Consider the following 144,179-nt stretch of genomic DNA (forward strand, 5'->3'; position numbering starts at 1 on the left):
GACATGCTTTGAGAATGAGCGGATTCTGACTCGCCTCCGTGCCCTCCAAAGATTTTCATACGACTATCACGTGTGTGCATTTAAAAGTTTTTAAAACCCCGTAACTGCTCTTATATCATCTTATGAAAAATAAAAGAAGAACAGGAAATTGTAAAATACATAGGAAATGCAACAAAAATGAAGAAAAATAAAAAATAAAAAACATATAAAAAAGAAAATTACTGAAAATACAATAAAGTATTAGATAAAAATAAAGAGAAAAGAGTAAAACGGGAAACATTAAAATTTCAGAAAAACTAAAATATAACAAGAGATGCCGTGCTTTAACATGCTTAGTAATTTAACCTTTATTGTTTACACGGTAGTGACAAAGGTGTTGGAATCTAAAGGCAGCGAGTCAATGTAGAGCGGTAATATGTAATATTTTGAAAGATGGGTGGCAAAATGTAATTTGATCTTTCTTTTACAAAAGTCGTCGGAGACTAGACGTCAACGTACATAAGAAGCGGCAAATGAAAGGAATGAAACGCCCAAGAATCCGACTCCGACCAAACCAAACAACACGCAAGAAAAATGGTAGCTCGCAAGTTCCTTGTTCACCATGATGGCTCTGACTTCGACGTCGACTACGATACTGACGATGGCTTCGAAGTCTCTGTCTTACAATTCTCTCATTCTCTGTATCCTTTTTCTCCCTCTCTCTGAAACTCACTTTGTTCTGTTTTTTTTTTGTAGGTTTTCAAATTCCAGATTTTCTCTCTTACCTCAATACCACCAGACGAACAAAAGGTTTAACATTTTATTTTTAGTTGAAACTTCCCTTTTCTCATCTCTCATCGTGGTTTTGTTCTTCATTGATGATCATGACAATTGTTTCTGAATCCCGAAAAGATCTATGGAGGCGAGAATTTGCTCATAATTGGAGATTCCGATCTCAATTCAGTTACTGATAAGCTTCGAGTAGTATCGATGACTGAAGGGGAAGAAAGTTCATCGGCACCGGCTGTGACGGAGGTCAATTCATTAACGAAATCAGATGAGGAATTGGCTCGGATGTTGCAGGCAAGTACATTGTGATGGAGCTCTTAGAATAAGATAGAATCATTGAGGAAAGGGTGTTTGGTTATAGGTCAATTTGATGATTTTGGATTTTTCTTGTTGTTAGGCGGAGGAGGAGGCCCTCTTTTACCAGCAATTTCGTGCCGGCAATAGTGGGAAAGAGTTCGAGGAGAGGATTCGGCCTCACGTGACGCAAGTTCTTATGGTAATCTTGATTTCATGGTGCATATGAATTTGATTCTTATTTTTTTATGTTATATTTTTTTCCTGAGAATTTAACGGCCTTTATGTGGCCATGTGGGTATGATTGATGTAGTATGAAGATCCAATTCGTCAGGAGGCGGCTCGTAAGAGTGTTCCAATTGATGAACTCGAGGAGAAAGCATTGCTTTCCTTAGCGAAGGTAGTGCGCACTGATTGCTTCGCTGTGATAATTTCTGAATTCTCCTAGTTGCTTTGGTTATGCGGTAGAGAACCATATCAAACACACATATTTGAAATAAAATTCTATTTTGATATAATAAATGTCTTGAAGTAGACATGATGTAATGTGATAAATAAACTGATTAATTCAATGAAGAAGAAGCAACATGAAATAAGAGAAGTGTTTGCCAAATATAGATCTTAAATTTTGATCATGATGTAATGTGATAAATAGACTGAGCACTTCGATGAAGAAGAAGCGACATGACATAAGAGAAATGTTAGCCAAATATAGATCCTATGAGATAAACAGTTTGGAGGTATTATAACCTCTACAGATGTTAGGGGAAACCTTTCTTTCTTTCTTTCCTTTTTTTGGGGGACGGGGGGAGGGGGGTGAATTTGACCATTAAAAGGAGTACTGAAGTTGGACTGTTGTATTGTTTCATGTAAAATTTGGTTTCCTATGAATGGTGCTATCCAATAAGTCCAATATATGGTTAGTCAGAACTAGGAGTATACAATTATGATTGAAAGCTTTACATGGACACAGAACCCATTTTGGATTGTCCCTGCAACTCCAGCTAAATTCTTTTTGTGCCGCAGAGAGCAATTTGGGAAGATGAGGATTTCTAGAATTCACTAGGTGACTGTGCCAAGAATATTTGTTTAGGCTAGGTTTGTAAAATTTATCAGTTCAATTTCATGTTATTGGTAAGGACTCAGGAAGCATAACAGCATGCCATGGGACATCATTGTTCCCCATAAAAAACTGGAAAAAAATTATTAATTTTTATGAGATTTAGTCCTAAATCACTGGAATGGCTTAAATTGTCCCCCAATAATGTTGAGGCCTTTAGCATATTGGTCAAGTATGTAACAATTGGTATTAGAGCCTACCCCATGTCCTAGGTTTGAATCATAGAAAAGGCTACTTGGGAGAAGGGCCACCTGGAACAGAGTGAGAGCTGCAAGAGGGAAAGAACTACCTGCCTCCAAAGTGAGAACCACCAAGATTTCGGTTCTGGAAGCATGATGGTATGTTATGATCCTAAAGGTTAAACAGCTCAGCCTGACACCTTCCAACAGTCTTAAAGGCTTTTGATGTATTGGTCAAGTACATAATATAACTCTACCAATGTGAGCTTGTCTTACACCACTGGTCCCAAGCCCAAATAAAGGAGGGAGTTGCATCAGGTTGGCAGCTGGCATTAAAACCTTTTCCACACTCTTATGATCAAGTGCATAATGGAATCGTGGACAATAGTAGCCCACTTTCTTAAAATTTTTACAAGATATGGTAAAACATGGTAGGAATTCCTCTTTTTGCACATCCTTTCTTATTTTTTAGGCTTTTAGTTTATCTCTTTATTTTCTGGCCACAAGATGCCTGTGCCTCGTTAGTTTGGTCATTAGAATATGGTTCTATGCTATGATATTCCTTCATCTTTGTTTCTTGTGACATTTCCTTAGGGATGAATTTGGATTGTGGAGGTAGAAATGGAATTTAATTCCTCTTAATATGTTGGCTTATATTCTATCGTGTTTACTGGGCCTGCTATTTTATTATTTTACTAGTTAATTATGTTTTCGTTAGTGGACTGTTAGGGTGTCTTGTTATTGAGGTCTGTAGAGATAGCTGATAGACTATTAGTATGTGTGGGGTTCCAGCCCCACACTTTATATTTGCTGTTTATTTATTTACTTTTCAGTTATGGTAGTTGGGCCGGTTGGGCCTTGTTTGTTTTCTTTTATTTTTAAGTAAGGGTATTAAAGTAACTACAGTCATTGTAAACATCACAATTTAAATAAGATTTAGTGGGCAACTAGAAAATTAATTCAGCTGAACCCTTTCTTCTCTCTTTCTTCTTCTCTTCTCTCTCTTCTTCTATTCGTGACCTTTCTTTTTTCACTTTTCTACTAAATTGAACCAGAAAACAACTATTTTCTGATTTTATTGTATTCAAGTTGGTATCAGAGCCAAAACTTGGACAGTTTAGGGCTCTCATGTGAGCCTAATCCAGTTGGCAACATGAGAACTTACTGAATCTGAAGCTTTGCATCATCGCCTGATTCTTGGAGGATCACTGGAGTCTTGAGTTGTGCCCAAGGGATTGCATGACCTTTGAAGAGTGCCCAGTGACCAGGAAGGATCAGAGAAGTTAGGTAAGTCAAAGATTAGGGCTTAAACTGGAGATTGAAGGTGGCGATCAACCTTTTTTTTGCAAAAGAACTCATCTTTATTAAGACCGACCTTTAAAAAGAACAGTTTAAACCTCTTTGGAAGCTGTGGTTATCAGATTTCTGTCTCCCTTGCTTGTTTCTTTAGGGTTTTTTGACAGATCTCTGTTATCCTTGTTATTTTCTCTAGGTTTTTTGAAACCCCATGGTCAGTTCTTGCTCCCAGAATTATTCTGTGACTGTGGTTGATTCTTGGACAACTATAGTAATCTGAATTTGGTTTCTGGGTGATTATTCTCGACTGAGGAGTGTTTCTTGGAAGTGATTAGTAATCTGAAATTGGTTTCTGGGTGATTATTCTTGACTGAGAAGTGTTTCTTGGTGGTGATTCTCGCCTGTGACTGATTTCTAAATGAGAAGTCCTCACTGTGAGTGATTTCTGAATCAGCAGAGTCCTTTTTGCATAAAAGGAAGTTTCTTTTGCATAAAAGGAGTTCAAGCCCTTTTTGTTTGAAGTAGTGACTGTTAACATCTTCTTTAAAATGGAGAAGGTTGGAAGTGAATTAAAGACTCAAGGGGAAGGTTTGTTGGGGGCTGGAAGTTTGACTAAAAGTTCTTTTCAGATTAATACTGTTAGGTTTGATGGAACAAATTACTTGGAGTGGGCCCAATCAGCCGTGATGGCTATTGGAGGTAGAGGCAAATTAGGCTATGTGACTGGGGATATAAAGAAACCAGCCAAGGAAGACACATCACATGCCAAATGGGTTCAAGAGAACTATTTGGTGATGACATGGTTGTACAATTCAATGTAGTCCCACATTAGCTGAAATTATTTATGGGCTAAAACAGTTAAGGAAATTTGGGATAATATGAAAGAGACCTACTCCCAACCCCTTAATGTTGCTAGGGCTTATGAACTGAAGTGTGAAGTGAGTAATCTCAAGTAGGGGGAGAAGCCAGTCTCCGTTTACTTTGCCACTTTGAAATCTCTGTGGCATGAAATTGACCATTTGGAAACCATTGAATGGGAGAGTCAAAGAGATGCAACTACTTATAGCAAGCTGATTGAAACAAACAGAGTTTTTGAGTTCCTAGCAGGTCTGAATTAATATTTTGACAATGTAAGACAACTACTTACCAGGGAGAGTGTGACATTGTCTCAGGCCTCTTCACTAGTGCGCAGTGAAGAGAGTAGGAGAAAGGTGATGTTACAGTTCCAGCCCATGGAATCAACCCTAGTAGCAACAAAACAAAAATTTGGGAGAGAGAAGGAAAAGGAAATGAAGCTGGAAATAAAGAAGGAAGATAAAAAGGAGATATTTTGTGATCATTGTAAGAAGCTGAAACATACTAGGGACACTTGTTGGAAGTCGCACCCTCATCTTGTTCCAACTAGACTAAAAAGTAAGAGGGGAAATGCTAATGTGGTAGCCACCACTGACAATGCATCGTCTTTCAATACAAGAACCACATCTCTAGATGCCTTACCTGCTGTCCGGGCTGCTTTGACACAATTAGAGAATGAAACTGGTATTTTTGGGTCTTCATCTCAGCCTTCAACTGCTACTCCTACCAATCCTACTTCAGCCTTTGCTTCCTCGGGTACAAGAGCTACAACATATCATACTTCAGCCCCAGGTAACACTAGACCCTTCTGGGTAATAGATTCAGGTGCTTCTGACCATATGACTAGTTTGTCCACATTTTTTACCACCTATTGTTTATCCTTTGGCAGAGACAAAGTATCTATTGTTGATGGCTTTCTTGTACCTATTTCTGGCAAGGGAGACATCAGACTGTCTGATGCCATCTCCTTGCCCTTAGTTTTGCATGTCCCTAAGGTTAGTGCTAGCTTGCTTTCAGTTAGTAGTATTACTAAGAATCAAAACTATTCAGTGACCTTTTTTCCTGACCGTTGTGTTTTTTAGGATCTGGAAACAAGGAAGGTGATTGGGATTGGCTGTGAGACGAATGGAGTCTACCTGCTTGAGCATCCATAGGGGAAGGAGAGTGAAGTTGGGAGATTGTTTGTTTTTCAGTCTTTGGGTCATATTATGCTTTGGCATAACATATTAAGTCATTTGTCTTTTGGGTTTTTGAAGAGTCTATTTCCAAATTTGTTTGAGTCAGTCCAAGTGTCTAGTTTGAGGTGTGAAAGCTGTGAACTTGCAAAACATTATAGATCAACTTATTCTTTGAGCAATAAAAGAAGCAATATTCCTTTTGAAATTGTGCATACAGATGTTTTGGGGCCATATCATATTCCTGCTATGGGGGGTTACAGATACTTATTGTTATTTGTTGATGATTATACCCATTTCTCGTGGGTTTACCTTATGCACTCTCGAGATGAGGTCCATTTTCTGACCTAAGCTTTCCATCAGATGGTACTGACCCAATTTGAAATCAAGATCAAAACTCTCAGATTTGGTAATGCCGAGGAATACTTTGCAAAACCCTTGGCATCATATCTCCTAGATCATGGAGTTATTCATCAGAGCACTTGTCCTCGTACACCTCAACAGAATGGGGTTGCTGAGAGAAAAAACAAACATATTTTGGAAGTAGCCAGAAGCATCATGCTCAACTCTAATGTTCCTGTATGCTTCTGGGGGGATGCAATCCGTATTGTTGTTTACCTTATTAATCGAATTCCTTCATGGGTTCTAGACATGAAAACACCATTCAACCTCCAGAAAATGACTTATTCACTATTCCCCTTAAAACTTTTAGGTTTATTTTTTTTGTTCAAATCCTTGGACCTCACCGCTCCAAATTTGATCCCAAAGTTGCTAAATGTATTTTCCTTGGGTATGCACAAAATCAAAAGGGGTATTGCTGTTATGAGCCTGTTTCGAGGAGGCGTTTTGTGTCCATGGATGTCACCTTTTTTGAGGATATGCCCTACTATCATAGGGTTTCTCCTTAGGGGGAGAGTTGTGAGGAAGGGATTTCAGCCCCAGAAGTTCCATTACCTATCCCAGTTATTGAGGGGGAGTGCCGTGAAGAGGGTTGTCAGAAGTTCCATTACCTATCCCAGAAGTTCCATTACCTAACACTATTGAGCTTCAGCCTCCTCCTTCAGATGACCTTGATCTCCCAATTGCAATTCGTAAAGGGAAGTGCTGTTGTACTTCATCTATTGCTCATTGTATCTTCCAATTTCTCTCTTATGATCATCTCTCAGAATCCTACAAATCCTTCCTGGCATCTATTGCTACCATTCCTATACCCGGAATAGTGCAAGAAGTTCTTTTGATACCTGAGTGGAAGGAAGCGATGAAAGTAGAGATGGATGCACTTGTTAAGAACAATACATGGGAACTAGTTGACCATCTTGAGAGGAAGAAACCTGTTGGATGCAGATGGATGTTTACAGTGAAATATAATGCTGATGGTTCTGTAGAGAGATATAAGGCCAGATTGGTTGCAAAGGGATTCACACAAACTTATGGCATAGACTATATGGAAACCTTTGCACCTGTTGCCAAGATGAACACTATCAGAGTCCTACTTTCTATGGCTTTAAACTTCTCTTGGCCACTGCTTCAGATGGACATCAAGAATGCTTTTCTAAATGGAGGTTTGCAGGAAGAGGTGTACATGGAGTTACCCCCCGGTTTTTACAATATAGAAGCAGAAAAGAAAGTTTGTCGACTAAAGAAGGCTTTGTATGGGCTGGAACAATCTCCAAGAGCTTGGTTTGATAGGTTTAGACTGACCTTGGAAAAGTTTGGTTACATGCAAGCTCAGTCAGATCACATTCTCTTTTTTAAGAAGACAGACTCCTCCTTGACCTTACTTGCTGTCTATGTGGACGACATTGTGGTGACGGGAAGTGATATTAGTGAGATACTCTCTTAAGTAGAATCCTCACAAAGAATTTGAAGTGAAGGACTTGGGAGAACTGCACTATTTCCTGGGAATTGAGGTAGCTCGATCTAAGCATGACATTTTTATCTCTTAAAGAAAGTATGTCATTGATTTATTGGAAGAAACTGGAAAGTTAGGAGTAAAGCCTACTGACACACCCATTGAGTTGAACCATAATATAAGTGCAGAAGTTGGAGAACCTCTTGAGGACAGGACTATGTATCAAAGGTTGGTTGGGAAACTTCTTTACCTGTACCTAACACGACCAGACATTTCATATGCTGTCAGTATATGCATTCTCCTAGGACCACTCACCTTCTTGCGGTGGAAAGGATACTTGTTTACTTGAAGTGATGCCCAGGGAGAGGCATACTTTTCAAGAATAGTGGTCACATGAAGATAGAGGTATATACAGATGCTGATTGGGCTGGATCCATTGATGACAGAAGATCTACCTCTGGGTATTGTGCATTTGTAGGGGGGAACCTTGTTTCTTGGAGAAGCAAGAAACAAAATGCTGTTGCTCGCTCCAGTGCAGAAGCTGAATTCAGGTCTATGGCCAATGGTGTTGCAGAAGTGTTATGGCTGAAATCCTTGCTTGATGAACTAGGAATTGACTATGAGAAACCTCTGATGCTGTATTGTGATAATCAAGCAGCAATTAACATTGCCCACAACCCAATGCAACATTACGGGACTAAACATATCGAGGTGGACAGACATTTTATCCGAGAGAGAGTTGCATCTCAAGTGTGTCTTCCCTATGATACCTCTGACATGTAGCTGGCAGATCTCTTTACTAAAGCAGTCACAAAAATCAGGTTGGAGACAGATTTACGCAAGTTGGGTATGACAAATATCTATTCCCAACCTGAGGGGGGAGTGTAGAGATAGCTGATAGACTATTAGTGTGTGTGGGGTTCCAGCCCGACACTTTATATTTTCTGTTTATTTATTTACTTTTCAGTTATGGTAGTTGGGCCGGTTGGGCCTTGTTTGTTTTCTTTTATTTTTAAGTAAGGGTATTAAAGTAACTACAGTCATTGTAAAGATCACAATATAAATAAGATTTAGTGGGCGGCTAGAAAATTAATTCAGCCGAACCCTTTCTTCTCTCTTTCTTCTTCTCTTCTCTCTCTTCTTCTATTCATGACCTTTCTTTCTTCACTTTTCCACTGAATTGAACCAGAAAGCAACTATTTTCTGATTTAATCTTATTCAAGTAGGCCCATAGGCATCCTTCATTATTGTTTTTTTGCAGTCTCCCAACTAAGGGTAATGTAATTTTATTTTTTATTATTTAGTTAATACAAAAGTGTCGTGCATAGAAGATCACTGACAGCATCCATTAGAAGAAGCGATCATATTTTTTTTTATTGATAAGTAAAAGATCATTAAATTTCATGGAAATTCATCATGATAGGCATTGTTACAAGCATCCCAAAGGGAGGCATTAGATGCAGCCTCACTGTTAGATCAGAGCTAGTACAGAATTACAATTTACAATTGTGCCCAATACAACTGATCCCTAATTACCCCTTGCTTAGCTAATGAATCAACCAGTGCATTAGCCTCCCTTCCCACCCACTGTATACTTAGACTCATCTGCTGTGTTAACCACTAAAACTTCTTCATTTCATTTCTATAACACCAAATCACCGAGTTTGGATCTCTTATCCAAACTTCCACCACCTTGGAGTCTCCTTCAATTACCAAGTTCTCCAAGTTCAAGTCTTTTGCAATCTGAACACCTTCTAAGACTGCAAACAGTTCAGGCTTTAAAGAGTCTTCAATCCCCCCAGTCTTGAGTAAAGTGCTAGTATGAACCCTTCTTTATTTCTTACGACTCCTCCAATTCCCGAAGGACCTTGGTTGCCTTGATTGCTGCCATCAAAGTTTAATTCCAGAAAACCTTCAAGAGGAGGTGTCCACACCAACCTTGTTTTAATCTTCTACACTGAACTAGATGCCACTGAAACCCAATTCCTCCAAATATCATCAAAGGAGAACTATATAAATAAATCCAGAGTTAGTAGACAGTGTGTTACCTTGGTCATTACACGGTCCAAAATCTGTTGTTTGCTTCTTTCCTTCTCTTGAAAGATTCTTGCATTTCGTTCTTCCCATAGGGTCCAAATTGTGAAGAGTCCCAATGATGTATCATATTCTTTAGTCCCTATTGTATTGTATTTTCCTTTTTGTTATTTTCTTCTTTAGTCATGTAAAGACTTCTCTGTAAATATCTTATATTTTATATATATATATATATATATATATATATATATATATATATATATATACATATTTCCTAGCTCTTGGGGTGGGGTTGATTGATTCAGTTTTTCACCCCATAAGCCACTTTCCAACAAAAAACCATAATTTTGGGGGGAACCGACTGACACCAAACTTCCTTAATAAGGAAAGAATGAAAGGGTAGGGGACTGGAAAAGAGGCACAAGAAAATAAACCTTTAGAACTTGGACACTAAACTCTTATCTGGTTTAGAAGGCTCTAGGCAGACTTTATCAAGAAGGAAAAGCTCTGACAAGAAAATGATATCTTCATCCCTCAATCCCCTTCGAAACCCAAAATCCCAATAATGATCCAAAGGCAAAATAGGAGGTGTTAAAAACTTTGAGATCATCTCATTTTTATATACGGAAAAGGAATGCAAAGAAGAAAATAAGTCCCTTAAAAGGCCGGTCACCAACCCACAAGTCTTCCCAAAACCGGATTTGAGTCCTTGAACAAGCATCATACCTGACAATCCTGAGGAATTGATGGCGAAAGCTATGGATTGCTTTCCAAGGTGCTTCCAAAGTAGTCCAATTTGTACATCAGCATCCAAGCCATTCTCCAACTTAATATGAATACTATCCACCACCTTGTGCCACAAATTCTCCCTCTCTAAAGGCCATCTCCATGACCACTTCCCCAAAAGAGCCATATTCTTCTTTCTCACATTCCCAATACCTAAACCACTGGCTTTCATACTTCTACATACAATCTCCCATTTGATTAGGTGGTTTCTTCTAGCCTCACCTGGTTCCCAAAGGAAGTTCCTCATGATTTTCTCTAATTTCTTTTCTTCCCTTGGCGGAATTCTAAAGACAGAGAGGAAGTAAATTGGTAGGTTATCCAAGACCAGTCTTATTAGAGTAATCCTACCTCCTAAGGAAATTTAGTTTCTCCTCCAAGCAGCCAGTCTCCTTTCACATCTCTCTAAAATTGGGTTCTAGAATCTGCTCTCCTTAGAGTTGGCTCCTAAATGAAGACCCAAGTAGGTTAAAGGCCAAGGGGTGATAGGACACTCTAAGCACTCTGCTAGCACACTTAAGGCATTCCCCTCCAAATTATTCCCTGCTAGGCAACTCTTGTCTAAATTTATTTTCAAATTTGAGATCCTTTCAAATTTCTTGATAAGTTCTTTTAAATTCCTCATCTTCTTAGTATCTCCCCCTTCACAAAAAAATTATGATATCATCTGCAAACTGAAGGTCCGTAATTAGAACATTATTTCCTCCAACTCTCCAACCCCTAATCTCATCTTCCTTATCAGCCTTAGAGAGGAGTCTACTAAAAAAATCTGCTAGTAAGGTAAAAAGAAAAGGTGAGAGAGGATCACATTGCCTTAACCCTCTACAAGCTAGGAAGAAGTCTTTCACCACTTCATTAACAAGAATAGAATAGTGGGAAGACCGAATACAGCCAAACACCCAATTGCACCATTTCTCCCCAAAACCACGTTTTTGCATCACCTCTATTAAAAAGTTCCAGTCCACCAGATCATAAGCCTTTTCTAAGTTCAATTTGCAAACAAGTCCTTCTCTCCTGAGTTGAAGGGGGTAGAAAGGCTAGGGGTAGACCAAGAAGGAGATGGGTTGAAGCAGTAAGAAACAATTTGAGCGCTCACAATTTAACAATGATATGACATTAAACAACACAGAATAGCAAAACAGGATTCATGTAGTTGACCCCATATAGTTGGGATAAGGCTTGGATGATTGATGATGATGGTGATTTAGTTAATATAAAAGATAGTGATGAATCTCTACAGCCCTTTCGAGTAGTTTCTCTCCATTCATGTGTTCTTTTTTCTTCTTCTTTCTTCCTCCCCTCTACAGTAGCTTCTTCCGTCTTAAATTTCCATTAACAGCCATTATTTTTAAGCCTTTTTATTGCTGAAGTCAATCACCTCTTCCACATTCACTCAATTAGAACTCAAAATGACTAATCCCCAGTGATATTTTTTATTCCACATTTTTCCATTTCCTCAAAAATTCAAAATTGAAAGGTTCTATATTATCTAATTCCGCTCTACTTCAGAAATGGACCCAAATGGCAGTATCTGGGCCAGTGGGAACTGATGGAACTGGTTTATCAATTCCACCTCCCAATTCCATTTCCATAGCAATCTGGAAATAGACCAAAAAAAATCTTATTCTACTACTCCAAGTATGGGCCTTCTTATGAATCATAACTTAGCTGAAGGATTCATTTTGTTATACGAGTTACTGGATTTGTATATAGTAACAATTTTACCAATATTCAGCTCTGGAAAACCTCATGGAGATTACTTAGGTTGTTAGGGTAGTTCTGCAAGGTTCGACTCCTTTATCTTCCTTGGTTGCATTATTTCCAATACGCATCTCATTCTGCTACTCTTTTTGTGAATCTTCACAGAGTTCTTGTTTGTGTGGACTGTACCTTACATGTAATTATTCCGATTATGTTGATTCAATTATTAAAGGATGTATACCATCTTTTTGTCAAATTATGCCAATGAGCTTGAACCAGAAATTATGTAAAAAATGTTTTCTCTTTTGGAATTTATTTTTCTGACTTGTCTTTTTAAGTGAATTTTCTAAAATCTACTTTGATGTTTTTTAGGAGGGGAACTTTAAACCTTCCAAAATTGAACAAGATCATGCCTTCCTGCTGCAATTGCTGTTTTGGTTTAAACAATCTTTCAGGTGCTGTTCATTATTTGAGTCTTTTCCTATTACGAATTTTTTAGCTGGACTAAATATTATGTATTTGTCTTCCAATGAAAATGCATTTTTATTCTTCATGGATAATGTTATGCTTTTATTCTACTAGCATTCTTATGTGTTTTCCTTTTTTAATAATAAATTAAATCTTAAAAGAGAACTTTATCAATGAAAATAAGAATTTCTGATAAACACCTTGACAGAAGTTCAGCTACTCTCACACCTATACTATATATAACATTTAAAAAAGTGCATTTTATGTATCTTTAAAACCAATTTTCAGCATTGGCCATAAATTAGAACCAAAATATCTTTATATGTGTTTGCAGACCCCTACCATGTTCCAACCAAAACATATGTGTTTACAAACCCCCCATCCAAAATTGAAGCCTTTTGCTGGGAAGTCTTCCTTGGAAAGATTAATGCTTGTGATATGCTCCAAAAAAGAAGGCCCAATAATCTCTCCCCTCATATTTGCATTGGGCAATATGGGCGGAAAGAAATGAAAGGATAATCAATGAAAGCTGCAGATCCAAGGAAGGCATTGTGGATAGCATAAAAGTTAAGGTTGCTCATTGGGTAATGTTAGAGCTAGCCAAATAAGGGTAGATTAATCATTTTATTTCTGTTAAGTTATGTGCTTATGTGGCAGTTTTAATAGAGACTTCCTGTCCCATACTTAAGTGGGGTCAGTTTAGTCTTTGTACTACTAATTAGAGGCTAATCCATATTAGGGTTGACTGATAGGGTTTAGGCTATCAGATTCGACTGTTCTCTTCTTCTTCTTCTTCTTTTTCTGGTTCGAACTACTGTAGCTACAGGACAAACATGGTATCAGAGCTGGACGTTGCTCTCTAAATCTCCTCCCCTGCTCCTCTTTGTTCGTGACCTCATATTTTTTTTCTTTCTTCTTTCTGGGCTAAAAATGGAGAACATAGATTCGACCTAGGCCTGAGAATACTTCAGTCCTTCTTCCTCTGCGCAGAACTTGACTGTTTTTCAAGAAAAAAAAAACAACTTCAGAAGTGGATGGTTGACTGGAGCTCTCCATCGGAGGTTGGTTACCTTTTTTTTTTTGTGCTGTTGGTATTTCTGGTTGAAAGCCTTCAAAATCTGCTTGGACTGATCAGAACCTAGAGAACTAGGTTGTTTGTAGCCTTGGTTCTTGGAAAAAGGTCCAAGAACAGGTTATGTTTACAGTGGCCGAGTGGTGTAAGGGTATGTTTGACCCTTTTATGTGGGTTTGTAGTTGTTTTGAAGCCTTTGTTGGTCACAAGTGACCTGAATTGAATGACAGGTTACTGCAGTGGCAGTAGTTGATGTTTTCTTTGGACTTGTAGTGCCCTCTGAAAAGGTCAGACAGATCTATACCATGTGTGACAACTATGGTTGTGTGATGGTGCTTGTGATGCTCAATCTCTATTGAGCAGCTTCAAGAAGGCTTGTATGTGGTCAGTGAGTTGCTGCATTAATGTTAGTGATTCATGGTTTTGTGAAATCAGTAGTGGTGTGAACAAGGGCAAAAGTGTGTACCTATCAACTGTGTTTGGAGACTGATTGATTGTGACTGGTTGCGAGCCTATCATCTATGTTTGGGGACTGCTGTAGTGTCTGGAACATCAAACTCCTGACAGCAGTACTTAGTTGGCGACTGGGAATTCAGATTAGAGGTAGCATTGGAAGAGCATCATGGCAGCAACTGGAGATGGTTGTAGTGATAAGAAACCTAGTGTGGTGATTCCTCTGACCATTTGGGTGTGCAGATGACTTCAGTTAAACTTAATGGTGAGAACTATGTACCATGGCCCAAGTCAGTGGAAGTTTTTCTCAAGGCAAAGAGGAAAGTGAAGCATGTGAAGGAAGATAAACCACCAGCTGACTCTTCAAGGTTTGATGACTGGGAACGGGAAGATGCCCAAATCATGACATGGTTATGGAATAGTATGGAACCCAAAATAAGTGCCAACTTTATGTTCTTAGATATAGCTAAGGACATATGGGAACATGCCAATAAGCTTTATTTTGGGCAGGATAATACTACAAGGGTATATCAGCTCTATCAGGAGTATTTCGATCTGCAGCAAGGGAATAAAACCCTAGAAGAGTACTATGCCAGTATGAAGAACCTCAGAAATGAACTCAATGTCTATCATCCCCTCACTCCAAATGTTAAGGTTCAGCAACAACAGAGGGAACGACTAGATGTAACTAGGTTCTTAGTGGGGTTGAAGTCAGAATATGAACCAGTTAGGGCCCAAATATTGGGAGGCTCTACTCTTTCTACACTTGAGGAAGTTTTTGCACAGCTTCGTAGGATTTCTTTGGGACTTACAGAGAATCCCCCACAGTCTGACAGATCAACATTTGTGATAGCCTTAGGAGGTGGACGTGATCTTAGAGGGGGAGGACATGCCTTCCGAGGAGGTCGTGGTGGTGGTCATGACTCAGGGGGAGGCTGTGGTAAAGGAAAAAGTAACTCTACAAGGAAGTGTACCCATTGTGGCAGGGACGGACATTCGGTGAATTTTTGTTATGATCTCCATGGCCCTCCTTCTACATGGTCCAATCATGCAATAGCTGGTGGGGTTGATGTCAATGATAACCAACAGGCATATCTAACACCTTCCAGATCTACATCTGTTTTCGGGAAGAAGATGGTGAGTGTATCACGTGATGAGTATGAGAGGTTCCTCTAGGCTACTTCACAACATACTATAGCCACCCTTGCCCACTCAGGTATAGTTTGTCTAGCATCCAAACCCTCTCCCTGGATTATTGACTATGGAGCCTTTGATCACATGACTGGGACTCCAGGTGTGCTCTCTTCTTTCTCTGAAACTTCCACATCTCAAATTGTTACCCTTGCCAATGGTTCCTCTTCTCTCATCTGTGGTGTTGGTAATGTTGACACGGCTTCTCTTTCTTTATCATCTGTTCTAAATGTCCCTAAGTTTCCATTCAATCTTATGTTTGTTAGTAAATTAACCAAGACTCTTAATTGCTCTATTACATTTTTCCCTTCCTTTTGTGTTTTTCAAGATCTCAAGACGGGGAAGAAGATTGGTGGGGGCATGAGGCTGGTGGATTGAATTACCTTGATGGTGGTGGATCGTCAGTTGCACTTCAGACTTCACTCACTCCTCTATAGTGGCATTGTCGAATAGGACATCCATCTCTCAAGGCACTCAAGATACTGGTTCTGTCTTTGAGTCATTTGTTGTCTTTATAATGTGAATCGTGTTAGTATGGGAAACATCGTCGGGTTCCCTTTAGTCCTGGAGTTGATAGTCGTATGTTGAGTCCTTTTGCTTTGGTTCATTCAGATGTTTGGGGTCCGATTAAAATAGAGTCTTATAATGGTTACAAGTATTTTGTCACTTTTATTGATGATTGTTCAAGGATGACATGGAAGAGTAAGAAGTAGACGGTTGTGGCAAGGAGTAGTGTTAAAGCCGAATGCAGAGCCATGACACACACTACATGTGAATTAGTATGGCTGAGGAATCTCCTACAAGAAATTGGGTTCTCCATAGATAGACCTATGAAATTGTACTGTGGCAATCAAGCTGCACTCCACATCTCATCTAACCCTGTTTTTCATGAGAGAACAAAGCACATAGAAATTGATTGCCACTTTGTGAGGGAGAAGGTCCTTACTGGAGAGATAAGCATAGAACATGTGGGCTCGGTGATCAATGGGCAGATTTGTTTACAAAAGGCTTAAGCTCAGGGAGAGTGAACTATATATGTAACAAGCTGGGATTATATGACATATATTCTCTAGCTTGATGGGGAGTGTTAGAGCTAGCTGAATAAGGGTAGATTAGTCATTTTATTTCTGTTAAGTTATGTGCTTATGTGACAGTTTTAATAGAGACTTCCTGTCCCATACTTAAGTGGGGGCAGTTTAGTCTTTGTACTACTAATTAGAGGCTAATCCATATTAGGGTCGACTGATAGGGTTTAGGCTATCAGATTCGACTGTTTTCTTCTTCTTCTTCTTCTTATTTTGCTCTTCTCCTGGTTCGAACTACTATAGCTACAGGACAAACAGGTAAAAACAGTGGAATCTTTTCCAATTGGTCTCATTAAATGGTATTTTAAGAAATTGGAAAGAAGTAGCATACTCCGCCATGGTGAAAAACAAAATTTCTATAGAATGGAAATCTCCTCCAAATAATAGAATGAAGCTAAACTTTGATGGGGGCTCTTCGGGTAACCTGGGAATATCAGGGGTTGGAGGTGTTTTCAGGGATGCAAGGGGTGTAGTGGTAACCATATGTTACTGAAATGATCCATTTCAGCAAATCAAGAGTGAATAGTTTCTATAATCTTCTTGAGTAACTCATCAACTGAACAACATTGCACCTGAAATATTCTCTGATTCCTCTCCTTCCAGATGTGCCAAGTGGCTGCTGCAGGTACAGTACTCCATAATTTCCTTCGTTTCCCACTTAGTGAGAGTATATCTAGTGAGACATATGTCTAACACCACAGACCACATCAGAAATGCAACTTTGGAAGGGATTTGGTTAACCAGACTTCCTTGTGAGGGAAAACTGCATTTTGGTTGCTGGTCAAGTGCTTGTAATTAATAACTAATACCAATTTTATTCTTTTACTCATAATTAATAAATCTTATCAGTTACAACAAAAAAAAGAATGATCAAATCAGGGACATGAGAACACTTAATTATCGTTAAAGATACATTTTTCTAAATGATATAGGGCCCGTTTGGCATGTCTTTTTGGGAAGATCTTCTGGTAGCTCTGACATGCAAAAGGCGCATTGAGCTTTTGCATGAAAATCTGAGCAGCCCGAAGCACGTTTGGCAGACACACGTCTTTCCGTGTGTCTTTCCATGTCTTTCTACATGAGAATAAAACGTGAAAGACGCGGAAAGCTTCATTTGAAGCTTCCCGAAATCAGCCCAAAATGGGCTTCTCGCATCTTTTCGGCACTCCGTCTTTTGGCGGCTAGATCTTCTGCGATCCAAACGGGAATAGACCGGAAATCGGTCTTCCCGGCTTGTAAACAGCCGAAAGACCGTGCGGAAAGACGTGCCAAATGGGCCTGTAGTTTTTCAATATTTTCTTTACATATTTGATTTTGTATTGTTTGTGTTCCTTAGACGTATAATATCTTGGATTACAGATTGCCGATACTGCCCATGGTTATGCTGTTTACTGGTGATTTAGTCCCTTTTATATTAATCAATTGTCTAGGTTCCAACTTCTAAAATAGTTGTCTATTGTGGCAGGTGGCATCTGATGTCAGTTCTATCCTATCTTGTTAGTGAACTGAATCTTGTCTCTCTATGTCCTTTTTTGCTATTATATTGCAGATGGGTTAATTCACCTTCTTGTGATGGTTGCGGTAGTGAAACAACAAGCCGAGGCATGGGTACCCCACTTCCTTTAGAGCTTCGATTTGGAGCATCTCGAGTTGAGATTTATGGGTATGATTAAATGACATGTTAATTTCATCCTTTTGATAGTCTTGTTGAAACATGTATTTCCTTCCTCTACTTGGGAATGATCAACTGCTTGCCTTCTTTGAGTTTCCTTGTTGTGTATCCTTGTTTTTTATGAGGCTGTCCATTTGATCATTTGCACAAATTGTTAGAAAAATGAAGGTTTTGTGTATGGTTTCTTTCACGCAATTGATAGATTTGACTATAGAAGGTTTGGGAAGGGTTATCTTGTGAAAAGAGGGGCTGTACAGATATAACACTATCATATGCATCTTTCTTTTTTTCCCATATCTCAGAGGGTCATTTCTGTAGTCATGCATGCAAACCTCTCCTTGATAAACATAAAACACTTTGGAGGTGGGGGTTGATCATTCTAGACATTCCTCTAAGTCTGATCCATTGTTTTCTCCTTTGAGCTTCATGGTTTCAGGTTGGATGCTCTGAACCTTGGAGGAGTTTTAGTCTCGGTAAAATGGCATTAGATCCCAGTTTCAGATAGGATTTTTTGGATCAGTCAACTGGAGTTTATGGAATTTTTGTTGGGTGTATTGGAGTGAGAGAGCCAAAGGGGCATCACCCATTGTTGCAGTATCGGCAAGATGTGGTGGAATTTCCCCATTTTGGTAGGTGGCAATACAGAATTTTCCAAGAATCTTTTTTCCCTAATATCTCCAATATGGTGCCAATGTTTTGTTGATATTTCAGATTTCATTGATAGACTATAGGGTTGATTATCTCAGCCTATGCCTGCATGACCTGGCCTGGAAATTTTTGGGCCCATGCAGCCATATTTCTCAGGCCTGGCTCGGCCCAGATCTACATTGGCCCAGACCCAGCTCAGGCTTGGTCCATGATCATCCCTAATAGAGTATATATTTAAGGTTTAAAGTTTTAGAATATTATTAGAAGCTTTTTGATATTTCATTAAAACCATTATAACTTTTTAAAAAATATTTTCCTAGAAGAACAGATATAGGTTTGGTGATTGGATGATTGGCTTTCTATTTTGATGAAATTCAATTAAAAGTTCACTATAATTCAAAAGAAAAAGAAGGCACATGACTGAAAAAGAGACTTCTCAAACTAATCAAAGTATACTTCTGGTCACCTTTCTTGTACTCTATTTTTTCTTTTAATAAATTTTATTTTACTATAAAAAAACTAATCAAAGTGTATACTAACTAAAAGACAAAAGTAAATAACAAATGTAATGAAGAGAAGATGGCTAAAAGACCAAAAGGGAGACAGAGAGAGATACCTATTAAATATTTTCCCTTATTTGATTTGTAAGAGGTTGGGCCTTGGCGCGGGTTGGGTTGCTCCATTGCGACCTTGGTGACAAGGGTTCAAATCTTGGAAACAGCCTCTCTGTATGTGCAGGGGTAAGGCTGTGATATCTGTCCTTCCCCAGACCCCACATTGGCGGGAGCCTCATGCACTGGGCTGCTGTTATTTTATTCATAAGTTGCTTGCTATGGTTTTTTGAGCCTTAAATGTGCGATTATACTTTTCTAATGATTCCTTGAAGGAAGGTTTATTAACTAATTCCATGTTTTTAGAAAAATTTCCTGACTTTTACAATTTCCAAATATCATAAATTTATTCTTTTGGAGGATCAGGGCCTAGTCAAATATCTTTTACAGGGAAATCCACATTTTGTGATTGGGGTGGGGTGGGGGGTGGGGAGAATAGAGAGAAAGAAGATGCATAACAAAAACAACTATGTGGATCAGCAGGGAAATTTCACCTTTTCCTTTCTTCTTTCTTCTCTTCTTGTTTTTCCTGTTTATTTTCTGAGTAGGTTTAAACAATTATCATTATGCATTGGAATGCTGATTCCTTTCTCCCCATTTATTATTGTACCTGGCTCTTTTTTTTTTTGCTTTTTTTATGCCATATGTCTTAGTTTAGTTTTATGACAACAACCAGGTGCACTAACTGCTCAAGAGTCACTCGTTTCCCACGGTATAATGATCCACTGAAGGTACTTTGTTTTTGTTTTCTGGTGGACGCAATGAAGTTATTTATGTCTACTTTTTTTGGTAGAGAAGCTTTATTTCATGATCCGCATCATTTCTGTCCTATTATACAGCTTGTAGAAACAAGGAGAGGACGATGTGGAGAGTGGGCTAATTGCTTTACACTCTATTGTCGAGCTTTTGGTTATGAGGCTCGTCTGGTAGGTCAATTTATTCTTTTACCTTTACTTTATAAAGCCTTAGCTTATTCTTTTATTATTACCTCCCTTATCTAAGCTCAGAACTCTTTTACTCTGTGTGTGTGTGTGTGTTTCTGTGTATTTTAAGTGGCTTATTAAAATGTAGTGGGTTTTATGCACCTTGTCTTATAAACAAGCAACAAATACTTAATAGACTGAGCTAAATTCAGCAATAATCCGGAAATGAACTAACAAAAAGTATGGACGGAGAAGAGGAAAGAAGAAGTTAGTTGGGTGAAAACACCTAATTGCTGTGCTCTTCCACTGTCTTATATAGTCACTGCTGAAATAAAAGAGAGAATTACAAGTATAGCCACGATAGAACAGCTGAAATAAGAAAAAGAAATAAAGGCCCAAAACCTAAAAATGTTGAGCAATCAATAAAGAAGAAACAAATAACCCAAATACCTAGCTCAATTACAAGCATATCTTGTCAACACTCCCCCTCAAACTAAGCATAGATGTTAACTATAACCAGCTTGCTTACATATTGAGCTTAAGGAACTTTTCCCATCTAACTTCACATGGTTTAATTTCCAAGAACATCACATTTTATCCAAGTTAGACAGTTTTTTATTCTCAACTGATTGGAGGATCATTGGTCTGAGTTATTTGTAAATCTTTGCCTAGTCCAATCTTAAACCACTGCTATCATGTCAGATGACCGAAGTGTTTTTTGTGGACCCTTTCTGTATTGACTTGAAAATATGTGGGTAGCTCATATCATTTCCCTTGGCAGTGTGAACAGATGGTGGAGGGGAGGTGGAAGGGATATAAATTTCATAAAAACATTCCAAGCTAAAAGTAAGATTAAGGAATGGAATAAAGAAGTGTTTAGGAGAGTGGAGGAAAGAAAAGTAGAGATTATTGTGCAAATAAAGGAACTTGACAAGAAGGTCTCAAAGCAAGCATCAGCTAAAGAGAGTAGTTTGAGATGGAGGTTGAAAGATTTTTTGAGAAAAGGTAAAGATGAATTTGACCTTATTTTGACAAGGGGGGAAATGAGTTGGAGGCAAATGTTGAGATGTAAATGGCTTAAACAAGGGGATGACAATTCAAGAATATAAAAAAAATGGCAATTCAAAATTCTTTCACATTCTGGAAAATGGGAAGAAAAAGAAGAATCTGATATCTAAATTAGTGTTTAATGATGATGTGATTGAACAAGAAAAGGAGATTAACAGGATTTTTGTGGACCACTTAAGTTGATTTACAATATTCAACCCCCACCCCGCCCCAAATACCTAATGGAAACACTAGATTGGCCTTGTCTATTGAGTGTCAAAGCTGTATTCTTGTAGAAACCATTCTAGTTGGATAAAATTAAATTTGTATTCCCCATGGGTAGATGGATGGTTATTCTATGACTTTCTTTTAAGAGTGCTGGGACATAATAAAGGAGGAGCTTTTGGAGGCCTTTGAGGAGTCCTATCAAAGAGGGAAGATAAATCTAGGGAATGCTACTTTATAGCTCTTATACCAAAGACAATAGATTCATCTCATCCAAGAGACCTTAGGCCCATAAGCTTGGTGGGAACTAGGAAGTCTTTATAAAATAATTGCAGAGGTTCTCTCTTTGAGGATTGAGGCACTCCCAAATCTGATTTCAAAAAACCAAAGGGCTTTCATTCATGGAAGGCAGATCATATGTCAAATTCTAATTGCTTAGAAGTGAGTTTGGAGATAGATGGTGATTGTGGATCAGAGGATTCATTCAATTGTATCCAGTGATTCCTTGCCTAGGCCCAGGCATAGCCCCTTTGAACATGTGCGTGCCTAGTGCTCCTGATGCACTTTGCGCTCAGCTAAGGTGCACACCTTTGTTAATTCTTGTGCCTTTTTTTTTTTTTTTGAAGCACCTTGCAATTGAGGTCCTGGAAGGCTGCAGATCACTCTTCACAGGAACATTGTCTTTCCACACTAACTTAAATGGGAATGCCATTTATTTGGGGGATCTTAGGTGTTATGGGCCCGGGAATAGGATCGCGTCACGGGTCGGTCCACGGGGAAAAGCTCCTGTTTTCCCTTGTTCCTCCCCTTCCTAGCTGAACCTATCTTGGCATCCTAGAGGGTGATTTGTCCAAAAGATCACCGAACTCTCCTTTTACTCTCTTTCTTGACTGGAAATTTGATATCTTTATTCAATAATTTCAGCTCCTTAAATAGGAGATTACAAGAGGTAAGAGTCCTCCTTGTAGGAAGACTCCTTGATAACTAAACTGCTTACAGATAAGATAGATAAGACTCCTAGATAAGACTAACTAAACTACTTACAGATAAGATAGATAAGACTCCTAGATAAGACTAACTAAATTGCTTACAGATAAGATAAGAGTAAGAAAGTAGATAAGATAAGGATAAGGTAAGATGAACTGTGGCTAGCTAGATAATCTGATGAGGGTCCCACGTTACTGCTGCTGCCGGCGGCGGTACTTCTTCCCCACGAATGCGTCCATAACATTACTCCCCTCTTGGACTACGAGCTTGTCCTCAAGCTTGAAATCTGGATATGTGTCTTGGAGTTCAATCAAGGGAATCCAGGATAGGTGGAAGGATTTAGCCCTCCTGGATCGGGTTCCAATGAAGGGGGTTCATCCTCATCATCCTCTTGTTCCACCAGGAGGCAGAAAAGTCTCTTGCACTTGTGCCTTGCTGAGTAGAGTTCATCATAATTAAAACACTGTCCCCTCGCTCTGCGTTCCGCCATCTTAGCCCTGGACAAGTGCTTAATAGGGGGTGCAACAACGCTGCTCCCCTCACTGGATGCTGATATGGAATTGTGGCTCATTCTGTGGTTTCTGTTCTTGGCTGGCTGCTGAAGATGGAGCCATTCCGAGTGGTTCCGGGGATGCCCATGCGGATGGAGGCCGCCCCATAGTGAAGGTTCCGCGGCTGAGCTGCATCTTTCGTTCGAAGGCGCGAGCTAGATTCATGGCTGTAACCAAGTTGGGGGGGTGTTGCATCTCCACATCCACCCTCAAGGGTTTTGCTAACCCTGCGGTGAACATGTCTACCTGCTGGTCCGGTCGTACCGAAGCTGCTCTGGCAAGGAGGGTCTGGAATTGGCGCTGGTATTCAGCCGCCATTCCCGTCTATTTGAGGTTGATCAGTTCACCTAACGGGTTGCTCGTCAATGGGGGCCCAAACCTGAGGAGGTAGTAGGATTTGAATTGGGTCCAACTGAGCCCGGGTTCCTCCTGCTCCAATTTATAAAACCAGAGCTGCGTCTCCTCCGTCATGTGGAATGCGGCCAAGCTTACCTTGTCGCTATCCCCTGTCCGTTGGTTGCGGAACAACTGCTCGCATCTGTACAGCCATCCCAAAGGATCTCCGGCGCCGTTGTATGAAGGGAACTCCAGCCTGCTGTACTTGGGAACGACCGCGGCTACCGAGGCGACGACCTGCTGTTCACCGGACGACTCCGTCAAGTCTGGTCGGCAGCTGTTTGTGGTTACAACCCCTTCTGGATTCCTCTCCTTGTTAGAGAAATACGATTCCAGCAAGCGTCGCAGCTCCTGGACATTGTCTTTGACCTCACGAACCTCCACGCTAGTTTCCACGAGCCTATGCTCCAGTTCGTGGACCCTGGATGATAGCTGCTCCAGATCTTCCATGACGGTTGGCTCTGATACCAAGTTGTTATGGGTCTGGGACTATGATCTCGTCACGGGTCGGTCCACGGGGAAAAGCTCCTGTTTTCCCTTGTTCCTCCCCTTCCTAGCTGAACCTATCTTGGCGTCCTAGAGGGTGATTTGTCCAAGAGATCACCGAACTTTCCTTTTACTCTCTTTCTTGACTGGAAATTTGATATCTTTATTCAATAATTTCAGCTCCTTAAATAGGAGATTACAAGAGGTAAGAGTCCTCCTTGTAGGAAGACTCCTTGATAACTAAACTGCTTACAGATAAGATAGATAAGATTCCTAGATAAGACTAACTAAACTGCTTACAGATAAGATAAGAGTAAGAAAGCGGATAAGATAAGGATAAGGTAAGATGAACTGTGACTAGCTAGATAATCTGATGAGGGTCCCACGTTACTGCTGCTGCCGGCGGTGGTACTTCTTCCCCACGAATGCGTCCATAACATTAGGTCACTTGCAAAGGATCTAACTGAAAACTCACCATTTCTATTTCACTTCTAGGTCCATTGATCATCTTGGTTACCTCTAACAGCCTGGTTTCTTAGCATCTGTAGTAGGCCCATAACGCTAACCATTTCCCAGTCATGAAAAATCCTTCAGAATTGGGGAGACCAGACCACATTTCCTCCCAAGATTTGATAAAATTTATCCACTTTGGCATCTCTGTTTTTATTTTTTGATTGATACCTGTAAAAGTCATTAATATTAGAAATGAAGCTCAGGAGTACAAGAAAGATACAGAAGCAGCGAGAGATAAACTCTCTTATCTCTCCCCCAAACAACTTTTCTTCTTTTTGCAACCATGCCCAAAACAACTGATCTCTACCCGCCCCTTGTTTAGCAAGAGCATCAGAAAAGGAATTTGCACTCCTTTTGACCCATCAAACTCACTTCCATATTTTGTGTGAATCATTTGAATTTCTTCCTTCCACTGTCATAACTCTCAAATTTTCCTCTTCACTTTGTAGCCATCCCACAACCAATTTGGAATCCCCTTAAATAACTAAATTTCCAATGTTCAGAGATCTTGCCTTCTTTACTCCAATTAAAGCCAAAGTTTCATCTCTTAGGGAATCTCCTACTCCAATTGGGCAGAATAAAATGTCAGCATTTTGCTCTCTTCATCCCTAAATACTCCTATTCCTGACATGCCTGGCTTACCCAAACTGCTTCCATCAAAGTTGAGCTTAAATCCCCTATCTGGTGGAGACCAAGTAGGAATACTGAAATTCTTAACTGGGGCAGAATTTGCCACTTCTTTCTAGTTTGAAATGATGTCATTCACTGAGACAGTAGAAAAGGAGTACAGAGTTTGTAGTCAATGGGCCACTCTGTTACTTTGTAGTTTGTAGGCAAAATGGCATTTAGTGTGTATATTAACCATTAATTTCCATCAAATAAGCAATGGGAGAAGGAAAAATATGACATAGAAGTGTCCCTGAAGTACCATGGAGTGTCAGTGTCCAATGTGGGATGTGTATCCAACATGGATACTTCATATGCTTAGGGAGTATCCATGTAGCACCACTTCTAGCACATATCCCTCATGTGTTTTGGACGTTTTACAGTAATACAGAACCTCCTTCCTCTCCTCACTTCCACAATCTAGTGGTGGTGCCAGTAACATCATAGAAACATGGGCTGCATAATCAGGAGATGTAATGCTGCTAGTAAACCCTTGGGCTTCATGGAAACATTCAGGAGATGGTGCCTATAACGTTATACTTTTGCTCTCGTCATCATGTACAATCAAATAGGCCTGCAAAAGGATGACGCCATCGCTAGTGAGAATGTACTGTCTGGTGATGTCCTCTTCTTGATTCAGCTCATCCAGAAATTCAAACACCCAGTTACATTATACTAGGGCTGAGTTTGGAAGGAGTACAAATGCAAATATGTAGAGTTTAGAACTTTATATTTTGTATTATTTTGTATGTATTTACGCTGTACATATTTGCATTTGTACTGCTTCCAAACTGAGCCTAACTTCCTATAAGTCATTGCATCTCTGAGGCTTTCTCGTTATACAGTCTCTAGGTGCTCTACTTCTTGCCAAACAGACTTCAGTGTGGAGAAATACAATGCCTGTGATTTCTCTCCTTCCTTCAGATTATTGATCTCGCTCAGCTGATATGTTTTAGTCACATTTATTGCCCAAGAATAGGTCTCAGCCACATGATTCCAGATTTCTTTTGATGTTTTAGCCCACAAATAATTCCAACTGATTTGCAGCAAAAAATAATTTCAAGTGATGTGTGGTTATGTTGAACTCACCAGCCACAACATCACCATATAGTTCTCTTGGACCCATTTGGTGTGTGAAGTGGAACAGTGGGGACCAGCTCTGCAGATTTTTCAATGATGTACCCTAGCTTCCCACAACCCAAGAGTGAGTAGAGTGTCCTGGAGCAATCATCCTGGTGTCCTCTTCCATTTTGGCACCAGGGTTGATTCTATCATACATAAGTTTGTGAGGCTTGTAAGCTTGTTTATGTTCTAGAATTCGATTCATCCTAGATCCTTTTCACAGTTAATTTATATTTATTGGAAGCACTTGTGATTGATGGAGGCTTCTAGCGAAGATTCCAACATACCCATGGACAGGTAGATGAACCAGTAAATACCATTATCTCCTGATGTACCTGCTCTCTACTACCATGTAGTAAAAGACTCAAAACATAGGAAAAAAAAGAAGAAACAGTAGGATAATGGGAAGGAGAGCAAGGAATTCGGGAAAAAAAACTAAAGAATTGTATACCTTTACCCTTGGTAAACTATTTAGAAATGGGTTAAGATGGTATAATACTCAGTTACTATTAACTGAGATAGTCAATCATACAGATAATAGCACTCTGTTTGGTGTGACAACATCAGCAGATTGTATGCCTTTGACTCTAGTACCAATTACCAAGTAGTGAAAGTATAGAAAAGAAAGGAAGAAGAGTAGAATAGTGGGAAAGAAATAAATAAGGAGGAAAAACTACAAAATTATATGCCTTTGACTCTCAATAAGTTCTTCCATTGCCAAACATGTAATATGCCAAAAAACTTGAAAGTATACATTAATAATATAGACTGGATAGGGCAGACCAAAATGGATTAACCAGCCTTTTCACCATCAAAAGTTTAATTATCGTTATGTAAATGTGATATCAAGTGCTACTTGTTCTTCATTTCCAGATCTTGGATTTCACTGACCATGTTTGGACGGAGTGCTTCTCACATCTTCTGGGAAGGTAAAATGTTATTCACCAAACTGCTATTGTTTTTTATGTTCATGATTTTTCTAATTTATTTTGAGTGTGATGAATGCAACCAAACTTCTCACTTTATGATAGTAGTTTCCATAGTCATTTTCTAACATGTATATACAGATGGATGCATCTTGATCCTTGTGATGGAGTCTATGACAATCCATTGTTATATGAAAAGGGGTACTCTCTTTTCCACACATCTAATTATTATGGCCTTATTTATGCCTTCAATTGTATCTATGCCCTAGAATGTTTCTGGGATTTTTTATTTTAGTTTATTTCTATTAATTGTTGTATTTAATATTCTTCTAAAGCTGGAAAAAGAACCTCAGCTATGCAATTGCTATTGCTAAAGATGGAGTTCATGACGTCACTAAACGCTACACAAGGAAGTGGCATGAGGTAGTTGCATATTAGTTCTTGTACTAAAAAATCTACTTTTTTCTTAAGTCCAGTTTTTAGAAAGCCAATTCACAGTATTCTTTCCACACTTATCTTTAGCTAATTTATGCACCAAGTGTATATTTCATCTTCCAGGTTCTATCAAGGCGGAACATTGCCACAGAGCCTGTTGTCTCTGCTGTTCTCTCTGATATAACTAAAGAATGTCGAAAAGGTCTTAGCTCTCAGGAACTTGTTATACTTGAAGATTGTGACAGAAAAGAAGCAAATGCACTTGAAAGAGGCCTCCATTCACAAGATGATACTTCAATCTCATTACCAGGAAGACAGAGTGGGGCCAAGGAATGGCGCATAGCAAGATCAGAGATAGGCTCAGATTCTTTGAGTAGTTCTTCGTGCCCTGTCCGTATGTGTTTTGATGGGCATGTTTCAAGCATTTACACTGCTTTTTATTCTCTCCTGTTACAGTTAGTTGACAATGGTCTTCCTACATCTGAAATTGTTGAAATCCTTAAGATGGTTAAAAGGGTATTATTGAATCTTAAGAATACATCCTTTCGATCAAGGAGAGCTTCAATTGATTTAGATTCCAATGTCTCACAAATTATGCCCTCTATGGATGGATTACTTACTGCACTTTCCCTGAAGAGTGAACTAGAAAAAGATGGGAAGTTAACTATTAGTTTGGCTGGTGATCCTGTCAAAACCTCTATAGCTTTGCCAGTGGCATTGGATACTATTGATGATATCATTGATGATCCTAAAAGTAATCACAACATTGATAAAAATTCTTTACCTATTTGGAAGCTAAACAGAATATCTTCTGGTTCCGTCCTAGCAAGTGGTGAAGAGCTTCCTTTGGAAATAGTAAGCATCTAGCTGATGGTTCTAATTAGTTCATTTAATTAAATGTGCTATTCTAATATTCCCAACAAATTTCAGGTTACCTCAGCATTCGATGGTGTTCGTATGTCTAAATGGGGAGAGCCAAATGGTGCAAAAGGTACTATTACCTTATCATAAAAACACAGAAGATGATTCTTTTCAGTCCTAGAACTATCCAGCAAAATAGAAGGAATAGAACCAAATACTGAAAGAATAAGAAGTGATGCATTTCTTGATGAGATCTATCATAAATGGTGGTTCTTTCTTGCAGTAGTTATTAGTTATTGATCTATATTGCCTTACCATTGATAAAGGTTTAACTTGTCATGTCTTGTTCAATTTGCAAAGAAAGAGTTGATGCATGATTGGTGTAGGATAGGTGGGTGGTCTCACAACTTTCGTATCTGGTGCTGGGCCTTTAGAATGAAGAAAGAATATTTGAGTGATTAAGGATGAAGAATATAGGCAGAAAAGTATGTGGGCAGCTTTCTGTCCACCAAATAATGAACAAGATATAATATAATATATATATATATATATATATATATATATATTTAAAGGTAAAAGTAAAATTAATTGAAAGGAAAAAGGAATAGAGTACAAGCAACAACCGGGTGTTAAGGTAACACCCCAACAACAGAACAACATAGCAGATATACAATTACAAAACCAAAACAATACAAGGCCCCAGAAAGCTTAATCTTCAACTTTAAAAGCTTTGTCTTACCCATTTCCATCCTCATTCTACACCTCTCCACCTTCCCCGACAGCTGTCTTCTCTCTTTCTTCTTTCAAAGTCTTCAAAAGCCCTTTTAGCAAACTCCTCTCCACCTTCCCTGACAACTTTAAAAGAGATTAAAAAAAAGAACTCTTACTATTATTGCAAACAACAAGGAGATAACTCATTTTTTGCAATTACAACGACTCTATTCATAGACTTGAGTCACATAGGATAAGAATTTGAATCTCCCTTATGGACTTCAATCTAGACTAAAAGCTGATGCAAAACATCTAATTACTTTCAAGCTAAGACTAACCCATAGGGACACTCAAACTAGCTAAATACTATAAATAGCAATATTGATTGTTCCACTAAGAATAGTAAACTTATATAAGACTAAAACTTGATCCTATTCCTAAGACATCAACAAACTAGGAAATATATTTAAAAACCCAAAAAAATACCAACATCCCTGTCACCCCAAAATTCTGAACTTGGTGTAGGAATAAGACAACTGGTTTATTTCTCCATGCATTCTATCCTTGCTTCCATAACTGCACCAATGATTCAAGCTTAAATCTATGATCTCTTGCTTTAATGCCTTGCAATCAACATTTTGTCCAGACCATGTGCCCACCATTGTGATCATCTAAATAAGTCCTGTTTCACCATTCTAATCTATTTAGGAGTTCTAATAGCTATACTGGAGATATAAAATTTCATTGCAAGAGAAAATGTATTGGGCTTGAATTTATTAACACTTGATCTCCTTGCGATGGTAATAACTATGAAAGTATTTGAGCAAAAAACAATAGTTCAAAAAATGACATGTTCCTAACATTTCTATGAAATATTTTCATTTTCATGGTTAGCAAACAAAATAGTACTAGAATATATCTTGATGTATTCTCCAATGATTTGAAACCTTCAATATTATTTTTAACAAATTTTACTTAGTTATTTATGTCAAGTTTTGATTTTTAATTTACATGTACATAGATGTCATCCAAATAATTTGTTCCAGCATGATGCACTTCTCTTTAAGCTCATTCTCATTTCTAGTTTACCATTGTTAAGGGGCATGAGACTAGGGTATTTAAATCTTTTCATTTGCTATTATGTTATTGGAATCTTTTTATGTTCTGTACTGCTTTTCTTTTTTTTTTTTTTGGTTGATTGGCAAAGAAAATGTTAGCAGATGATGTAATTAAAATTTAGTACCAACTGGTTGGATTATTCCAACAACCCAAGACTACAATATAAATCACACTTTTGCCCAAAGCAAGTGTTGTCTATTAACCCCCATTTTTGCTAGTGAATCTGCCATCCCATTTTCAATTCTTCTAATCCAGATAAAGGTGATATTCAACTCCCTTGATAACCATCTGATAAAGTTCAGATCTGTATTAGTTTTAGTTCCAGAATAACAAAGAAAAGAGAGAAGAGAAAAAGAATAGGAGGAGAAGAGAAAAGAATAGAAGAAGAAAGATTGGTTCAAACTAGTGAAGATTTTTCTCTCTAGTTGACCAGATTGTTATTTATAGGTTTCTAGTTAAAACATAAAGACTGTTGTGCCCCTACATAAGTATGGGAGACATCACTTAAATCGGACATTACATCACACGCTCAACAAAAAACAAAAAGACCAAACTACCCCTCTACAATCGAGTCTAACACTCCCCCCCATGCTGGTGAGTAATTGTCATATAGTCCCAACTTGTTACATATGTAATTCACTCTTCCTCGACTCAACCCTTTGGTGAACAAGTCTTCCCATTGGCTTCCTGTGTTTACATATATAGTACTTATCACTCCACTAAGCACCTTCTCTCTCACAAAGTGACAATCAACTTCTATATGTTTTGTTCTCTCATGAAAAACTAAATTGGAAGAAATGTGAACTGCAGCTTGGTTCTCACAATATAGCTTTATAGGGGTATCAATCGAGTACCCCATCTCCTGTAAGAGGTTTCTCAACCACACTAGTTCACATGTTATATGTGCCACGGCTATATATTCAACTTCTACACTGCTTCTTGCTACTACTATAGTGGACCTCCTGTCAGATATAGAACCGGCCTAATTAGCATCAGTGCATCCTCTATCTCAAGGCTTCCTCCACTCTTGTATAACAAGGCACGACTTGGAGCTCCCTTCAAGTACTATACAATCCTTAGAACTGCATCCCAATGCGGAACCAAAGGATTTTGCATAAACTGACTCATCACACTAACTGCAAATGAGATATCTAGTCGAGTAATGGTTAGGTAGTTCAACTTACCCACCAACCTCTTATACCTTCCAGGGTCTTCAAACTCCTCGCTTGCACCACTACTCAACTTGACATTTGGTTCCATGGGTGTTCTAACTGGTTTGGCACCCAATAATCCTGTCTCCTCTAACAGATCAAGAACATACTTCCTTTGACACAAATTAATACCATATTTGGACCTTGCTACCTCTATCCCCAAGAAATATTTTAATTTACCAAGGTCCTTTGTTTGGAAGTGATCATGTAAAAAGGTCTTCAACCTATCAATCCCCAACTTATTACTACTGGTAATAACAATTTCATCTACATATACCACCAATAAAATCTTTACTGCACCTGAATCATAGCTGAATACTGAATGATCAACTTGATACTGTTTCATGCCAACTTTTTTCCCCACTTCACTGAATCTACCAAACCATGCACGAGGAGATTGTTTTAAGTCCATAAATGGCTTTCTTAAGTCTACACACCTTACCATCTTCCTCCCGAGAAACAAACTCTGGTGGTTGCTCCATATAGACCTCCTCAAGAAGATCACCATGTAAAAAAACATTCTTGATGTCAAGTTGAAACAAAGGCCAATCATACATAGCAGCTAGAAAGTTCAAAACACGAATTGGGTCAATCTTAGCAACAAGGGAGGTCTCTGTGTGGTCAATGCCATACAAATGTGAATAACCTTTGGCAGCCAACCGAGCTTTCAATCGCTCGACACTACCATCTGGTAAATACTTGGTAGTGTATGCCCACTTACACCCTACAACATGCTTACTAGGAGGGAGAGTGGTGAGATCCCACATGATTATGAGCCAGAGTTGAGAGCTATTCTTCCATTGCTTGGCGCCATCCTGGAGAGGTAAGGGCTTGTTAGACATCCTTAGGAACAAAAACAAAGGATAGAAGAGAAACAAACTGTCGATGGGATACGGAAAGATGAGATACAAAAACATAATTCGAGATAGGATGAAAAGTGCACTTGTGTTTACTTTTCCGCAAGGCAATAGGAAGATCGAGGCAGGAGTAGGGGTGATGTTGGTGTGAGAACAACTGTTGAATTTTCCAATGGTGAAGAAACTAAAGGAGGAGCTGATGCATGTCAACGTGTATACACTTACCAAATGGGTGGTCGTTCAATAGGAAGTTGCACCAGAGGCAAAGACTTGGTCACAACTGGAACAAGAGTAATGGGGTCTTCAATCGGAACTAGAAGTGGAGGTAGAGTAGGAGAGACATCTGACCTAGAGAAAAACAGAACAGACTCAAAGAACATAACACCAGGACACACCAAAGAATGTTGGAACTAGGGTTATAACACTTATGCTCTTTCTAGGTCCTACAATGGTCAAGGAAGACACACTTAGTAGACCGTGCATCTAGTTTGTCCATTCTAGGTCCATGATTATGGATAAAGCACACACCTAAAAACCCTGAGAGTAAGAGGAAAAGGAGATAAGGTAGGACACAAAATAGAGAAGGGAGAATGACCTTCAAGGATAGACATGGGCATTCGATTATTAAGGAAGTAAGATGTAAGCACAACATCACTCAAAAAACGTTTAGGTACACTCATATGGTGCAAAAGGGACTGAGTAACCTCTAAAAGATGGTGGTTCTTTCTCTCGGCCACCCCATTTTGTTGAGGGGTGTAAGTACACGAGGTTTAATGAATAATGCCATGTTGTTCCAAATATTCCTAAAACGGGTTATAAAAATATTCGTGGCCATTATCAGATTAATGTGCATACCAAACTAAGTGCAGATTTTTGGCATGAAACTTTTTTGGAAAATAGAAAACAACTCACTCCTTTCTTTCATAAGGTAAAGTCATGTCATCTTTAAATAGTCATCGACAAAAATTACAAAGTACTTGTAATAGTAGAAATCTGCTGAATTAAAAAATATGAAAGAAAGTAGTTTCTTGAAGAGAGAAGGAAGAGAGAAGGAGAAGAAGAGAAGAAGAGAAGTTGAAAGAAAAGAGAGCAATAATCTGGCCGCCCCCTTCACTTATTATTTATACTAAAATAATAGAACAATACAAAGACAACTATGCCCTTATAGGGCGATAAAACATAAAACAACATATATAACACTCAAAAAACATAATAAAATTTGGACTCACATAACTACTATGGTCCCCACCTCCTTTATAACAACTAACATAAAACATCTACTCAGAAAAACATCATAAAACTAATTAATCTTCAACACTCCCCCTCAAGTTGGGAGTAAATGTTACACATTCCCAACTTGCGTAGATCATGTTCAAGCTTGTTCCTTGCCACCCCTTTAGTGAAAACATCAGCCAGCTGCAACTCTGAAGAGACATAAGGCAAACAAACTTCTCTGGTTGTTACCCTTTCTCTTATAAAGTGTCTATCAACTTCAATGTGTTTTGTCCTATCATGCTGAATTGGATTGTGGGCAATATTGATTGTAGCCTGATGCCACAGTATAACATCATAGGTTCCTCTGCTTTCACCCCAATCTCACTCAAAAGATATCTAACCCAAAGAAGTTCTGAGACACCATGAGCCATAGATCTATACTTAGCCTCTGCACTTGACCTTGCCACAACCGCTTGCTTCTTGCTCTTCCAAGAGATCAAGTTTCCACCTACAAAAGTACACACTCTTGATGTAGACCTCTTGTCATCTAAGCATCCTGCCCAGTCTGCATCTGTATAGGATTCTAGCTTCAGATTCTCATGATTTGAGAAAAGAATGCCTCCGCCAGGGTGCTTTTTCAGATATGCATGTATTCTCTCAATAGCTTCCCAGTGCTGGACCCGAGGTGCATGCATGTACTGACTCACAACACTAACAACATAAGAAATATCTGGTTGTGTCATACACAAATACAGCAGTCGGCCCACCATTCTTTGATATCTCCCCACATCCTTTACCAATTCACCATCCACACCATTAATTCTGTGATTTGAATCAATAGGAGTGTCTGTTGGTTTGGCCCCTAGTTTCCCAGTCTCTCGCAGTAGATCAAGTACATACTTTCTCTGTGAAATGAAGATCCCATGCTTGGATCTTGCAACTTCAATCCCTAAGAAGTATTTGAGTTCACCAAGATCTTTTATCTCAAATTCTTGATGCAATGATTTTTTGAGATCATCAATCTCGTCTAGATCATTTCTTGTCACCACTATATCATCCACATACACAATTAGGATTGACACCAAAGCATCTCTCCTCTTCACAAAGAGGGTGTGATCAGACTATGTTTGTGTTATCCAAAACGGATGAGTGCCCCTCTGAACCTATCAAACCAAACCCTAGGTGACTATTTCAATCCATACAGAGATTTTCTGAGTCTACACACCTTTCCTTTACCAACATTTTCATAAAAGCCTGTTGGAATGTCCATATATACCTCCTTCTGTAAGTCACCATTGAGGAAAGCATTTTTGACATCAAGCTGGAACAAGGGCCATGAATAGGTGGCTGCTAGAGATAAAAGAATACGAACTGAACTCATCTTAGCTACTGGTGCAAAGGTTTCCAGATAATCAACACCATAGGTCTGAGTATACCCTTTTGCTACCAACCTTGCCTTGTACCTCTCTATCTTGCCATCGGCCTTATACTTCATTGTGAATACCCATCGACATCCGACTGTCCCCTTGTTTGGGGGGAGATCAACTATTTCCTAAGTTTGGTTTTTGACCAAAGCATCCATCTCATCTTGCATGGCTGTTTTCCACTCAGGTTTGGAGAGAGCCTCAATAACATTCCTGGGTATAGACACAGAATCCAGGGAAGAAAGAAAGGCATGGTAGGAGGGTGATAAGGTACTATAGGAAAGATGGTGTGAAATGCAATGGGCTGTACACTTTTTCTTCCCCTTACGAAGTGCAATGGGAAGAACAAGGTTAGTGGGATCAATTGCAACAATGGTGTTAGGGACAGAAACATTATCATCAGAAAACATCACAGGTTCAAGAGGAATACCTGGAACTATATCTGCCGAATCTGGAGTTTCAGAAGGACTGACAGAGAGTGGTGTGGGTCGAGGATGTGTGGAGTCAACCATCATCTGCCGGCGCTGATATTGCTGTGAGGCTGCCCATAGTGGCTCAAGTAATGAAACCGGAGGTGCAGGTGCTGGCTGAACCGATGCTGGCTGAACTGATGGTGCAGGTGGTGGTTGAACTGATGTAAATGCTGGCTGAACTGATGGAGGCACCACAGAAACAGGAAGAGGAACAGATTGTGAGTTCTCCTCCCCAAAACTCTCCCCATGAGGAGAACCACTCTAGAAGAAGAATGTGGATTCAAAAAAGGTAACATCCATAGAGACCAATTTGCTCATCGACATTGGGTCATAATAGCAATACCCCTTTTGGTTCTGTGCATACCCAAGAAAAACACATTTCATGGCCTTAGGATCCAATTTCTTGCGATGAGGGCCAAGAATGTGAACAAAAGAAACATAGCCAAAAACCCTCAGAGATATATGAAATATCTCTCTATTTGGAAAAAGGAGGCTAAATGGCACCTTAAACCCCAAAGTCCGTGAAGGAACACGGTTAATCACATGTACGGCTGTAAGAACTGCATCTCCCCAGAACTGCACAACTGAAGCACACACCATAAGACTCCTTGCCACCTCCACAATGTGTTTGTTTTTCCTCTCAGCAACTCCATTCTGTTTCGGTGTATATGCATTATTGCTTTGGCATTATCTGATCTAAAAACCTTAGTTCTCATTCCAAATTGTGTGAGAACCATCTGGTGGAATTGTCATACCAAGTTAGGAACCTCATCATGTGATCTCATCAAATATATCCAAGAATATCGTGTATAATCATCCACAAACAAGAGAAAGTAACGGAATCCTCCCATGGAAGGGATTTGATATGGCCCCCATACATCAGTGTGAACAATATTAAAAGCAAAAGTACTTCTTTTATTACTTGGTTTAAAAGATTGTCTACAATGCTTTCCTAACTGACAACTCTCACACTCCAAAGTAGATAATTGAACAGACTCAAACAATTTTGGGAAAAGACATTTCAAAGAACTAAAAGAAAGATGTCCTAAGCGATTGTGCCAAAGCATAATCTTGTTTACTGACTCTGACCCACTACTATTGCTGCTGCTAACATGATGGCCCTGATGTCTCGGAATCTCATCCAGAAGGTAGACTCCATTCACTTCACGACCACTCCCAATCATCTTCTTTGACTCCAGATCCTACAAAACACAATTACCAGGAAGAAAATGTCACAAAACAATTCAATTTTTTTGTCAAAGAACTAACAGACAGTAGGTTGGTATGAAGTCCAGGGACATGTAAAACAGAGGACAGAGTGTTATCATTGGTCACTTTAAATGTCCCCTTCCCAGCAATGGGCATATGTGAACCATTTGCTGTAGAGACTCTATCTCTACCAGAGCACAACTGATAGGAACTGAAAATGGTAGGGGCATTAGTCATATGCTCAGATGCTCCTGAGTCTATAATCTAGGGAGGTCCCTCCTTACCTGAAGTGAATGCAAGATTCACAGTTGCATATGAACTACCTGTATGTGCAAAGGAAGTGGTGTAGTGTAGTTGGCTCCTGCATTTTGTTGTCCATTTGGAAGGCTAGAGCTGGGTGAATCTTTCTTATTCAGAAGCTGTCCAAACCTCTCCAATTCTGTTCTCACTGTTGCTACTACAATGGATTCCCAATCAATTTGGGAGAGAGGGGCTGAAGAGTCTCCTATAGTGGCTACATTTGCATTTCCCTTCTTGTTTCTTATCCAAGCAGGCATAAGATTTGGATGAAGCTTCCAACAAGTGTCCCTGATATGCTTAGGCTTCTTGCAATAATCACACACCAAGTCCTTCTTATCTTCCCTTCTAGTCTCACTACTCCCCTTATCTCCATTCGGCTTAGGTTTTGTTGTACCAACCATAGCTGACTGGTCAATCCCAGGCTGTCTCAGCATTACATTTCTCCCACTCTCCTCTCTAGAGACAAAAGCATAGGCCTGAGAGAGTGTCACACCCTCCCTAGAAAGAATCTGCTGCCTAGCAATGTCAAATTTAGGGTTTAGCCCTGCCAAGAACTCAAAAACCCTATTCCCCTCTACCAGTTTGTGATAAGTTGTTGCATCATTTACACTTTCCCTTACCACAATTTCTAAGTGATCTATTTCCTGCCATAGGGTTTTCAGCCTGGAGAAATACACAGTAAGAGGTTTTTCTCCCTGTTTCATACTTATCACTTGATTTCTTAACTATTAGGCTCTGGCTTCATTTTGCTTATGAGAGTAGGTTTCAGTCACTCCATCCCAAATTTCCTTAGCAGTATTAGCCCATAGGAAATTTTTTGCAATATGAGGTAACATAGAATTACACAGCCAAGATATTACCATGTAATTCTCTTGCACCCATCGGGAAGAGTCTGTATCAGGTTTCTTCTCCTCCCCAGTGAGATACTCTAATTTTCCACGGGCACCAATAGCCATCTTAGCTGATTGTGTCCACTCCAAATAATTTGTACCATCAAGTTTTACTGTAGTAATGATCCCAAACCCAAAAATATCACTACTACCTCCAACACCCAGTCCCACAATACTGGTAGATTTCATCTTGGTATTCCAACTCTCCATTTTACTTCAAATAGTTCAACAATAAGAAAAAAATAGATTGGAGACCTTCAAAAAATAATTTAATACCACACACACAGAGAGAAATCTCTCTCCTCCCCACACCTCCCAACAGAGAGAAGTGAATCGATCACTCCGGAAGGCCTAGAAAATTTCAGAAACCAAACCGCCCTCTTCAGAAAATCAAAAGAAAACTAACAATACCTGGGCACCCAAGATCAGATAAAAAACAAATAGTCCAACTTTTTTGGGACTCTTCCTCGTACTCCAGTTCTTCTTGATTTTGATGCTGAATAGTAGATCACCTTTCTGATGTCTAGATCCCACCAAAAACTCCAAGAACTGGGCAATCTATAGCAGATCGATCAGCCCTTTACTACTTCATGCAGTCGGCTGATCTAGGGCTGCATGAGAATGCTTCAAGAAACCCTAGCCGATGCTCTGATACCAAGTAGAAATCTGCTGAATTAAAAAATATGAAAGAAAGTAGTTTCTTGAAGAGAGAAGGAGAAGAAGAGAAGAAGAGAAGTTGAAAGAAAAGAGAGCAATAATCTGGCCGCCCCCTTTACTTATTATTTATAATAAAATAATAGAATAGTACAAAGACAACTATGCCCTTATAGGGCGGAAAAACATAAAACATCATATATAACACTCAAAAAACATAATAAAATTTGGACTCACATAACTACTGTGGTCCCCACCTCCTATCTAACAACTAACATAAAACATCTACTCAGAAAAACATCATAAAACTAATTAATATTCAACAATAACCATTGTATTACAGTATTTTATTTGGACCCCAAATGTCCCAATAGACCAAAGAAAAAGGACTCGGCATACGACTATCAACCTTAGGATTAAAGGGAATAAGATGGTGTTTCCCATATTGACACAACTCACAATCCAAAGTAGAAAGATGACTCAATGACGAGACAAGTAACTTAAGTGCCTTGAGAGACGGATGACCAAGCCTACAGTGCCACCATAGAGGAGAAAGAGATGACTAAAGAGCTATTGACAAATAGCTCTCAAGGTAATAGAGTCTACTAGTTTCATGCCCTCCACCAATCTTCATCCCTGTCTTGAGATCCTAAAAACACATGAAGAAGGATAAAAGGTGATAGAGCAATTAAGAGATTTGCTCAATTTACTAATAGACATAAGGTTAAAAGGGAATTTTGATGTAGAAGATGGTTTTTTTTATGAGTGTGTGTGATGTAGAAGACTGAGAGAGTAAAGAAAACACACCTAGAGTCTCAGTCATATGATCGGAAGCTCCAGAGTCAATAATCCAATAGGTGGGTTTGGATGCCAGACAAGCCATACTTGAGTGGGCAAAAGTAGTTGTATTTTGTTGAGAAGTAGCTTGGAGGAACCGCTCATACTCATCACGTGGAACACTCATCATCTCGTACCTGAAGGGTTGAGAGATCCATCACATGGACGCCCAAAGATTGCAGAATAAGGGGCGAATTTCAAAAAATTTTCTCTCCCTTCAACTGGGAATCACATTCCCTATTTAGAAAATCATATTTTCAAGGATAAATCTTGAACCTTTAAACTGAACCAGATCCGAACCAAAAGGAATGGGAGAGAAAGATACCTGATACGGAGAAGTAATATCTCCCAACGAAGGTGTTCACGCCCAAGGAAGGATCCAAAGACTGCTCCCACTAAAGATGGCGCAGTGCAGGATGGAGCAGAATCAGCAGTGCTCTTCCCCAAGAACTCTGTCCTTCACAAGAAACAACAGGATGGAACGTGAGCACAGCTTCCCTTTTCAATCATTTCTCAAAGAACTGATGTCAAGATCCAATCTTGACTTCTCCCACAACTGGAGATCGAACTGGCAAACAGGGCGGCAAGAGCAGGGAGGCGGCAAGAGAGTATTCGCAGGGTGCAGAATTCTCTCTTCTTGATTTCAGCACTAAAGAGGATCTGATGTGTTTCTTGGTCTCTCTCAAGGCTGCCGCCCCCTCCTTCCTTTTGTTAACTTGAAAAGATCAGCTCCTAATCCCATCAGGAGGTGCTTATCCAAATCATATTTGGATAAGCCTTCTCTTCTAATGATAAGGATAAACCCTTATCTTATCTGTAGATTAGATTAGCTTTATCCTAATCTTATTAGGAGGTTTCTAGATCTGAATCACATTCAGATCTGGACTCTCTGAGTGGATAGGATTAAGACCCTATCCTAACTACTAATCCATCTCAGAATTTGCCCCTTTAATTAACTAAATTAATAGCCTAGTTCGAAATGGGCTTTAGGCCCATTAAGCTTATGTGCTCACTTAACCTTCCTAATCGCTGCCCAGTTGGGCTTCCTTGTATGGCGTGGGACCCAAGCATTGATCTACACATCAGCCACATGGGTTCGGCCTAGCCTTTGTTACAAGGCCTGGTCAAATACACTGTTAAAGACAGTGCACCCTCTGAAACCCATCAAATGGGATCTATGGGCCCAACACTTACCTTAAGTGGTCCCTGGGCCAAGCCACCTTGTAACACCCAGGAACTGTGGGCAGATGCAAGATTAGCCCATCAGGTATTATCCTCAATGGTCTTACACTTAACCTCTCAGCCCATAATGATCATACACTGTCTGACAAGAGAGGACCTCTCCCTCGGCTGCAAGAAACAGTGTTGCACTCTCCACTTTTATGGATCCCGGGAATTAAAACCCTTTTGCAAACATTTTAGAAACCATAATATATATACTTTTATATCTCATATAAAATATATTTTGCAAAACAAATTTCAACGGTTGAAATCGGCTGCCGGCAGTCTTGGTTTCCAACAGTGAGAGTGCATCCCCGATCATTACCTTTGTCCGACAAAGGGGCTGATTCTGTCACTATGATCACCCACTCAGATGAATTCTCGGATTGTCCCAACATACCCAGGTTTTGACCCCCGCTAAGGATCTCACTGATTGGTACATCAAAGACAGCCCGATCCGACACCTAGTGCAGTATCATAATCGAGTCTAGGGGTCGGGTGTAACTTTTCAGTTTTGCCCATCAATCTCCAAGGTCCAGGGCAATACTGGAAATCTGGTCCAGTTCAAAGATTCAATTAATCCCACACTGTATGTGCCTAGGGTCTCACCCCGGTAGCTGAGACAAGCCACTCCAACCGACTTGGTGGCACCACAGTGTCAGCCTTGTTAGGATAGGTCTCCCCAGACCGACCCACTGGCTGTGAACATTCAAAACTAACACGAGTCTCAATAAGTGTCCAGTTTAAGGGTAATACACAGAAACATACCAAGGGAACATGAATCAAATATGTACTTTTATTCATTTACAATAAACTCATAAAGTACATCAATTTTGATTGAAGCTAAGGGCATACAAAACTGTCTAACAGTACCACCACCACTAGCCACCACATGATTTGCCTAGGTTAAAGGTGGTCCTTGTAGATCATTACAAAAGTTGATAGTGTGTCCATCCATTCCACAGTATGTACCTTTCTTCCGACCACTACTACGTCTTCTTAGATTTGTCTACAATGAAATTGATTTTGAACAGTGAAATTTTCTTTTGTATTTATCTTTTGATTGTCTTCTATTTGCTTTTCATATCCTGGGTGTCGATGGTGGCTCAGAATTTAGAAGAACATGAGATTTGATGATTCAATTAATGGAACTTTGCAGCCCTGGCACCAAGATGAAAGTGTGTGTGTGTGTGTGTGTGTGTTTTATAGAGAAACTGCTTCCTTGGTTTTTCTGTTTTTCTCATCTTTCTTTTCTTAGTTCTTTCTCTTTTATGGTGGGTTGGGTTAAGTGTGCCAAAGTGTAAAATCTGTTGATATGTTCTCAATATAGACAATATTAGATGAGAAGAAAACCTATTTTTAAATTTATAGAAAATCTAAGGTGAAACTTTTACTGTTAACCCAAACAAGTTGATTTGCAATGTGGAAATGGCAAGGTGAGCCTTGGTTAAGAAAATAATGTGATAATATTATAGGGCATGTAGTGAACAATCATGGGTTTAAATTCAAGTGAAATTTTGTTAAACAAAACAAAGTTTCAAAAATTTTGGATAACTTATTTCCATTAAAATTTTGGAATTTTATTATTTTGTCCAAATTTTCTAATTTTTACATAAGATTTATAAGTTCTATAAAATAAATAATATAAATATAAGATTAGTATAAAATATAAAAAAATATTTATAAAGAACAACTTTTAGTGAAAAAAGTTTCACCTAGGGGTGCTCATGGTTTGGTTAACCGATCCTTGGGCTAGTTTTTGAAACCGAACTGGTACTACCAGTCAACTGATTAACTGGTTGACTGGTTTCGATTTTTGACCAATTTGTTTTTTTATGTCTACAAAACAGTCCTCCAGTTTTTCAAAAATACCGAACTGAAACTGAACTGATCAGTTTGGTTAACCGGTTTTCTTGGTTCAGTTCAGTTTTTCAACTTTTTGAGCACCCCTAGTTTTTTTATCAATAGCTAAAATTCATTAAAAATTAGAAAAATGGAAGATACAAGAAAAGGAGGAGATAAACTCTCTTAACTCCCCCAGATAGATGCAAGAAAAAGATTACAATATAGCCTAAAAATCAGTGTTTCTTCCCAATTCCTTGTTTTGCTAAAGCATCAACCATACAGTTGGCATCCCTCGTAACCCAATTCATCTTGATTTCCATTCCTTGTGTATGTCTAAATTTACAATATGAGAACCCCTAGTTTCACCCAACATTTTTGATTCTTTATTTCTTTCACATTTTGAATAAAAAATACAGAATACTCCTAAAAATAAATACTTTAAAGAATCATGAGTAGGTAATGTTGTGACATGGGTGGTTTGTTTCAATCTTCAATAATAAAGATAAACTATTTGTCTTAAATGGGTAAAACAGTCTTTCTACAAAAATATGTTAGCGAATGCACTAATCTATATCTATATAATATTATCTGAATTGATAAAATGAAAGTACAATTAAATAAAATGGAATTATTTAAAATAGTTATATTAATTTAAAATTTAAAATTAATTAAATTACAATTTGAAGTTTATATTTAATTAATAAAAAAGTATCATGAACAGGTTAAGTCACCAAAAATAATGTTTGAGACTTTGAGTTGGAGTTAGACTGTTTTGGCTCAATTGGAAATGTCATAGGGATCCCTCTGTTTCAATTTTACTTAACAAAGCCTGCACATTGCACGGGTCCCAACTAGTAATGAAAACCCAGTATTGAAACATATTTAGATTCCAAGGAGAGTATCTAACTTGTATGATCTTTATCTACACTGCATTTTTTTTTTTTACTTTTCTTCTTAGGTTGTTCTGTGCAGAAATATCTTTGATTCTGAAATTCTTGGTTCCATATATATTAGTAACTGTTTTAATCAATGTAGGTAGTTGGATAATATACAAGATAATGGATGGAAAGATGCACAATCTAGAGGCCTATGAATTGATGTCAGCAAATGATGCTCCAGAGAGGGATCCAATGGATTGGTAAGATTCTTTAATTAAATGTATAACCATGTAATAACAAAGTAAGCCACTAGATGTTAAACCAATGCTTTAAAGTCATACCTCAGGTGTGTCTAGACTGATAGGGCGAGGCCCATTTTGTGAGGTGTGCTTCACCTGAACCAAGGTGTGTCTGACCTGGATTAGTGATATGTATTGATGAAGTAACCTTGGATTTGGTGTTTACATATGTAATCTACTATATCATAGGTTGTATCTATGATTTAGAGTTTATACACTTTAGCCTATGTGGGCATTGAACCTTGTTGAGTTATTGTGCCGATGTTAAGTTATTAGGCCCAGCTTTGTTTTATTTTTATTTACTTTATTTAGTTAGTGTTAGCGTAGGGGTATTTCTGTCTTTATATTTGTTGAGGTTGCTGATCTTATTATTATGTTAGAACTAGTGTCTCTTACTTAAATAAGAGCACTTATGTCTTTTCCATTATATTAATAATATAAAAACATGTCTGGTTGAATGGTAGGGTCTGTTTTTCCCTAATTCGAACCAGACTTTTCTCCTCCTTTTCTCTCTCTCTTTCTCATTCTTCTTGACTGCTAACAGACAAACAGAATTCAAAGGCAGGCCGAATTACAACATGGTATCAGAGCTGAACTAAGCAAATTGGATCTGCCTAGATTTCTGTTCTCTGCACACTCAATCTAGGGTTTTCCCTTGAATTCTCTGCCATAGATTGGAGATCAGGGAAAGGGCTGAAAAGGAGTGATCGTCCTCTTCCCTTGGAGGTTTCTATGCCTCTGGTTGTGTCTTGTGTGGTCGGTTGCTGTGGTTTCTAAGCCCTCCCCTAATCAATGTAGGGCTGGTTCGTGTGGAGCAGTGGGTGTCTTGTGTGGACTGATTTTCTTCTTGTGTGGTTGTCCTTCAGGTGATGAGGTAAGGGATTTCTATGCATATTTTCTGTTATGAATCATATAGGAAATATGTTGCAGATCATATGGTGGGATTTCAGACTGTAGTGTGCTGGGGTTTATGTTGTTTTTTGTGTGATTTGAAGGAGAAGTGGTATTCATATAGTGGTGAGATTTCAGGTAGCTGTAGGGTAGGGTTTGTGGTGTAATGAGTGCAACTTTCAGCAATACTAAGTGCTGAAATCAGTGTGATCAAGTCGTGTGTAGTGTGCAGAATTTAGTGATAAAAGAATTCAGCAAGTGTGCAGAATTCAGTGATAACAGAATTCAGCAATGGGAGATAATAGTGATAGCAAATCTAATGTGATAATACCTACTGACTACCTGAATGTTCAAATGACCTCCATTAAACTGAATGGGGAGAATTATGTCCCTTGGGCTAAATTTGTAGAAGTTTTTCTTAAGGCAAAGAAGAAGGTGGAGCACATAAGAGAGGAGAAACCCTCCACTGATTCTCAAGAGTACGAAGATTGGGAACAAGAGGATGCGCAGATTAGCACGTGGTTATGGAATAGTATGGAACCTAGGATTAGTGTAAACTTCATGTTTCTTGACACTGCCAAAGATGTGTGGGACCATGCTAAGAAATTGTATTCTGGTCAAGACAATACAACTAGGGTATATCAGCTGTATTAGGAATACTTAATCTGCAACAGGGCAATCAGAGTCTTGAGGAGTACTATGCCAGTATGAGAAACATCCGTAATGAGTTGAATGTTTTATCACCCCCTCACTTCTGCTGTCAAGATTCAGCAACAACAGAGAGAACAGTTTGATGTGACTCGTTTTTTGGTGGGGCTGAAATCTGAGTATGAACCAGTACGAGCCCAGATACCACGTGGATCAGCTCTTCCGTCTTTAGAGGAGGTGTTTGTTCGACTTCGGAGGACTTCTATTGGATCTACGAAGAACTCTAATGTCTCGAATAGATCAGCATTTGTAGTGTCGAGAGGCTATGGTGTTAGAGGTGGGGCTCGAGGAGCCCAGTCTGGCCATGGTGGTAGTAGTGGTCCGGTATATGGCCGGAGTGGTAGTGGTGGATCTACATATACCCGTGGTGGTGGTCATACTGGAGGCAGAGATTCAGGGGGAGCCCGTGGTAGAGGACGTGGCTCCGGTCCGCGGAGGTGTACTCATTGTGGTATGGATGGCCATACTATTAATTATTACTATGACTTGCATGGTCCACCCTCAACCTGGGCCAGTCATGCCATGACTAGTGACATCAGTTCTGGTTTTAGGCAGGAGAATCGTTCAGCTGATCAGATGCCTCCTACCTCTTTAGATGGTTCAGGGAAGGAGATGGTGAGTGTTCCCCATGATGAGTATGAGAGGTTTGTTCAATCCACGTCTCAGCAGAACACGACTACTTTTGCACACTCAGGTATGGTTTGTTCGGCATCCACACCCAATCCCTAGATTATTGACTCTGGAGCCTCCGATCACTTGATTGGAACTCCAAGTGTGTTTTCTTCCCTCTCTCATTGCTCAACATCACAATTTGTTACCCTTGTTAATGGTTCCACATCATCTATTTGTGGTGTTGGTAATGTTGACCTGGACTCTGTACCCCTGTCCTCAGTTTTGTATGTTCCTAAACTTCCGTTTAATCTTATGTCTGTTCGTAAGCTGACCAAGTCACTTAACTGCTCCATTACATTTTACCCTTCTATGTGTGTTTTTCAAGATCTCAAGACAGGGATGAAGATTGGTGGAGGGCATGAAGTCGATGGATTGTATTATCTTGATGGTGGTGGAAGAACATCAACAGCTCTTCAGTCATCTATCTCTCCTCTCCAGTGGCATTGTCGATTTGGTCAATTTTTGCTGAAAGTTTTGAAATCTTTGGTTCCTTCATTGAGTCAACTTTCTGTTCTAGATTGTGAGTCGTGTCAGTTTGGGAAACACCATCGTGTTCCCTTTAGTTCTAGGGTTGATAACTGTGTGTCGAGTCCTTTTTCTTTGATTCCTTCAGATGTATGGGGTCCTTATAAAGTGATGTCATACAATGGATATAGATATTTTGTTATTTTTGTTGATGACTTTTCAAGGATGACGTGGCTCTATTTAATGAAAGAAAAAAGTGAATTGTTTACCATCTTCCAGAAATTTTATGCTGAGATTCGCAATCAATTTGGTGTTCACATTAAAATCTTTCGTTCTGATAATGGCCGTGAATATTTGTCTTCATCATTTCAAGAATACTTGGTCCAACATGGCATTATACATCAGACCTCATGTACCTACACCCCACAACAAAATGGGGTGGCTGAGAGAAAGAATCGACATCTCTTAGAAACAGCACGCTCCCTCATGCATCACATGAATGTTCCCAAACCCTTTTGGAGTGATGTGATGCTTACCTCTTGCTTCTTAATTAATTGGATGCCTGCGTCTATCCTTGATGGTCTTTCCCCATTTAATGTCTTGTTTCCCACCGTGTCTCAATTTCCGCTTTCTCCTCGGGTATTTGGATGTGTCTGCTTCGTCCATAATCTGGGCCCCGGGAACGACAAGTTAGATGCACGATCACTTAAGTGCATCTTCCTTGATGTGTGTTGATGTCACCTTCTTTGGGTCTACTTCGTTCTTCTTGGGGTCTGGTGATGCTTCTTCCTCCTCATCGCCTCCTCTTCCACTTCTAGTTGTCGATCCTCTTCCCCTTGTTCCAGTCGTGCCTACGTCCTTGCCTCCAGTGCCACCACCCGTTGAACGTTCACCTATCCGCCAAGTGTATACACATCGCCCACGTGTACCAGTTGCTCTTCCTCCGGCTTCATCACCGTCGACAGATCCAACTCCAGATCCGCCACCAGTTTCTGATCTTGATCTTCCCATTGCCTTGCGGAAAGGTAAACGCACTTGCACCCTTCATCCTATTTCTAATCATGTTTCACTTACTCACCTTTCTACCTCCCATCGCTAGTTTATCTCTTTGTTATCCTCAGTGGTTGTCCCTAAGGATGTCTAGGAAGCCCTTGCCTCTCCAGGGTGGTGTCGTGCTATGGAAGAAGAGCTCTCTGCCCTACATCATAATCATACTTGGGACCTCACCGCTTTTCCTCCTGGGAAGCAGGCTGTTGGTTGTAAGTGGGTTTATACCGTTAAGTATTTGCCTGATGGTAGTGTTGAGCGCCTGAAAGCGCGATTGGTTGCCAAAGGGTATTCCCAAACCTATGATATTGACTACACAGAGAACTTCTCCCCGGTTGCTAAGATAGGGTCGGTTCGCGTTGTCATCTCTCTTGCAGCTATGTATGACTTGCCCCTATATCAGCTTGATATAAAAAATGCCTTTTTGCATGGTGATTTGCTCGAGGAGGTCTACATGGAGCAACCACTAGGGTTTGTTGCTCAGGGGGAGGATGGTAAGGTATGCAGACTCAAGAAGACTATATATGGGCTTAAACAGTCTCATCGAGCATGGTTTGGTAGGTTTAGTGAGGTGGTCAAGAAGTTTGGTATGAAACAGTGCCAAGTTGATCATTTCGTCTTTAGTCATGACTCTCTAGCAGGAAAAATACTACCGGTGGTGTATGTAGATGATATCGTTATTACCGGGAATGATAAAATGGGCATTGACAGGTTGAAGACCTTTCTACAGGAACACTTTCAGACAAAGGACCTTGGTAAATTGAAATATTTCTTGGGCATAGAGGTAGCAAGATCTAAGCATGGTATTAATTTGTGTTAGAGGAAATATGTGCTTGATTTGCTGGAAGAAACAGGTTCGTTAGGTGCTAAACCAACTGAGACACCTATGGAAACAAATACTAGGTTGAGCAGTGATATGGGCGAAGTGTTTGAAGACCCTGGCAGATACAGGCGACTTGTAGGTAAATTGAACTACCTAACCATTACTTGGCCAGACATTTCATTTGCGGTTAGTGTGGTGAGTTAGTTCATGCAGAAACCTCTGGTTCCTCATTGGAATGCGGTTCTAAGAATTGTGCGGTATTTGAAATGAGCTCTTGGTCGTGGTTTGATATACAAAAGTGGTGGAAAACTAGAAATAGAAGGGTACACTGATGCTGATTGGGCCGGTTCTGTCTGATAGGCGGTCTACCACAGGCTATTGCACCTTTCTAGGGGGTAATCTAGTGACTTGGAAAAGTAAGAAGCAAACAGTCGTGGCAAGAAGCAATGCAGAGGCAGAATATAGGGCTATGGCACATACTGCTTGTGAATTAGTGTGGCTAAGGAACCTTCTACAGGAGATAGGGTACGGCATTAGTACTCTAATGAAGCTCTATTGTGACAATTAGGTTGTAGTTCATATTTCTTCTAATCCGGTGTTTCATGAAAGAACCAAGCACATTGAGGTTGACTGTCACCTTGTGAGAGAGAAGGTGCTGAATGGAGTGATAGACACTGCATACGTTAATATGGGAAACCAGTGGTCTGACTTATTTACCAAAGGGTTGAGTCGGGGAAGAGTGGACTACATATGTAACAAGCTGGGATTATATGATATATACTCACTAGCTTGAGGGGGAGTGTTAGCGTAGGGGTATACTTGTTGAGGTTGCTAATCTGTATTATTATATTAGAACTAGTGTCTCTTACTTAAATAAGGGCACTTGTGTCTTTTCCATTATATTAATAATATAAAAACATGTCTGGCCGAATGGTAGGGTTTGATTTTCCCTAATTCGAACCAGACTTTTCTCCTCCTTTTCTTTCTCTCTTTCTTTCCTCTTTCTTTCTCATTCTTCTTGACTGCTAATAGACAAACAAAATTCAAAGGCAGGCTGAATTATAACAGTTAGGCATTATTGGGCCTTAGGCCCATCAGTTTATGTTAAGTTAAGCTATGCCTTTTCAGCTACTTACTAGTAGCCGACCTACTAATGGTATTCTTGTATTTGTACATTCTTTTTATAATGTATATAAATCAAAGGAAGGGGGCAGCCAGCACTAATTCTTTTAGGCTACCTCTTATTCTCTTCTACTACTTCTCTTTCTTTCTAATTGAAACCTTTCAGCTCCTTTTTTTTTCATAAAGTTTATATTTAAAAACAACTATCAGCTTTTCTACTTGGTATCAGAGTAAACCGAAGACTACTTGAGCTGCTCCATCATGCAGCCCTAGATCGGCCAACCGCATGGTGAGGTGTGAGGCTGATCGAAGACCTCAGGTAAGCCTAGTTTTTGGAATTTTTGGTGGATTTGCTTTTCCTTGTGGTCTAGGGTTTTTCACCAAAATCAGGAAAAACTGGAGAAAGGAAGAGAGACCTGTTTTTGTGGGACTCTTCATTTTTGAGCTAGGAAGTGGCGCCCTAGTTTTTTTTTTTTTGAGTTCCTTGAAGTTTTTTGAAGGGGCGGTTTCAAGTCCCACCTGTTTTGGAAGCCTCTGGAGGGAGCGGATGTTTCTTCTCTCTCTTCTCTTGCTCCTACAAAAAAGGAATCTTTGGAGGGAGGAGCTTCTAGGGTACTGGAAGGGTGTCTGTGGTGCCTGAAGGAGATAATTACCTGAAGTTTCATCTCAAAGTGATTTTCTAACCCTTTTTTGAGAATAATGGAGGGCCATTGAGTTGAAAACAAACTGGGGAGTGAGATGGGACAAGGGGGAGGAGGTGCTGGAGACCTTTATGGGGCTGGGACCATCACTACAGTTTAGTTAGATGGTACAAGCTATTTAGAATGGTCACAATCTGCAAAGATGACCATTGGTGCTCGTGGGAAGTTCGGGTATGTCACTGGTGAGGAAGTGAAGCCCGAGACTAATTACTCCCGATGGGTATAGGAGAACTATATGTAATGACTTGGTTGTGCAATTCTATGCTGCCCCATATAAGTAAAAACTTTTTGTGGGCTAACACAGTTAAGGAGATTTGGGATGGGGTTGCAGAAACCTATTCACAATGTGAGAATGTTGCTAGAGCTTACCGGTTGAAAAACCAGGTAATTGCTACGAGACAGGGAGATAAGTTTATTGTTGTTTATTTTTTGGCCCTTAAAACCCTATGGCAAGAGATAGATCATTTGAAGACTGTGGTTTGGGAAAGTAGCAAGGATGCAGCAACCTACTAGAAACTTTTAGAGAAGAATAGGGTTTTTGAGTTTCTTGCTAGACTTAACCCCGAGTATGACATTGCACAACATATTCTTTCCAGAGATAGCGTTACTCTCTCTCAGGCATATGCCTTTGTAACAAGAGAGGAGAGTAGGAGGAATGTGATGATGAGGAATCCAGGTCTTGAGCAGTGCTATGGTTAGCACAGTGAAACCTAAGAAGAGCAGGGATAGGGGTGGAAATGAACTCAGGAAGGAAAATAAAAGGATTTGATATGTGACTATTGTAAGAAGCCTAAGTATACCAGAGATACCTATTGGAAGCTTCACCCTTACCTTGTGCCGAACAAACTTAGAAGCAAGAAGGGTAATGCGAACATGGCAGTAACTAATGACTTGCTTGGACCTCCTACTACATCTTCTTTGGAGTCTGTTGCAGTAGCTGTAGTGAGGGCCGTATTGGAGAGATATGGGCAATTACTTAATCAACGAGATATAGTCAGCCCTAATCCATTGTCGGGTGGACAGCTAGGTTTAGGCGGATCAGGAGGTGGACATTCTACTTCTTTTGCACAAACAGGTAGTTCACATGCCACTACAAACTATGTTTCTAGTACAGGTAAGGAGGGACTTCCTTGGATTATAGATTTTGGAGCCTCAGAGCATATGACCAACATTTCCATCATTTTCTCCTCTTACCACCTCTGCTTTGGCAAAGGTAGAGTTTCCACAACTGATGGATCTCATGTTCCCTTTGTTGGGAAGGGGTCTGTCAAGATAACTGATAGCATTTCCCTACCCTTTGTCCTCCATTTTCCTAGACTAAGTACTAACCTATTATCTGCTAGTAGTTTGACAAAGAATTTGAATTGCTCAGTGACTTTCTCTCCTAACCATTATGTTTTGTAGGATCTAGATTCAAAGGGGACGATTGGGAGTGGTCGTAAGGTGAATGGAATCTACCTTATGGATGTGCTTCCTAGTCATCAGAGTCATCATGTTAGCAGGGATTTTGAGGCAGAGTTTATGGGTCAGATTATGCTTTGGCATAATCGGTTAGGGCACGTGTCTTTTTCTTCTTTGCGTTTCTTATTTCCAAAGCTATTTGAGTCTGTTAGTTTGTCCAGTTTAGAGTGTAAAGGTTGTCAACTTGGAAAACATTGTAGACATTCCTTTAAGGCTAGTAATAAAAGATGTTCTTCTTTTGATTTGATTCATACTGATGTGTGGGGACCATACCATGTTTCTTCTATGGGTGGCTATCGGTACTTTCTTTTATTTGTGGATGATTTTTCTCGGTACTCTTGGATATACTTGACGAGATCCCGTGATGAGGTGCCATCCTTGGTTCGACAATTTCATCAGATGGTGCTAACGCAGTTTGGGGTACGAGTGAAAGTGTTAAGGTCAGACAATGCCAAGGAATATTTTGAAAAGAACCTAGCATCTTATCTATCAGAGTATGGAGTAATCCATCAGAGCAGTTGTTCTTACACTCCACAGCAAAATGGTGTAGCAGAAATAAAGAATAGACACATTGTAGAGATTGCAAGGAGCATGATGATAACCTCTACTGTCCCAGTTTGGTTTTGGGGTGATGCAGTTCTCATAGTAGTTTTTTTTTTCAATTGGGTGCCTTATCGTATTCTTGGATATAGCACCCCGTTCAGCCTTCTTTTTCCAGAGGGAGAGGTGTTCCACTTTCCTCTCAGGGTATTTGGTTGTGTTTGCTTTGTCCATGTTCTTGGTCCTCATTGCTCGAAGTTTGACCCGAAGTCAAAGAAGTGTGTCTTTCTTGGGTATGCAGAAAACCAGAATGGATATTGTTCCTATGACTCAGCCTCTGGGAGTTGGTATGTTACTATGGATGTCACCTTTTTTGAGTCCACACCTTTCTTCCGGGGGGGTTCTTCTTAGGGGAGTGTTTTGGGGAAGTGAGCAATCTATTCCGCTTCTAGTTCTAGTCCCCATGTCCACTGCAATGTCCGACCCTCCTATGTCACCTACTTTACCACCTCCCTTGTGTCATGTCTCTCAATGCTTCACAGGACAGCGCCTACGCCTGCGACTTCACAGGGAGGTTGATTCCTCTTGGCAATAAGTCCGATTGAAATATTATATAGGGTGGCAGAAATAAGAAGGGAAAAGACTCTTGTGCCCCTGTTGTAAGTGAGTACAATAACAAAAATAACAGAAAAAAAACGCTTTAACTAGCCAAACAGACCCTAACACAAATAACTAAATTATTTCAACACTCCCCCTCAAGTTGGAGCATAGATGTCAATCATGCCCAACTTGTCACACAAATCATTGTACCGCACATGATGAAGACCTTTGGTGAAGATATCTACAAGTTGTTCTTCTTAGCTGACATATGGAGTACACATTTTTCCATTTACAAGTTTCTCTCTAATAAAATGCTTGTCCACTTCAATGTGTTTCGTCTTATCATGAAGGACTGGATTAGCAGCAATATTGATGGCAGCTTTATTGTCACAGTAGAGTGACATAGGATTGCTCACTACAAAACCTAGTTCACCTAACAGATTTCTTATCCACATGATTTCAACAACCCCATGAGACATCGCTCTATATTCTGCTTCAACACTAGATCTAGCCACCACACCATTTTTTACTTCTCCATGTGACCAGGTTTCCTCCTACAAAGGCACAATATCCATTGGTAGACTTTCGGTCATCAACTTCTCCTGCCCAATCAGCATCAGTATATACTTCCACCTTTAAGTGACCATGTTTCTGGAACAACAAACCAGCTCCGGGAAACTTCTTTGAGGTATCTAAGGATCCTCTCTACAGCTTCAAAGTGAGTTGTCCTAGGATTGTGCATGAACTGACTAAGGACACCCATTGCATAAGCAATATCAGGCCTGGTCATAGACAAATACAAGAGTCTCCCTACGAGTCTCTAGAACTTCTTCACATCTTTCAAAAACTCTCCCTAACTGTCTCCCAACTGATGATTAGATTTAACTGGTGAGTCAATTGGTTTTACCCCCAACTTGCCTGTATCTTCTAGTAGATCTAGTACATATTTCCGTTGGGAAATAAAGATGCCCTTGTGAGAGCGGGCAACTTCAATTCCAAGGAAATAACGTAAGGGGCCTAGATCTTTCACCTCAAATTGAGTGGCTAAGAATTTTTTTAGTCTTCGTATTTCAGCCTCCCAATCTCTTGTGATCACTATGTCATCCACATACACAATTAGAGCTGCAATTTTCCCTTCACCTCTTTTCACAAATAGAGTGTGATCTGATTGGCATTGTTTGAACCCCATCTATTGAATTGCTAAATGGAACTTACTAAACCAAGCCCGAGGTGATTGTTTCAACCCATATAAAGATTTTTTTTAACCTGCACACCTTTTGTTCACTGCATTTGGCACAAAAACTTGGAGGTTGGGTCATGTACACTTCCTCTTCCAAGTCACCATTCAAGAAAGCATTTTTGATGTCCAATTGGTGAAGTTCCCAGTCAAGATTTGCTGCCAATGAAAGAAGAATCCTGATAGAGTTCATCTTGGCTACTGGAGCAAAAATCTCTGCATAGTCCACTCCATATACCTGTGTAAAACCTCTTGCTACCAGTCTAGCCTTGTACCTTTCAACAATTCCATTAGCTTTGTGTTTCACTGTGAACACCCACTTGCAACCCACTGGTTCCTTCCCTTCAGGAAGATCCACCAACTCCCAAGTGCCATTTTTGTGTAACGATCAATTTTTTCCTGCATTGCATCTGTCCATTCAGGTTTAGATAAAACTTCTGCCACATTCTTAGGAACGGGGACACTATCCACAAAAAAGAGGAATGCACGGAATGAAGGTGAAATGTGATCATAGGACACAAAATTAGAGATAGGATGATTAGTGGTATAAGATCTAACACCCTTTCTCTTAGCAATAGGAACATCAAGATCATTGATGACTGGGGAATCAACATTGAGAGGAACAGGCATATCGATAGGAGCAATTGTACCTGGTTGATGAGACGGATCTGCCTCTGGTGAATCCGATGATGTTGGTTGCATAGTGTCAGGTTCCACGACTCTTGAACTCTGTTGGCTTTTATGGCGATGATGAAAGACCCGGAATGGAGGAGGATCAGGTAAAGGAGGTAGTTGAGTTTGAGCCGCCTGTTTCTCCTCAACCCTACTCTCCCCCTGAGGAGAAACCAAGAAGAAGGGTTGATTCTCAAAGAAGGGTACATCAATGGAGACATAGTACTTGCGATAGGTAGGATCATAGCAGTGATACCCCTTTTGAGATAAAGGGTAACCAAGGAAAACACAAGGAATAGCCCGAGAATCAAGCTTACCTCTATAGGAAACATAAGCTAATGTGGGGCCTTATAATCTAGTAACCGAGATGGCATACAATTGATGATGTATGTAGCACACAAAACTGCATCCATCCAAAAAACGTTTTGGCACATTCATATGAATTAATAAGCCACGAGCTACTTCGAGAAGGTGACGGTTCTTTCGTTCAACAACACCATTTTGTTGGGGTGTCCTGGCACAAGAGCTTCGCTGAAGTGACCCACTCGAAGCAAAAAACTCTGTGAGATCACTATGGAAGTATTCCTTTGCATTGTCCGACTGGAAGATATGGATTTCAGTTTGGAACTGAGTGAACACCATGCGTTGAAAGTCTTTCACATTTTTTGGCACTTCATCTCTAGATCGCATAGGGTAAACCCAAGTGTATCTAAAGTAATCATCAATCAAGGTAATGAAGTACTTATATCCAGCCTCACTGGGTAGAGTAACAGGGCCCCAAACATCAGAATAAACAATATGAAATGGAAATTCAGATATTTTATTTCTCAAAGGTAAAGAACTTCTACAATGTTTACTCAATTGACATGTCTAACACTTTACTGACTCATTGACAAGGTCTCAAACAACTTTGGGAACATAATTTTTAATGACTCAAAAGAAAGATGACCAAGACGACTATGCCATAAATAGGCTTGACTCTCACTGGACAAACTCATGGAATCTGTAGCTACAAGACCAGCATGCTTCCTCTACCAATCGTCTTCCCCGAGGCCAAATCCTGAAACACACATGAAGGTGGAAAAAAAGTGACTGAACAGTTCAAGGAGTGAGTTATACTACTAATGGACAACAAATTTATAGGTAATTTCGGAGCATGCAGTACATTAGAAAGGATAAGGCCGAGTGGGAGAAGTATGGTACCTTGGCCAGTTATGGTAGAGAAAGAACCATCAGCTAGTCTCACCTTATCTCTCCCAGAGAGAAGGTTATATGTTTGAAATAAATTTGACTTACCGGTCATGTGGTTTGAGGCTCCGGAGCCAATAACCCAAGGAGAATCAGTGGTATGAGATGACACATGGAAGGCAGTGGTAGCGTTACCTGATGTAGACGCGAAAGAGATAGAGGGCGTAGGACCAGAATCCATCTGGCAGAGAGTCCTATCATACAATTCCAAATGGTCACGAAAGGAGTTGATAATTTCTTAGGGTCAGAACTGGGATGCCTCTCCTGAGTTACCAATGGACTAGTCTTTGGCGACGCCATATCAGTTGAGTTATACTTTTTCTGATTTTGTTGACTTGGTTTCTTGCCCTGATCAGGTGTTGACTTCTTACCCAAATCCTGTGCCCATTTAGGTTTTCCATGGAGATCCCAACATGTATCTCTCATGTGTCTTGTCTTCTGGCAGTGAGTGTACCAAAGTTTACTCTTATCATCTGTTCTCTTCTGAGAGTTACCTTTCTTAAAAGCACCTCCGACATTTGTATCTGAATTTCCCCGAACAGCTAAGGCAACTGACTCCCCTTCTACACAATTCATCACACTTCTACTCTCTTCTGACTACACTAAGGCATACACCTCCTGGACTGATGGCAAGTCTTTACTACCCAAGATCTGATTTGATCAGCCCAGATTCAGTCCTCTGTTCCGCCCAGATTCAGCAACTTGAAGAGAAAAAACTCGGTTGCCCAGATTCAACAACCTAGCTCTAATACCATCTTGGCAATAAATCCTATTGAAATATGAGGAAGTAGAGAAGAGAAGGGAAGAAGAGAGAAGAGGAGAAGGAAGAAAGGAAGAAGAAAAGGTTTGGAGCAATAGAACAGTGTTGGCGGCGCCAACTTCTATTATATAGAGCGGCAAAAATAAGAAGGGAAAAGACCCTTGTGCCCGTGCTGTAAGTGAGTGCAATAACAGAAATAACGGAAAATAAAAAAATGCTTTAACTAGCCAAACGGACCCTAACAACTAAATTATGTCAACAATTCCATAGCAGAAGAACCTACATCACTTCCTATCGACTCCTCGGAGACCAGATTCGGCTGACATTGACTCAGGTATGCCTCTAGCTTCGTCTGATGTTTTAGTTCCTATTGATTCCACTAACCCCATTGCAGATGACCTTGACCTTCTTATTGCACTCAGAAAAGGGAAGAGAAAGTGTATTGTTCATTGTATCTCACACTATCTCTCTTATAGTGGACTTTCTCCTTACTGGGCCTTCATTTTTTCCCTCGACTCCGTGTCTATACCCAAGGGTGTCAATGAGGCTCTCTCCAAACCTGAGTGGAAGACATCTATGCAGGAAAAAATGGAAGCTTTAATTAAGAATCAGATGTGAGAGATTGTGGATCTACCAGAGGGCAAGGAGACAATTGGATGCAGATGGGTTTATACAGTGAAATACAAGGCGGATGGAAGCATAGAAAGGTATAAGGCAAGGCTGGTTGCAAAAAGGTACACTCAAACCTATGGCATAGATTACCTAGAGACCTTTGCACCAGTTGCAAAAATGAACTCAGTCCGGATCCTTCTCTCTCTTGTTGCTACATACTCTTGGCCCCTCTTCCAACTTTATGTGAAAAATGCTTTCTCAATGGGGACCTGCAAGAAAATGTGTATATGGATCTTCCTGCTGGTTTCTATAGTGATGCAGAAAAGGGAAATGTATGCAGATTGAAGAAGTCCCTATATGGTTTGTGTTAGTGTTGAGTATGTAGGGGTAATTCTGTCTTTGTGCTTGTGTTTAGGTGTTGATGTGTAAGTTTATGTTAGATTTAATGTCCCTAACTTAACTAGGGGCATATGTGACTTTTCCACATTATTTTAGTAATATAAAATACATCTAGCCGAATGGGAGAGTGAATTTTTTCTCTCATTCGAACCAGAATCTTTTATCCTTTTTTTCTCTTCTGCTCTTCTCCTTTCTCTCTTTCTCTCCTCTCTTCTCTCTCCCTTCCTTGACTGTTATCAGTCTAATAGGCAAACCGAACACTAACATGGTATTAGAGCCAAACTGAGCAAATCAGATCTGCCCAGAATTCTGTTATCTGCGCACCCAGCCTAGGGGTTTCTCTTATTTTCTTTGCCATCAGCTAGAGATAAGGGACAGAGCTGAAAAGGAGTGAAGAGGGCTGATTTGTGTGATGCAGTGGGTGTCTTGTGTGGTGCTTGTGGTCGGTTGCTGCAGTTTCTAAGAAGCCCTTCCCTAATCGATGAAGAGAAGAGGGCTGATTTGTGTGGTGCAGTGGGTGTCTTGTGTGGTCTGATTTTCAATGATTAGGTAAGAGGTTTTATGCATTTTTTTTGTTGTTTTGTGTGAATCAAATGAGAAGTCTATTTCAGACTGTATGGTGGGATTTCAGATTTTAGTGTGCTAGGGTTTGTGCACCCTTCAGTGTGATTCAAAGGGGGGGTGTTCCTCAAACAGTGTTGGGAAGTTTCAGGCAGTTGTGGAGTTGGGTTTGTGGTGTAAAGAGTGCAATTTGCAGCAGTAGTAAGTGCTGAAATCAGTGTGTAGTGTGATCTAGTGTGCAGTTTGTCGAATTCAGCAATGGGAGACAACAGTGATAGTAAGACTAGTGTGATGGTCCCTACTGACTACCTGAATGTTCAAATGACCTCCATTAAGTTGAATGGAAAAAATTATGTACCTTGGGCCAAATCTGTAGAAGTCTTTCTTAAGGCAAAGAAGAAGGTGATGCACATAAGGGATGAAAAACCTTCCACCAATTCTCTTGAGTATGATGATTGGGAGCAGGCAGATGCACAAATTATCACATGGCTATGGAATAGTATGGAACCCAAGATTAGTGTAAATTTCATGTTCCTTGATACTGCCAAAGAAGTGTGGGACCATGCTAAGAAGCTGTATTTGTGTCAAGAAAACACAACCAAAGTATATCAGTTGTACCAGGAATACTTTAATCTACAATAGGGTAATCAGAGTCTTGAGGAGTACTATGCTAGTATGAGAAACATTCGTAATGAATTGAATGTTTATCACCCCCTCACTTCTGACGTCAAAATTTAGCAACAACAGAAAGAATAACTTGATGTGACTCGGTTTTTGGTGGGGCTGAAATCTGAATATGAACTAGTGCGGGCTCAGATACTAGGAGGGTCAGATCTCCCTTCCTTAGAAGAGGTGTTTGCTCGACTCGAGGATTTCCATTGGATCTACTGAGATCCCTAATATTTTCGATAGATCGGCTCTAGTAGTATCTAGAGGCCGTGGTGTTAGAGGTGGAGCTCGGGGAGCTCAATCTGGCCGTAGTGGACCGGCATATGGCCGGAGTGGTGGTAGTGGACCTACATATAACTGTGGTGGTGGTCGTACTGGAGGTCGAGATTCAGGGGGAGCCCATGGCAGAGGACGTAGTTCGGGTCCAAGGAGGTGTACACATTGTGGTATGGATGGACATACCATCAATTATTGCTATGACTTGCATGGTCCACCTTCAACTTGGGCCAATCATGTCGTGACCAGTGATAGTAGCTTCAGACAAGAGAGCCATTTAGCCGATCAGGTACCTCCTACATCCACAGATGTTGCTGGGAAGGAGATGATGAGTATTCCCCGTGATGAGTATGAGAGGTTAGTACAGGCCACATCTCAGCAGAACACGACCACTCTTGCACACTCAGGTATGGCTTGTCTGGCATCCACACCCCATCCTTGGATTATTGATTCTGGAGCCTTCGATCACATGACTAAAACTCTAGGTGTGTTTTCTTCCCTCTCTCATTGCCCAACATCACAGTCTGTTACCCTTGCTAATGGTTCCACATCCTCCATTTGTGGCGTTGGCAATGTTGACCTGGACCCTATATTCCTATCCTCAGTTTTGTATATCCCTAAATTTCCTTTTAATCTTATGTCTATTAGTAAGTTTACCAAGTCTCTTAATTGCTCAATTACCTTTTACCCCTCTTCGTGTGTTTTTCAGGATCTCAAGACGGGGATGAAGATTGGTGGAGGGCATGAAGTTGGTGGATTGCATTATCTTGATGGTGGTGGAAGTACGTCAACAACTCTCTAGTCGTCCCTCTCTCCTCTCTAGTGGCACTGTCGATTTGGTCATCCTTCACTGAAAGTTTTGAAGTCTTTGGTTCCTTCATTGAGTCATCTTTTTGTTTTAGATTGTGAGTCGTGTCAGTTGAGGAAACGTCATCATGTTCCCTTTAGTCCTAGAGTTGATAATCGTGTATTGAATCATTTTTCTTTGGTTCATTCAGATGTTTGGGGTCCTTATAAAGTGATGTCATACAATGGATATAAATATTTTGTCATTTTTGTTGATGATTATTCAAGGATGATGTGGCTTTATTTAATGAAAGAAAGAAGTGAATTGTTTACCATTTTCCAAAAGTTTTATGTTGAGATTCGCAACCAATTTGGTGTTTACGTTAAAATTTTTTGTTCTGATAATAGCCGTGAATATCTCTCTTCATCATTTCAAGACTACCTAGACCAACATGGCATTATCCATCAGGCTTCATGTACCTATACCCCACAATAAAACGGGGTGGCTGAGAGAAAGAATCGTCACCTCTTAGAAACAGCTCGGTCCCTCATGCATCACATGAATGTTCCCAAATCCTTATGGAGTGATGCAGTACTTACTTCCTGCTTCTTGGTTAACCGGATGCCCACGTCTGTCCTTGATGGTCATTCCCCATTCACCACATTGTTTCCTACCTTGTCTCCGTTTCCTCTCTCTCATTGAGTTTTTGGATGTGTTTGTTTTGTTCATAATCTGGGGCTAGGAATGGACAAGTTAGATGCACGGTCTATTAAGTGCATCTTCCTTGGCTATTCCCGGACTCAGAAAAGGTATAAGTGTTGTCACCCTTGCTCTCAACGTTCCTTTGTATGTGCTGATGTTACTTTCTTTGAGTCTACTCCATTCTTCTTGGGGTCCGGTAATATTTCTTCCTCCTCATCACCTCCTCTCCTTCCTCTTCCAGTTGTGGACTCTGTTCCCCTTGTTCCCGCAGTGACCAAGTCTTTGCCTCCGGTGCCACCACCTGTTGAACGACCACCGATCCATCACGTGTATACACATCACCCACATGTACCGGCACCTCCTCCAGCTTCATCATCGTCAACAGATCCGGTAGTTGTTACCACACCAGCCCCTACCCCAGTATCTAATCTTGATCTTCCCATTGCCTTGCAGAAAGGTAAGCGCAATTGTACCATTCATCATATTTCTAATTATGTTTCATTGACTCACCTTTCCACTTCCTATCGCCAACTTATCTCTTTGTTATCCTCTGTTGTTATACCCAAGGATGTCTAGGAAGCCCTTGCCTCTCCAGGATGGTACCGTGCGATGGAAGAACTTTCAGCTCTGGCTCATAATCATACATGGGAACTCACCACTCTTCCTCCTAGTAAGCAGGTTGTTGGCTGTAAATGGGTTTATACGGTTAAGTACTTACCTGATGGTAGTGTAGAGCGACTGAAAGCTAGATTGGTTACCAAAGGGTATTCCCAAACCTATGGTAATGATTACACAGAGACTTTCTCCCCGGTTGCTAGGATGGTTCAGTTCGTGTTGTGATTTCTCTTGCTGCGATGTATGATTGGCCCCTCTATCAGCTTGATATCAAGAATGCCTTCTTGCATGGTGATCTGTTCGAGGAGGTCTATATGGAGCAACCACCGGGGTTTGTCGCTTAGGGGGAGGATGGTAAGGTGTGTCGGCTACTGAAGGCTATTTATGGGCTTAAATAGTCTCCTTGAGCATGGTTTGGCAGACTTAGTGAGGTAGTAAAGAAGTTTGGTATGAAACAGTGCCAAGTTGACCATTCCGTCTTCAGTCATGACTCTTAGGTAGGGAAGGTCCTATTAGTGGAGTGTGTAGATGAAATTGTCATTACCGGGAATGATAAAATGGGCATTGACAGGTTGAAGATCTTTCTACAGGAACATTTTCAAACAAAGGACCTTTTTAAATTGAAGTATTTCTTGGGGATAGAGGTAGCAAGGTCCAAGCATGGTATTAACTTGTGTCAGAGGAAATATGCTCTTGATTTGCTTGAAGAAGCAGGTTTGTTAGGTGCTAAACCAGCTGAAACTCCTATGGAAACAAACACTAAGCTGAGCAGTGATATGGGTGAAGCGTTTGAAGACCCTAGTAGATACCAACGGTTGGTAGGTAAACTAAACTACCTAACCATCACTCGGCCAGACATTTCATTCGCAGTTAGTGTGGTAAGTCAGTTCATGCAGAAACCTCTGGTGCCATATTGGGATGCGGTTAAATGTGAAGTATTTAAAGGGGGCTCCTGGTCGCGGTTTGATATATAGAAGTGGTGGAAAACATGAGATAGAAGGATATATTGATGCTGATTGGGTCGGTTCTGTATTTGATAGGAGATTTACCACAGGCTATTGCACTTTTCTTGGGTGTAATCTGGTGACATGGAAAAGTAAGAAGCAGACAGTTGTGGCAAGAAGCAGTGTAGAGGCAGAATATAGAGCTATGGCACATACTACTTGTGTATTAGTGTGGCTAAGGAACTGTTGGAAAACGTGGAATTACTGGTGTAGATGTATATTTGGTAGTTTGCATTTATATTTGGTAATTGTGTAAAAATAGAATTATGTGAATATGTATTCCTAGGATTGTGGAAAAATATAATCCCTTAAATATGGGGATTAAAAGGGTTAGTCCCTTAATTATAGGGATTGATTCCCTTAATTATAGGGATTGACTTAGAAAGTTTTTTTTTAAGATCCCGAAGGCTCAGCCATGGTAGTCAGGGGAGGAAATTACAGTGGTTCAAAGGGTGAGAACAATCACAACTTGGCTCATGACACAACCACGCGTGACTCTAACAATAACCTCTGGTGCCCTTATTGCAAGAAGCCCAGACACACAAAAGATCGTTGTTGGAAACTTCATGGGAAACCTCCCACAGGGGAAATCGAGGAGTTTCGAAAGCAGTTCAACAGGCCCATAATGTCTCCACAATCCCGCAGCAAGAACACTCAAGTCAGGGGCCATTTAGTGATGAAGAAATTGAAAGGCTAAGGAGTTTCCTGAAATCCTTGAAACTAGGAAGTGGTTCTACCTCTCTTGCTCTCTCAGGTGAGTCTTTATCTCTAGGATTACATGTCTCGGCTAGTGTTTTTCCATGGATTCTTGATTCTGGAGCTACTGACCACATGACACCCTCTCACTACATTTTCTCGCCTATACACTCTGTCCTAGTAATAGAAAATTTTTTGTTGCTGATGGTTCTTTCACCACAGTGGCAGGGATTGGGAATATTCAAATTACTCCATCCCTATTACTTAAAAATGTGCTTTATGTTCCTAAGTTATCCACTAGCCTTATCTCTATACATAAACTCACCCAGGATGTGAACTGCAATGTTGTGTTCTTTCCTTCTTACTGTATATTTCAGGACCAGGTTTCGAGGAAGAAGATTGGACTTGCTAAGGAAAGGGATGGACTCTACTACTTTGAAGAAACCAGCAAACCATCTCACACTGTTATGCATGTCACACACGAGTCATCCTTATCTACCTCCAATAAAGATTTAATTTGGCATCATCACTTTCAGTTCGATCATCCTTCATTTCCTGTTTTAAAAACAATGCTTCCTTCCTTGTTTAAAGGGATTGATGTTGAAACCTTTCATTGTGATGTTTGTGAACTTGCTAAGCACAAAAGGGTTTCTTTCCCAATTAGCAATAAAAGATCTTCAACTCCTTTTTATTTGATTCATTCGGATATATGGGGCCCTTCTCAAATTCCCAACATTACTGGTTCTAGATGGTTTGTCACTTTTATTGACGATTGCACTAGGGTCACATGGATCTTTCTTCTTTAGTCTAAATCTGATGTGGGTACCATTCTTCCCAACTTTCATAACATGGTCCAAACTTAGTTTGGTGTGAGAATTAAAAGGTTTTGATCCGATAATGCTCCGATAATGCTACAGATTATTTTAATCAAAATTTATCCCCATTTTTTCAGAAAGAAGGCATAGTGCATGAATCCTCCTGTGTTAACACTCTCCAACAGAATGGGATAGCTGAGAGGAAAAATGGCCATCTTTTGCAAACCACCCGAGCCTTTCTCTTTCAAAATCGGGTGCCAAAACAATATTGGGGGGAAGTTGTCCTTACTGCTGCATACACCATAAATAGACTACCATCTAAAGTTCTTGACAACCGAAGCCCAATACAAGTCCTTTCTCAATTCTACCCTGATATTCGAACCTCAAATAATCTCACACCAAGAATTTTTTGCTGCACTACCTTTGTTCATGTCCATAATAAGGGAAAATTGGATCCACGAGCAATCAATTGTCTTCTTGAGATATTCTCCAACTCAGAAAGGTTATAAATGTTATAGTCCAGCCACCAGAAAATTCTACACCTCCATCGATGTAACATTTGAGGAGGGACAATCCTTTTTTGCTCAACCTTATCTTCAGGGGGAGCCCTCATTAATGGAAGGTAAGGCCTCAGATATACTCTCGTTAGATGTATTACCCTCCTCACAGTCATCCAACCGTCAAGAATCACATCCCTCTGAGTCAATCCTCTGAGCCCCACATTCTCGAGTCTCAACAAGAGTCAAACAGCCCGACTATTGAACCAAATTCAGACACTGTTAACCCCACCAATGATGTGCATGATGAGGTGAGATATATGCAGGTTTACTCTAGGAGAAGAAACCCAGATCCTCAACTTGTGCAAGTCCAAGATTCAACTCCTAATCCTGGAACTGAGGGATATGCAGAACCTGAACCTACACCTTCATAGTCTGAGTATGACCTACCTATTGCACTGAGAAAAGGAACCAGAGAATGTACCAAATGCCCATTGTACCCTTTAGCCAAATCTGTGTCGTTCCAAAGATTCTCTAAATCCCATAAAAGTTTTCTAGCCAGCCTTAACACCATTCCAATTCCTAATACTCTAACCGAGGCACTTTCTAATAAGGAGTGGAAAAAATCCATGCGAGTGGAAATGGAGGCACTAGAAAAGAACAACACATGGGAAGTTGTGGATCTACCAAGAAACAAGAAGACTGTAGGTTGTAAATGGGTGTTCACAATTAAGTATAAATCTGATGGGTCGTTAGAAAGGTACAAAGCACGACTGGTAGCCAAGGGATAGACACAGACTTATGGGGTAGATTATCAAGAAACTTTTGCCCCAGTAGCTAAAATGAATACAGTAAGGGTGTTGTTGTCTTTGGCTGCTAACTATAATTGGGATTTGCAACAGTTTGATGTAAAGAATGCATTTCTCTATGGTGATCTAGAAGAGGAGATATACATGGACATTCCACCGGGTTTTGGAGAAGGCATTAAGGGGAACGAAGTTTGTAGGTTGAAGAAAGCACTATACGGCCTCAAACAATCTCAGAGAGCATGGTTTGGAAGGTTTACAAAGGTGATGCTTAGTACAGGTTACAAGCAAAGTCAAGGTGACCACACATTGTTTATCAAACACAGCCTCAGGGGGAGTTACTGCACTATTAGTCTATGTGGACGATATAATTGTTACTGGGAATGATAAAAAGGAGAATGAAGCATTAAAAAACTGCCTTTCCAGAGAATTTGAGATAAAAGACTTGGGGAGACTAAAGTATTTTCTCGGAATTGAAGTTGCACATTCTAAACAAGGCATCTTTATCTCTCAACAAAAGTACGTTGTTGATCTTTTGAGAGAAACAGGAAATATGGCATGTAAACCAGCTTCCACGCCTATAGATCCCAATCATAAACTTGGAGAAGCCAGCGAGAATGCAAGTGTAGACAAGGAGATGTTTCAAAGGCTGGTTGGAAAGCTCATTTATCTTGCACATACACGGCTAGATATTGCATACGCTGTAAGTGTAATAAGTCAGTTTATGCATAATCCTAAAGAAGTTCATCTGCAGGCTGTTCATCGAATTCTGCACTATTTGAAAGCCAATCCGGGGAAAGGAATTTTATTTAGAAGAAATGGGGGACTGGCTCTTGAAGCATATACAGATGCCGATTTTGTAGGATCTCCAGTAGATAGACGGTCCACTTCTGGTTACTGTACCTTCTTGGGAGGAAACTTAGTAACTTGGAGGAGTAAGAAGCAAAATGTAGTGGCTTGGTCAAGTGTAGAGGCAGAATTCAGGGCTATGGCACAAGGAGTGTGTGAATTACTCTGGTTGAAGATAATTTTAGAAGACCTGAAGATTCCACGAGAAGAGCCTATGAAACTATATTGTGACAACAAGTCAGCCATCAATATTGCTCACAATCTTGTTCAACATGACAAGATGAAGCACATCGAAATTGACCGACGCTTTATAAAAGAGAAACTGGACAACAAGTTGATTTGCACTCCCTATGTATCTACAAAAGGACAACTGGCCGATGTACTTACTAAAGGGCTCAATAGTATAGACTTTAGAAGAATTATAGCCAAGCTGGGAATGGAGGATCTCTATTCACTAGCTTGAGGGGGAGTGTTGGAAAACATGGGATTACTGGTGTAGATGTATATTTGGTAGTTAGCATTTATATTTGGTAATTGTGTAAAAATAGAATTATGTGAATATGTATTCCTAGGATTGTGGAAAAATATAATCCCTTAAATATGGGGATTAAAAGGGTTAGTCCCTTAATTATAGGGATTGATTCCCTTAATTATAGGGATTGACTTAGAAAGTTTTTTTTCTATTTATTGCAGCAGCTTACTATATAAATATGCCGATTGGCAATGGAATGAAGCATATCAGTTTTCTACCATTTCAAATAGGAACCTTCTACAGGAGATGGGATACATTGTTGATACTCCAATGAAGCTCTACTGTGACAATTAGGCTACAATTCACATTTCCTCTAATCCGGTGTTTCATGAGAGAACCAAACACAGAGGTTGACTGTCACTTTGTTAGAGAGAAGGTGCTGAGTGGAGTGATAGACATTGCATAGGTCAACACAAGGAACCAATGGGCAGATTTGTTTACTAAAGGGTTGAGTCGGGGGAGAGTGGACTACATATGTAACAAGCTGGGATTTTGTGATATATACTCTCCAGCTTGAGGGGGAGTGTTAGTGTCGAGTATGTAGGGGTAATTTTGTCTTTGTGCTTGTGTTAAGGTGCTGATGTGTAAGTTTATGTTAGATTTAATGCCCCTAACTTAAGTAGGGGCATATGTGACTTTTTCACATTATTTTAGTAATATAAAATACATTTGGCCAAATGGGAGAGTAAATTTTTTCTCTCATTCGAACTAGAATCTTTTCTCCTTTTTTTCTCTTCTACTCTTCTTCTTTCTCTCTTTCTCTCCTCTCTTCTCTCTCCCTTCCTTGACTGTTATTAGTCTAACAGGTAGACCGAACACTAACAGTTTGAAACAATCACTCACAGGTTTAGAAAAGCCTTGGTTGCATTTGGCTATACTCAGACTCAATCTAATCATACTTTGTGAAGCGGAGGGGGTCCCTGGTGTTAGTTCTGATAGTATATGTGGATAATATTGTAGTTACAGGAAATGATCTGAGAGAGATTGATAGCTTGAAGAAGAATCTACACAGAGAGTTTGAAATTAAGGATCTTGGGGAGCTGAGGTATTTCTTGGGCATTGTGGTGGCAAGATCAAAGCATGGAATCTTCATATCATAGAGGAAGTATGTTCTAGATCTTTTACAAGAGATAGGGAAACTTGGGACAAAGGAAACTAATGCACCTATTGATTAGAACCATAGAATAAATGCTTCAGAAGGTAAAGTGGTGAAGGATGTTGAGAGATATCAGAGACTGGTGGGGCGGTTGTTATATTTATGTATGACAAGACCAGGCATCTCTTATGCAGTGAGTGTGGTTAGTCAATACATGCATGCCCCACGAGTTCAGCATTGGGAAGCCGTTGACAGGATACTTGCTTATTTGAAGGGACACCCAGGTAGAGGCATACTGTTTGTTGACCATGGACAGTTGAAGCTAGAGGCTTACACTGATGCTGATTGGGCAAGATGCCTAGATGACAGGAGATCTACATCAGGAGTTTGCACTCTTGTTGGAGGTAATCTAGTTTCATGGAATAGTATGAAACAGACAGTTGTGGAAAGGTCAAGCGCAGAAGCTGAATATAGAGTCATGGCACATGGAGTTTCAGAGCTCCTTTGGATCTGTTCCTTGTTAGGAGAAATTGGGATTGAGGCAAAAGAACCTATGATGCTATACTGTGATAGTCAAGCAGCAATTAACATTGCACTCAACCCGGTTCAGCATGATAGGACAAAGCACATTGAAGTGGACAGACATTTTATAAGAGAAAGGGTGACTTCAGGGGAAGTTTTCCATATGTTGCATTTGATTTGCAGCTTGCTGATGTTGTTACAAAGGGTGTTGCAAGAAACAAGCTGGAGCATGATTTATGCAAGTTGGGAATGTGTGACATTTATTCCCAACTTGAGGGGGAGTGTTGAGTTATTGGGCTGATGTTAATTTATTAGGCCCAGCTTTGTTTTATTTTTATTTACTTTATTTAGTTAAGAAGTTATTGGGCCTTAGGCCCATCAGTTTATGTTAAGTTATGTCTTTTCAACTACTTACTAGTAGCCGACCTACTAAGGGTATTCTTGTATCTGTACACTCTTTTTATAAAGTATATAAATCGAAGGAAGGGGGTGGCCAGCACTAATTCTTTTTGGCTACCTCTCATTCTCTTCTACTTCTCTTTCTTTCTAGCTGAAACCTTTCAGCACCACCTTCTTTTCTTCAGAAAGTTTATATTAAAAAACAACTATCAGCTTTTCTACTAACCTACAAAACTATTACTTTCATTTTAATTGAGCTAACAGATTTTATTTCTTTAAATGCTTAGATTTTCATATTGTGCCCATGCCTCAGGCTTAGATTTGCTTATTGTTCTCAGAGATGATGTCTCACTTTGTTCACACTCGTGCTTTGTCTTGTGCCCATGCCTCAGGCTCTAGGAATCCTCTTCACCTTAGTTGCACTTTTCTTTTAGAACACCATGTTGAACTTCCTTTATAGATTATACTCCATTTTGCTAGTAAATAGTTCATCTTGTTATTATCTCTAGGCACAATTCTGTAACAAAACATTGCTCCTTATTAAATCCGCAAATACAGTTTGATGTATTAGCAAAACTGCATAGACTTTTTTGTGGATTCTTGATCCCTAACCAATAAATAAATAAATAAATTCCCTTTCACTTATAGTGGTTCTTTGATGTAGAATGGGCATGGCCTACAAGATTAGGCTTATGGATGGGCATTACTAGAATCAATATTGAATTGATCTAAATGGAGAAAACCAGAGTTGGACGTTTCCTCATTGAGTTCGTTCTAGGTTTTGCTAGAGTTTATAGAGGATGTGATGCAATGTTTTGACTCCCACCTGAAATTACACATCCCATACACAGACTAGCTCATCATTCCCAAACTGCCAAAGGAACTGCCCCAACAAAACTCTGTTCAATAGATGCACATTCTACAACCCTATAACCCCCTCCTTTCTATTTGACTAGATTGAACTTCCATTTCAATTCCCTACCTTCACCATAGTTGTCAAGGCAACACCTAGGTGGTAAGGCGCCCTTGGAGGCTCGCGTCGCCTAATCGCCAATAAGTTTTCTATAGCGTGTTTTAAAAAACCTTTATATTCTTAATTTTTTGAGGTTATAATTATAAAAGACATTTTTAAACTAAAATATTCATTTTGTGTGTTTATATACTAATTTCTTTTTATTATTTTCTTATTTGTTAGGGTTTAATCAACACAAACATTGCTAAATGCTGTATTGAACCCTCAAAGACTTCGAAACCTGAACAATAAGTAAGAACATAAAATGTTGTCCAGTCAACACATTTTCTTCTTTTTCCTCTTCCACCTCTTCTTTTCTTCTTTTCCTATAACAGAAATAGGGGTTCAGCCCCTATATTTTTTTAATTTAATTTTATTTCTTCTTTTTATTTTCATGAATATGTTGGAATATGTTGATTTTCTATACTTCAACATGAAGTTTATACTTGTGAAAATTATGGATATTTATTAAGGAAATATGATTATGGAACCTAGAGAACTACCTTAGGATACATGTTTTTACTTAAAAAAATCCATTGCCTAGGCAACTAGGCGACAAGGCGCCCCCCCTGTCGCCTAGCCTCACCTTGGCGCCTTGAAAACTATGACCTTCACATGTATAGTCATAATTAGTCCTCCATCTGATTTGCTACTATTTCTGGAAGCCTAGAATCCTGCAACAATGACATAGGGGAGATCAGAAGGCTTGACAAGCACTTATGGTTGAAGTAATCCTACTACTCAAATAGCAAATATAGTTTCCCCTAATGAGAGGTCCAAGATGAGTGAAAGGAAGTATCCAATCCCACAGGCCTCCTTGCACGTTCTTTTATAAAATTTACAACCTTTGTTCTTACTGCCAGTACCAGATCTTAAGCACTCTTAACACTGCTTCAAAGAGCCCAAGAATGCTGTTACAATTGAAATATGATCAAGGGCACAAAATCGTTCTTTTTTTCAGCAAAATGTAAATGAGATATAAATGGAGCTAGACATTTTCACTTAAAATTCATGATGAAATGCAATTTCTCTAAATCTCACAAAGAACCTTTTCAATATCTCCACCACCAAAAATGTTTAGGTTTCTATTAACATGTTTCCTTCTTTTTCTTTTCCCTTCTTTTTAATTTATATAGTAAAACACTTAACTCTTTAGGTTTCTATTAATTTATTTCTGTTGTATTAGATTTACATTTCCTAGAGATCTCTCAGCTTCCCAGGGCAATGGTTTATTTCACATTTCATTATACCAGTTCTTTCTTATTTTGAAATTTCAATTTTTTTCATCCCAGGGTGGTTGAGGGAAGCGACGATGGGGGCTCCAGCTGGTATGTTTTGGATAAACAAATGTCTCAGATATTTGAAAAGCGCTTCCAACGTAAAACGTTTAAGATTGGATCGACACACCGCCTTTCTAATGCATTTAGGTAAATATATACTCAAAACCAATCCACATATAATATTTTATATTCTTGGCATGGTGTAGTCGTAGAATTATATCATAATGAGAATTTGCAGGTTCAGGTTTCTGGCAGTTCGTAATGCTCAACAAACAACACGATTGCAAATTGGCAGCATTGACCTCTTTGCTAGAACCAGTTAGTGTTTCTCTTCAGTACCAGAAAAAAGTTGGTGTTTCTCTTGTACACGTAAAATTATTTTAAGTAATGTTTCCAGTATTTCATAGTGGCTGTCTTACTGTTTTCTATCAGTCATAAATGTTGATGAAAGTTCAATTGGTAGAGTTCTGGTTGAACATTGGCTTATTAAATAAAATTCCAGATTCCTCAAATGTATTCTGATTGTATAATGATATTCTTCAGTACATACTGTCACATGGACACCTCGGAGCCAGGCCATCACCAGCACAACAATAATGGTCCTAACGGCATTGAAGGCAAGCTGACTAAGGGAGATATCGTTAACAGTTTAGGAGCTCGGAGACAAGAGAGGGCGTGGGGAACCTAAGGCCGAAGTGGAGGTAGTGCTCGTGTACGCACACCTCCCCCTCATCCGGCAACCAGGGCCTATCACCTACATTAGGGATTCTAAGCCTATATCCCTCGGAATATGGTACAACTTAGCAAGAGATTTCACTTGCTCTTTGCTAAGTTCGCAATCCAAGTCAAAGCGCGGATAGCATATCTATGGGTGGCAATTTCGCAGGAATTTTCGGGTATCCAACATGTCCCGACCCTAATAGGACTAGTTTATCAAAACCTTATAGGGTTTGGGATTTTAGATAAAAACCCAATAGGGTTTGGGACGGGTTTGGGTTTTGACTTTAGGGTATCCGATACCTGATGCCTGGGATGCATAAATATGAACCTATTATATTATATATCATGCACAAATTTATGAATTTTAAGTACTGAGATAATTATTCTATTATTAATATTTTATTTGTATAAATTTTTTGGAATTAAAATCATCATTTGATGTAAATTTGGATTTTGATAGTTTATTTCATTTAGTTATAAAATGCTAATTTTAAATATTATTTCTTTTAATTTTTAGTTGGAATTGTTAATCATATACATGTATTGATTGTTTTAATGAACCCAAAAGTTAATAAAATCTATTTTATTTCATTAAATAACACAAAATGCGAGATGGCTTAGTGGCTTAAAATAGTGTCAACAGATTCATTGCTATCATTAATCGATTTGGGTTCAAGTCACACTATAAGCATTAATAATTTTTTTTTAGTAGAAAACGTTTGGTCAAGGGGTTTAAGTTTGGGAATGGGTAGGGCAATCTAAGCACATTAGTGTTACACCTCAGGCCTCGGCCTCGGCTACGTCCTCAGGGCTTGACTCTTCGGCCTCATCGCTCTCCACCACTTCGGGTGACGTCAAGGCATCGGCAGCTACACTGCCCCTCGGCCTCGTAGACCTAGTACTCTCATTGTGAGATTCACCGCCCCTCCGGTCACACTCGACGCCTCTAGGAGCAGTCCTCTCCCTCAGTACTTGGACCTCGAACCTTCGAGGCGAGCCCTCAGACTCACTATCATGACTCTCACTACTATTACTAGACAAGGTGGAACGAGACGAGCTAGCACCTGAGAGGTCAGGAAACTCAGAGCACTCGGGACTAGAGTCTGAGTACGACATAGTTAAGGGAAAAAGTCCTTTACCTAGTAGTTGAAGCCAAGGAAGTAGGCTAAGGGTTTGGCTAAGAAGGTGGTCAAGGTCTTTGGAAGCTTGAGTGGTAGCAAGCAAATGATAGCCACCACCTTAATCGGTGTCCCTATTTAAAGAAGAATGGACAATCCAGATCGACTTGATCCAATAGCCATGGAGTAGTTGACCTGATAGCTCGAACCGACGTATGACACATGGCATCAACCTCGGGAATGCGAAATGATGCTAAGTGAATCGTCCGGTTTGCCCGCTGACCTCAGGTTTGAAGCGACTCAACCTGGGCGACCCGACGCTTGTCTCGCATACGGTCACGACCAATCGACTACGAAGCAGCGACCACTGGACAAACAAGGGAAGCCCTTAGGAGCCGAGGCCGACGCCTCCATGCTCCTAGATGATGATCCCTTCAGCAAAGCTGAGGTCCTTGCCTAACACGCCATCCAGCACCTCCTAGCGGTACCATTGCACTCTCTTCAGTCAAAGTTGAGGTCTCCACTTAGTTCTCCGCCAAACCTGGTCCATTATGGCCTTGAGAGTGGGGGCAAATGATGTAGGTGCATGTGGTAGGGCCTAGGATGGTGCCACGTGGCATTGACCGGATGCAATTCTGGTCGTCCGTTGCCAACCACTCCCAAGGCAAAGTCAAGTATAAATAGAGGTGCCACTCTCCAGGTAAACCACCTTGTTCATTCGAACTCTCTTTCTCTCGAGTGACTTCATCTAATCTCTCACCTCAAACCTCATCCAAATTCTCTCACGTACTTGATTAACTTGACTGTCAAAGTCTCCACCCTAGGATAACACCCAAGGCCTCTAACGTGTTGATCTCTTGCTCATAGGATTGGACACATCGGCCTCAGTTAAAAGCACATTTACTTTGTTGCCCTCGGCCCATCCTTGGCTGCAACAGCGAAGGAAAAGGCTCTCAGGAAAGCTGCAACAGACATGGCTGACGCCTTAAGATGCCTTTTGTCAAGATCTCCTATTTGATACATCAAATGTTTTTGTACGGGTGATCACAAGGGTGAGAGACTTCTTTGCACATTTCTTATTTATTTAAACAATTAGGATTTTTTACACAAATTTGAGGTTTTGTTTTACATTACAAACTTTCTAATAGTCTTGAACTAAACATCTAAAAATATGGTCATTTCCTCTATAGTTTTAGAGTTTTCCCTATTTTAATTGATTTTTTTTTCTTGAATGAATGAAAAATACTCATGCCTTCCCCTGTGCCTCCATTATAAATCAAGTGCAAATAGGAAATTAAAGACCATTTTTCCAGCAAGCACATCCAAGTAGTTTCTCTTTGTGCAGGATATTTTGAATGATAAAACATTTGAGATTAGCTTCTGAAATAAACCATTACATAGAATACATACACTAATGAAGTTTGGGGAATGAGCCATATCTCTCCTCAGTAATTGTTAGAATCCATACATAGAATCCAAGTAGCCTCTCTTTGTTGGCTGAGTTCATCGATCTAACTGGTCAAAAATTAAATTTTCTTTTCACTTCTTCAGATCCTGCATAACTTTTCCTTTAATTGCTACATTTTGCCCATGTGCCCACAAGGTCCTGTGTCCCCTATTCCCTTGTTTTTTGCATTGATCGATTGCTGAGAGTAAATTCAGGCATTGGACCAGGTTTTCAAATATAACTTGTGCTAACTGCTAATTGAGTAGCATTGTAGAGGCTGTTTTTCCATTGCTTTCCACTTAATTTCCGGTCTTATTTTTACGCCTTTTTCCTTAATATAACGTTGTAGCAATACAAGCTATCAACTTGTATGTAAAGTTCTATACTTTTGTTACACAAACACAGGGAAGGGGGCTGTTTTGGAATAACTAGGTCAATCCAAGAATCCTGGATCCAGATAATCTCCTTTCATGCCTTGCCAATGAATTCCACATCAAACAAAAGAATTGAGTCCGGAGGAATGATGCAGGAACCTGTACCATGAAAGACATCATGTTAGAGACATACCAAAACTTCTTTACACTGCCCTTCATACATTTAACATATCTCAAAAATCAATAGATGTACCTACACGTAGACACTGGTAATCATAACAGTTCTGAAACTAAAGAGAAAGCTCACCTCCTTTGCACCCTGCTCCTCTCATGCCATATCCAAGTTCTGGAGGAAGTTTTAACGTACGTTTCCCTCCTGGAATATTAGTGGACATGGACGAAAGTTGAGAATTCGTGGTACCTGAGATAATATTACAGTATTACACCGGAAAGGTAATGCCTTCTCAACTATCTCAAATTATCAAACCTGCAAACATGGGAGGAATTCCATCACCACCTAGAATGCCTTGGTCCCACCCCTTGATGACCTGTAAACATTTTTTTTTTGGTGCAAAAGATACAAACAACTGGTTCTCAGACAGGAGAGAGCTTGATCAAATATAAAAACAGCAAGAGCGTTGCTACTAGTCTCCAAATTACATAAAACAAATAAATAAAAACTTCTTGCATACTTCTATCTGAAATATGATGTCAAATTCTGTGCATATATATCAACAATATGCTTGAGTATCAGGAGTTCTATATATATGATGTCAAATTCTGTGCACATATATCAACAATATGCTTGAGTTTCAGGAGTTCTATATATATATATATATATATATTGATAAAAGAGAGACCAAGGAATCCATGGTTCTTGCTGCCTGCAATGATTCAATTAAACTACAGCTTCATGACTTCATGATTTTCTGTGCGTGTGTGTTTACATACAATTTAAGTAGGGAAGTGGTTCTTCCTAAAATAAATAAATAGAGATGGTAAAATCTACTCGTGTCATTCACTTTTTACATGTTTATGCAAAAGTGTTTAATTACTAAAACAACTCCCATCAACCCCGTGTACAAGGACAGAAACCTTGTCATAAGCTTGTTTAAATTCAAGGTGTAAGTAGATTAATAATATTAGCTTTCACTATCTAAATGACAAGATATATAGCATAAGGGATAAGGAAGGGGATTATCCATTAGTATCCATTAAGACTATTGATTCAGGTTAATGTTTAAAGAGAAAACATGAGGTGAGGTCTCGAGGCCTCTGGATGCGTGAGGTTTTGAACCATCAGGAAAGTCAAATTTTTCTAAGATGAACACAAAAAGATGAAGAAACCTCTATAAAAGGACTCTAGTTTCATATATAAAGAAATTATAATTATTCTGATCATCCATGTAAAAAACAAAGGTTTTTCTTTTTTCGGTGTACAAAGAAAGTATAAACAAATAAAGTTTAAGCTGCAAGATTGCCTCAATTTAAATTGACCTTTTTCTTTTTGAAGAGTAGCAAAATCAACCAATTGGTTTTTAATGGAAATTATAAAGGAACCTTCAATTTTAATTGTAATAGAAGGCTGCAAATAAATCATGAAGAAAACAGAAATGCAAAACTCTTCCCCCAAGGCAAGGGATCCATCTTCTCCTCCATCTCCCAAAATAAAAAAAAAAAGATTTGAAAAATATGGGTCTTCCTGTTGGCCTGCAGTCCTACATTAACTCTTTCTTAGAAAACTCAAAATAAATTTATGACTTTGTTGTTGTGAGCAAGGATAGATATAGCATCGTTAAACAAAAAGAAGGATAGAATAGCATGTTTTTTTTTTTTTTAAGAATAAGGCATATAAGCTGAGTTTGAATTAAATATACTACATAAACCTTTCTCAGCCTTTTAGCTAAGATCAAGTGTAGAATTAAATAATAAATACACTACTTTCACCAAAAAGAAAAAAGAAAAGAAAAGAACTTAGATATGCTATAGTCAATCCTTGAAAATCTTAGGGAAACTATAGAATCAACCCCACCTATGATCTTACTATCACTATCTTAGTTGAGAGACAGAAATATATGACCTGCTCCTTCCAATCTTCCCCAAAATATAGATCACCATTAGAAGGTTTAACATTTAAGAGGCTCAATAAAACTAGGAGATTTACTAATCTCTCTACATAATGCAAATAGGCAGGCCTACAAATAAATTAGTAGAATAATAAAAAAACAAAAGACTAGTAAGTTACCATTATATCACAAGGCCATTTTTTCTAGCGAAGTTTATGGTCCACTCCCCCTCAGAAATTTTTATTGGTTTTCTAAATGTATTGTCCCAAATCCCCACCTATGCTACCCCCCCCCCCCCCCCCCAAATTGTGATGGATTGTACAAACTCATGTTCTTGTTCTATAAGAATAAGAACATGGCACATCCCCATTTCTCATACGCTACCAGTCTCCATTTGAAATATTAAGACCATGAATCAAAGCTTTTGGTTCTATTCATAATTCTCCATCAAAGATGTTTGATGCTTGTATTTATTAGAATTTATCATATGATATTGATTGATTTAGTATTTTTCTTATCATGTTCTTAATTTCATTTGATGATCTTTCTATTAAGAATAATTGTTCATAACAAGTGCTTTTTTTCAAAAAGAAATTTTCATTTATATATGCTCAACTTATTATCTTTTATTTTTGCATTAATTACTAGTTACTAGCTCTTGTAGGAGCCATTCAAATGGTTGATTAAAGCCATACTAAGATAGGAATTATCTCTTAGCATAAAAGATTAAGAACATCGCATTTGAAAAAAAAAAAGCAATTATTTATCTCTAATAAATAATGAATTGATTCTTAAGCAATTATTATATAACCGAATCACCTTCATGTTGTATGCTAGGTGTTCATCACTTCATCTAGTGAATTCATTTAGATTTAGTCTACCACCACCCACCCACCTCTGCGCCACCAAACCAAGTGAAACATTCTGTTTCAGGTACTGTCTTCCGTATACATTGTAGAAGCAGTTAATGTAAAATTAAACAACAGAAGGATTTTATAATCACGAAACCTCACGCGCTTTTAAAGCAATGGTTTGATTCTTTGAGAGAGAGAGAGAGAGGTATACCTCACCAACACCTACTCGAAAAGTAAGCGGCTTCCCACGGTTATAGCTGCTATCAAAAACCTTCCCATTTTCCAATTTTCCTACGTAATGTGCCTATATACAGCATCGGTCGAATTTAGAAATCATGAAGCCAACAAAAGTGCATAGTTTTAATCACATTCCAGAACCAAACTACATGATATGATGATTTAATATGAATCTAAATAGTAAATGATAATAACAAAGCATTCATCTTCAAAGAAATCGGAGTTTTCATTTGTCTGCATACAACATTGCAATTCTGTTGGAAGGTGGAATAATGCCCGTCTGGTAATCATTAATTTTAACTATCTGGACGACATTACATCAAACAAATGGCAAACTGGGCAAGAAAATTTTGCAGTGAGAGCGGGAATGTTATTCTGGTTAGGAGAAACATGAAATAATTAGAAACAGAGTTACCTTGATGAGCTGGCCTTTGGTGGCTTCTGGACCAGTCCCAACTACTCTATCGCAATAGGCGAGGCCCGAAGGAGCAAGTGTGAGTTCGCACTGTGATTCTGCTGCGAACCCTTCTCGTGGTTGCTGAATAAAAGCATCGACTAGTCCCAAGCAGAAGCCGAGTTCGATCACTAGTCTTCTTGACAACCTGGAGCTTTCTTTCTGTTGCAGAGGGCGAGGGGGTCTACCATGGCGGCGATGGGTTGAGATTGTTACTATTGTTGGTTCTGTCGTGTCGAGGTCTCTTCTTCTTCTGGGTGTGCCTAGCTTCTTGAGACAGCAAGACCAGGGTGCAAACGCTGACGCGCTCATCTCCTCCAACCAAAAATTTCCTTTGAGATAGGCCTCAATATATTGTTACTTTGTTAGATATAACTATATAAATAGAGCGGGAGAAGCAGGAAAGGAAAGGCAACAAATCCTGACGGGGCCTTGGTTCTGGAGTCATGGAGTGGAGAGAGAGAGAGAGAGAGTCGTTAATAATGTGAGGTCCATGATGCCACTAAGTCAGGCTAGGATATGACATGTCAGAAAAGATCGCCCCGTTCAAAAATCAAAATATCCATTAGTGGATGATTACATTCATCCAATGGTTGATATCACATACTACACGTATAGGGTGGACCCCTTCCCCATTACCTAGGCTCCCCACTAATTTAAATGACTCAAGCATAAAAGCTTTTTTCTTTTTTCTTTTTTTGAAAGGAAACTAACTTTATTTATTTATATGAAAAGTTTAGATTTTTTTGGAAAATAAAATAATTATATTAGAAAGGAAGAGATACAAAGTCTTCTACCCTGGGGATCCTAGCAAAATAATCATTTAAGACAAAAAACGACTGGGAGTGAGTTTTAGCTAGGTCGGAAACCTTATGGGCAGGGCAGTTAAAGTTTCTATTTACATAACAAAGCCTTTACTATTTGTTGAGCATCCGAACATATACATATTTCTTCATAATTCCAATTGTGGAGCTCCATTAAAGCTTGCATAATCGCAAACAGTTTAGCTTGACCAATAGATATAGTTTGATTAGTTCGGCCTCCAATAATTTTTATGCAGGATAAATTTCTAGATAGGATAATAATACCAAAACTAAATAAGGAATCAAAAATTTTCCTTGCATCAGAAAAAGATAATTAAATCAGTAGCATGTTGTGGGTTCATTTAAGGAATCCATGGTTTGTTGTAAAGTTTGGTTAACAATATTGATGATTATTTGTGGGAAGATTTGTCTATTCTTAAAACATTTCTCATTTCGAGCATATCAAATATGATAGCAGGCGATAGCTATCCATCATAATATTCTCAGAAAAAAGTTGATTATCAGAAATTAGAGCCTAATGATAGGGTTGCATTAGGAAATAAATTTAACTAGTAGATAGGAAAAGGCGTTTGTAGAAGTAGAAGGGTCTAAGGAATCTAATGAAGCTACTTCATTAAAGTCCCCTATTAATAAATATGGAATAGAAATAGTTTGCAGCCAGCCATTTAAATCTGCCTAAAATTTATTTCTCTGATGTTTGATAGAAGGGCCATAGATAAAACCTATAAGTCAAGAAGTATAATTTAAATGAATTTCTAGAAAGACGTACCTTGTATGAGACAAAAAAACATAAACTTCAAAATCAGCTTTCCACAAAATCACTAAACCACCCACTCTCCCTTCAGGGGTAATTACAACAGAGTTAGGATAACCTAATTGATTTGTTAATTTGTTTATTTTATCATTAGGAATTTCTGTCTCACATAAGAATAAAAAATCTAGATTTAACCTGTGGACAAAATCTCTTAGTCCTTGAACTACCTTGCGATGTTCAACCCCACGGTAGTTCCAACTCATGATGATCATTAATAGGGGTGGGATTGATAAGGGCCAACCACCACCGCTTATAGGAATAAAAAATAAGAAAACAATTTGATATGAATTGCACATATCGTGTGTCGATCTCTAGAGTAATAATCAGAAACTTTGCATGATCAATAGGGACAATGCGTTCATCATGATTTGTAGGCCCTAAAGATTCTATCCTGTCGTAAATTGGAAGATTTGGGGTGGTATGGTCAATCTCCAGACCTCACACTAAATCCAATCTTGGCCTTTTCCCTCTAGAAACTCAAGAAGGACCGAGTTGGTCATCCATCAAGCGGTTAAGAAGGGATTGAGTGTTAATAGCCAACAAGAAAGTTTTAGATGAGACCCGATTCTAATTCGAGGTTGATGCAGCCAACAGATTTTGTGGTAAAGGAGTCGGAGAGATATTGTCATGATTCTGATTCTGATTGTTCACTAGGGGTTCAAGGGTTGCTTCATCAAGAAGATTTCCCAAAGAAGGAGGGGTATTCGGAGGAATATTCACCAAGTCATTGAAAAGAGGGCGTCTCTAGGAACAACGCATAGCTTGTTCACCCCTTAGCCATGGCCCTAGTAAATTCATCAAACCGTAATTGAAAAACTGATCATAAGACCTATCATTTGTGTGAAGTAGAGGTTGAGAACAACGTTAAAAAAGATGACCTATTTTTCCACACAAATAACAAGTCCAAGGCAGATCCTCATAACGATAAATAACCTAATTGTGAATACTCACAAAACATCTAGTTTTTAATGGTTGGTCAACTGATAAAGTCACCTTTGCACGGATATAGTTGTGGACTACCGAGATGAACCGGGTAGGACCTAAATGCTCAAAAAAGGGACTTCCAATGTCTATTGATAGGCTTTCTAAAGGCATATCATGAATTTGAACCCATAGTTCAACCTCCTGAAGGTTTCAAAAGTCGCCCAAGAACCTACGGTTGCATGATAACCCATTTAAGGTCAATGGACCATTGTTTCTAACCCTAGCATAGTCTTCTTCATATCTAAAGTTTAGACAAAAATGACCATGGTGAAAATGGGCTAGCAATAAGCGATTTGGACCTAATTTCCAAAGTTCATAAAGCCCTTGAACAACCTCATCAAACTGATCAGCTGCCAAGTTTCTCCTGTATTGGGGGCAATATGGGATTGAATGTTAACTACTTCAATGTTTCCCAGGTCATTGCCATCATGTTTTGGAATGATTCATTAAGGGCTTCAAGGTTATCCATGACGACAGGGAAGCGTTAGAGAAACCTGGAGAAGAAGGAAGTGAGAGGGGAAGAAAATAGTAAATCAGACACCAGGAGAAAACTAGAAGGAAAATAGAACATATTAATTAACTCACACATTTCCATTGATAGAAACGAAAGATGAAAAGGCAACTGAACCTACTCAGTAATAATTATCAAACAGAGAAAAGCTATAGAAATATAGTTCGATTCTAACTAGACTAGAAACAAACTCATCTTGTTAAACTACATGGTTCACAATTTCAGACAAGTGTCAAAGAAATTATGGATACCAAAATAACCAAATAATACATGTACCTAAGAAGACTCCCTGAATATTATTAGTGCATTGTATCTATTTTGTACTTGGGATGATAAGTTCTGCTGCAACACATTTGGCTAATGCATGGCAAAGTGGTGCAACGTGTTCAACATGAACGGTATAACCGACAATTGGGTGCTCTACTCCAAGAGATTTAAACCAAAGTCATATTATAGCCTGCATGGGTTTTCGACGATGTTCATCATTGAACATCCTCTGGATGCTTCTGTTACTTTTTGTTGATGTGCTTTCTATGAGAGTTCACATGCCAACATGCATCAAAGAGGAGAACTGCGACAGTCTCGAGGAACCCATTTACTTAATGGTGATAATGGTCATGGATAGAGAGAGTCAGAGAGAGATATGAATAGGTAGTAAACGGCCAAAAGAGTGCTTTTTTTGAGTAAGATAACAAAATGAAACATGAAAAGCTTACATGAGGGGACCTATTAGTGTTGTAGTTTGATAGATCGGATTTACAAGCTAGGTAAGCTAGTATGTGAGCAGCGTGGTATCAAAAACATGGATTAAGCGTTGTATGCTCTAATGGTGAAGTCATTCAGTCCACATGGTGGCCTTAAGTTGATTCTGCAAAAAAGATATTAGCTACTTTGAGTCACTATAGATGACTAGGCTTTTAACCTGATGTTATAGTTGCCTTTAACCCGTTAAGGAGAGCGCTTAGCTCGGCATCATATGGGCTGATGGCCCAACTTGAAAGTCCTTCGCAAGTGGCTTGCAGTCCTTGCACTCGTTGGAGGATGAATGAGCATCCTGAGCGACCTATTGCATGATTCATAAGAAACATCAATTTGTAGAGAAGGCAAGTGAGGTGGGACCTCTCCGTTGCATATAGTTATTGAGCCAACATCATTCAAATGGTGGTCGATGGGCTGGAAATATAAATACCACTTTGATATTACTTCTTGGGGTGATATGTTGATGTTGTTGAAAGTTTTCTTGTTGCAGGAGTCCCAAGTGAAGTATAGTAGTGCACAAACTCTGCCAAAGAGATCTTTGGCCATTGGTTTGGGTTGTGTAAGATGTTTTTGTACCAGTCCTATAGGATCTTATGAACTGGCTGATTTGTAAATCGGTTGGATTTATTCTGACATGGGCCTTGCACCAGATTATTCTGGAGTAATGGCATTAGAAGAAGTAGTGGGGGTAGTTTCTATGTGTTGGGAGCAAAGAACATAGTTTAACTCAAAGGAGGGAAGCCAGTGCACATCTTGTCCTTTGTCTTTAGTCCATCCCAAAGAAGCTTTCATACAAGCAGTTGGAATCTAAAGGGAATCTTTAGTTTCCATAGGAGTTTCCAATCAAAACTATACTCGATGGGGAGCATTCAGCTAAGAGATAGTGGTAGGCAGAACTGGCTGTGTGCTTGATTGAGTGTGTGATAGCTTCCATATTGGAGTGTCCATTTAGAGCTGTGGGTTTGGAGTGATGGCGAGAACGTGAGGGATATGAGATGGGTGCAACCGTTGTTGAAGCTTATCCATATTCCATTCTCCAATAGAGTCAAGAAACTCATTCATTTTAATTTCTTCATGGCATTATTGGTCAGAGTTTGTGAGAGGAATGCCCCCTTCTATTGTGGGAATCCATGGATCTTTGAAAGTGAATACATTTTCACCATTTTTTATTAACTAGAAAGTGTTTGGCTTGATTAGATGGAAAAGACGACGAGCCTGTTTCCACCAAGGTGAATTGTTTCTTCGAGGCTTTGAAGTGAAGGGACTTGAGGGTGGTAAGTACCTTGACTTGATTTGGGAACTCCATAGGCAATTAGGAGAAGACAAGAGTCACCAAATCTGCTTGGTAAAAAGAGCTTTGTTCATATGAGAGCAAAACCTGAAACCCACTCCCCCAAATACTTTAAGCAAACATAACTTCCTCCAAGAAATTGTGCGGTGGGTTTTGGTGCCTGCACTGCAGTCCAGACCAAGAAGGAGACTTTAGTAGGAATGTGAGGAAGCCAAATCTCTTTCCAAGGAAAAGCCTGAGCCGAACCAGCAGTCAGATTTGAATAAAATGACTTCACTTAGAAAATCCCATCCTTATTCCATTTCCAAATTCTGGTATCTTGCTGATTTGGGTTCAGTTGATATTCCTGAATCGCTTGTCGCAGTTCTAACAGATCAGAGAATTCCAAATCGTTGAGATACCTCCTAAATCTTGGACACCAGTATCCTGTATTTCCCTGCCGCTCAAACTGATCTGCCACCACCACATTCCTGTCTTCTGCTACAAGGAATAGCGACGGGACGGTCTCCATTAGGGGAACACCATTGCACCAAGTGTCTCGCCAGAAACTAATCCTCTTGCCATCCCCTAAATTTAGCCTAATCCCTTGGATAAAAAGAGGACCTTCTCAATTTCTTTCCAAACTAAGCATCCAGCAGGCGAGGGTGCAGGTCCAGGATCCCATCCATAGTTTCTAGTTCCAAACTCTTCCGCAATTATCCGCCTCCAGAGAGATCGGGGGCTAGAGTTAAAGAGCCACCACCATCTACCTAGGAGACAACTATTTACCTGCTTTAGCAATAAGTAGTTATTGATATTTTCAGTAAGTTTGGTCAATTTATTAGTATTTAATGATATTATCATATAATAATTAACAACTTTCAATAATTTATTTTTAGTGGAAAATTAATTTCAATAAACATACATCGATTTTTCAGTAATTTTAGTATTTACTATAATTTTTTAGCAATAATTAGTGATTTTGGTAATTTAATTACTAAAATTATTGATTTTAATAATTTAATTTAGTAAAATTTAAATTATAAAACTTCCAATTATTCAAATTAGTAATTGAAAAATTTTATCATAAGTATTTGATGCTACATTTATAATTACTATAATTATTGGAATTATATTTATAGATTTGGGGATGACCCTAGGTAGGAATGACAATGGACGGAGTTAGAGCAGGGATCATATTCCTTGTCCCGATCCTAAGTTTTAAATTAATTTCCATCTTTAACCCCCGATCCCTATCGAGAAAAGTTTAGTTTACATCCCCAATCCCCGATGGAGACGGATTTTCGATCGAGGACCTAAATCCCCAATTTTTTAATTAAAAGTTTGTTTTCAAAAATATACTTATTTAAAATAAAGGAAAATTAAAATACAAATAATACTTTAAATATATTTTGGTATATATAATATAAATAATATTTTATATTTAAGAACAAATTTCTTAAACCATATTTATTATTTAGTTAATTCACTAACTCTACTCTTACTATTTACATATTATCTTATATTACCCTTAATTTTTTTTAAAATACTATTTTACCCATAAAACATTATCGTCAGTGATTCCTACCTCAAAAGTGACGAAAATGGTGGTATGCATCGTCCCAATAGGAACCGGCACCATCTTTTTCCTCTCCGTCTCTCTCTTCTTCTTCACCGTTTTCTTCCTTTCGGAAGCGGCAAACCGAGTTCTTCACAATAGCGAATCGAACGAGACAGCAGCGGCGATTTTCTTCTTCCCTCTCTCTCTATTCGTTTCTATATTTCTAATTCGCCACCGCCGCTGCAACTATTAGCAGCGGCGATCCTCTCCTTGTCGGTTTCGTTTCTCTTCACCTTCATTCTTACTCTTCTACCATTTTCTCCCTCCTCAATCCCTGTTTATCCTGTTTCACCACTGAACCACCGCCTTACGCCCACCGTTGCAACAAATCCCCATTGAACCCGATCCAGTTTGGCAAATTCCCTCTGAATTGCATTTCCATTCGAACCCTATAGTTTCTCTATCAATGCTTCCTTCACACCCTCTCTCTCTCTCTCTCTCTCTCTCTCTCTCTCTCTCTCTTTTCTTTAGAATGAGTAGAACGAATCCTATTTTACACCTCAAAAGTCTCTGATCAAAATCAGAGTACTCTTTTCCTTTATTTCCCTTTGGAGTTAGGATAACGATATGAGCCTGGATTCTATTTGTAGTTGCTTCGTTCCCGCTTTGAAATCAACTGTTCAGTCAGTACTGGTTGCTTGAACAGGTAACATCGAATCATAGAGCCATGGCCGATCTTCTTTACTACATTTCTTGATAAAATTCTAGTTTGTTTTAATTCTCTTTATTGACTTTCGGAGTTTGGATTATGTCTTATCGTTATCTTTGTTATTCTTGTTAGATATACTTATGTTTTCCAGCTTAATCTTTTCTTTTTTTTTGGCGCTTACTAAATTTGGGTTTATCAGATTGATTTCCGGTTGTTCGTTTTTAGAATTTTATTGAATGCTTCTATGATTTTCTTAACAATTATACCGATTGACTGTTCGAACTTCGTATAATGCTTTTCAAAGTCAAGCTCATGTCAGGAGTTTCTGTTGCTTTTGTTGTTAAGTTTGTGAAACCAAATGTCCAATGCACATATCCAGGACTTTCGGTGTCCATAAATAATTCGTATTCTAGTGATAATCAGAAGTCTATAGCAGTCCCTGTTCCTGAAAAACCTGGAAAGAAAAAGAAATTGAAGGAGTGTTGCTAATATCGGAGGTGCAGATCGAAGTGTTGTCGATCTTCTAGCTTGGATCGTTGGAGGGGTGGACGGGTGGACTAGGGGCTGAATCGGAGGGTGGATGAAGGTGGTGGTTGTCTTCTGCAAGGGGAGATCAGAGCCGCCGCGTTTTGATCCTCATCGACGGAGTGGATGGAGAGAGAAAGGGAGGGAAAAGATGAGAGACGAGAGATGGGTTGGTCATTGTTGCAGCCGGGCAGGGGCACAACTGCTAAAACGATGGCTGATATCTCTCTTGAACGACTGGAACTCGAGAAAATTGATGCAACGGATACATCTACGAGTTGCCGCTGTGTGGGTAGTCGCCGCTTTTCAACGTGATGGGATTCAGTCACTGCGAGGCCCGTTTCGAACAACCATCGTAGTCTCCCTGTGACTGAAGCCGATCTCCTTTTCAAACCTCATTCCTCCACTTAAATCTTTTAGAAATTTTTGAAAAATATAATAGTGACTGATGTTACGTGTATTTGTCAGAAAACTTAGAGGTAGTCTACGATAACATGTAAATAGTAAGAATAAAATTAGTTAATTAACTAAACATTAATTTAAGGATAGTTTAATAAATTTATCCTATATTTAATATAATATATATTTTATATATATAGTTTAATAAAAATTGCTATTCCCTACACTCTGTGTAGCCTCATATATCAATATTCTTGTAAGTTGTAGCCTCTACTAGAATATATGTGGGCAGTGAGGTAGCCTCCATATAACTGAGGTGTACGCCTTTCGCCTCGAGGCGCAAAACATGCGAGGCGGGTATTTGGTCGTAAATTTTATTCTTCAACGGGGTGAATATGGTAAAGATTTTATAACTGTTGGGGACTTCGGCTAATTGAACGGAATGTGTTTTGTTTCTTTGTGATTTGCGATTTCCTCCCCACTTCACTCTTCGGAACTGAACGAACCCTCCTCAGCCTCCCTCAGTCCTCCGTTTGAAGTTTTGAGTCTTTTTGAACGCCGATCAAGGTGAGTTTTTCTTTCTTTCTGGCGCATAGGGTTCCTCTCAAAGAACTGGAGTTTAGGCCATAACAGCAGCCCGGATCATTAGTTCTTCCTTCCTCTTTTGAACTGAAAATATAGTTTGGAGTTTCCTTTCCACGGTTTCTTCTTCGGTCTAATTTTTTATTTTTCTAACTTTATTTTCAGATGAGAACTCAAAACAGAGTACCACTTTAGCAGAGACGGTGTCGACTGACCAACAAGGCAACGGCCAATCACGATTCAGTGGATCACGACCGAAGTAAGTCCTCGTCTAGTCTTCTTCTTCTTCTTATTCATAAATGTTAATCTTCTTCTTCTGTTCTTCTACAGGTTAATTGGATATTTGCCTTAGTGTTCTCTAATATCTATAATTTAAAACTCAGTGGGTATGGTTATTCTTAGGTTGCATTTGCATTTGGCATTCCTTATTTTAAAGATTTATCTCCTTTTTGCAGTTAAAAACTTAGTGTTCATAGGGACATTTTAACAGCAAAAAGGAGATAAGTCCTTAAAATAAGAAATGCCAAATGCAGCCTTAGTCCTTCCTTCCTTTTTTTATTTTTTATTTTTTCACTGTCACATGAGAGAATGAATGGAGTTGGATATATATATATATATATATATATATATATATATATATATATATATATATATATATATATATATTAACAATGTTCACTGAAACCAATTGAGGTACTTATGAAAAGGCATGAATTTTGATAATGGGTTAAAAAAAATTAAGATATCTATGAATACCTTAGAGAAACTCATGCGATCTCAAATGAATATAAATATGAGATAGAAGTATAAAAAAAACTTCAATGCATAGCCATCACCATACAAATGGAAATGGTAGGTATAAATAATATGAAATACATAAATAAAGTTCAGCTAATGTTTATTAATATAGATATCATATGATTAATAAGTATTAATATTAATATTAATATACTTTAACATGAAAAAGTGGAAAAAATACTTTCAGAAGTTCCAAATTATGTTTTGTGATTTGGAATGACCTCTTGAAGTGTAAAACGTGGAATGTAGAATAGTTTTCTTTCTAAATTTTGAAATATGGAATGGTTTATGTAGTCACATGTATTTTCTATCTTAGTTTCTTTCCTTTCTGCATGATTGAAACTTGAAAGTTCTTATTAGTTCATCTTTTAGGGTGAATTATGAAATAAAGAACACTCTTCTAAAGTCTTAATTTGCTTTTTATAGGAATTTGCAATTTTGAACTTCAAAGATTCATATTTCATAATTTATCTATTGGATTGTGTCAAGTGTGTTCTCTAAATAGCTAAGGTACACTCATTTGACCCCATCTTCTTTTTTAACTTTTCTTCTATAGTTTAGAATTTGTATTGTAGTATCAAATTCTATATAATAGTTGGTAGTTGTTAGTTATTTTAATTATAACATTGTTTTTTTAGTGCTTGTGTTTCATAAGAGGAATCTTGAAAAGATTTGAACACACAACTAACAGTTATTGGACCATTATACATTAAATAAATAACACATAATTACGTAAAATTTCAATTATTTATTTCTTTTTATGTTTTTTATTATTTATGAAACACATAACACATAATTACATAAAATTTCAATTATTTATTTCTTTTTATGTTTTTTATTATTTATGAAACACATAACACATAATTACGTAAAATTTATACATTTAATGAATAACACACAACGAACAGTTATTGAACACACAACTAACAGTTATGTTTTTTAGTTTGAGGCCTCAAACTCCCTTTGAGGCTTTTGCCTGACCTCTTTGGCACCCAACCACCTTGCCTCCACCTTTAGCCTTTTAAAACCTTGGTAGAGTGTACTTGGGTGGGGTTGAGCGGATAATTTATTAACTTGTGAATGGGACCAAGACAACACCAAAGCTTGATATAGTTGAGATTCATCAATTCAGCAACCCAACTTTCACCTTACTGGCAACTGGCTCCTAGGTCCTAATGAGTACAAGTCAATAGCTAATCCTGTAGAAAGAAGTGTGCATTTTTCTCTAGGGTTTATGTGAGACTTGGCGGAAGTCCAGGGCTTCAAGATTGACTGTTATGGTTACTGTTGCAGGACGCTCAACCCCCTTTTATCTTCTTCATTGGTGCAGAACTGTTCTAGAAACATGCAGTCTTTCTTGAAAAGCCTTCAAATAATTGATCGCCATTTTACGAGTTCAAAGGTTGTTCATCCTAAATCAGCACATGGTTATCACTTAAGTGGTGGTCCTGGATTCATTGCTTTGGAATGTAATGTTGGAGGAGAGGGGCTTCATTATTTCATAGGCCATCGAATCATCTTTCAGACGGCTTCCTTTCTTCATTGTGCCCCAACTCTACTTCATGCTTTGCCACAACATTGGTATGTTTTCTAAATGTTATTTTTTGTACTTTTGTTCTTCCATGATCCATCTAGGATTCATGCATTTTTGGATTCTCTGAGTGCATTTAATTATAATACCAGACTTACTGCTTCTGTGGGGTATATGTTAATTAGAAATTTCAAATGGATCATGCAATGCTTAATTATTGATTTTATGTGTAAACGTTGGTTTTGTGATTTATTAATCCCACGACGTCATATGGGTTTTACCATTTGAAAAAAGTGCACCTATTCCTTTATGGTGTATACCGATGCCAGATATATGGTCTCATTTTTTACAGCTTTTTGGTGACCAGTGGGTAATCCCATGGACCTCAAATCCTTAATGTTCTTGTTTCAATTAAGGGGCCTTACTGCCTTAGTAAGAGGGGAACCAGGTTATGGATGATTGCACCTTTACAGTGTGCTGGGGAATTTGGCAAGAAAGAAACAGCAGGATTATTAGGGGAAAATAAAATATGTCCTCAACTAAGGCGTTGATTGGAAGTATTGAGAGACTCTTAATCTTCTGGTCAAATGCCCTCAAGGGGTTCCAAAAATTCAGTTATACTCACTTCTGTAATTAATGGCATCCAATTTTATGTGACATTTTTTTTTGTCATTGATCATGGGTTGATGATACTTGGGATTACATATTTCAAGTTGTGTGGTCTCGGTGTCTCAGTCATTTTTTGTTTTGTTGGGTTGTTTTTGACAATTCTATTTTTTGCATTCTCGTGAAATTCATAAATGAAGTTTTCATTTTCTTTGTTATAAAAAACACAAATATAATAAGGATCAAGGGTGGAGATGTGGGATAGAGGCTAGAAAATTAAAATGGGCTTAAGAAAAGGTTTGAGGTTGAGAAATAAAATGTAGATTGTTGACTAGGAAAACTATCAGACCAAAATTTCATAATAAACGGGATAAGAAATGCATACAAGAGAATTGTTGGGAATAAATAAGCAAGATAAGGAGATTGAACTATCATAGTTGGCACCTATTCTCTGGGAGTCATTGCCTTCATGAACTTGGAGTCATACAGTAGTAAAGAGAATTCTTCATTCTTCATTCTTCATTCTTCATTGATTGATCTTAAAAGAAAACTACACTATGCTATTTGTAATTTTTTTTTTCTTGATCAAATGAACTAAACAATTGAAACTTGCAACCAAATTAAAAAACATTTTATCCTGATCTTGAAGATTTTCTGAATATTTGTAACTACCAGAAATTCATCTTACAGATGTTGCTTCCAACACAGAACACCAAGCATTCTCTGCCAGATGTCCCAGCCTGGTAGCCCCATTTACATTTGATACTTGAGTAGATTATAAAAAGGGATGTGATCTTCAACCAATCTGAGTATATAAACCAAATATTGATGATCAAATTTGCGACCAAATTGAAAAAATGTTTTATCCAGATTTTGAAGATTCTGATGGGTTGTTTTCTTGTAGAGCTACCTTGGCTGCTCCTTGGAAGGCCATTCATGAAATTCTTCCTACCTTTCTACTACCATATCAGGTATGACTTGGCTTCTGATCAGAAAATCAGATTTTGGGAGGATGTGTGGATTGAGGATACCCCTCTGGGTGAGAGATTCCCTTCTCTTTTTGATCTTTCCAGGTTCAAAGATAGGCCTATTTCTGAATTTCTAAGTCAGCATCATCGTCCGCTAGAGCCGAACTGGAATTTTGGCTTTAACAAAAACCTTAGAGAATTTGAACTTTCTAGTGTGTCTGAGTTGTTAGGCTTGCTGAATTCAGTAGTCTTGAGAGAAGGTAGTTCAGATTCTAGTGTTTGGGGCCCTAATTCGGATGGGTTGTTTTTTTGTAAGTCCTTACATTCCTTGTTAGCCACCTCCTCCTCTCCTTCTTTCACAGTCAAGGAAATTTGGTATTTGCCCATTCCCCCTAAAATCAGTGCTTTCTATTGGGAAGTGTTTCATGGTTGTATTAATACCTATGATCTACTCTGAGGAAAAAGACTAAATTGGTGTTTGTCCCCCCAACTGGTGTGTCTTGTGTAAGTTGAATGGTGAGACTGCATTTCATCTTCTAATCTCCTACCCTTTTGTTAGCTTTATTTGGAATTGGTTGCTTCTCTGTTTGGTCGAAAGTGGTCTTCTCTGACAGGTTGGATGGTTTGTTTAGCTCTATTGGCATTAATTGCACTAAAAGGAGGGGCAGGATTTTGTGGAGGAATACTAGAGCAACACTACTTTGGACTGTTTGGGAGGAAAGAAATGCAAGAAAATTTGAAGAAAGAGAATGAAGCAAGGAAGCCTTGGTAGAAACAATAACTTTGAGAGTGGCACACTGGGCAAAAAGCATGAAGCTGTTTTCAGACTTTAAGCTGTTTATTGCTGCATCTTCATCCACAAGACAGAAATCTGTTGAGACATGATCACCCCCAATAGATTGCTGGAAGAAGCTGAACTTTGATGGGAGTTGTTTGGGTAATCTGGGCCCCTTAGGCATAGGAGGGGCCATTAGAGATGAAGATGGAGACATCATTGCTTTATGCTTCGGTTCTGTGGAACAAGGTGATGTGACAAGGTCAGAGTTTTTGGCTGCAGTATATGGGGTTGAAAAGGCAAAAGAATTGGGTATTAATAGACTGATCATTGAGGGAGACTAAAAAACTGTGGTAAAATGGCTGCAAAAGGAGGAAGGGGTGATATGGCGTTCGAGGAATAATTCCAGGAGATTTAAATGGCTATCAAAGGACATGTCAATCCGAGTGAGATGGGTGAGGAGGACTGCCAACAGCTTGGCAGATAGCTTAGCTAAGCACGGGGTATAAAGAACACATCTGTTTTGGGCTTAAATGTAAACTTGGATTGGGATAGCTTTCTAAAGCTGGTTTTTTCTTTTCACAACTTCTTGTTGTAACCTGATTTTTATAATTAATGAAATATTTTCTGTGTTGCTGATAGAAAAAAAGAAAAACAATTCTCTGAATATTTGTAACTGCCAGAAGTTCATCCTTCGGATGTTGCTTCCAACACAGGAGGTCAAGAATTCTATAAGATGTCCCAGCCTGATAGCCTCATTTACCTTTGGTACTTGAGTATATTCTGCATGTCAAACAGTTTCCATCTCTTTTCATTTCGTTATACTTTCTTTATATCTTCTGCATACATTTGATATTAATATAATGTTGCTACTGATCAATTAAAACCTAAAATCAGTGCATCTTGCATTTTCATCATCTATACACATCTAGTTGGTGTGATGATGCTAATGTTTTGTTTTTGTTTTTTTTTTTATGGTAAAACGAAATTTTATTAAATAAGAAAAGCTTACAGTCTAGCAGGTGATAAGGCATCACCCTGCAAGCAAAACAACAGAAAAGAACTGCTAGGGAAGTTAAAAAAAAAAACGACTCTCTGAATATTTGTAACTTCCAGAAGTTCATCCTTCGGATGTTGCTTCCAACATAGGAGGCCAAGAATTCTATCAGATGTCCCAGCCTGGTAGTCCCATTTACCTTTGGTACTTGAGTATATCATAAAAAGGATGCCATTTTCAACCAATCTTAGTATCTAAACCAAATTATGAGAATCAATTTTTTTAAGGCTTTGATTTGGGAGAATATTCTGCATGTCAAACAGTTCCCATCTCTTTTAATTTCGTAATACTTTCTTTATATCTCTTGCATACATTTGATATTAATATAATGCTGCTACTGATAAATTGAAACCTAATATCAGTGCATTTTGCATTTTCATTATCGATACACATCTAGTTGGTGTGATGATGCTAATTTTTGTTTTTTTATGGTAAAATGAAATTTCTGTAGAGAACACTGATGTGGGCCCCACTCTGTCCGTAGGGTAGAATGTACCTAGTCATCCTAGGGTTAGCTGATGGTCAATCCATTATTCTAGTTGTTATTTATATTTCAGTTTTATATTGTTTTATGTGTTATGTAAATACCAAGGGCAGATGTGTCCTTTCATGTAACTAGCATAAACTATAAATATTAAATAGAAGTGGCGGCGGCAGAACATTGAGATTCTGTCATTCCTTTCAAATCTTGTGTTCTACTGCTCTCTCTCTACTCTTTCTCCTCTTTCCTCTATACTTTCTCTCCTTTTTCGAACCTGAAATTTATTAGTGCTCAAGACTGATAGCGGTCTTGAACATCTACAATTTCATTAAATAAGAAAAAAAGCTTACAGTGTGGGGATAAGGCATCACCTTGCAAGAAAAACAACAGAAAATAACTGCTAGGGAAAAGAATTAAAACAAACTATCCAAGTTACAAAGTTGAAATCCCAGAATATCTCTCAACTTGTCCCCCAAATCCTCCCTAGGAACTTGATTAAATTCTGGAGATAACAGCTGTAACTTGATGTATCTTATTAGTATAGTCCTTGTTGTATATTATTTATACATCTTACTCTTCTTTTCTCTTTCAGCCCTATATGGACATTCGTGTAATTGTGATATGTAAGAGACTCTTCGAGGTGGGGGTCATTCATTCTTGACACCTCTAAGATTATTCTTGTTCTTTTCTTTATTCAGCCAAGAGTGTTGACATGGTATTAGAGCAGGTTGCTCTTTGATCTATTTTCTCTCTCTTGAACCTCACTAAAAGCAGTAATCCTGTCGTATTAGGGCTGTTTTGGTCCACCCTTTTTTGTTCAATTTTCTTTGTGCAACCAGCAGGAGGGATTTCATTAGATCTCTCTTGGGAGACATTGGTTCGAGGCCAAACTTCAGATCTAGTGTTGCCTAGACCTGATCTATTCTCCCTACAAACAACATCTGATTTGGTGAAGTTTTCAAAGGAGTTCTAATCTTCTTGGGGTGGCAACACTGTACAGTTTCTTTTTTTGAACTGCATCAACTTTGGACTTCAAATCTGGTGTCGCCTAGACTTGATCTATTCTTGGGGCGGCAACACTGTACAGTTTCCTTTTTTGGACTTCAGGCCTTCTACATCGGCCTGCGATTTGAGTTTTTCTCTCCAGATTGAAGGGTTCTCTCAAGCTCTTCTTAACCCTACACTTAGTTCTGGTTTGGAGATTTCTAAGGATTGTTTCGATCAGCACAAGATACCTCATTGTTTTTGAAAAAGACACCTGATGTGTTGGTAAATCACAGTTTTCTCTCAATCGGCTGATTCGATCAACCTATAACCCTAGATCTGGTGTCATCCTAGGGTTTTCTTGCTTCCCATTTATTTGATTCAGACTTCAGATTCATATTTGAAAGGTTTTAGACTCGACTATCTTAAAAACTTGCTTTTTTTTTTAGACTGTCATGTTAAGTTCTTGATTGCTGAATTTGGTTGTCTCTAATATCCTTGTGGCTGGACTGTTGTTTTCTTGCTGAAATGGCCTCTGATAGAGACAATATTATTCCTATAAAACTAGAAGGATCAACCTATGGAATTGACACTGCTGCTGTAGCACATGGGAGTAAGAAATCTACTACTGGTGGTGATTCTTTTGTTAGAGGTGATTCTTTGACACCTTTTTTTTATCAGTAAATATGTATTTTATTAAAATTCAGATTGTAAGTAGTTTATACAACTTGATGATGGGACTGTTGATCCCCTTTAATCACTCTATTCACCCCTCATTACAGTGTAGCCCAAAATAATTGCTGTCTCAATGCCCCTTGTTTTGCTAATCCATTAGCTATTAGCTAGCCCATTTGCACTTCTTCGGACCCATTTAAATTCAGCCTCAACCTCCTTTGCAATCTTCTCCACTTCCCTAATCACATGTTTAAACGTCCATGGGGTGTGACTGCTATTTATTGCCCATGAAATTACTACTTTTGAGTCCCCTTCCACTTCAACATGTCTGCATCCTAGTTGTTTGGCTAACTTTAACCCTTGTAGTAATTCCAATAGTTCAGACTTCAGTGAGTTTTCGTTGCCAATCGGTCCTGAGAACATACCCAATATCCTCCTGTTGGAGTTTACTCCTCCTATTCCTAAGATGCTTGGATTTCCATATGAGAATCCGTCAAAATTCAGCTTTACTTTATTGCCTTCAAGTGGTTTCCACTCCAGCCTTGCTTTATCTCTTACTCTCGAAGATTGTGCTACTTCAGACCATGTTCTTAAAATATCTGCGAATGAGAAGACTTGAAAGCAATCCAAGAGTTTTACCCAATGGGCTACTTTCACCTTGATACTATCAATCACTTCCTCTACTGTTCTACTTTTTTCCAAGAAATTTTTGTTTTTCCTCTTTTCCCATATTACCCAACAAATTGCTGCCTTTGTTGCTTTCCAAATTACCATCCCTCTTTTCTTTCTCTGTCTCAAGAAATCATGGTTGAAGAGTCCTACCACATCTTGAGGGGGAGCCCACCTGCAGCCAAAGAGAGTACAAAAGAATTCCCAAATTCGATGCACAAAGGAACAGGATATCATTAAATGAGAAAGGGTCTCACCACTTTCCTTACACAATGAACACACATGAGGAGAAAGGCACATATATGGCCTTCTTTTCTGCAGCATATCACAAGTGTTTACCTTACCAAGGAATACTTCCCAATAGAAAGCTTGGATCTTCGGGGGAATAGACTTGCATCAGATTTCTTTCACAGGGAAAGTCCCACCTAGAGAGTTGGGGGAAGCAAGTACTTTGAAGAAAGAGGAGCAAGAAAAGAGGCCGTCTGGGGAGCCTACCTAGATTCTAGAGTCTTCCAACGAAGGGTCCAGGTGGATCTACCCTAAGAGGTTCAGCAAGCGGGTTAAGGATTCACACTCATTCTCCCTTAGTCCCCTTCTAAAGCCCAAATTCCAGTTCACACGAGTTGGGCACAGTGATCCCAACATGGATATATCTTCCCCCTTAAGGTTAGATAGTGCAAAGAGATCAGGGAATTGGTCTTTTAGTGGGGTTTCCCCTATTCATAGATCTTCCCAAAACAGAATTCTATTACCTTGTCCCACATCGAACCGGATGGAATTGAGGAAAGTAGGGTTGATTTCATAAATTGCTTTCTAAGGAGAAGTCGAGGACCTGTGAGGGGAAACTTTTGCATCCCAACCATTTCTAGCCACCCCGTGAATGCTCTCGATCACTTTGTGCCACAATCTGTCACCCTCAAAGGGAAACCTCCAAAGCCACTTACCTAGTAGAGTTGTGTTCCTTAAAAGGATGTTCCTAATTCCCAAACCCCCTTGTTCCTTGGGTTTACTAACCTGTTCCCACTTAATCAAGTGATCCTTCCCTTCCTCTCCTGGGTCCCATAGGAAATCTCTCATATACTTCTCTAAGCATCTTGCTACCTTAGAAAGGATTCTAAAAGTTGAAAGGAAATAGGTGGGGAAGTTTGCTAGAGTGGGTCTAATCAAGGTTATTCTTCCACCCAAAGAAATGTAATTCCTCTTCCAAAGGGCTAACTTCCTATCAAACTTTTCTAACACTAGTTTCTAGAAACCAACTAACTTGGGATTTCCTCCTAAGGGTAAACCTAGGTAACTAATAGGCCATCTTCTAATCTCACACCCCAAGATTTCTGCAAATCTTATTAGTTCTCCTTCCTCCAAATTGACCCGTACAATTCCACTTTTGGTCCAATTTATCCTCAGGCCTGTCACTCCCACAAACTTATTCAGTAGCACCCTCAAACTTTCCACCAACTCCTCATTGTTTCCTTCACAAAAAAATATGGTGTCATCTGCAAATTGGAGATGGGTAACAATCACTCGGTTTCTACCTATCCTCCACCTTCTGGTGAGGCCTTAAGCATCATCTTTTGCCACCATTCTATTTAACACTTCTGCCACTAAGGTAAACAAGAATGGGGATAGGGGGTCACCTTGCCTAATTTCTCTCTTGGCCAGGAAGAAATCCTTTGTTGTACCATTGATTAGGATTGAGTAGTGAGCTGAACTCAAGCATTCTTTGATCCAAGCCCTCCATCTATCTCCGAATCTGAATCTTTCTAAAACTTTTAGGACACCCCAATTAACCAAGTCATAAGCTTTTTCTAGATCTACCTTACAAACCAGCCCCTTTTCTCTACCATTTCTTCTTTCCCTTATGCATTCATTAGCCACCAAGATTTGATCCATAATCTGCCTTCCTTCTACAAAAGCTCCTTGCAAAGGAGAAATGATCGAGGGCAATACCTTTTTGTCTTTCTACTAAAACCTTCGACAGAATTTTGTAAACACTCCCAATGAGACTTATTGGTCTAAAGTCTTTAGGGGTTTTGGCCTCCCTCTTCTTTGGAATCAAAGTGACAAATGTGGCATTTGCTCTTGGTGATACCTCCCCTTTGGAGAAAAAATCATTAAAGACTTCCAGGATGTCTGATTTCACCATATCCCAACACTCTTGATAGAAGGCCATGGAGAAGCCATTCGGCTTAGGGGCTTTCGATATGTCCATTGAAAAAATAGCTTCCTTGATTTCTTGTAGAGAAAATCTCCTTTCTAGGACACGAGATTGTTCTTCTGACAAAACATCCCCTTCCATCTCTGGCAATTCTGGCAACACTCAGTGTGGGCTTGAGAAAATTTCTTTAAAATGATTTACAAAAATCCTTGTAATCCCCTGACTTTCTCTTACCACTTGTCCCTCTTCCTCCACCCTCTAGATTAAGTTCTTCTTTCTCCTTCCAGTTGCAAGAGAGTGAAAAAACTTAGTGTTTCTATCCCCCTCTACAAGCCACTGACACCTTGATTTCTGTCTCCAACAAATCTCCTCCTTTCGTACTATCTCTTCAAGTTTTTGCTTTTGATTCCATCTTTCCCCTCTTTCTTCTTTTGAAATGACTCTAAGAGCCTCTTTCCTATCTAGCTTCTCAATCCTTTTCACCAAGTTATCTTTTATTTCCTCTACCCTTCCAAAATGTGCTTTATTCCATTCTTTTATTTTTTCTTTTAGCCTCTTTAGTTTTCTGGAGAAATCTACCATTTTCAACCTCCCCAAAGGTCTAAGTGCCTCCCACTCCTTTAGCCTAGTCTTAAAAGTAGGGTCTTCAAACCACATATTTTCAAATTTGAAAGGAGAAGGGCCTCCCCTTGGGATTTCTTTCTTGATACAAATAGGGCAATGGTCTGAGGTAACTCTAGGTAAGCCTCTTGCTATCAAGGATCCCCACATTTCTTTCCACTCAGGAGATAAGAGGAATCTGTCTAGTTTGGAGCAGGTTGGGGGGGATTGAAAGTTTGGCCAAGTATAATCCACCTAAAGCAAGGGGGGGCCTCTTAATTCTTGAGAGTCTATTAGCCTAGTTCAGATTGTTTGATTCCCCCGAATATCTGATGACATTAAAATCACCCCCACACACCACGGGCCATTCCACAATCCCCTGATGGAACATAGTTCCTCCCAGAAAGCTTTTCTTTCTCTGTAAGAATTAGGGCCATACACATTTGTTAAAGCCCATTCTCTTTCGTCCAACTTTCTTTTAAATTTTAGGGAGATTGAATACCGGCCAATCAATTCTTCCACATATTCCATTTCCTTATTCCTCCATATGGTCAGAATTCCCCCTGAAGCTCCCCATGAAGGTGTATATGACCAACTCAAACCCCTGGCTCCCCAAATGCTCCTTGTCCACCTTCTATTCAGCTTTGATAATTTGGTACCTATGGTTGAGGAAAACATTCGACAATTGGTAACATTTGCTCTTTCTGTTATTGGCTTACTTGGTGAGTTTTTCGGTTATTGTGCTTCCCCTTCTCATATTTGGATCATTGACTCTGGAACTACCAACCACATGACAAGAGCCTACCCTAACCAACCAAGTAACCTTACTGAAACCCATCACAAACATATTGTTATTACCAATGGTGAATTGGTAGTAGTGATCTGTCTCTTGAGCTTTCATCCACTGCATCTTTCCCTCTTACCAAGACCCTTCTTGTTCTTAATCTCACTACAAATTTGATTTTTGTTGGCCAATTAGTTGATGAAGGTAACATTCTCATCTTCTCTCAGGATGGATGTTTGATTCAGGACCGGAACACTGGGAAGGTGAAAGGGAAGGGGCGCAGGTTGGGCCATTTGTTTGCATTGGAGTTTTAGAAGTCTCAAACATTAGCATCATCAACTTATTTCAATTCCTCCACTTCTAGTTCCTTTTTGAATCATAGAAATAATGTTTGGGACTTATGGCATAAACCTTTGGGTCATTTACATGCTGAAAAATTAAAATTTTTGTTTGATTCAGGCCTTATTAAGAATAGAGTTCCTTCCTTGCATACCTTTGATACATCTTGTGTTTCTTGTTGCTTAAGTAAGAGTTGTACCTTACCATTTCCTCACATATCTGAGCATGCTACCTCTCCCTTCGAGCTTATACATAGTGATGTTTGGACTACATCTGTCACTTCTCGGCTTGGATACAAATATTTTGTGTCGTTCATTGATGATTGTACCAGGTACACATGGATATACTTTCAATCACGAGTGCGTATTCTCTGTTTGGATTCAGGGGGAGAATACACTGATGGAGATTTTTTTATCCTATTTGAAGAATCTTGAAATACAAGTGCAACGAAGTTGTCCAGATATTCCTCAGCAGAATGGTGTGGCTGAGCGCAAGAATGGACACCTTAGTTTTGTGAGGACATTATTGCAGGAGTTCCATACTCCACCTTTTTGGGTAGAGGCAGCCATTACAATTGTGTTTTTGATCAACTATATTCCTTCCTCTATTTTTCGTAATATGTCTCCCTTTCAAAAGTTGTTTGGTCGTTCTCCAAATTTATCTATGCTTCATGTTTTTGGATGTGTGTGCTTTGTTCATCTTCCCTCTCGTGAACACTCTAAATTGTCTGCATAGTCTATCATATGTGCCTTTGTGGGTTACATTCCTAACCACAAAGGATTTCTTTGTTATGATCCCTCTATTCGTCGTATTCGTATATCACATAATGTTTTCCTTGAGCAAACTTCCTTTTTTGCTGGAATTGCTAGATTGTCTGCACCGTCTATTTCTATTTTGCCAAACTTTGATTCATAGGATGCTCCACCTCTTTCTGTTGAGAAGGACCTTCTCGTCTTCTTTCGCAAACGGTTACGTGCTCTAGCCCCTGTGCCTGCTACTCTCCTTCCTCTTGGTTCAGATCATCATCTTACCACTACTCTTGTAAGTGATACCTCTACTTCAGACACTCTTCATACTTCTGTTCCTCTTCGTTGTTCTACTCGTATATCTAGATCTCTTGACCGCTATGGTTTTTCTTTAAACCGTAGCTCTTTGCCTGTTGTCTTATCCTCCACAGATGTTTCTCGCTCCTACCAAGAAGGTAATAGTAGCCCTCATTGGAAGGAAGCCATGGATGCAAAGATTCATGCTTTACATGAGAATGACACTTGGGACCTTGTGCCTGCTCCTCCAGATGCATACATTGTTGGGAGTCGTTGGGTTTACAACATTAAGCTGAAATATGATGGATCTCTTGATCCATGTTCTTTTAGCAATGTTTGCTGCTCAGTCTTGGACCATATGCCAACTTGATGTGAAGAATGCCTTTCTTCATGGTTAGTTGAAGGAGACGATCTACATGAAGCCTCCTCTTGGATATTGCAATGATCCTTCTTTAGTATGTCGCCTAAAAAAATCTATATGGTCTAAAACAAGCTCCCTGAGCATGGTTTGAACGCTTTTGCGATGTTGTAGTTGTTGCTGGATATAGCTAAAGTTCTTCTGATCACTCTCTCTTTGTTAGGCAATGGCCTCAGGGTATTGCCGTTCTCTTACTATATGTTGATGACATGTTGTTGACTGGGAATGATGCTGAGGGCATTCGTGAATTGAAACTATTACTTCATAATTCCTTTCACATGGACTTGGGCCTTCTCACCTATTTCTTGGGACTGGAAGTACATCGTAGTGATCGAGGGTATTTTGTTTGTTAGCAGAAGCATGCCTCTGACCTTGTTAAACTTGCTGGTCTTAATGATGAAAAGCATGTTGATACACCTATGGAGTTAAATCTTAAGCTATCTAAATCTGAAGGTCCATTACTTCCTGATTCTGCCTTGTATCGCCAGCTTGTGGGGTTCTTCATTTATCTCACTATGACTCGGCCTGATATTTCTCATGTTGTTCAGGTTGTTAGTCAATTTGTTTATTCTCCTCGTTCGCCTCATATGACTATTGTTCATCGCATCATTCGATTATGTTAGAAGCACAACTTCTCAAGGATTGTTCTTCTCCTCCTCTCCTATTTAGTTGAGAGCATATGCTGATGTGGATTGGACTGGTTGTCCAGACACTCGTAGGTCCACTTCTAGGTGGTGTGTTTTTATGGGTGATTCACTCATCTCTTGGAAGTATAAGAAACAACAAACAATCTTAAAGTTTTCCACTGAAGCACAGGGTATAGGGCTATGTCTTCGGTTTGCAGTGAGATTGTTTGGTTATGATCTCTCTTTATGGATTTTGGCATTCAACTTCCTACTCTTGTTCCTCTCTATACAGACAATACAAGTGATATTAAGATTGCATCTAACCTTGTCTTCCATGAGAGGACCAACCACATCGAGGTGGAATGCCACTTTATCTGAGATCTTTTCACTATTGGGTCTATATCTTCACCAAAGCTATGACTAGAGTTCGGGATCTCTTTCTTATAGACAAACTGATGCTTATGTCTAAGCATCAGTTTTACGGGGAGTGTGGAGACTCTGTAACTTAATGTATCTTATTAGTATAGTCCCTGTTGTATATTACTTATACATCTTATTCTTCTTTTCTCTTCTAGCCCTATATGGGTATTCTTGTAATTGTACATATCTTTTAATATATAAGAGACCTCTTTGAAGTGGGGGTCATTCATTCTTGACACCTCTAAGATTATTCTTGTTCTTTTCTCTATTCTGCAAAGAGTGTTGACAAGCAGAACCTAGTCTGCAACCAAATTACTGACAGCTGCCACAATCTTGTCCAGATTCCAATATTTGTCTTCAAAAATTTTCTATTTCTTTCCTTCCATATGTTCCAACATATTGCAAACGAGAGACAGCTTCAGAGAATTCTTGCTTTCTTGTTTCCTCTTAACTTCGGCCATGTAGAAAAGAATTCTAGAGCAGATTCTGGCTGAAAGTTTGTTAACCCGAACATAGCACTGAATATTCTCCACAAAAGCCAAGCAATCTTGCACGAGAAGAGTAGAATGCCAACAGTTTTCTCCTGTTCTTTACAGAGGAAATACATATTAGCCATGCTGAAGCCCCTAGATTTCAGATGGTCCACAGTCAATATGCTAATGTCTTGTTCAATTATAAAAAAAAATGCTAATATTTTGTTCGTCAAGTCAACCTCTGTCTTAACAGCCTAGGACTGCAAAAATCTCAAAGTTTACCTTATCTTACTATTTCTTTCAAGGTATAGAAAATTTTAAGCTCTTACATGGTTTGTTCTGAATATGTTACAGCAAGCCAAATATGGCATTGAAAAAATATCATCAACATATCAGATTAAAGGTTTGAAGTTAGTCGTATGGAAAACAAGAGAAAGAACTATATCAATGGGGCACTGTGGGGCCTAGTCCCATCAGGTGCATTACAACAATGATTCAGCCAGAAGGATCTGTCTTGCAAGATTCTGTTGCTTCCAATCCTGATGTTGCTCCTCGGATCAAATTTAAGAGGCTTGATAAAACAGCCAGGCATATAATGCAGGCATGGTCTTCATATTAAATCCCTCTATACAGCTTGCATCATCTCCTTTACCTACGATAATAGTGTTGTGCTATGCAGATTCTGGATAAAGAGGCTGTAGAGGAAGGGCACAGAGAGAAATACTGATGTAAAGCCTGGGTATATTGTTCAGCTCAAAGTGGTATGACATGCTTGGTGAGGTGATTTTGAATTGGGTTGTTCATAGCTGATCCCTGATATGAACAGGAAGTGCCTGAGAACAAGCGACGTGTTATAGCAAGAAGGAATGCTGGTCTAAATACAACATTTAGGTTAAGGAGGCTGGTGGCAGGGGTTGGTGTGGAATCTGTCTTCCCTTTGTAAGTGAATATTATTTATATAGAGTCTTTCCTATGAAGTCTGTGCCTTTCACTGCTTTTTATTTTAATAAGTGAATGTGAATTCCAAAAAAAAAGAGACAAAACATGCATTATGTCATAGATGCATAAATGAAAGGTTTGAATGAAAATGTCTTAAGTTAATAAAGGTAATCATGCATAATTAACATGTAGGAGCTTCTTACTATATGTATATACAAGAACAGGTGAAATCGAAAAAACAAGAATGCAGGGCAAGAGGTCTTCCAGATATCTTTCTTTATAGACCATCTTACAAATGCATCTATCATGTATATTCTTCATTGGTCTTCATTTGGGCTTAGTTTTTTTATTTATGGCATGATATGGGTAACCAGACAGGAGTGAGATTGTCCTTAGTTTGAACTATTGTATTGAAATTTATGTATTGCGGCATGATTGGGACTGGACATTTTTTTAATCATGATATCACTTTATGAGGGGCTAGATCACTAGTGTCTATAGTTAACATCTCATGAATTTCATCTACCTATTAAATAAGTTAACAACTCATTTATTTGGACTACTAGATTGGTCAATTTTTTTGGGTTATGAGATGGCCATGGGAGAGGAGGTAGGAGCCCTTTGTATTGTGGGATTGGATTATTCTCGTGGAGTCATTATGGGAGCTTTGTATTGTAATGCCACTTTTTATTGTTATTGCTTGCCCTTCTAGGGTTTTTTTGTAGGCCTATCTTCTAAGGCATATGCCAATGTTCCCTACTACCACAATTTTTTTCTTTTTGATGTGAAATAATTTTTTTTGATGAATAATGAGTGAATTTATTAATAGATAAAAGCATAAAAGATACACAGAGAAAATTCCTAAGATGAGGCACGAGATGCAGCCTCAGGTTAGAGAAAAAATTACAATTTAGCCCAAAACATCTGATTCCTATGCACCCCTTGTTTAGCTAATGAATCTGCTAACCCATTTTCTTTTGCTGATCTTCTTTTCCATTGGAATTGGACTGACATGTTTGTCGTTAGCCATTTGAATCTTTCTAAAGCTCCTTTATAGGACCAGGCTGCTGTTTCTGGTTCTTTTAACCACTGATCACCAACTTTGAATCACCTTCAATTAACAACTGCTCACAGTTCAGTTCCTTGGGAAATTCAGCTCCTTGTGGCACTGCTTGAATTTCTGCATTGATTGAGTCACCTACTCCTATAGGGCCAGAATATAAAGCAATGATTAGCCCTTTGGTATTTCTAAACACTCCCCCCACACCCGAAGGACCCGGATTGCCTAAACTGCGGCCATCAAAGTTGAGCTTAATGATACCCTCTTGAGGAGGTTTCCATTGTGCTAACAGTTTAGGTTTTGTACATTCATTAAAAAAAAAAAAAACGGTTTAGGTCTAGTACTAGAGCTTTTGGCAACCACTTCCCAATTTCTCCATAAATCATCAAAAGAGAATGAGGAAAATAGTTCCAGGGTCTTTACCCAATTAATGGCTCTATTAATTAAGCAATCCCATACAATGATCTCGTTCCTCTCCTTCTCATCAAAGATCCTGACATTTCTTTCTTCCCAAACAGTCCAAACCATTTCAGCCCTAGCACACCTCCACAAGACTTTACCTCTTTTCTTAGGCCACTTGAAGGTTGTAGTCTTAAATAGATTGCTAACCTGCATTGGCATTGTCCACCTGCACCCAAAGAGATTAAGAAGCTTTTCCCAGAGACCTACAACAAAGGGACAAGATATTAGTAAATGGTAACAACTTTCTCCACTTGCTTTGCAGAGGACACACCAATTGGGGGAAATACTCAGACAAGGTCTTCTTCTTTGTAGGTTGTCCAATGTGTTTAGTTTTTCAAGAGAGGCCTCCCAACAAAGGGCTCCCACTTTAGGGGGAACAGGTTTAGACCAGAGCTCTTTACAAGGGAAATGCTGAGAGCTAGGGACAAAGCATAAGGAAGAGAAAAAGGAGGCGCAAGAGAAAGTACCCGAAGGGTTAGGGGACCAAATATGAGCATCAGGTTTAGAAGGGTCCAGAGATAGAATCAAGCAAGAAAAGTAACTATGTTGTCTGGTCAAGCTCAGAATCTCTTAAATCTCTCTTGAAACCCAAATCCCAACTGAAACTAGAAGATGAGGAAAATGAGACAAATCTTTGAACATGTTAATTTTTAAAGCGAGAGAGGGAATACAAAGGCTACAAAAGATCCTTGAGGGTTGAATTTCCAATCCATAAGTCCTCCCAATGCCATAGATTGCCTTTCAAGGAAAGTTCAACGTGGCCCTTCGAGAAATGCCAACATCCCAACCATTGCCTTACTGCTCCATGAATACTCTCTACAACTTTGTGCCAAAGTCTTTCCTCCAAAAGCCATCTCCAAAGCCACTTACTCCAAAGGGTTGAGTTTTTCTTCCTAGGTTACCCAATCCCAGACCCCCTTGCTCCCTTTTCTTGCATACTAATTCCCATCTTACCAAATGATCCTGCCTTCCCTCTCCAGGCTCCCACAAAAAGTCCCTCATCAATTTCTCTACTTTCATTACCTCCCTTTGTGGCATTCTAAATACTGAAAGAAAGTAAATTGGGAGATTCGCTAAGGTGGACTGAATTAAAGTAATTCGATTCCCCAAGGTCACATAATTTCTTTTCCAAGCCGCCAGTTTCTTAGCATATCTTTCCACAACGGGATTCCAAAAACTTCCCTACCTAGGATTGGCTCCTAATGGTAACCCCAAGTATCTCAAAGGCCAACTAGATGTCAGACAGCCTAACTCCTCAGCTACCCCACCCAATTCCTCCTCCTCTAAATTCAGCCCCACTACACAACTCTTTTGGAAGTTGATCTTTAGTTTTGACACAACTTCGAACAACTTTATCACCCCTTTCAAGTTCCTTGCTATCAGAGGGTCCCCTGTCTCACAAAAAAGGATAGTGTCGTCTGCGAACTGTAGGTGTGTAACAGTAACACCTCTTCCAACCCTCCATCCTCTAATCAAACTCAACCTGTCCGCTCTCAAAATAAGTCTACTAAAAACATCTGCTAACAAGGTTAAGAGGAGGGCAGAGAGGGGGTCCCCTTGTCTCAGTCCTCTAGTAGCTGGAAAGAAATCTCTAACCACTCCATTAACCAAAACAGAGTAATGAGTAGTAGTCAAAGAATCTTCAATCCAACAACACCACCCATCTCCAAACCCAAAATTCCTCAAAACTTCCATCAAGAATGACCACCCATTGATCAGTGGTTTGTCTACCTTGAATGGAAGCCCCTTGCAATTGACTTATTAAGGAGGGCAAAACTATTTTTAACCTCAAGGAAATTACTTTGGCCACTATCTTATAGATACTAGTCACCAAACTGATAGGCCTGAAATCTCTTGGCTGAATAGCATTTCCCTTTTTAGGTATCAAGGCTAAGAAGCTGGAGTTAATCCTTGGGCTAATAAAATGCTCCTTAGCAAATTCCTCAAAGACTGGCCATAAATCTGACTTGATGATATCCCAACAGTCTTGATAAAAAGCCATAGTGAAACCATCTGGCCCTAGAGCTTTAGCTCGATTCATTGAGAACACTGCTCCCCTTATTTCTTCCAACTCAAAATCCCTTTCCAACCAGTGTGCCATTTTAGGGTTCAAGCTTGGCCAAACTAATCCTACCAGGCTAAAACTAGTGCCCTCCTGTCTCTTATATATCTTTTTAAAGTGATATACGAAACAAGTGGCAATCTCCTCCCGGTTAGACACCAACACTCCATTGACTTCCAGTTTCTCCACAAAATTCTTTCGTCTTCTACCACTGACTAGTGCATGAAGAAATTTAGTATTGCCATCCCCTTCCTTGATCCATCGATGTCTTGATTTTTGTCTCCAACAAATTTCTTCTCTGAATAGAATTTCTTTCAACTCCTTCAGTGACCATCTTAGACTCTTGTCTTCCTCTGATAATATACCCAGACTTTCCTTGTCATCAAGAATCTCAATTTGGGATATCACATATAATTGACTATCTTCTATTCTCCCAAAATTCTCTCTGTTCCACTCCTTGATTTTGATTTTTAAACTTTTTAATTTCCTATGGAAAGCTGCTCCTCTCCCTTGGACTCCTTCGTTCTCTTCATTCCAGCACTCTTTCACCTTAATAGCAAAGTTCGGGTGAGTTTTTTTTTTTTTTTTTTGATAAATGAATGAGATTTATTAATCAATAGAGGAGAATAGTACAATGTCCCAAGGAGGCACAAGATGCAACCTCTCCTGGTTAGTTAAGTACAAGTTCCACTATATTAAACAACTTACAATGTAGCACAAAAAAGGACCTCCCTGGATACCCCCTGTTTAGACAGAGAATCAGCCATAGTATTAGCTGACCTACTTACCCATTTTACCTCAAATCTCATGTTCCTAGTTAACCACTTTACTTTTTTGATGAGTTCTTTGTAGCCCCAAATGGTAGCATCTGGGTTAAGCAGCCACCTTGTTACCACCTGAGAGTCCCCTTAACTAAGAGATTCTCCACCCCAAGCTGGTTAGCAATCTGAATTCCTTGTACTGCAGCTAGTATTTTCGCCTTTGTGGAGTCCCCCACTCCCACCGGTCCTGAGAATAAGGAGATGATGTTGCTGTCCTTGTTCCTCATGACACCCCCAATACTTGATGGCCCAACGTTACCTTGGCTGCTTCCATCAAAATTTAACTTGATGATACCTTCTAACGGCGGATCCCATTCTGATAAGCGTTTATTCTTCTTTGTAGAAGTATTAGCTATTATTAAGCAATTCCTCCACAAATCATCAAAAGATAAATCATCGAATATCTCCAAGGTTTTCAACCAATGTATTGCTCTTGTTAGAATGCAGTCCTTCACTTCTTCTAATCTTCTTTCGTTCTCTAAGAAAACTCTTGCATTCCTTTCCTCCCATAGTGTCCATTAGGTTGCTGCCCTGACACATTTCCACATGAACTTGCCTCTTCTAGTGTGCCAAACAAAAAAAGAAGGGTTAAATAACATATTCAAATCAGTTGGTGGAGACCACCTCCCTCCAAATAAACTAAGGCTCCAACTCCATAAGTCTGTAGCAAGGGAGCATGAAATCAGCAAATGGAAACAATCCTCATTCTGGGCCTTGCACAAGAAACACCAATTCGGGGAGAGACATAGAGAGGGTCTCTTTTTCTACAAATTTTCTAAGGTATTGATTTTCCCGTAGTAGACTTCCCAACAAATTATAACAATTTTTGCAAGGATAGGTTGGGCCCAAATCTCTTTGAAGGGGAACCCTTGGGAGATGGGGTTGGAATTGAGGGATTTTTTAAAAGAAGAGCAAGTGAAAACACCTTTAGGAAGGGGAGTCCAAACTCTTTGATCAGAAGAAGTGGGGCCAAACAAACAGACTCTAGTAAATGAAGAAGCCCAGTGATACAAATCGACTCACCATCCCTCAAACCCATACGAAAACCAAAATCCTAGTTTAAGACAGGGGACTCAACGGGTTCGGAGGAAAATTTGCAATCGGCTCATTTTTGTGAAGGGATAGGGAATAAAGCGATGGGAATTGATCTTTGAGGGGTTGAGTACCCACCCAAACATCCTCCCAGAACCTGATAACATCACCAGAGCAAGCATCATACCTGATAAAACTGAGGAAGCGAGGAAGAATGCCATGTATAGCTTTCCAAGGTGTTGTGAGGGTAGCTCGACAAGATATCCCGACATCCCAACCATTTTCTGAGCAGCCATGAATACTCAACACCACCTCATGCCAAAATCTCTCTCTCTCTCTCTCGAGGCCATCTCCATAACCACTTCCCTAGGAGGGCTACATTCTTCAGCACTATATTCCCTATCCCTAGACCCCCTTCTTCCTTAGGTTTATTAATTATCTTTCATCTAACTAGATGATCCTTCTTCACCTCCCTTGGTTCCCATAGAAAGTCCCTCATTATCTTCTCCAGTTTCTTAGCCTCCCTTGGTGGAATCCTAAACACTGATAGGTAGTAGGTTGGAAGGTTGGAAAGTGTAGCCCTAATCAAGGTCACCCTACCCCATGTAATTCTTTTTCCAAGCTGCCAATCTTTTATCAAAATTTTCCACAATAGGGGCCCAGAAATTGCTTTCTTTAGGGTTAGCTCCTAAGGGTAGCCCTAAGTAGGTCAAAGGCCAAGGAGAGGTAATGCAGCCTAAGCACTCAGCAGTGGAATCAATCTCCCAATCCTCCATATTTACTCCAGCCACACAACTTTTGTCAAAATTTATCCTCAGATTGGAGGTAAGCTCGAAGGCTCTTATTAACTTCTTAAGGTTGTCCACCTTTCTCAAATCACTCCCTTCGCAGAAAATAACTATATCATCCGCAAACTGAAGGTTAGTTACTGAACAACCTCTCCTCCCTATTCTCCAGCCCTTTATGTGGCCCTCCTCATCTGCTTTGGAGATCACTCTACTAAGGACATCAACAACAAGTGTAAAAGGGAACGGAGAAAGTGGATCACCTTGTCTTAACCCTTTGTTGGTTGGAAAGAAGTCCTTAGCCACTCCATTCACCAAGACTGAATAATGACAAGAACTTAAACCTCCACTTATCCAATTACACCATTTGTCCCCAAACCCACATCTTCCTAACACCTCCAACAAAAAATTCCAATCCACTAAATCATAAGCCTTTTCCAAATCCAATTTGCAAACAAAACCTTTTCTGCTAGATCTCCTCATCTCTTCCACACTTTCATTTGCAATGAGGATCTGATCTATGATTTGTCTATCCTGTACAAAGGCTCATTGTGCTTGGCTAATGAGAGAAGGGAGAACTGCTTTGATCCTCCTAGAAAGCACTTTAGCCAAAATCTTGTAGACACTTGCCACCAAGTTTATTGGACGAAAATCTTTGGGGTGTTTGGCTTCAGTCTTTTTAGAAACTAAAGCTAGAAAAGTGGCATTGATTCCAGGACTTACAATATGTTTATCCTCAAATTCTCTAATAGTTCCAATTAGGTCTTCTTTGACTATATCCCAACAATCCTGGTAAAATGCCATTGTAAATCCATCTGGGCCTTGGTGCCTTAGCTCCATCCATAGAAAAGATAGCTTGTTTGATGTCCTCTTCCTCGATCATTCTTTCTAGCCATCCCTTATTTGTCTGATTCAAGATTGGCCAATCCTCCTCCCCCACTAACAACCGATTCTCCAGGGGTCTTTGGAATATTGATTTGAAATGGTCCACAATCCTACTACCAATCTCCTCTTGAGAAGTAACCTCTACTCCATCAATCTCAAGCTTTAGTATTAGGTTTCTCCTTCTTCTCCCATTAGCCATAGCATGAAAAAATTTGGTATTCCCATCCCCTTCCTTGATCCACTTATGTCTAAACTTTTGTCTCCACGATATCTCCTCCCCCAGCAAAACCTCCTCTAATTCTTTTTTCAATCTCCATTTCTGGTCTCTATCATGCACATCCATTATCCTTAGAATTTCTTTTGCATCCAAGTCCTCAATCTGAACCATTAATCTAGCTTTTGCTTCCTCCACTCTTCCAATTGATCCCTATTCCACTCTTCTATTTTGCCTCTCAACCTTTTTAATTTTTTATGGAATCTAACCCTGTTCATTTCACTTCCCTCATCTCTTCATTCCACCATTCCTTAATCTTAGCCAAAAAATCTGCATGTGTTAACCACATATCTCAAATCTGAATGGTCTAGGTCCATTTCCAAAAGGTTCTTGTCCTACTTCTATGGGGCAGTGATCAGAGGTTATTCTAGGTAGTGCCTTAGCCACCAATCCTCAATCCTCTCCAGTGGCTCTCCCAACCCTCATTAAAGAGAAATCTATCAAGCTTCGAGCAAATTGGGTTTTCTTGGAAGTTGAACCAGGTAAATACTACTTGTAGTAGAGGAAGTTCTTGTAACTCATAAGAGTTAATGAAATCATTAAACTTCCTCATACTAGTCGTGATGGCCTATTTGGGATTATTTGATTCAATTGTGAATCTAATTGCATTAAAATCCCCCACCCCCAAACACCAAGGGCCTTCCCATAAACCTTGAATGCCATGAAGCTCCTCCCATAACTCATTCCTCTCTCTGTAATTATTTGGTCCATAAACATTTGTTAGCACCCATATAAAGCCATCTTCCACCGTCTTGAATTTTAAGGATACAGTAAAGTTTCCTATCAGCTTCTCTATTGGTTCTACAAAGTCCTCCCTCCACAGAGTTACTGTTCCCCCCGAAGCTCCCCACGGAGGAGCTGAACACCATCTGACCCCTCTTACTTTCCAGATCTCTGTAACCCACCTCTTATCCAGTTCAGCTATTTTGATCTCCTGTAGCATCACAATATCAGATCTTTCTTTCCTAAGTAATTCCTTAATCAATCTCCTTTTTCTAGCACTGCCCAAACCCCTCACACTCCAACTGATTATCTTCATTAACCTTCATGAATAAGCCCTAGAACAATATTTCCTTCATTTGGTTGCCTTTTTCCTTTCCCCTCTTCCACTGAATTCGATATCCCCTTCAATGTCCAAAATCAATCTCTCTACCTCAGACTTCTTTTTCCTGCCCTTATTACCCACTGACTTCCTAGGTGGCCCTTTACTTCCTGTTTCCTGCCCCAAACTCTTGGGGTTAGTATCTGCTTCAGATTTTTTTGGAGTCTCCTCTAACATTTCCTCTTTCTATTTATATTCCTCCAGCAAAGTACAGATCTGCTCCCATATCCATTCTAGTTCCTCCTATTTCCTTACTACCAACCTAACTCCCTCCTCAGTTCGAAATCCCACCTTATCAATCATCATCCCCCTGCTGCCGCTTGGTTGGTCTGGTTGAGATTCCAGGATATCTGTCACAAGCTAAGAACCCTTATTAATATCTAAAAACAAATGGACAGGCTTACCTGAAGGTGGCTTAGATGATTGCAAATGGACCGGCTGTTGGGTATCAGTTCTTGGAGTCTGAGCCAGACCCATCCCCATTTCCTGATTCAGCCGTGGAAGTGAACTAGGTTCAGGCAATACTTTTTCACCCCCTACAACCACAGATTCCTCCCTGTGCTTTCCCTCTGCGTGAATCCTTTGATAAGGCGCCATAACTGATTCCTGTTTCTCTGGTCCGATGTCCTGACTATGCCGAGCAAGTGGAGTAGAGTCGTTTATTGGCGGAGATATCAACTGCCAGACCTCTTCGAGAGTTCCCAACTCCCTCTGTTTTTTGTTCGGAATACCTGGACTGATAGACATCTGTTCACCGCTGCTGAGATTTAGGACTCTTTGCCGTCTAATGTTGCCAGTGTCTTGCATGTCTTTCCTCCTCTGGAAATAAGATTTCTGTGTTTAAACTTCCTTTGTCCAAAATATCTTTTGGTTTTTGAAGGTCGATACTTCCCAGACTAATCGTTCCTCCATATTCTGAGTCCGAATCAGAGAGCTCTTCATCTTCTGTCAGTCTGTCCGAATCTGAGTCAAGTGACTAGCTTCACTTCACACACCTCGGATTGCGGCGGTACTCATCTTCTTTGTCGAAGGGATCCATTGTAACGAACTGGGAGTTCTCGCTGAACTGTTCACTGACCTGTGCGAGCTTGAGGAAGACGATGGTAGACCTTTTTTATTGTCTACCCGAGGTCCTTCCCCTATCACGTGCCCCTTTAAGTCGTCAAGCGCATACTTGATTCCTGGGCCAGTTATTTTTGGCCCACTTAACTTTTTGGGCCTGTTGGGCCCAGGAAAAAGATCAGAATTAGGATTTGGGCCTGCTGGGTGAACCACCACGCAACTTCCTGGCAAAACCCCCACCTGACCTGATGGTTTACCTCCCTCCAGCTGTACTGTATCCAGATCCTTCATTTGAAACACTCAAAATATTTTTGGTTGGCGCCACAAGCGGCTACCTGAGCATGGGCTCTATTGGTTGTCAAACTTTTGCCTTGTGTCACACGCTCCTAAGAGTCTCCTGGCCAAAATCTTTTGGACTGCCTAAAGGTAGAGTTTCCATTTCAGTGAAACTTCTTTGTCTCTTTCTCCCAACCAACTTCAAGCTGCCACTCCATTTCCTCCACCTTCTCATCTTCCTCCTTCCTTGCCTCCCTCCAAAAGTTAGCTTCAATGGAGGATACTAACCAAACTGGTACAAACAGTTCACTCACCATTACAGTCACCTTCCTCGGTATATCTTCTGGTTTAACTCCACCCAGTAGAATGGCTGCACTTTGTAGATCTCACCAGAAGACACCATCAAGGCGAGCTCCACACAGCAAAGTTATTGAGTTTGCAGTTTCTTGATTCCAAAGATGGAAAAGCAACCCATCACTTGGACAGTAACATTGTCTTCAACTGAGAACACTTTCGAATTTGAAGAGATGGACCATTTATAGACTGAAAAGGTCCCCAGAACATCTTGGATACAACAGGCTCTAACATATACCTGGTTTTCAAGAGGGTCCAATACTGCTTTAACAGAATCGAACGGAGTTAAAATGAAGGTGCTTCTTAGGAACAGTTTGAGCTTCAGTAGTTCTACAACTTTCCACCAATCTGTCACCACTCCTCCAGCTTCAACCACTAGTGTTCTTTCCCATTTTCCTGCTGTTCCATCTGCTATCCAGGAAGGATCCCTCCTACTGTTTGCCATGGTTAAAAATTTCTTTTCTGGTACCTCTTCCTTGTACCTGACCTGTCTTCTAGTTTCTGGTCTTTGCTCCCTTTCATCAATTTCCGATAGTTCTTTTTGTTCCTTTCTATTTAGGAATTTTGTAAGTATCCCAGCTATCTTTATCCATCCTTCGCCATTCTTCCCTTGAGGGAAGCAAACCATCTGCTTCCATCCTTTAGAAAAAAACTCAGTGAGGGATATGAATGCACCCTTTGCATTCCCCTTGTTCTCCATCACATATCGCCTACCTGACTCTGAGGACTTTTCTTTCCACTTTATCTGTTTCCCTTTAGTTGCTGCATCAGAGACATATTCCTTCACCCAGATAATCATGTCTGAGCCTTCCACAAGAACCGTAGCCCTCTTCTGTTCTCTTATTTTCAGTTCCATTCTTCCTTTGATCCAAATTTCTTCAAAGAGAAACTCTTTGGCCTCTACCCTCAAAGTTGTCTGCCATTTTGCTTTCTCCACAAAGTCTCCTTCCACTAAGCCTCTATCCATGGTGTTATGGATTCTCTTCTGTTCTATGTCTTTAGTTCTAACCACCTTACAATCTCCTTCAACCATCAGATCCGACCATGGAAATGCAAAGTTTTACATTGGCTGCAGTTTTTTTCCTATCTTCTCCTTCCTTCCCCCTTACTTCTTCCGTCTCTTGTTAATTCTATATGGTAATAAGAGCGATGGGACTCAGAAACTTAGCCTTGTTAGGGAAGTGGTTATGGATATTTTCCCTACAGCAACTCTGAATATTATGATGAAGCCAAGTCAAGCCATTAGTCATGATTGTGTTTCAAATGGCTTTCCAAGTACAAATTACAAACTCAAAACAATTGGCACTAGAAACTCAAAAGTTAATCACTAGGAACAACCTATGGATGCTACCTCCAAACAGGTGTTAATTCTTGCATGGTTAATCCTTAGTAGTGAAACAAAAATCTAAAAGGGAACTCAGCCACTGGATGCTAAAAAGGATTGTATTGAAAATGCTGATGGAAATAATTGAAAGTGTAATTTGTGGGCACAGGCCTGGACGTTCATCCATGGGGCTTATGTTTTTTTGTCCATACAGATAGTTTTAATTATGTTAGCAACATATTTTCAAATCTGAAAGGTCTAGGGCCACTTAGAAACTCTTTAGTCCCAATGCTGATCAGCCAATGATCCGAGGTGACTCTTAGTAAAGCTCTAGCTGACAATCCTGTCCAATGTACTTCCCATTCTTAGTTAAAAACAAATCTATCCAGTTTGGAGCAACTTGGGGGGTTTTGTAGGTTAGAGCATGTGAAAATGATCTGCTGAAGAGGAAGTTCCATCAATTCACAATCATCAATAAAATCATTGAATTTCCTCATGCTTGTCGTGACCAATTGGTTGGGGTTATTTGTCTCGTTTGTGAATCTAACCGCATTAAAATCACCACCTAAACACCATGGTCCATCCCACAAGTCCACAACCCTCTAATGTCATAAAGCTCTTCCCACATTAAACCTCTCTCTGTATCTGTTGGGACCATAGACGTTCGGTAGAACCCAAGTAAACCCTTCTCCTATACCTTTGAACTTTAGAGAGACTGAGAATCGACCTATTAACTCCTCCACCGGTTCCATCACTTCCTCCACATTGTCACAATCCCCCCAGAGGCCCCCCCCCACGAGGGCACAAGAGCCCCAACCTATCCCTCTAGAACACCACACACTTCTCACCCATCTTGTATCCAGGATTTCCAATTTTGTTTCTTGTAGCATTACTATATCTGGACACTCTTTTCTGAGAAGATCCTTTGTTACCCTTCTTTTCCTAGCACTGCCTAAGCCTCTGACATTCCAGCTCAATATCAAAATTCAACTTAATCCCCACTCAAATAATCCCTTACTTTGGACCCTTCCGTCTCTGCCCCCTCGCACTAAATTCAAGATCAGTCGCAACATCAGATTTTACTTTCTCTACCTCTGTTATTTTTCTCTTCCTTTGCTCAGTTGTCTCTTTTTTCCCTTTCTTTTTGGCATGGGTTTTAATGTTTTCTACCTCTCAACTTTAACCACATCGCTTGTACAAGATCTGTCGCCGGTTCCTTTTCCTTTTTATTTGTCCCTTCATCTACCCTCCCTTCCTTCTGTGAGACATTCTGTACACCCAACTCCCTTGCATTATCTTCAGTTACAGCCTCCTTTCTTTGCAGATCCTCAAAATATTCACACACCAGCCTCCAGATTTTTTCACCAAGTTCCTTCAACTCATTCTTCTCCCTCCTTCCTCCAGCTTCACCCCTCAAATCTTGCTCACCCTGCACACTATCCTTTTTCATCTTCATAGGCAATGGCTGGGGCTAAACAAATTCTGTTACAGGCATAATAGATTTGTTAGTGTTCTTAAACTTAAAGACAGACATACCTTCCAAGGGGAGCTCTGTAGGAGGATCACGATTTCTTGGATTAGAATTCAATCCACAGAGGTCTGTTTCCACTCCTGTAACAAGAGGCCCGGTACTGATCTGGACAACGGAACTTGGCGGCTGAACTTGGTTTTCACTCAAAATCTCTGGCGATGTGCCTCTCCACTTTGCAGAGAAGGTAAGTTATTAGCCATTAACAAAACATCCTGCACCTGCACAGTCTCTGGGATCACTTCAAAGTCTGCTGGATGGTCTTCAATACCTTTGCCGATGGCGATTTCTTCTCCCCTACCTTCTTCTGTTGAAGCCTCAGAAAAAATAGGAACAGTCAAGCTCGTTAGGTTCTTTGAACAGTCTTCTCCATCAGACTCCCGAAACAGTAGTTCTGTGTAAATGCTTTCATCTTTGTGGAACCCACCGTTTCTTACCAGGCAAACACTTGCAATGCTCGAGGTCTCTGCATCTTCAGGGTCTAAATCTTCATCTCTTGATGAAAAAATGTTTTCCTCAATAGATTTATCAGCAGAGCATTTTCTACTCCTTGGATTATGGCGTTCTGGAGACTGTACCAAATTCAGTGTAACTGGTCTCCAGCTTAAACTCATTTGCCGCTGCAAATATTAAGATGGATGAATGGAAAAATCTAGAAAGGACAAGGTCATAAATGTAATCATTCAAAGGAACTTAGGAGTAGCTCCAATAGGTGATAAATGAGAGAAAGCAGATTAAAATGGTTTGGTCATATATGCAGAGTGGATCATCTACAATGCCTGTAAGAAATGATCTGTTACAAGTTAAAGGGGCTAGAAGAACTAGGGGCAGACTGAGGACATGAGTTGAGGTAGTAAAAAATAATTTAATGGCTCAAATTTTAACAATGGATATGATACTCAACAGAATGGAATGGTGAAAGAGGATTTATATTACTGTAGCTGGCACATGGCTTAGATGATGATGATGATGATGGATTGGAATTGGAATTGGAAAAGTTGAAAAATAGCTAGTTCCTAGTTGGCAGAAAAAAAATATAGCTCTTCTTTTCTTATTAACTACTAAGTTGTGGGGTTATTAAGTTTCTATTATCTTTGGGAATTTGATTGGTTTTCCTTTTACCTCACTGCCATACAATAATTGGAAATTGATCTTATATTATTGATTTGACTTAAAACTGACGTGCTATAGTTAGTTAGGTTTTGAATGTATCATGACGAGAAGAATATTCAGAAAGGGGCAACTGTACTGCATTATATAACGATTATTCCTCTTTTGAAATCACTGCTGCAGTCGTCCCCCTTGGTGCTTTTAGCCAACTTGTATTTATATTTTCATGCTTTTAATCTTTATGATTTCAAAAGTTGTATTAATACTCCATCCTATAAATTGCTAAATTCAATTGGTCCAATTACAAGTATGTAGTGATGCCACTTGGAGGTTATTCACGTCATGTAGTTTTGCCTTTCTTTTAGTTTTTGATAATTAATTTATTTGCATTCTTAAAAACAGCAATTATTTTTCCCCTCTTAGGGTAAGCTTTCAAAGATTCCAATAAAATAAGTGAGATAGATTCAAATTTGAGATTTCAGGTAGGAAGTGCAGATTCACCAAAACAAAGGGCTTTTGGCACAATTGGTAGCCCTAGTTATTTCCTTAAACATATGAAGACAATTTTTTTATTGCTGTAATCAGCCAAGTATTATTGTTGGCATTTCTTCTTTCCTTCATGCTGTTTTTAACATTTTATGAAACCTCATCTCTAATATCTGAAAAATGGGTGATAACAGATACTCTCCCAACATAAAGGAGGTGAAAGTGCTGGACAAGAAGAAAGTAAGAAGGGCCAAGCTTTATTATCTCAGGGATAAGATGAATGCACTCAAGAAACAATAGCTGCAATTGAACTTGATTGGAGAAGATCAAATAGGTGCTTCCCTTTAGGTTAGATGACTCGGTGTAAAATTTACTGGACCGCAATTTTGACTCGGCATAATGTCCTTTTTATTTTCTTGAGATGTTGAGGAAATTAAAAGAACCAAGTGTGCAGGGGCACCCGCACAAGTAGCAATCTGTAATTGTTGTGGGGCTGATAGGCTAATTTGACATTGTAGAAGAGAGATCACTTGAATAAGGGGTCTTTGATCATTTTCTAGTATTTAGCTCTAGGATCGGGATGTGAAAATCTGATTGGCCTAATTGTGGCTCCAATTCATTAATCCAGATTCTCAGCATGTGAACCAGTGAATTGGCGTATTAAGAATTCTCAAGGGTTAGTCTGAGACCTCATTGGTTTCTTCCAAGGTTCAAAATAGGGGTGCTCACGGGTTGGATTGGGTCAGTTTGAGTCATTTTGTTCAGCCGACCTGACCTAATAGGTTTATTTATTGACTAAACTGAAATCGACCGGTTTTAAAGCAAAATCGACCCAAACATGAAGGGGTCGGTCTATCAGTTTAGTCGATTTATTTAATCTCTCTTTTTTTCTCTTTTCAAAACTAGAGTGAAGATTCCAACAGTTGTCTCTCCATTACAATTTTCAAGAGTCCTTGCCAACAATACTAGTTAAATCAAAAAGGTAATAAATAAACTAATAAAGATAAAAATAACTTTATTTAACCTCTCTTTTTCTCTCTTTCCAAAATTGAAGAATGAAAGATTTCAACAATCCAAAATGTATGTTCATTCCAATTTCCAAGACTCTTACATCAATGCTTGCTAAACCCAAAAAGGTAATAAGTAACTTAAATTTAAAGTTAACTATGACGGGGAGTAGTGCTGAGTAGGGACTATTTAGTAATTACTTAAAACATATAGGGTAGGTTCAGTTTCGGTTGTCATGTATAAAAATTGAAATCCGAACTGAGTTGGTTTATTTTCTCTCACAAATCGGAACCGACTGGTGGTTTTGAAAAATGAATCAACTTATGTTGGGTCGGATCGGTTTGGTCGGTTTGACATTTAATGTGAACACCCTAGTTCAAAATATTGAGTATTGGGCTGTATGGACCCTTGCTCTTTTTTTTTTTTTTTAACCTGGTTTAGAGGGGTCGGTTTAAGGCCCTTCTACCCCCTGAATTGGGTTAAACCCCGAAACACCCCTTGTAGGAGCATACCGGGAGGCTCCTGATATGATACGTATTGGCTGATACGGCCTGATATGTATCTCGAAATTTTGAACCTTGGACTTCTGATGGTGCTCAGGAGTCTGGACTATCATGGTAAGTAGTATTATACATTTAAACAAGGTTTGAAATTTTGATACGTATCGGGAGACTCTTGATGTGCCTCTACAGGGAGTGTTTTGGGGTTTAACCCGGTTCAGGGGGTAGAAGGGCCTTAGGTTGACCCTCTGAACCAGGTTCACAAAAAAAAAAAAAAAAAAAAAGCAAGGGCCGATACAGCCCGATACACCCCTACCAGCGTATCTGGTTATATGATATTTTACCCATATTGGAAAATCCTAGTAGTAGAACTTCTCTGCGTATGTTCTCTTGCTTGGTATTTCATGGAAGTGGGATGCATTTGAATTCACTGATCCATGGACGTTGCATTTTGCATATACTAATATATTACCTAGATCCGTCATCGGTATTTTTGAGGCGTTTAGTTATTCATCTTCTTAGTTCCAGGAATGTCTGATATGATAAAGAGCCCATTTAGTAACGGTATCAGAGTAGAGTAGTGAAAAAGCAATATTCAGAGATTTGTCGGGTTACATTTTTTTTAAGGCATCGGGTTACATTTTAGAAATGTACTAGAAGAGAGCGGATTAGCTGACCTTGACCTTAATAGTTGTGCCAGTGTTTTCAAATTCTGACCGAAAAATCGAACCATTAACTTGGGCAATTGAACTATGAACCATTTGATCTAAGAACAGTTTTTGGTTGTATTTTAGGTTTTTAATTTTTTTGTCAGAGCAACTGTCCATTCAAATCGAACGGTTGAACTGTTCAACCCAGGAATCAATCCCAAAACGATTCTTATCCGATCCGATTTTAAAAACCTTGAGCTGTAATATTCTCAGTAGACCCGTGCGATGCGATGCATGGTCCGAGTGTTGAAAAGGCTGCATGATTATGAATCCGACTATGATATCTAAAAAATCTGATATCCAATCAACTGGACCAACTGGTATTGATCAAAACTCAGAGGGATTCTGATCGGCTGAAGTTCTGGTATCATACCCTTCCAGCATGGCAGCATCATAGAAAGGGTCTTACTAATATATAAAATATGCTCGAGAAGCCAAAACAATTCTTAGTAATATATAAAACATTGATTTAATAGTTAATTAAAATTTATTTTTTGGTTGGGAACCAGATGGGCAATAAAGAAAATCTTGCACACTTGGCTGGGCTATTTATCACGAGCGAACTTGTCAATGTTCTGGTCTCACATCTTATCATTACGGAATAATGGCTCTCGTGATAGATAGCCCAGTCCAGTGTACATGATTTTGTTTACCGTCAATCCAGACCTCATAGTATAGTGAATAGTGATAATGATATTTTTGGGTTTGATTGTTTGGCAATTGGGTATCTCTATACAGGATGATAGTTTATGTGAAGTGTTGTTTACCTAAGGTGGTGTTTGGCATTGATACCGTTTTCTGAGAAAATGGCACCACATAAGTGTTATATCAGAAAAAGTGGTGCTTCAAAAAATAGCATCTTATTTTGTACCTTTTTTCAGGAAAAAAAAACTTTGCTCCAAACCGCGTATTGAGAATTGGGAAAATGTGGTCTGAAGAAATGCCAAATTCAATGTTTTCTCAAAAAACAGCCCATTACTGCCAGAGGTACAATGATGTAGCATCATCTTGGATGTTGGATAATGACAATACGAAAACAGTTCTACAGCACTGATACCAAACAAAACTAGTGTTGTTTTCCCAGAAAACAGCCTATATGACAGTATCGTTTCCAAACAAAAAATAAGCACCACTTTCTGAGAAAACGGTGCTTAAAACTCAGACATATACAGCACCGTTTTCTGAAAAAACAGTTATGTATTCCCAGCACCGATGTCAAACACCTACTAAAAGAATGATTTTGTGAAGTGTGAACAAATATGCTTTATCAAAGTTGAGAAATGTATACCTTAGGAAATCAATATAAATCTCATTGATACTTGAAAAACCAATTTCAATAATATAAGTAATTATTTTTCTAACTTTTGGTTGATATTATACTAAGGTCAGTTTGGGAAGATACAGATATAAATATGTACGGTGTAAAATACAAGATTTAGGAAAACAATATTAAAGGTTTTGAGTGTACAGATTTGTATTTACACTCTTTTCAAACTGAGCCTAAGACTTAGTTTAGAAATACAAATCTATACAATACAAATATATACAAAATAATACAAAATACAAAGTTTTTCACTTTACAAATTTTGTATTTATACTCCGTCCAAACTGAGCCTAAGTTACTAACAAGACTAATAGTGGTGGTATAAAGTTTGATTGTTAAACAAGTGTAATTTAATAGTCCTCATTGTTGCATCATTCAAGTGGTTTGGAATCAACCCCATCCAATTGTTAAGCTCTCAACAGCAATTTCGAAAGGTGGACATGTGTCATTCCACAACTTTGTGGATATGAAATTCCTAAGAGTCTGTATTCTCTCCACATAGCTTGGTACCAATATCCAACTAGAGTCTGGAATTCCAGGACTAAATATCTCTCCTCCAACCATGAATTTTGTTGAAAAGTTCTCTTTACAACTGTTCAACAACGCTTAACATCTCTTACCCACCCAATGACCCAATTCTTCTTCAACCACTTGTAACAGTGGACAAAGAAAGGAACTTTCTAATAGAGAACCCACTGACCCACAATCTTTATTAGAAAAGGAGAAAAGAAACCCATATGAGCATAAATGAAAATGAATGAGTAATCGAATTGAATAAGGGATTGAGTGCCATGGATCGGAGTATACAAAATTACAAATTGTAACCGAGCCGATTGGAGTGGTGACTCGAATCGGTAGTCAACCAAAATTGAATATTTAATTGAAGAATGGGCTTTTCCCTAATTATACTTTTTCCATCTACTAAAATAAAAGAAAAAAAAAATCTCTTCCTCTCTCAAAAACTGCCGAATAATGGTTTATGGAGATGGCATTAAAGTATAACCGCTGACAATCCCAAAGTACATGCAAGTTATCTATAATTTTCTCTATAAGAAATAAATCTAGTTTGAAATTTAAAATAAATCTCAGAAAATATCAGAATGATAAAGGCAACTTTTAGATCTTCTTATCAATAAAAATAACCTTTTTAACATAATTTTTAGAATAGGGTAACTTTTTTAAAAATATATCATAATAGAAACACAATTCATCTCTTTTCTCCTTTAGACCATCGAACAAATCTCCCCATCTCCGGTCTCTACCTTTTTCTTTCCTAGTCCTCCTTTCAATGGCCATGAAAGAGCTTCATCGCTGCTTCCTGAAACCTTGGCCCTCCTTTCGGATCCACCTCCACGCCCAAGATCGCCGGAACCCTCTGCTTCATATCCTTGGAAGATTTAATTATTTCAAGCTGGTTCTTTAGGTAGAGAAAATCGTCCGGATCCATAAGTCTATGAGAAGCTTCCAAATTCACTTGAGTAACCAGCAACCACTCGTTGCTGTTCTGAATTCCTGGCCATCGGTTCTTTCTCCGATTCGTCGGAGAAGCTCCCGAGATACCTGACTCAGGGGCTGAAGTGGAGCTCCCTGGTTGTGAGCTACCTTGATGAGCTGCCTGGAGGTGAGCTACCTGGTGGTGAGCCACCTTGATGAGTTGCCTGGAGGTGAGCTACCTTGAGCCCTGTTGCTCTTTTAGAGGCCTCTTCCTTTAGCCTCTTTTCACATAACTTTGCCCCTGGGGGGTGAGGTCTTTATATATTGGAGTCCTCGTGGGTTAAGTGGAGTAGTTCCAGGATCCCAATTGTGATGGGACTGGCTTGCATATTAGGTGGATGAAATGCCATCAAACGATAAAACCGTCCCTTCTCGTCAGAACCAGGGAGTGGGTGAGCTAATGTAGCCGTTACAAGTCATAATCCCATAAAATGTGGGGTACAATGGTGAGCTCCTCGAGGTTGTCAGGTTGGCGCTTGTGTTAGGCCGCCAGGTCGGTGCTTGGGCCAGGCCGCCAGCTCGTGCTAGGGCCAGGTCACGCCAGGGTCAAGCTGCCAACTCATGCCAAGGCCAGGCTGCTAGCTCGTGTCAAGGCCAGCTCGAAGCTCACCACCAGGTCGCGCCTGTGCCAGGCTGCACTTGTGCTAGGCCGTGCCTGTGGGACATCATCATCTTAGCAAAGGCAAGTTGTTGCCAAAGTGGTCCTGGGTGTCACCTAATTGTTCCGAGTTGCCAGGCTACATGATGGCGAGTTGCCTAGTGGCGAGCTGCCTGTGAGTGTTGCATGATGGCGAGCTACCTAGTGGCGAGCTGCCTCTAGCGAGCTACCTATAGCGATCTGCCTGTAGCGAGTTACCTGTAGCGAGCTGTTTGTAGTGAGCTGCCTGTGGCGAGCTTCGAGCTGCCTAGCTGTCAAGGGGCTACACTTAGTTGGCATGAGGTGCCAGGTGTCACAAGATCATTGGAGGGTTGAATCCGCCCTCATCATACCTGTATCCATGATTGCAATATTTGATGAGTGGTGAAGATCATCGGGTTCTTGTGGTTATTGAGATTCCTTCGATCGGATGAGCTTTTCTTCGAGGAATTAATGGAGGTCAGACGGTTTACAGATGAACTCATAGTAGCTCTGCTCCAAACTTAGATGCAAAGAAGAAGAAAAAGCATAAGAAGAAAGAAGAGGAAAAAGAAGAGGGGAATCCAAGGCCTTCGGGTATTCGGGGGGTGTTAAGAGATGAGAAAGGTAATGTAATAACTATGTTCTCTGGCCCAATTGGAGTTGGAGACTCCTTGAGAGCTGAAGTGTTAGCAGCTTTAGAAGGGGTACAAAGGACCAAAGACCTAGATGTCAAGAAATTGATTATAAAAGGAGATTTTGTCATCATAGTGGACTGGCTAAAAGAAAACACTTCTAAGATGTGGAGCTACAGTAATGAAAAGAGAAAGTTCAAATGGCTGGTCAAGAATATGGAAGTCCATTGTACTTGGGTAAAGAGAAATGCAAACTCTTTTGCTGATGGATTAGCTAGGCAAGGGGTTAATAGGGTTTCTGGGTTATGTGCTCAGTTGTAATTGTTGTTTTTATCAGTTTGGGTGCACTCCCAACTTCTAGGAAGTTAAGATTACCTTAGCTCCTCTTCTTTGTAAGTTTACTACTATTTAATGAAATCTGTTGTTATTGATAAAAAAAAAAAAAAAAAAAAAGAAAGAGGAAGAAGCAGAAGAACGGCTTGGCACCTAGCAGAGCCAAATGACAATTCCCGTTCTGGGAATGTGCTGGTTTGGGCTCGAAGCTTGGCTTTTGAATTTGATTCGGTGGAGTTTTGGATTACCCAAAGTTGAATTAATGGGGATTTAATTTTAAACTGAGTCATGGACCATACGATGGATTTTTAAACTGAGCCAAAGAAGAAGAACGGCCAGGCACCTAGCTCTGCCAGGCTGCATACAGTGGATTTGTTGTGGGCGGCACCGTCCATAGAAAGCAATTCTCGTTGGCTCTGCCAGGTGCCATTGCCACCAACATTAGAGAAACTTATATGAAGGAGGAAGGAGATGAACAATGTTTTTACCCTTTATTGATATTTTTTTAAAAAAAGTTACTCTATTCTATAAGTTATGTTAAAAAGATTATTTTTATTGATAATAAAACCAAAAGTTGTCCTTATCAGCTATAATCCCAAAATACATTATCTGAAATTGGTCATAACTAGCTTGATTCATGTCCGAATTGTAGTGTCTTGGTCTAAGCCTTGCTGAGAGCCCTGACATAACATGTCACATTAGTCAAGTGAGAGACATTCTTTACCTTCAGAAACTGTCTGTACTTCCTTCCTACTCTATTAGCTTTAGCTTAAAAAATTAAGTGTAATCTCTAGTAAAACAGAAGAGGACAGTCGTCTCAAGGACTGCAGCATATGAGAGGCCACTTTTTTCATGTGAATGCCTCCAAGAAATAAATGGGTTGAAAAGAATTTTATTTCTTTCTTCCTCACTTAACAAAAAGAGCCTACAAGTACAAATTCCTTAATCTCTGCAATTTCAAAGGTTGCCTTCTACCTCTACCAAAGAGAATGAAAGGTAGTAACTGTAGTCAAGGTGTGCCCAATTTCCAGCTTAGTCCATAAATGATTCATCATTCATGACAGCTCTTTGGGAGTTTAGATTACAATGTTGTGACCAAGAACCATCTGCTTGGGCTGTAGGTTTGTCTGGCAGTTACCAATTAAAGTTCATGAATTGCTTCAGTGAAGAGACCGAAATGATGAATGCCTACATTGCTCCACTTCTAATGAAACTAGATCCTCGGACCTTCTTCACGTTTTGGTTGAGCATCAATTTCCTGACCCGTTCTGCATCATCCCACTTATCATTCAAAACATATAAATCGGATATTAGAGTATAAACACCTCCATCATTATCTGGCTTCACAACCTGCATAACCTGTTCAATCACTTTCTCAGCCAACTCAAATTTCTTATGCATCTTACAAGCCGCTAAAAGAGAACTCCATACAATAACATTGGGTTGAAGTCTCATTGTCTTGATCACCTCATAAGCTTCTTCCAGCCTCCCTGCTTTACCTAATAGATCAACCATGCATCCATAGTGTTGAATCCTTGGCTCCAAGCCATACTCCTCAATCATGTCTTTGAAATATTTCTTGCCTTCATCAACCAGACCCGCACGGGTACATGCACTAAAAATCCCTGTAAATGTGATCTCATTGGGTTTGATGCCTGCTGCTCTCATTTCCTCAAATAAGGAGAGTGCCTCTTCACCGTATCCATGTTGGGCCAACCCACAGATCATCGCACTCCAGGATAAAACGTTCTTCTCCGGCATCTTCACAAAGATTCGACATGCATTTTTTAAGAATCCACACTTAGCATACATGTCAATCAGAATTGTTCCAAGTTCCACATTCAGTTCCCATCCGTTCTTCACTGTAAAACCATGTATTGATTTGCCCACCAACAACCCAAGAGAGCCCATGTGAGCACACCCAGATAAAATCGACCCTAAGGTCACCTGGTCAGGTTTCAATGGGTCGTTTACCATCATTTCTCGAAATAGTGTTAATCCTTGGTCCCAATTGCCAGAGTTAATGTAACCAGCAATCAAGGCAGACCACGATGCAAGGTCCCTAACAGGCATGGTTTCGAAGAGGGAACGAGCCTTTTCGACATTACCGGCCTTGGAGTAGCCGGTGATCATCGTATTCCAGGTGACAGTGTTTTTCTCGGGCATTTCATCGAACAAGAGACGTGCATCATGGAAGGTACCAATAACATATGCATAGAGCAGCGATGTAGCAACGTAAACGTGAGAGTTAAACCCAAGCTTGAGTATATGAGCGTGAAGATGACGGACAAGGGTGAGATTCTCTAAATGGGTACAGGACTTTAGTGTGAATAAGATGGTGAAGCTATCGAAAGGGACGCCCTGGCGTTGCATTTGAGTGTACAGGTGCAAGGCTTTGTAAGGAGAAGTAGCATTTCTTATGGCGGAAGCCCATGAGTTGTAGCTTTTACTGAACCACCGAAACTGATGCTCTATAGCGGGCTTCACCAGGTAGGAGACCATGGCGGGTGTTGGTGATTGTTTATTTCAGTTTGAGTTAAGCCATGCCACATTATGCACTCATCACTAGCATCCGAATAACGTTCGCTAGAATGCCTGTAAGAAACATTGATAGCGAAGAGACGAAGAATTTTCTAAATCGCTGTGGGTAGGGATGTGGCGTCTACTCTCTTATTAATAAATCGTAGGGGCTGAAACAGAAATTGTCCGGGAGGGGCGGGGAAGGCGTAAATGACTGTACTTGGAAAAAAATTACTTATGAAGAATGAAGTGAAGGCTTGGGCCAACTTTGGAAGTGCTTAAAAAAATTACTTATGAAGAATGAAGTGAAGGCTTGGGCTAACTTTGGAAAAAATTTACTTATGAAGAATGAAGTGAATGAGCACTTATTTTGTAACTGGCCTACATTAATAAGCACTTATTTGTTTTTGAAAAATACTAAAATAGGTGATTATTGTAAGGGCAAATTTTTTAAACTAGGTTTAGGAAATTTACTAATTCTATTCTTATGTTTAAGTACTGTTTTAAAGTATTCTTACTATTTGAGTATTGTTTTAAGGTATTCTACTATTTCTAACGATTGTCTAAAATTTCTCCTGCCGCTAACTTTTCATCACAATCGATCACATATGACATCACGTGACTGATTTTTTTTCAAAAATACTAAAAATACCCTTTAATTTGTGAAGATGACTAGGAATCAGAATCATTTATCGATTTTAGATAGATCGCTTGGAATCATCGTCCATGTTTATCAATTTCTGATGAGGGCGGATTTGGCCCTCCAATGACATTGTGACACATGGAATCTCGGAACAACTAGGTGACATTCGAAACCACTTAGGCAACAACTTGCCTTAGCCAAGATGATGGTGTCCCAGCTAGCGACCTGGCATAGGCGCCGACCTGGCGACCTGGCACAGGCATCGAACTGGTGGCCTGGCATAGGCGCCGAATTGGCGGCATGGCATAGGCGCCGACCTGGCGACTGGCACAGGCACCAACCTGGTGACCTACGAGACATGCTCGCCGACAAATTCGGCATGCATATTCCAACACTCCCACGATCATTGGAAGTTGGCCCACATACCGAACGATCCGGAGGGTGGTCAACGTGCATGGCAGTTGCCTCCAGGAATCTCGAACCACTTAAGCGACCTCTCAGAAATCTCGGATACGGCGCGTGAAGCCCACGCCAAACAATGCCTATATAAAGGCACCAACCCTAATGGCATGGAGGGGGGCAAGTAAGTATATTCTAGCTCTCATACTTTATGATTTTTAGCTCGTAGTCTACTATGAGAGTACTGACTTAGGCATCAGAGCGATCTCGCTAGGTTAGCCACCCTAGGTCCTCTGACATTGATTCCTTGTAGGTCTCTAAAGAATTACGAAACTCAACAATCAATCTAGCTCAGCCCTCTGGTCAGCTTGGCATCTAACATGCAGCTCGGCACCTAACTTGCCCAGTTCAGCCCAGTCAGTTTGGCACCTAACCTGTCAAACTACGTAAATAAAATAAACATAGTTAATTGATCTAAATAAGTAAGTTAAGCCAACTACGTAAATTAAGCAATTGATTAAGTCAATTAAGTTATGGTCACTTAAGTAAATTAAGATAAGAAAATAAAGTAATTAAAGAGATTAAGCAAATTAGTTTAATTAAGCAAATAAAGTTACTAAGGTAACTAAGTAAATTAAGTGATTTTTAATTTACTATTAGTTAAGCTAATTAGTTAGAGTTTAAGTAATAATTTGCTCTTAATTATTGCTAATTATTTGTTATTAAATTAATATTTGTAAATCTAATGACCCTAATTTGATAAAATCCTTGAAGTAATTTACTGGAAGGATAATAAAGAATTTATTTATTAACTAATAGATTTTTTAACATCCAATTTTCAAACTTTAGGATCTGAAGTGGCATGTAATTTTTCAATTTTTTTAATTAAGTAGTGTAAAACATAAACACGTTTTATTATTTTATTCATTGTATGTTGGATCCGTTGACGACATGCATCTCTAACATCATTTGATTTTTCCTTAAAATGACCTTTCTAGCATAATTTGAGGGTGAAAATGACCCTTTTTAATTCTTTAGGCTCAGTTCGGAAGGAGTACAAAACCTCATATTTTGTATGTATTTATACTATACAGTTTGGAAGGAATATAAATACATACAAAATATGAGTTTTTTCACTCTACATATTTGGAGTATAAATACATACAAAATAATACAAAATACAAGGTTTTGCACTCTACATATTTATGTGTACTCCTTCCAAACTGAGCCTTTAGGGTCTAAAGTGTTTTTTTTTTTTTTTTTTTGGCAAAGTTTAAGGGTTGTCAAAGCCACTTTGTAACTGAAAGTTTTGGTTTGATTAGGAAAATATACTCAGAGTAGAAACCCCTAATTTTCTGCCATATGATTATATGAAGTAGGGGTTAGCATGGGTCGGTTTGGTTCAATTACATGGTAGAACTTGGAACTTACCTTGTAGGGGTGGTCTAGGTTTTTGGAATTGGAACCTATCTTGTGAAGGTTGATTCCAAGGTTGGTTCTAGCCTTGGCAGCTCTTGGGTTGGTTCCAAGGTCTACTTGTAGAACCAATTCTTTCTTTACTCTTCCCCTTAAAAAATTGACATGTTTTTTAAAAACTTGATTTTCAATAAATATAATATATAGTTTAAAACTTGTATCATCTTTGTCGATTAAATTAAGTAATTTAGTGTGTAAATTGCATAATATATTTATATATGGTTCAAAACTTATCATTATAATTCAAATTTTGTAAATATTATCTTTTATATTACTTATTATATGCGTTCAAATATTAAAATGAAAATAAATGATTAAATCACTTAAATAACTCAATGATCAAATGATACATGGGCTTTACAACCATGAATTTTTGGGTTCAAATCTTCACATCTTTAAAGGTATTTTGGGGTTTATTTTAAGATAAATTTGGTTCCAAGGCCGATTCGTCAGGTCGGTTCTGGGTTGAACCTATCCATTTGCTTGACCCTAATATGAAGCATGATGTGGAGATAGGATTTGAGTTGGATATAGGAATTAATTATGTGGTTAATCCACCAGGGAGCCTTCTTGAGGTTATTTATTCAATCATTTGTCCATATCAACACTACACTTTTCATGATTAATGTTAGCATTTCAAAATCCCAAAATTGCCATGTGGCAAGAGTATCCCGGCTGAAATTTGGCATGCACATTTAGAATGTTATTGCATCCTAATATTTGGTATACATTTCAAAAATAAATTTTTTAACGTGCCACTAGGGCCTAGGGGTGTTCATTGTTTGCTTCAAATCACAAAACCAAACTGAATTTGTGATTTGGTTTGGTTTGCACCTAAAAACGGTTTAGTTTGGTTTCATTAATAAAGTAAAAATATTATATATAATTTAATACAATATATCTAAATTGAATGTATAAAATTATAAATATATAATAAATTTTTTATTTTATAATAAAATAAAAGTTTTAAGTTTAAATTTTAGGGGTATTATTTGGGCTTTCTAATTGGGTTAAACCCACTAAAATCAAAGAATGGTCCAAAGTTCCTCAAATCATATTAGAAATGCACCAAACCATAATAAAACGGTTTGGTTTTCATGCCAAAATGGTTTGGTTTGGTTTGGTTTAAGAATTTCTCAAACTATAATTTTTTGGTTTGGTTTGAGATATTCTCTAAACCGCACCAAACTGGACCATAAACACCCCTACTTGCCACATATCTCATGTTTAGATGTTTGGAATTACATCAAATGGTCTCTTTTTGATAATTAATTGAGAAAAATAATTAGTTTAAAACATCTATACTATCTATATAAAACAAAGTGATTCTATATCACCCACATTCTCCTTTCCTACATTCTCCTTAAATCTCTCTCTCTCTCTCTCTCTCTCTCTCTCTTCTAGGCCTTTCTAGCCCTTTCCTTAGTTCCATGTCACCACTCCTCTTTTTCCATTCTCTTGGTTTTTTAATTCTCTTATTAATGATGTGATCTCATTGAATCACTCCTAAAACATTTCTTTGCTTAAAACTTCTCCTAATCTCTCTCACCTTAAATTTTTCCCTAATATACATTAAATAGACATCATTTCATATAGGACACATTTCTATGTTATCTTGGTGATTAATGATGATAGTTAAGTGTTAAACCAATTTAGATAAGCAAATCTTTTTCCCATAACAGGCTTTTAATTCACAAAAAAAATAATAATAATAAAAGAATTTGGGGATTTGGCTCCCTAATAGGAACCCGTTTCCAATGGGAATGGAGGTTCATTTTTCTCCCCAAGTAGGGATTTGGGACAGAGATGGGGAGTATGGTCCCTAAGCTGTACCATTGACATTCCTAAATTCTACAATGTCACTATATTAAATTAATAAAAAAAATAGATATGATATTAGTAAAAAATAATAATTAATAGTATAAAATATCAACACATGAAGTAATTTAGTCACAACAAAATATTATTAAGATAAATTAGGAATTTTAAAATAAGTATTAGTAAATAATACTGAAACAAGTTAATAAGTAATAGTAAGTATATATGTGTAATAAAAAAATGTATATCTGTGTAATATTTCGCTAGATGTTTTAAGTTAGCCATTTAATCTAAAATTATTATTTGTATACTACATCTATATTTAAATTCCATTTAAAATAAATCAAAACAAATCAAATCTAATAAAAATTATTAAAAATCAAAACAAAATTATCGAAAAAATATAATAAACAACAAATCTCATTTAAATTCAATTTAGAATAATAAAATTTAAAAATAGTTTATCTAACCATAACAAAAATAAATAAACATTGATAGAAAAATTAATACAATTTTATATAACAATATATAATCCAAAAAATGTCACAAGGGTCTTTCAACTTGGATTTTGTTTAACAAAGCTTGTGCATCCCACAAGGCTCCTACTAGATTAGATAGGTCAATTTAATATTTTAACACATTACTTAATTAGGTATGTCAATGTAGTTTATATTGAAGTAAAAAAATTACTTAGATTAATAATACCTATATATTGTTAACTTATATATTGATTATATAAAAAAAACTTTGTTGAAAATGGCTTTCCCTATTTTGTTAATAAATATATTTTCCTAGATTAATCGTTAGTAAATATATAGACTCTATTTCTATTTAATTCATTAATTAATTAGCTATTTAATTCATTAATCAATTATCTATTTAACTATTTTTATTAAGTAAAATACCTTTTCTCTGGGTCAATGATATAATGTTTACATTTCTTTATAACTCTTTCTATCATCATATTGGATATTGGGTGTTTCAATGCAATGCATGGGGCTCCAATAGTTCTACTATATAAAATTCTTTTGAATTAGGGGACACCAAGTCACCAAATATCTAGGTCATGTTATCAGATAAGAATTGTCCATTCATATTATACTATTGCTAATATATACTAAGAAAATCATTATGTCATGCTTACATATACATTTTATTAATTAATTAATTTATTTATTTATACAGTGGTGAAGTATCTCTAAGAAAAAATTATTTACAATTTATGGACAATTTTTGAACAATTATAAGTGGGCAATTTTTTAACTGTTATAAGTAGACAGTTTCTTAACCGTTATAAGTATGTAGTTTTTGGATTAGAGTAAAGGACATATATGCCCTTTTTTTATGCCCGTTGTATGTTGCTTAAATAAGGAATAAAAATGGCTAATGAAAAGTTCAGAAAATGGGGCTATTCGCTCTTTTATTAGTAGTATAGAGGAATTTTAACACAAATTATCCCTTATACTAGTGGTAAAAGATTAAATATTTGAGGCCAGCATTTCAAATTAGGACAATTCAAAATAGATAATTCTTTGCCAGGCCTGATGGGCTTGATCAATCCTGGGCTCTCAACTTAAACTATAGTATATGGCCGGGCCTTTAGGCTAAGCCCAACACTGGGCAGAACCATGGTATGTTATGTACTATAAATAGTTTTAAGCTTCATTTTCATTAGGCATTTCTCCATGAACAAATGCAAAATTTTTATTTCAATTAGACACCTGAAAAAAATAGAGGAAATTAATAAAATTTTAGGGAAAATAATGATTTATTTATTTATCAAACTTCTGTAAGACTGTAACTATTAAAAGATGTATAATTATATACTCAAACCTGAAAAATGTAAAAATCCATCGTGTACAAAACAGATGAATGATTAAAAATCATCATAGGAATCAAAGATCTAGAAAAAAATAAATTCCAAAACATTTTTCTTGAATTTATGCAAAACACCAGTGTCACCATTTTCTATGCCTTACTACTTTTTTCAACTGATGAAATTTGGGAGAATGACTGTTCAGCCCACCTCAGAATTCTTAGCCCCACCATACAGGTGGGATGAATCCTAACTGTGGATTGATGTCAAATCCACGGGCAGGATGTGGTTTTAGAATTCTGCAGTGGGCTGCAGTGTACTTCTCCGATGAAATTTTCCTAATATTTTCTCGAAACTAAGAATGGCTATAAATAGAAAAAAAAGCTGATATATCATAAAATTTTAAAGCATCAAAGAAACATTTGAAATGCTTGGATTCTGAAAGTTCTTTTATTCACCCATTAAGGAAATGAGGAAATTTCAGAATTTTTTTTATTATGTTTGATGAACCCTAGCTCTACCCACCAAATTGCCACTATTTAAAAGGTGGACCTCAACCCATAAGCTGAACAAGATTCATGCGTGTAAAAGAATGCTAATTAAATTCATTCAATGGGTTTTATATCCCTGGTCCCAAGATAATGCATGAGTTTAATTTGAACATCCTCAACCTAAAGCAGATAATTATAGAGAAATTAAGTAGATATAACATACAATCACATAATAAAAATAAAGAACTTAATAATTAAGCTTGAAATTTTCCTACTTTATAGGAACACGAAATACAAACTGTGACTTCATTTTCTTGTCTTAAAGATCTGGAGAAGTTTTTTTCTTTGGTGTAGAAGAGATATATAAAATGTGTGACATACTAGTATACGATTTTGATACGTCACCCATAAAATGATAAAACTTGTAGTTTTTACTAAAAGCATGATAATGCACTAAAAAAATAAATAAATAGTTAGTAAATGTCAGGTGTTATTTAATTATGCAAAATTATTCCAAGAAAAACTATGCAAAATAGAACCAAGTTGGAGCATGAGTAGGGTATCTCTTGGGGGAACCAAAGCCTTTTTTTTTTGGGGGGGGGGGGGGGCACCAATTTTGAAGTAGAGATATGCATTGGTATGAACATGCAAATGAGAATACTTGTTTTTTTTTTCTTTTTATTCTTCTGTCTTTGATCACTTCTATTGTTTTCATCCTCTTTCTTTATTCTTTTATCTGTGGAGATCAAGGGTGATTCTTCTCACAAGTATTTTTTTTTTCCTGTCCAACTTGCCAGACCAGGCCATAGGCCCATAGCCCAATTACCTTAGTGGGTTGGGCCAAGGTTTCATTGCCCAGTTCTAAGCCCTGGCCCCTGAGATGTTTTCTCCCAAATTTTGATTTAATTGATTGCATGGACAAAGGACAATAGCCAACTTTGACTCATACCTGTTGTTGGGTATAAGTTTGATTTCTTTCTTTCTTCTTTTTTTCGGTATTAAGTATAAGTTTGATTTGTGTCATAACAGAGTAGGGTTGGGCTCATATTGACTATAATCATATTTACTTGGATATCTGGATTACTTATAAAAGTATGGTTCTCATCAAGGTTTTAAGAACCGGACTGGACATGGAACTTCAAACGGTCCCGAACGGATGGCCTGTTCTGATTTAAGAGAATTAAAAAATAATTAAAATAAATGGTCAAAAACTGTTGGTCAAGTCGATGATTCAACTGCCTGAGTCAACGGTTTTTGGCACGAAAATGATTTTAGGGTGAAATGGAATCAGTCGTCCAACCCATTCCCAAGTCAACTGGTCTGACCGTCCAGTCTGATCCAGTTTTCAGAACCATGGTTCTGATAGAAAAAAAAAAATTTGCATAATTTTCAGAGCTTTTAATTTTTGGCTTATATAAAATTTCTATTTCCTAATTTCTAGGCTTAATTTTAGATTCATTATTAAATTAAATAATTATTTTCTGCTATAATTCTTCAAAATAGATATGGCTTATTGTTATAGGGATCATATGATGTCGTAGAAGGCCCCTAGCCAGATTTGGCAGGATTCAAAGGAGGCCAACTGGGCTTAACCTGCTTTAGCTATTAATTGTCTGGGCTTGGGCTAAATTGCATCAGGCTCTTGTGCAAGATTTGCAAGCCCAACTAGTCTGAAAATCTACAGAGAAAAGCATTTCTTAGGGAAACATCAGTCTCTCTCTCTCGAGAACTTTCTGTTGAATGTTCATAAAGCACTAGTGTTTGTGATTGTGAACATAACCGAAGTAGTCAGTGGTGAATGGGTGTTACCACCGACAAGCTATCAAGTCAACATTACGGAACCATCCGGTCAATTTACATAAAACCAGTCGGACGACAATGAAAGAAATTAAGAATTTAGTGTGAGAGAGTAGTGAAGAAGAATCAACCAAGTCCGATTGCTGAAAGTCATTAACTTGTTGTAGCTGCCTATTAGTGGGTAAAGCCATAAGCTAGCGGTGTGTTAATTAGAAGTGAAAACTAAGCAATCATGGGTGTTTTGATACATGCCATTCACGCGTGGTGGTTGAGGAGGAGGCGTCAGATTTCTTGTTTGGATATCTCCGTTGAAACAGTTCTTTTTATTTGTTTTCTTTAATTTCTTTTACCAGCCCCAAACCGATCTTTTCTTGATGGAATGGAGTGGAAAAGTTTGCAGATTAGTGAGTATCAAAGAAATAATAGAATAACAAGAAAGCAACAGGAAAAAGTTCTACTCATGAAGAAAACTGTTGTTGTACGTACTTTTATTCTCTCACAATCTGTTATTTGATGAGGCAAACGTCTTAACCTCCACCATTATTTCTACCATTTGTGGGTAAAAATAATGGTAATACAAAATTAAGGCCCCATTTGGTTTGTGGGAATAGGGGTTTGGAATTGGAATCGGAATGGACTATTTCGATTTCAACTGGTTGGTTGATATTTTCCCATTTGAAGAAATGGCAATTCCCTTCCTTTTCTTGAAAATAAAATCTTATTCTTGTTTATTTTAATTCTCATTTTCATTTTTATTTCTGTCTGAACCAAACAAATTATGAAAATAGACCATTCCAGTTCCGATTCCGATTGTAAATCAAATGAACCCTAATTTTTATGTGTATTATCAGCAGCAGCCACAACTCCAACCCTTTTGGTTTACTAGAGTTGAGTGTACAAATGCAATGTATGAATAGATCTTTTAGCTGGGAGTCTACAACTATTGACAATAGGATATTAGGACTCATTGCTTTGTCTTCATCTTCAGCCATTAAAGAACTCATCACAACCTCTATAATGGCATAAAGCTTGCTTTTTCTCAACAGTATCCGGGTTGAGTTTGAAATTGGTGGCCCTAAACGTGGTCATGCCATTAAGATGTGAACAGTGACTAATATATGAGAGAGAGAGAGAGATGTCATAAAGTGATTCATTAGTCAAATTAGCCAGCAGCAATTGGACATTAGTGGAATATTTGCATTGGATGGTTTGAAGTGTGAGCTTTGATTATTCACTTGAACACTTCATCTACACTGTTTTCTTCTTCATGGTGAAGTATTGATGAAAAGTTTGTCATACATAATTAAACCAAATCCGATTTCTTAAGACTTCACCAATATATGTTAATCCAAAAGTCATTGTCGGCCATCGCAATCCTTTTCAATATTAGTTAAAACAATGGTTTTCTGGTTTGGTTAAGCTTCCAATTTTATATTGCAACATTTCATTTTTTTAAGCTCTTAATTAGCTTTTAAATTGAGCAATTGAAGAGAACACGAAGCCCCTATAGGTGGGTTGATGATGAGCTAGCTGTTGCGGCAATGGCTTCTCATCAATATAATGCCCTCTCTACCCTTAATTACTTCTGATGAATTGAACTGACCTTTCTTGAAACCTCCATTAATCTTAATCACAAGAAAGCTGATCACCTCTCAATAAGGTATACCAGGAAAGAAGAAACAAGAATTATTGAATCAAAGTCAAGAGTAGTCAGTTATTTATGTTGTCCAAGAAATGCTAGTAATTAGGGCTTTAATTACAAAGAAATGAACTAGGATTGGCTTTCTTGTAGCTAGTATATACTTGGGAGGGGGCCCCTAAAACATCAGAATATAGCACTTACCAGTCACTGTAGTGCCAGCTTCATTTGGGTCCCAAACCCACATTTCTTATAGATCAGACCATTGTAAATATTTGATGGATGATTCTTGTGAAGAAGGGGTGAGGGTGATATTTTTGATTGATGTTGAGTTCAGCTCTATGAACCCTAGAGTCTTGTGTAGTACTACTTCTCTATTTTGTAAATTATAATTCATTTCTTACTATATATGCTCCCAGCCTGCAATTAAAAGATTAGAAAAGAAAAAGGAAATTAAACTCATTTTAGAGTCATATTGTATAATAGTCTCCAAACATAAAGAACACACCCTTTCATCTTACATTTTTTCAGTTTCTTTTCTTCCTTTCCTTTCTCTACTTTTACATTTATAAATGAGAGGTTTTCTTAAAAAAAAAACAATATGAAGAAACCACATTGGTTTCACGTTGCTGTTTATTGAAAAACGACATCAGTTTATTGTCGCGTATACATGTTTATTTTGAAATGCTATTAAATAAATCGTTTATTAAGGTTATGTTTGATTCTGTGGATGTTTATTGAAAAAATGCCACACTACATCAGTGTCATATAAAGTTTATTGTGGATGAAACAATTGTTTAATTTCAAGGTTTTTCAAATAAACACTGAAAAACAGAAACACTTTGATTTATGTGCATGAGGTGGAAAATAACTTTTATAGGGTATTACTTGAAACACCCAACGAAACAACAAAAAAAATAACTGTATCATTTGTCAAATAAACGTTTATCTAATAAACACCCCTTCAATAAATGTCCACATAACCATTTATCCAAGAAAACTTTATTTTAATGTTTCCTTCAACTCAAGGTGTTTTCGTACTGTTCAGCTTATGTATCATATAATAATGCCTAACTATCAAAACAACATTAAAAAATATTTATCAACTATTTTTTTTTTCATTTTTCAAGATAAATCTCATAGAAAACGTTTATTAACCACAGTACCCAAGAGACCGGTGACTCTGCCCCCAAAAAATGAAAACTCGCATTTGAAAACAAATGCACACGGGTGCACTACCTACATTAGATGAAGATGGTTGATTTAATAAAAACCAAGGCTTATTCAATCTGGTCCAAGTCATGAACCGTGTCTTCTGTTGATAAAATAGAATACGAAAAGTCGTGGTTAGCCATTAGAAAACCAAGGTTAGAACGTAATAAGATTGACATACTCTCCTTTCCGATGACGATGTGTGTCCTTTTAGAAGGCGAGGCCTATCAGTGCTAACAGAAGAAATTGAAAAACATTTTTTCTGCATTTTTGTTAGATAAGCAATAAGCCACTAATAAAGTAGATTGCTTCAAGACAAAAGCATACTTCAAACCAAAGCTTTTGATCAATTGTGATATAAATTTCCCAACCTAACCAGAGGAATCAATTAGGCGGTTCAACCATTTGATGAGTTGAGGGCTGTCAATGAACCAAGCTGAATCGAGCTTAATTTGATAATGTCCCTAGCTAGCTTTACAGCTCTCCATTGCTCAGGCCAAGATAGCTTGTTTTCTTGGCAAGTGACCTAAAGAAAAGGGTTCAACAATTGGGCTTATCTAGAAAGCCTGGAAGTCAAGCTAATTAGCTGAGGCTTGGCATGAAGTTAAACAAGTAAGACAATGGGGGGCATTATATATACAAAATATAAGATTTCTTGTCTCCAAATGACCCAATTTCCTAATTGAGAAAACTTCCAAACTCAACTCCCCCTAGACAAATTCTCCACGACTCGTCCATTTTGTTGCTTTCTTGCCCAGATCGTTTCTGGGTCTAATTTAACAGTAGCCAGAGTCAATGATAAGCTCACCTAGGCCCTAGCTTGTATGAACCATATAACATAAATCCACGCGTAGCATTAGACCCTTGTACCCATTATATTATTATTATTATTATTATTATTATTATTATTATTATTATGACACGGTAATATCCCTATAATAAATCCACAACTTACCGACTTGGGTTCCCATGGATAAACGATTCTAAAGCCGGTTCAAGTGTCCTAACCCATGCATATATTTAGAGTTGTCAATGGGTTAGGTCTGACTTGATAGATTTCATGGGACTGAATCAATTGTATCAGTTCTGTTCTGATTATTATCAGGTTAGGACAGGTTTTATATATATATATAATTGAGTCTGATTTGATTTGGGACAGAATCTACCCTGTTCCGACCCGTTGACAGTCTTATTCATCATAACTTGATGCTCGGGTCGACCGGTATTCCTGTCTAATCGGTTGGTTCAGAGCTGGTTCGGGCTGCATGATTGCATTTCAAACCAATTTCCATCGGTTTTGACTAGTAAGAGTCGTGATAGATATACATAGAAAGGATCAAGGAGAAGAAAGGATAGTAGAAGAGCAAGCGTCACCGACAGAAAATTAGCCAATGCATGGAAAGGATGAAACTGTCGTAGGCTGTATGCAGACCACAGAACATATAAACACTTCTACTTGTCTCGTGGCACCAAGCAGGCTGAGGCTGATTGGGTCACCGTTGAAGATTGGACCACCTAGCTAATTACTAAGATTCGATCCAGTTACTTACAAGTTTAATTAAAAGGATTTATTATTCAAACACTCCCTATAGTATTAGGTATTTATTAAAACTAACCCTGTAATTTGTATATTAAAACACCCCCTGCGGTTTACAACTTATCATCATCATGCAAGTCTCAACTGCATGAATCCTGCTTTTGTCATTCTGTTCTATTTGATGTTATATCTATTTAGACGGGGAGTCAGAAATTTTCTATGAGAGCGGCCAAAATCTAAGTAGAGAAAAGGGGAAATAGATATGGATGGGCCTATAGGGGGGAGGGGGGGCAACCGTTGGGGTGGGGACTGGGAGGAGAGGGATTCTAGACCATGGGGATGACTCTTAATCCTTTTTGGTCTACTCTTAATCCTTCTAGCCCCTTCAACTAAAACCAAACCACTTCTATAGTGTTGCAACTGTTTTAAAATGACTAAAAAATGTAAAAGGGTATTGGCTGAGAATTTTATTCCAAAAAGTATCTTTAGGATTTGATTAATTTGATTGAAGAGACGTTAGGATCAACAACATCATGATAGTGCTATAAGGCTCAGTTTAGTAGGAGTATGTAATATGTAAATACATACAAAACAATATAAAATACAAGGTTTTACACTCTACAAATTTATATTTGTACTCCTTCCAAACTAAGCCTAAGGTTTTTTAATGATATAAAAACTATCTATAGGGTGGGTTTTAATAAATACATGAAATTATAAGGGGCGCGTGTATAAATAACCCTAATTAAAAAATAAAAGAAGATTAATTAATAATAAATGTATAATTAATTTGTTTGACACAAGAAAGCTAGAGCAAAAGACAACATATACTTTCTAAATACAGAGATACATACAGATTTTGGTTTAAAGAAAGATGAGCCACTCAAGTAAACCCTTGGGCATGAAAGATTGATTCATCATTTGATTAGGAAAGCAAAACCCAAATCTTAACTATGCCATCTTTATTTGTTTCCGTGTACTACGGGCATACAAGGCTTCAAGTACACACAAATGAATGAATCAATGAACCGAGGCAGAGAGAGAGAGAGGTGTTTGACAAGTGGGCGTAATCAAGTCAGTAGCCTGTTGGCTCTGACATGTGAGCATAATAGTCGTTTTTAATTAAAAATAATAATGTTAATAATTATGAAACTGTCGGTAGGATTTGTTTAAGAGAGAAATTTATACTGGATTTGTGGTCCATTATTGTTGATGGGCTCTCCTCGTATTCGTATACATGGCCCATTAAATTGATGTCAACACACAATTCAACGGTTGGAACCATCTTCCAGAATTCTAAGGCAGGGTTAGCAGCTTTTACTGGTTCAATAATAATAATAATAATAATAATAATAATAATAATAATAATAATAAGATCTGAATTTGGAAATGAGGCAGACCATCTATGTGGTATGAAAATATAAATTATGGAATGCAAGCCTTATAGTCTATACTGTTGAAATTTTGCTACATGTGTATTTATTTAGAATATCGTAATTTATATTTTCATTGTTTAAACCAAATTGTCTCCCTGTATATTCTCAAATTTGGAACCCGGATGTGCTACTCCCAAAACTACTCACGAGTATAGCAAATTAATAAGAATGACACTACAGCTATTCATCAAAAATAGTTCATTTATCATTTATTGAGAGATGTTCTCGATGTGCAGAAAATAGACTTCATTGCTCATAAGAACATGTTTATACTGTTGGGATAATCCCCTGTAGTCTTGCATTGAGAATACCTTCCTATGAAAATAACATATAAGTGCAAAGATATTCTCAATGCATGGCGTAAAATGTTGTACAAATGGTGTAAACATGATCTTGTGAATACTGAAACCGATCTTGGTGTGCAGCTATAGTGTCTTTATATCTGGATAGGATCTTTTTGGTAACAGATCCAAGCTCATCTGATAGTGGGATCTGCTCCTAACAAGCAGATCAGATCCGAAGTCATCTTGTAGGTACATGTGGCTTGTGGGTAGTGTCATGGGTAGCTACTGTCCCAACTCAGTTGTTGGAGTGTTGAGTGATGAGTTGGTATATGCTCCCAACAAAAGAAAACCGCTTCAACATGCTTCCAACATGATCTATGTCCACACATCTCAGACATAGTGGATTTCAGTCTTATAATGAGATGTGCAGACACAGATCATATTAAAAGCGTATTGAAACAATTTCTTTTTTTTTTTTGTTGGGAGCAGTTCTGGTCTCAGTAAGTTGTTGTTTTTTAAATTTGAAAAAGAAAATAACTAATAAAAGCAAACAAGAGACAACAAAGATTTATGTGGTTAGTTATGTATGAAAAAATGCACTATATATATTATCAATTAGAATTATGTATAATCCTAGTTTATCTCTTCATAAACCCTAATTCAAATCCAATTGACATATGCTGATATACTATACAAATACATACATAAAATACCCCCCCCCTCAAATAAAAAAAAATAAACAAAAAAATTGTATGAATGATATATACAGACAAATTCTGCTTATTTCTCCGTAAAGCTGTATGAATGATTAAAGGTGTAAGTCGGATTGGCCCAAGTTAACAGTTTATACTGTTTTGTATTCGGGCTTCGAATTGAACCTATTTAAATTTTGTCAAAATCTCAATCCTAACCCGCAAAAGTTGCACCCCATATATGAATGCTACTGTAATGTTGTTCAAGCAATTTATGTCATCATCAGTTATACCGTTTAGCAAGTTTGGTGCCTTTTTTTCTTTTGACAAAGAAATGCCGAGTAATCAATTTGATCCATTGATCAATGTTTTAATTGTGTATGAAAATTCTGTAGCAAGTTTCTAATCACTGTCACATTCTCATTTTTAGGTAGAAATTAATTCTTTATTATAACATTTTCAAAGTAACAGAAGAAAACAAAAAAGAAAACGGACCCAGTAATTAGTCTTATTGATATATAATTAGTATATAAATAAGGTAAATTTCAATGAGACAATGACCTCCTTTGTTTTCTTAAAGTTATTATCTCGCGAGCAGAGAGTGTTCAAATATTAGGGTCCATTTGGCTTATTTTTAGAATCGGAATAGGAATCACTCGAAATTAAAGCTGGAATGTGATCTCATTCTCATGAGAGGAGGAGAGAATGGGGATTCCAATTCTATCCAATCAAACTGTTAGACCATTCTGATTTTAATTCCAGATCCTTATTCCTACAAACCAAACAAGCCTTTATAACCTAAAAATCAAAACACTCACTGATGGATGAGAAGAATGATTAACCATATATCTCTACGGAGAGGTATTTAAAAAAAAAAATCAACGTAGGGGTGGTAGGTGATTTTTTTATGGTGAAAAAAATGAAAGAGTAATCAAGAATATTCGGTGAAGTTTTTTTGAAAACATATAGGAAAGGTCAATGAAAATCACCCTAGAATAGAAAACTTAACAAAGGCATAGATCACTAGAACGAGCCTGGATCTTCGGACCATGAGAATCCTGCCCAAATTTATTACAGTCACATATGAAAAGCATCTCATCTTCTACATAATATTATTGCAGGGGGAGATGCTCCCAATTCAAAGGGGATAATGTATTATGAGCCTAAACAGGAAATCCAGAGTCCACTACAACAAGCATATACGATGACTCTTTCTCTGAAATTTTAGTAGAAATTTCTGAACTAGACCAAGATACATATATGATAGCTATTCTTGGAAACTTCTCTACAAAATTCTTAACAAGTGCTTGACAGCCTTCAGCCTTGTGAAAATTCTTTTCTAGATTGCAAAATATTCATAGAAAACTGGGCCAGAATCACCAATTTGGTTGAACGAGGAAAAGGAGACTAGGTCCTATGTTGGACCCACAAAATCAAAACTAGTGAATTAGTCAATGAGGATGATATAAGCATTGAATTATAACAATGAACCTACTTTAATTTAATATTTCAGGTTTAAGTGCGTAGGTGATAAAACTAGTAGGTTAAACCAGGTCAGTTACCCAGACACCAGATTAGACCAGACCGCAGTAATGGGGATTGGGGGACGTTTGGTCAAGGTTTCAAAACATTAATAAATTCTCTCAAATATCGTATATATTTCTGGATTATGGAAGTCATGAAATTTAGAAACAAAGATTTCCCATTCAGGTGGTAATCTGTTAAATAGAAAAATATTTACCAAAAAACATCATCAATATTGCAAGAAAAGTAAAGTTAAATAAAATAGTAATAATAACTTAAATTATATCAAGAAACATATTCCAACAATTGAAAATTTTGTTTAATTTCTCCAAAGAATGTTCGACCAGAAATAGAGAAAATTAAGCAGTACAACCGCAGAGAAGCAAAAGCAAATGTTTTCAATTTATCATCATGAAATGAATGAGAGAGAGAGGGAGGGGGGCATTAATGCAGGGTTCTCCCCCATGTATGACAAAGAAGAAAGTGGCA

The 144,179-nt window shown here is 38.7% G+C and overlaps 2 protein-coding genes and 2 pseudogenes across 11 annotated transcripts; 2 read left to right on the forward strand and 2 right to left on the reverse strand.

The window, feature by feature from the left end:
• Nucleotides 1-495: 495 nt before the first annotated feature.
• PNG1 (peptide-N-glycanase 1) lies at nucleotides 496-71,844 on the forward strand. Of its 7 annotated transcripts, none has more exons than XM_088954798.1 (18): nucleotides 496-651; nucleotides 736-789; nucleotides 892-1,062; nucleotides 1,166-1,264; nucleotides 1,376-1,462; nucleotides 12,430-12,512; nucleotides 17,876-17,989; nucleotides 19,934-19,988; nucleotides 20,097-20,183; nucleotides 27,047-27,102; nucleotides 27,241-27,300; nucleotides 27,435-27,522; nucleotides 27,658-28,389; nucleotides 28,465-28,525; nucleotides 43,397-43,499; nucleotides 70,627-70,761; nucleotides 70,853-70,962; nucleotides 71,158-71,844. In XM_088954798.1, exons 1-17 carry the CDS (start codon nucleotides 574-576, stop codon nucleotides 70,935-70,937), a joined length of 2,148 nt encoding a protein of 715 aa, XP_088810924.1. In that variant the 5' UTR covers nucleotides 496-573; the 3' UTR covers nucleotides 70,938-70,962; nucleotides 71,158-71,844. The 7 variants fall into 7 exon arrangements, with proteins under 7 accessions (XP_088810924.1, XP_088810919.1, XP_088810920.1 ...); XM_088954793.1 differs by having other exon boundaries at nucleotides 70,853-70,932; XM_088954794.1 differs by having other exon boundaries at nucleotides 70,859-70,932; nucleotides 71,158-71,384.
• A 2,283-nt stretch (nucleotides 71,845-74,127) lies between these two features.
• Nucleotides 74,128-78,377, reverse strand: LOC148846636 (peptidyl-prolyl cis-trans isomerase FKBP13, chloroplastic-like). 2 transcript variants are annotated; one of them, XM_088954228.1, is made up of 5 exons: nucleotides 77,846-78,377; nucleotides 77,405-77,497; nucleotides 74,761-74,821; nucleotides 74,581-74,649; nucleotides 74,128-74,432 (listed from the first exon to the last, which is right to left on the reverse strand). In XM_088954228.1, the coding sequence occupies exons 1-5, from the start codon at nucleotides 78,194-78,196 to the stop codon at nucleotides 74,368-74,370; spliced, it is 639 nt and encodes a 212-aa protein (XP_088810354.1). In that variant the 5' UTR covers nucleotides 78,197-78,377; the 3' UTR covers nucleotides 74,128-74,367. The 2 variants fall into 2 exon arrangements, with proteins under 2 accessions (XP_088810354.1, XP_088810353.1); XM_088954227.1 differs by having other exon boundaries at nucleotides 74,581-74,694; nucleotides 77,846-78,337.
• Nucleotides 78,378-85,319: 6,942 nt separating this feature from the next.
• Nucleotides 85,320-118,438, forward strand: LOC148846637 (large ribosomal subunit protein bL19cz-like; annotated as a pseudogene). The gene is made up of 8 exons (XR_016102125.1): nucleotides 85,320-86,807; nucleotides 86,988-87,081; nucleotides 88,047-88,130; nucleotides 88,914-89,201; nucleotides 102,579-102,825; nucleotides 102,904-102,985; nucleotides 103,051-103,163; nucleotides 117,981-118,438. The product of XR_016102125.1 is annotated as a large ribosomal subunit protein bL19cz-like (transcript).
• Nucleotides 118,439-125,225: 6,787 nt separating this feature from the next.
• Nucleotides 125,226-127,246, reverse strand: LOC148846638 (pentatricopeptide repeat-containing protein At5g66520 pseudogene; annotated as a pseudogene). The gene has a single exon (XR_016102310.1). The product of XR_016102310.1 is annotated as a pentatricopeptide repeat-containing protein At5g66520 pseudogene (transcript).
• Nucleotides 127,247-144,179: the final 16,933 nt, after the last annotated feature.

This window comes from Nelumbo lutea, chromosome 7 (assembly GCF_056320005.1).
Source record: "Nelumbo lutea isolate HS-2025 chromosome 7, American lotus-T2T, whole genome shotgun sequence".
Lineage (NCBI taxonomy): Eukaryota > Viridiplantae > Streptophyta > Magnoliopsida > Proteales > Nelumbonaceae > Nelumbo > Nelumbo lutea.

Bases quoted from the DNA above. Each gene is read 5' to 3' on its own strand.
- PNG1 (XM_088954793.1), top strand. From the start codon at position 574: ATGGTAGCTCGCAAGTTCCTTGTTCACCATGATGGCTCTGACTTCGAC. The intron at 20,184-27,046 runs GTAGGTCAATTT...CTTCATTTCCAG, and splicing joins TTGGTTATGAGGCTCGTCTG to ATCTTGGATTTCACTGACCA. The intron at 27,301-27,434 runs GTACTCTCTTTT...ATTCTTCTAAAG, and splicing joins CCATTGTTATATGAAAAGGG to CTGGAAAAAGAACCTCAGCT.
- LOC148846636 (XM_088954227.1), bottom strand. From the start codon at position 78,196: ATGAGCGCGTCAGCGTTTGCACCCTGGTCTTGCTGTCTCAAGAAGCTA. The intron at 74,822-77,404 runs GTATACCTCTCT...AAATGTTTACAG, and splicing joins TTCGAGTAGGTGTTGGTGAG to GTCATCAAGGGGTGGGACCA. The intron at 74,433-74,580 runs GTGAGCTTTCTC...TTCATGGTACAG, and splicing joins AGGAGCAGGGTGCAAAGGAG to GTTCCTGCATCATTCCTCCG.